Below are 144,179 nucleotides of genomic sequence, written 5' to 3' on the forward strand. Positions count from 1 at the left end.
ATTATTAACAGTAGAGTTAGTAGAAACACACAAATTTGAGTTTCGTTCAAATTTTACAGAAGTAAAGAAGTCGATCATTGTATACGACGCCGATGTACCACATAACATCCTGTTTATAAACTCGTACTGCCACCTGTTCCTTACCTATAGAACCTCGTACAACCCTCGTGAACGCAGTACATTGTACAAATAAAGAGGATTAATTAATTAATTAATGTACATTTGCAAAGTACACGCATTGTGGATACATGACAATGATAAATTGTTTAAGAAGTACAATCGTGTATGTATATATGTTGAATGATTACATGTAATTAGGTTTCCACGTAAGCATCTGTTGGGTTTTGTATGTGTCAATTAATAAAGCTGTATTAGATAGTCATAAACACAGTAATAGCATTAGTAATTTACTACTACAGTACTTATAACTAAATCATATGTATATCTAGAATAATAGAGATTTTATGTGTCTTTAAGAGACCCACGAGGCATCGTCGCTGTTTTTTTTTTTTTATATTGAAGGTTAGCAGATTCTGTAATAAATTACTACAGTACTTATAACTAAATCATATGCATGATATTATTCTAAATTTGTATGTATATATGCATTAGTAATCGCTATTGTATAGATATTATTTAATTTATTTGTATGTATATATGTATGTATATATATATGTGTGTATGTATATACTTACTAAGGAGCGGTTTGTGTATATATCATATTACGACATGTCCTTCACGGTACTTTCTGTCCGACTATGGAAATGCCACTTCCCTATGTACTGTATATATGTATGTATATATATGTGTGTATATATAGAGATTATTATGTGTATATTTAATTTAGCGATAAGGCCGCCCATTGAGGCTGTGTGGATTCTGTAATAAATTACTACAGAGATAACTAAATCATATGCATGTATTATTCTAAAATTTGTATGTATATATCAATTTCTATCCTGTGTGGGTACTTATAACTAAATCCTCAAGAGATACTCGAGGCGGTCATTTTTCTGGTGTATATAGGTTTTCTTTTCAAATCGTATTGATTGATAAAAATATATTTATGTATACGTTTATATTTTTTATCAATTACTATACAGTACTCGGTTACCTACTTTACCTGTGAAGAACTGGCCAGAAACTCAATTCTACGATACTATTTAAAGATCTGGATAATACTGAGTAGATATATCTATAATATATAAGCAGAGTGGAGATATTGTCCCAGCTTTGTTATCAATTTCCAGACCGTTGCGTGATATGTTTGAAAATAACTGGATTAGCTTATATTATTAACAAGACTATTGTCAACATATGTATATTTATATAACACTGTAGTCTAATTCAGACGTATTGTAACGATACCCGATGTGGACGGTCCTATATTATTGAAAAGTTTCTATTGCTAACTTTCGATTGCTATATATTCTATTAATATATATCTAATTATATATTATAATCCACTAAATAGTGAGTCGTTCATTATTTAGTGGATTTTTATTTTGTTTATTTCAGGATATAGCTTGGGCCCCTAGTCAGTTTTCACTGTTCGGCGACAAACCGCGGCCGCACTACCAAAATTCTATTCAATGCCTGATGATGCCTCGTTCAGAGGCGAAACACATGTCGCAATATAAGTGTAGACTCAATAATGGTCGGAGTAGACTACAATCCGAATCGAATATCTGAGATCTCACACATGCTAATTTTAGAGTATTTAAACAAAATAATATAAGTCCGTTTAATAAAGAAATGGACTTTCGCAAAATTACACTTAATTCGATTAAACATGTTGGAATTAAACAAAATAATATAAACTCATTAAGTAGTGAAATGGACTTCGGCAAAATTAAATCTAATTCGATTAAACATGTTCTAAGACTACGAGATCGGCTCTATCATACTTTAATTGCACTATCATGAGATATACCACATAAGTTAGATTGCACTGAGGTAGAATTTTTACAAAATTACCTGCCTACCTACCTCTGGAATTCCAGTGTTGACTTTTGCGATATAGTTGCCGAATTAAATAAAGCAATTAATTAATTTTTCGGGAGGATAAATAATACAAAATCGCCGAATTAAAAATAAATATATAAATCCACTAAATAATGAAATGGACGTCCCTAAAATAACACTTAATTAGATAAAATTTATAAATGTATCATTTATATAATATATAATGGTTTATACAAATATTGACATTAGTTTTAACCAGTACTAGGTGCCGTTAAAAATAAATATCTACAAATACGTTTAATAGACAATAACCGAAACTATTGACTTAATTTAATTTAGAATCACTTCCAAAATACAAGTTTAACTGAGTTTGGGGCTACTCATAAGAAAAATAAAATTCTATTATGGTAAATAAATGTAAATCTATGAGTAAGTACGTAAACTAATGTATGAGATATAATTTACAGTAATCCTGTAATCGTATACCTCATTAATATATACAGGTCTCTTGCCATCAAATATTTATATATATGTATCATAAAACAATTTCAAATATAATTCAAATAATATAAATATTGCACAATATATATCATAAACGCAAGGAGCAGGACATTGTCGTCTACATACGGATCAGGAGTATTCTGACATCGAGGGTAACGCAGTCGAAATCGAGTCACAATATGAGTTTGTGGCCTGGGCCCACCAACATACTGACCACCTTCTTGAAGGAAGACTAGTGACAGAGGCAATTTATATATATATTTTTTATATGTTTGTTACTGTATAAGCTTTGTAATACGGGCCTTGTAGCCTGAATTAAATCTAAATATATATAACTCAAAGGTGACTGACACAGTGATCTATCAACGCACAGCCCAAACCACTAAACGGATCGGGCTGAAATTTGGCATGTAAGTAGATGTTATGACGTAGGCATCCGCTATGAAAGGATTTTGATTAATTCTACCCCCAATGGGATAAAATAGGGGATGAAAATTTGTATGATTTTAAACCGATCGGGCTGAGAATTTGCATGCATAAAGCTACTATGATGTAGGCATCTCCTAAGAAAGAATTTTGATAAATTCCACCCTTAAGGGGATAAATTATGGCGAGCGCAGCCGCGGGCAAAAGATAGTAAATAAATAAACAGGTTTAAATACTGATGTACTTCATCACAATTTAAGCAACATGCCGTATGAACATGAAAATAACTTTGTTAGAGCATTATGATGCTATGAACTTAGAATTTCTTGTTTAAGCTTGTACAACATAAGTTCAGTTCAAGTCTAGACAGTTAATACTTCTTGAGCCAGCTTCGTAACTAGGTAAGGTAATGCAGCAGACTTAACGGAGCTGCCTCAAGTTTAACGTAGGTAACGTGAACAACGCAGCCTACTGGTGTTGTATTTAGGCCTGCAACTGAATTTGATCGTCACCAAAATTGGGTTGAAGTTTTAGTTACCTCAACTACGTTACATACAAGTTGTTCAAAGGATATAGTTATAGGCTACAAAGTTTTTTTTTATAAGTCCGATATAATAATAATAATAATAATATATATTTTTAAAGGAAGGAAGAACTTTAAAGAACTGGTATAGTCGCAAATTATTGTAATAACTTATGTCACATGTAAAAGAATAGTATTATAAAAAACAGATATTTTTTTCATACTGCTATGGTGGCAAATAAGCATAAGGCCCATCTGATGGTAAAAGGTTACCGTAGCCTATGGACGCCAGGAACACCAGGGGTATCACGTGCGCATTATAAATTATGTGTGTATTATATTAAACTAGTTACCCACCCTGGCTTCGATCAGGTGTATTATACATATAAACCTTCCTCTTCAATCACTCTATCTATAAAAAAAGCCGCTTCAAAATCCGTTGCGTAGTTTTAACGATATATAGAAAGCATATATAGGGACGGATAGACAGCGACAGCGACTTTGTTTTATACTATATAATTATAGTGCACAAACCACATATAAAACGCATCACCCATGCTAATAAATACAGTCTATATCCGAACTCTGGTGTATTTTTTTATACAAAGAATGTATAAAATAATGTGGGCCAACAAGTATAGGTATGGCCTATCTGATGGTAAATATATAATATAGGCGTTCATAGGCTACGGTAACCCGTAGCATATGAACGCCTGAGACATTAGGGGTGTTACGTTTGCATGTAATGAACATGTAATGATCATAGTGGTGTAAAAAATAGTTCGGAACAATTTTCATTTTCTTCACAAAAAACATTGACATAATGAACAGTGTAACAGAGCCTTTGGACATGTAAAATTTAAAAAACACATAATTTTTTACAAATTTGTGAAGAACTGGTTACTGTATTAGGTATCTGAAGAACCCGGGTGTCACGGGTCACTAGGTCCATGCAACTATATCTTACGATGCTGTCGTTCACGCATATGGTATCTGATAGTACGGTTATAGTAGCCTATAGTGTTGATGCCTTAAACACCAGAGGTGTGAAATAATAAATCTTGTGATGAATTTGGGAAAGCAAGGTTATTTTCCTATTATTTATTTTTTAAGGTTTAAGATTGTCCCTTAAATCTTTAATTTAAAATAATAAATCAATAACCCTGGACAATTGATACAGCGCCATGTAGTTCCACAATAAGCAGAGCTTATGTTAGAGGCACTAGATAACTGATATATATATTTGCATATTTTTTTAAACATATATAACATATATTGAAAATATTTACACTTATACAGACAATCATACTCTTGAATACAAATGTATGTACCGTGCGAATCGAACCCGCGACCATCGGAAATACTCAGTATGTTATACTACTATACCGTATAATGCTTTACAAAAAAAAATCTAAGTTATGTGTCAATTGTCTAGTACCTATAACACAAGCTCTGCTTAGCTTGGCACTGGATGGCGTTGTGTATTGTCCAGGGATATTATATTAGATAGATAGATAGATAATAATTTTTATTTGTATCTTAGTATACATATACATATGGGCTTAATTGTAATATCACAAAACAAGTATAACAATCCAGTACGGGTAAACCTACATGTGTGTGCTACAGTAATACAAAACTGGTACATAACTCAGTGTGGAGAATCACTCGTAGAAAAACACTGATTTTAATGTAGGACTTTTAGTTTTTATAAACAAAAATAAACTGAACGAAATAATGTGAAATAAATAATAGGAATTACAGTTAAAGTGCCAGAATTTTATACATTTATATATTATTATTATTATATTACAAATATAAGGTTGTCATTTTGAAATATAATTATCTGTCTTCTTCAAAAGACATCATACGTCCGCATTGTGGAAGATTTTAAGTGGTATTTGTAATTTGGGCTGGTATTTGTACATGACGTACAAGCGCCTATCAATTTGTTATAAGCTCAAAGATAATCCAATTCACTGAACATTGGTTACACATGCTTGTCAGTTACCTTTTGTTCCGTTGAAACGTAATCAATTATTAATAGGTAGCTATCAGTTCGAGACATACGTAGGGTTGCGGGTAGTAACTGAAGAGAGAAGGGCCCAGATGCGTGCCTTGGGGGAGGCCTAAGCCCAGCAGTGGACTGCAGTGGGCTGATGATGATGATGATCAGATTAAGTAAAATATCTTTATTTACGTAGATGTATACATCATAAGAGTCTTCTTATGATATGTCAAATCTACCGTCAGATCGGAATGCTTTCGAGATGAGAAGAACTGACAAGAAGCTCAGCTCATATTGTTTTCAAATATTGTTTACAATAGTACAGATTCATTTTTAAATTCAAAATTGGGAGATTCGAATAACTAGTAGCATATGCTATAGCAATTTTGTCAAAGGTAAATAGTCTAATTAGTGCTCATAACCCGATCAGACCCGCACCACAAGCAGCACCTGTTCACGAGTATGATGAATAAGCCATCATTGCACTCAACCATATTAGAGGGAACACATTGACTATCACTTTGAGACATATAATATCATACTACATGTTTTTTTAGAAAATAATAATGGTATCTGTAGCATTATGCTGAGCTGGCTGCCTTTTCACTTTTGCGGCACATAAAGTCACCTACATTTCTTTTAATAAATTGTTATTTTTCTGTATCTCATGTATGTTATGTGTCTGTAATTGTTGCCTGCTAACGGTTTACGCTGGCAGGGCACCAGTGGAGGATGATAAGATGAACATGAGGTTAGGTCAGTAGGCTCATTGTAACAAATTCAACAAGAATTTATCATGATGGTTTCCAGGGGGAATCGCGTGAGGGTCTACCTGACACGGTGTATTGATAGCAATGGGGTCAACAGCCCACATTATTAACAATCCCTTTTCACCCTCTACATAGTAGATTGTTTGTTACTTGAAGTAATGCAATCATTTACGAGTATTATCAAATGCAAACTGTCTTAGGATGCATCACAAATGGATTTTAAGGAGAAAATTGTATGTAACAATATATACTAATTAAATAAATAAAATTTCAAAATTATTAGCTTCCACTAGACTCATATGAAAATGTAGCTACTTATATAACTTTAATAATTAATCAAAAATTCTGTCTCTCTGTTTGTTCTTCCTAATCTCTGAAACGGCTGTACCGATTGTGATGGGACTTCCACTCCCAGATAGTTCATGTTATAAGGAGTAAACTATTTATACTTTAAAAATTATGTTTATTTCTAGAAGCCGCAGGTAACGGCTACTCTTATTAATATTATAAACGTGAAAGTTTGTGAGTATGGATGGCTGTTTATTACTTGCGCAAAACTACTGAACGGATTTTGGTGAAACTTTACAGTAATATACCTTATACATCAGAATGACATATAGGCTGTGACTGGAGCGGGAACACAACTACTGTTTTAATTAAAAATCAAATTAATAGTAAAAATGTGTATTACAGCGAACAATGAAAGTAACAAAAAGTAGTCAAAAGTGACATATAAAAAATAGATATCAAAAACATAAAGTTTATATAAAGAATGGTAGACAAGCTGCCAGCAACATAGGTTATAAATTTTACGCGGGTACAGCTAGTATTTAATATAATAAAAGAGATATATTTAATTTTCCATTTTTAAATCAGCGCTTGCATAAAAAATACATTAACACTAAATCACTTCTCTCCTTCTGTCAGTCACTATATATAAATTTCTAAACAAACACATATAACGATTCGGCTTCAACAACTCTCCATAGAGTATATCCACAGCTTAATTTCCGGGTGAACTGGCTTCGTTTGCATTCAATCGATTCCGCCAATTAACGAACGAAAAGTGTCCAACAGGCGTTACTAGATATATTAATATCTTGATTTAGTGGATTAAGTAGTTGTAACAAAATAATGTACATATTTCTTCAGTTATTTTTATTATTTACTAGCTACATATATTATAAATGTAAACCTTCCTCTTGAATCACTCTACCTATTAAAAAGAACCGCTTCAAAATCTGTGGCGTAGTTTTAAAGATTTAAGCACACATAGGGACGGACAGACATCGCCAGCGACTTTGTTTTATACTATGTAATAATTTAATAATAATTCTAGCAATAGAATTAAAAAAACAATGGAAAGCACACACCATCCACATAGTACCCATAGTTTTGTCATCCACAGGAGTTATACCAAAAAGTCTGAACAAACACCTAGACACGTTGCATATCCCCTCCTCTACAATAGACCTATTACAAAAAGCCGTCATACTAAACACATGCCGAATGGTCAGAAAATTTCTATCTTCATCACATAACTCATCCATGCTTGGCTAAGGCCCGCATGTTTGAATATATTACCCCCGTAAAAAGGGAGATATAATATATATATATATATATATATATGTAATAATAATAATAATCTCAGGACAATTCACACAGCGCCATCTAGACCCAAGTTAAGCTAACTAAAGCTTGTGTTATGGGTACTAGACAACTGATACAAATACATAGATATTTTTTTTTCGTAAATACATACATATTATACATAGAAAAGACCCAGACCGATACAAACAATCATACTCATCAATACAAATGTTTGTGCCGTGCGAGGAATCGAACCCGCGACCATCGGACGTAAAGCGGTGTGCTAGACCGCTAGACCAACGAGGCCGTCAAAATCAAATAATTTAATATAATTCAAACTTAGATATAGGTATCGTTGTAGGCCTCGGTGGTCTAGCAGTTTAGGACACCTCATTACTTCTTGTCGGGAGTTCGATTTCTCGCACAGTATATATATTTGTATTCATGAGTATGATTGTTTGTATTGCTCTGGGTGTTTTCACATCCACAAAAGTTTTGTATTTTACATTCAAATTGAATTCAAATTCAAAAATCATTTATCCATGTAGGACATTTTAGGCGCTTATGAACGTAAAATTTTTGATATTTTATAATTTTGCCCTACCGTCCTGTTCAGTATTGAGAAGAACTGACAAGAAACTCAATTGAATATTTTTTTTAAAGCCAGTTCATTTACAATGTATATTTATATAGGTGTCTATGTCTAACATTAAATGAAAATCCCGTGCATGAACAACTATTGCCATGCACGCTTGCTTCATTCAAGTAATTATATATATAGTAATATCTACTATTTATATCATTTATATTTCTTTAAGACTTTAAAACTTATAGTTTTTTATTTCCACCATGCAGCTTGCATCCGAGAGTTTGTCCTGATATGTTAGGTTCAAATATAACTAAGAAGACAAGTTAGAACTATGAACTATGAACATATAGATAGAGAAATATGAACATGTTAAGTATACTATTTGCCATGATAGGTTCAGTTGGCAATACCTTCACACTCCACAGGGAAACCAGTAGTACATCTTCACTAAAATAAACTTAGAAGTAATAATAGAAGAAAGAGAATTATATACCTATACATATACTTATTTATATGCACTGAAATTTAGAATAGAAACCCTTTGAACATGATAAAAATCATCTTTTATAACAGCGGCGTTTCTTTCCAAAAACCAATAGCATAATGTGAGGGTTAGGTACAAATTGAGCGTTGCGAGGACGTAAACGCTCCACACTCGTTAGGTTAAGTGAATTTCGATGTTGGTACCTTATGAGGACATATGCTACACATGGGTCGAGGTGCTTTTTATAAGACAATAGGGGTTTAAGGGTAGAAATATGGGGTGCGGTTTATGTAGCTTATAAAGATTTTACTTTAAAAATTTCTTTACTTATCTAATACTATAAGAAGGATCTTAGCGTATTACATCAATTTTGAAATATTTTTAAAATTACTAGCCGAGCTCGCGGTTTTATCCGTGTGAAATTTATAGCCTATCTGTTGTACGGATGTATAAACTATATTACTGTAAATTTTTATCAAAATCAGTTCAGTAGATTTTGCGTGAAAGAGTAACAAACATCCATCCATACTTTCCCGTTAATAATATTTTGTCATCGTTTAGTTAAAGTAATCTGGCAAATATTCGAACGAAAACAGTTATATTGTCCGGTTAATTTTTTACAATATTTATACAATTATGTTTAAACAAAACTGCTTTTACTTATTCAATGTACTTTTGATTTTTCAATGCTAGCTAAATTACTTATTATTCAGCCACGATGGTTCTCAAATTTAATTATATTAGGGATGACAAATAGTCCAAAATGAAGGGGTTAATTAAACCCATTCATAGGGTCTTAAATCTTTTTAGCTAACAATTTGAAAGTGTTAATTTAGTATACTGAGCTACTCTCACTATCCTTGCGTAAGGACTATTGTTCTATTATTGATTAAATAATTATATATTAAAAAAAAAACACACGTAAATATATTTTTGTATATATATATTACGTTTCTGTATTTATCTGATTTTTTTTTTAAATATTCTTTATTAAAATGCACCGCTTTATCTCTGATCAACGCGACGGTTGACTGGTAGAGAATGCCATTAGGCATTAAGTCCGTTATGTATATAATTTTGTGTGCAAAGAATAAATAAATAAATTAAATATTAATATTTTGTACATAAATAAAAATTAGTCGTATCCCGTTCCTAAACAAATATCTTTTTAAAGTCGATTGAAATAAAATAGAACGTATATGTTTCCGATAAAAGCACAAAGTTAATTATACTTCGACTTTGATAAGATAATTACATTGTAGGTATATACACAATTATTCCCACGCAAACATAAATTAGAAAATTTCAAACAAACAACAAATTCTCCTTAACTTTGATTTATTATTCAAATTCATTCAAATTATGTCACGTATATACTCGTTCACATACTGAGCCTCAAAGAGTTTGCAAGTAACTTGTAAATCACGAATTATGAAGTCGCCTATATAACGTTAAGACTTTTGATAAGTCTTTTAAAATTCGTTGTCATTTACATTGTACAGGTGTTACCATATTGCATAAGGGTTACATGGACGAATGGGTCATATATCATATGAATTACAGATTGTTGCTGGCAGTTTGTCCACCGTTCTTTTTATAAGTATTGTATTATTTTGATACCTCCTTTCTTATATCCCACTTTTGACTTTTTTGTAGTTAATTCCCAAGAGGGCCCTTGGCAATTCTGTAGTAACTACCAGTCTCTTATATTTATACAATTGTGATAATGTACAATGTATTATTATAGTTCACAATTGGCAGTTACTAAACTTCGTTCACAAATGACAAGTTTCTAAACTAGAAGTTCACCGCCTGTTGCAAAAGTGATTCTCCTATACTTAGTACACTCCAATTTTAGAGTTCTATGTCATTTTTTCTCTAATATATCTATATATATTAGAGAAAAAATTACTAGATACTATCAGACCCGGCCACGCGTTGCTGTGGCTAAGGTTGTTGAATAAAATAATATTGCGACAACTATAAATTGTCATGTAAGCTATCTTCTTTCAAGTTAGATCAAATTGCACACAGTTGTGTAAATCAAATTTGCAATCGGTTCAGTAGTTTAGGAGTCCAGCGAAGACAAACAACGGGACACGTAATTTTTATATATAAAGATCATCATGTAGACGCAAGAATGGTTACTTAATTAAGTTAAATAGTTACTTAATAGTTAGTTTTAAAATAAAATGTGAGTGTCTAATATTTATTTATAAAATGCTATAATATTATTATTTCTATTTCAATATAGTACCTTTAATTTCAAATTTTCTTCGTAAACTTCTATTGCGAGATATTTGCTTGTAATTTCCTGCCATTAATAAGTTAATATTATAGTTATAAATTCATTAATTGAAACGAGCTCAGATAATTTATTTATAGGCTAATATTCCTTCTCTAAAAATATATAAAAAAATCTAAAGCACAAATAGTTTATGATTTGTTAAGAAAAATAATACTTTTTAACTCGCTAGCAAATTTCCCAAGGCGAAATAGTAATATAAAGTGTCGAGAAAATGTTAGTGAGAACGCTTTGGAACCCGAGAATGTGTACATATAAACTGTGGATATATATGTTTATACTTAGCGCCACTTTCTATTAGAAAGGCAGTCAGTTTGTTTGTCGCATTCCTAAAAATAAATAATAAAAATATATCCCTGAAGAATTAACACAACGCCATCTAGTCCCATGGTAAAGAGAACTTTTGTGAGTCTAGTACTACAACTGATAAATACTTAGATATATACATAGAAAACACCAAGAATGATACAAACAATCATACAATACAAATGTTTGTGACGAGGAATATCAGTAGACCGACCACCGAGGCCGTCGAAAAATATAGTCCACGTAAAGGTTACTCTCAAATTTGTCACATAAATCAAAATAAGCAATTGGAAAAATTATTTCTTACATACTTGAATAATGCATGATAACATTGATAATACTATCCGAAGTCAAATCGAATTTCTTTGACCCGATACGTAGCAAAATCCAACTGGATATCCTCTTTCAATATTTAATTACGGCGCGTCCCAACACGGCAAAATAAATATGCTTGTCCCAAAATATACTCTATAGACCTTGATTTTGACGCAAGCTCTCATTGTGGGCAATAGCAAATACTACACAAACAGTTAAACTACTGACAATTTTGACGTAGTCACAAATTTAAATTGAACACCTATTAGTACAAAAAAAAAGAATTAAAAATAATTTATTTAACTTATAAGACAGACAGACTCTGGTTGTAAGTTAAGGGTAACTTACAACCAGAGTGACCGACGTAGCCCGAAGAATTGCGACGCTGAAGTGGCAGTGGGCAGGTCTCGTAGGACAAATGGCCGTTGGGGCAATAAAGTCCTCGACTGAGAGACGATCTGGTCAAGATCGCAGGAAGGCATTGGATGCGAGCAGCGCAGGACCGATCGTCGTGGAGATCTTTGGGGGATTGGACGTCTTCCGGGCTGTGATGATGATAATGATAAGACACATTACTGAAACTAACACGAAAATTAGATAGAAAATTATTTATTTAAATTTTAACTAAAACACTTTTGAATAGTCATAATTTTTTTTAGGCTACCGCACGTTGTAAGCTGTCTCATCCACGAATGAGCAAGGAATTTGTGTTTGTGTTGCTCTTTTAAATAATCGCTGTAATCTTACATTTAATATGTGTAGCAATTCATATAGAAACCGAATTCAATAAAAATTTGCATACAAACTATACAGTTGAATATTTTTTTAAGATGGCTTCGGTAGTCTATTTCTATTTAGCACTCCACTTTACTTCCGCGGATTCGATTCTTCGTTATATTTGTTACTAACTATCCGCCCCGGCTTCGCACGGATGGACATGTATTATATATATTAACCTTCCCCTTGAATCACTCTATCTATTAAAATTAACGGCTTCAAAATCCATTACGTAGTTTTAAAGATTTAAGCATACATAGGGACGGACAGACAGCGACAGCGACTTTGTTTTATACTATGTAATGATCTCCCATAACACAAGATCTGCTTAGCTCGGGAATAGATGGTGTTGTCTAAATTGTCCATAGATATTTTATTAAATATATTAATTATATTCATCTATGATTATAATTCTATTTGAAACAACAAAGATATTGCAATTAATCAAGTAATAACAAATATTAAGCTAACCATTTGATAAACTCTAATCAAATTTGAATTGCTGTTGAGTTAATTATAGTAAATTAAACATTATTAGGATGAAGTTCTATGTTTATACAGTCGGCTTACGGAGAACAGGTGTTGAAGTTCACTTTATATTTACTCAGACTTTTGATTAGTGGAGTCGCTTTGACCTTGTTGATGTACTATATACTCTAAAGCTAATAGACTTAGGAATTTAATTTGAACAGACTTAAATAGCTATATTGTGGAATGGTTTTAGTTGACTAGGTTTTCTCGAGAGAATTTACAGCATGGGGTTTTTAAAACCCTTAATCACCCTTATGGATTCAGGCGTCAAAAAATCTTTTAAACAAAAATAAGTGGCTTAGTGGATTAGACAACTTCCTGCATTTGTGGTAGATTAAAACAATAGGTGTTTAGGTAGTAAAACAATGGAAAAGAAAAATATATTACCCCCCCCCTCTCCAGACCCCAAATAAATGGGATACAGAAGAAGTAGATGATGATGATGTATAGTTAGTGGTAGTCACTTTCAGTGTTACCAGACTAGATTTTAGTTTAACAATATAAATAGTGTTTATTTTATTATTATTCTATTATCAAAAATAAGAATATCATTCATGTCGGTCTAATACAATATCTTATGATATGTCAAATCTACCGTCAGTTAGGATGCTTTCGAGCCAAGAAAAACTGACACAAAATTCAGCTTTTATCCTTTTCAAATGAGCTTGTACGTGTTTAAAAATATACAGATTATTGATGTTACATCGATGCTTAAGTTGCCTAATATGTATTTACCAAATTTTGATGGATATTCTCGTAACTACCGCGGCGTGCATGTTGTCTAACAAGGTTTTGAAAAATGGTTGCAGACAGAGATTCGGGGACCGCAGTAACTGTGATTTATATGTTTAGCTTCAAAGCCTCTATTTTTCAGTTTCTGTTACAGATATATACGTATATTACAATAGTGGGAACAGAGTAAATGTTATATACTGTTTTAAATTTATTTGTAGTTGACAGCCCCGATGGTCTAGTGGTTTAGCATACTGCTTTACTACACGTTGGTGGCGGGTTCGATTCCTTGAACAGTACAAACATTTGTATTCATGATTGTCTGTATCGGTCTGAGTTTGTGTGTGAATACAAATATTTGTACCATACGAGGAATCGAACCCGCGATCTTCATCATATATTATATATAGATATACAATACATGTACACCCGTGCGAAGCCGGTTCGGAAGCACTAGCTATAGTGACATTCTAAAATGTCTTTATTAATATTATTATCATCGTAGAACTAATAGGTGATACAACAGATACAAAATAACAATTTCAAACTTGTACAAGTAATACTGCAAAACATCGCAATATCTGTAGCAGCCGTGAAAAGAAAGAGTCATCTAGCGCGGACTGGAAATTGAAACTTGTGTTAAACGTCTATTTTTAAACATGGCGGCCGCTACACGGTTTTTATCTCAGCGGGCACCATTAATCAGGCTGTGCCGGGGCACCAACTTGTAGCAAATAAGAAAAGTTTCCTTTCACTTGAATTAAAATTACGCGCGGGGTGACTGTGTTGTTTTGCAACTTGGTATAACGTTATGCCCTCATTGAGTTATTCAGCTAATTATTAAATTGTTTTTTTTCTTACTAACATTATAAACGCGATGGTTTGTAAGTATGGATGGATGAGAGATATCAGAACTAGCTAACCCAATGAATATTAATATTTAATTGAATTAATATTTAAGTTGCTATTATGTTGTTGACAAACATTTACTGTAATGTTGCAATTATGTTATCCTACACAATTTGTATTGTTTTGGATGAATAAATAAATAAATGAAGTTCGTACCGCCTAACAGTTGAATATATCAGCAGGCCAGCTAGTAAGATAAAAAAGAAAAAGATAGTTAATAAGTCAACTATTATGTCAGAAAATAAAAATTGTAAAATATCTACAATTATTTCAATATTCAATAAAAAATCATAATGAAAATTACAATTTCACAATTGGCACTCAATTGTTTTGCCTCCCCGGAACCTCTGCACTAACAATTGAACTTTATGATATGGTATTAAAGTTCAAATTGACTTTTAAGTATTATTAGGAATCATTTGTATAGAAAAGTGATGTTTTTCAACTTTATCAGATTTTTTTATTTCTCTCCTTAAGAGGCGTCCTCACTTCAAGGAATATTCAATAAGTTAATTGCAAAATCGGTACAGCAGTTCTCGACATTTTCGCTTATTATACTAGCAGTGCTAATTCTGATGCATAAGTTATACTACTGTAAAGTTTCATCAAAATCCGTTCAGTGTATTTTTTGCGTGAAAGAGTACCAAACATCCATACTTACAAACTTTCGCGTTTAACATTATTTAGAACTAGTTGGTAACGCGACTTCGTCCGTGTGAAATTTAACTTTATTTCTCTAAAATAAAAGTAGCCTAAGTTACTCCTTATTACATCAGCTGCCTGCCAAAAAAGTCCCGTCAATATCGGTCCAGCCATTTCAGAGATTAGCCGGAACAAACAGACAGACAGACAAAAATTGTTAAAAATGTTATTTTGGTAGTAAAAATGTTTTTCGTAGTAAAAAATGGTTATGTCAGTATTACAAACAGACACTAATTTTATTTAAATGTATAGATATAGATAACATATTATATGTGGGTGAAACCGCCGCTAGCACAACTAGTAACAAATAACTATACAACACTTGTTAGTCAGTTCAAATAAACTATTCTATTCTATACACCGGATCGTATATGCATCGGGTAGGCTCGCATGTGATGCAAAATACATTTTTTCCCCGTTTCAGAGCGCTCAGCTTCCCGTTTCCGGGGATAATGTATGCGGAGTCTGTATTAAATTTGTAGTTCAGCCAAAAAAATTTAAGGGAGGAATATGATAAAAATATATATATGTATATATATAGAATTAAATTAACCTCAGGTTACTCTTGTAGCCAGGTTTAATTTTAAAATACAGTTATTTTGGGTACTATGAGATAAATCCGATTAAACTTTTGACGGCTTCGGTGGATTAGCAGTTTAACACCTCAGTTTCCTTCTAATGGTCTCGGGTTCAATTCCTCGGTGCAAATATTTCTATTTACGAGTATGATTTTTTGTATTACTCTGGGTGTTTTCTATGTATATTATGTGTGTATTTACAAACAAAATTAAATATTTATGCCAGTTGTGGAGTATCAATAACACATGCTCTGCTTAGCTTGGGACTGGATAGTGCTGTGATTGTCCAGGGATATTATTACATTTTATTCATAATTTAGGCGCCACACTATTGTTAGTGGAGCTCTTGTCATATTCCACGATCTTCCTTCATTCTCTTTAAACATTGAAATGACATGATGGCAAAAAATGCAACCGGATTCTCTAAAGTCGTAAAATTGTGAGTTATTGAGTATTAAACAGCCAAATTGCAATAGATCTTTAAAAATAGCGACCTGAGTTTGATTACTGCGCTGCTATGTCTTTCCTATTCTTCTGTATGGCATTGAAACGAGGACTCTTACAGAAACGATGTGTAGAGAATACAAACATTCTAAATGTGGGTTTACAGGAGAATGTTATAATATCGTGGAGGGACAGATTGCGAAACGAGACAGTTTTCCAAAGAGTAAAAAAGAACAGAAGTACTAAACACCATCAAACGCTGTAAACTGCTGTACCTGGATCACATAATGTGGAATGAAAAATACAGTCATTTGCATTTAATAATACAAGGAAAATCCAGGATTGCCAAAGACCATGTAGACGCCGTACTTCCTGGTTAAAGACCTTCAGACAGTGGTTTGGGTTGAGCACCAGGTCCCTTTTCAGGACCGACAGATAAAGTAAAGATCGTCATAATGATCGCTAACGTCCGATAGGAGATGGCACATAAAGAAGAAAGAGTAAATAACTTTACTTATAAAGTTATACTATTAGTCAAATTGTTACTCTACAACGTAGTAAGTTATGCACTCTACTTAACTATGTAATGCATACGATGCAGATTCTTTTCACTTAAGATGAATATGTTAGATTAATTCTATAGTGTAGTAACTTGAATTCTATTTGGTTAGTGATTTGCATAAACTTTCAAGTCACAAACTTGTAGCGATATATTAATTAACTCGTTTACCCGTAAAACTGCGTCTGTTTTATTACTTGACATTTATTTTTATATTTTGCCCAATATATATAATATATTTTTAAATTAGTTTCTTTAAAGTCCTTTCAGTAGTTTTTGTATGAAATAGTAACAGACAACCATCTATACAGCCATACACACAAACTATTGCGTTTATTATGATAAATATATCATATATATTACGTTTTTTTATATTATTTCAACATTACAATACAGTAGCAATCGACTCGTGTCGAATATGCTATGCACCGAAGAATACTGACCGAAATAAGAAATTACCTTCTTAAATATTATTAATAGATTTAGAAAGCATCTGTGTTAATTTCAGATTAGTTTCTTTTATTCGAATAGAACTGTGTGATCGTGTTTTCATAAATATAAATGTAGCATTATAATCGCCCTTTCTCTCTCTCGCTTTAATCTTTAAACTTGCATTCTCCGTCTCTGTTATTGCGGTGCAACGACCTGAAACGACGTGCTCGCATCCTTACATCTGCTGCAATAAGAACTTTTTGTATTTGCCGCCAAGTAAACTCTGATTTTTAGCGAGCAAGAGCGTCGTGGCCTATTAGTTTTCACTCCAGACTTAAACCACAGAGGTCGTCAGTTTGATACCAACCGATACTAAACATACTCTGTGTGTCTATTATATTTGCAACTGACTCTCTTCTGATGAAGATATTGAGAAGAAACCAAAATTAATACAAGTCGATCCCTGACATTTTGCATTCAAATATACTCAATGTTTGGGCTTTTTAGAAATTGTGTTCACAGCAATACCGACAGTTTTAGATGCATACTACCCTATCTGGGATTACAGTAAACATAAATATATTAATACTAGCTGTGCCCGCGATTTCACTCGCGTTAAATTTCAATAAAAAATATAGTCGATGTGTTATTCTGATACATAAGCAATGTTACTGTAGTTTCATAAAAATACGTTCAGTAATTTTGCGTGAAAGAGTTACGAACATTCATACTTACAATTGCGGGTTTATAATACTATTAACATTAAGATTATAATTTAAGTAAATTATTAGTGAAGCTCATAAATTTCTGGGAAGAGAAATACGAGCGGTAAAGGCGAGTGTAGACGTATATCGGCAAAGAGGCCCCTTCAACCTACACCTGAGTCACAAGTCCCGGGAACTGCTCAGAGGTTCCCTCTCTGCTACACGATGGACTCGGAACCCACACAGCTAATCCACGGAATGGTAAGAAGTTTGTCTCTTTCATGATTCTATATTCATAAATTTCAGTGTTGTAACACAAAACACATTTCAAATCAAACCGCTTGACGGCTGAAATATATGAGACTGAGTTTAGTACGAATTTCTATAAAGTCTTCCTTAATGAAATAGTAAATAGTTTTAAGATCATATAGAAAGTAAACTATCTTTCATGTCGAGGTTAAAATACTCATTTACTCACGTGTCAGGGATAGACGCACCTACTTGTTGTTGTATATATATATATACCTATATACCATAAAATTAATTGTACAATATACATACACGTTCCCTAATTAGCAGAACAATGGGGGATGTAATTTGTCAGTTTAAGCTGGCCCATAATGTACAAATACCGTGTAGTCAGAACAAAGGCCATGGCACGCTGTTAGTTCTTACACTTAAGGCCATAATTACATATCAAATATAATATTAAATATGCGATATTTATAGTATCATAAATCTTATTGTTGTTATATACTCCTGTTTAGCTTAAAAATTGCTTGACATTTTTCGAATGAGATGTCGTTTTTTGCGTAGAATATAACTATCTGCGTCTTAGATACCCATTCATTAAAAAATATTATTTAGTCAACGCCGTTACTCTTAGGTTGTGGAATTCACTTCCCGCTGTTTTCAATGCGATCAATCTCTTGCTAGCTTTAAAGTATTATAATCAGTAGTATAATCTCATTTCCTTTCCACTTTTCCTTTTCTCATAATCCCTTTCTTTCCTTCAAACTTTGCATGAATACGTGTATTATTTTGTTTATCTATGTCTATGTAGATAATTATGTATACATTTGTATGTATTATTCATATATTTGTTGTGTTGTTATGAGCACCACCTACTTTTTTCTCATATCTTTACCATGTACCTAAAGGTTGTCTGTTTATTAAACATTAAAACAAGGGAAGGTAGTCTAATAATTAAATACACTAATGTGTAGTATCAATTAAGTCTCTGCTCAGCACACGCCATAACTAGGTGGTTACGACGCTTGTATTATGGGGATAATATTCTGAACTTATATACATACATTATATATTTAAATACATATTTTAAAGAGTATCATATTCTAGTATTTTTCTACCGGGATAGCAAAACACTAGAACTTTATACTTGAACCGAAAGGTCGTGAATTCAAAACTAAGGGACACTAAAGAATCTTTGTAATCAATTTATATTTATAACCGACTCTTCTGACACTCTGGATGAGGCAGTACTCTCGCTCCAGTTTTTAGTAAATTATCAGGTAATTGACTGAAAACTGAAACAGGAAATTGATTGAAACTGAAATAGGAATGCCTCTTCCAAGTTGCGTTTAAGACGACATCTGAGAATATTAATTATTCATTTATTTACGTGCCCACTTTTTATGTCCGCAAATGTATTACCGTACGAGCAAATTGCTCCATTGCGTTCTTACCGACCGCACACAAAGCGTAGCCATACTGAGGCGCGAGAATATATATACAAATTGTAATTAAACCATTCACCCCCCACCAGGTGGTTTATATCCGGCCATAATTTACTGGAGGCAGGCAATCGGAAATTTATTTTGTTTGTTGGGGTAATGTTAAACTAGCGACTGGTCTGTTCTGTTGTGATGTAACAATAACATTAAGTGGGTTGGTTAAGTTAAGGTGTGTTCACATTGCATGTGCTATGCTAGTAGATCAATGATCAACCCAGTACACATTGTCTCACCTATTCCAGCCATCCTTGAAACCCAACTTTGGATTCAGACGTGCTTCCTCCTGGGTACACTTAGATTATGGGATGAACTACCTGCCAAGGTCTCTAGAGACTACATCATGCGGTTTTTAGGAAAGGTATATCAATATATACCCATGCATAAAAACAGCATTAAGTGGTAGTTTACCTTCAGATGGGCTGTATGCTTGTTTGCCATCATCCAAGATGCTTCACAGAAGTCTTGCTTTTTTAATAATTAAAATCAAAATATTGCTGTCTACCATATGTGTAAATGTAATATAACAACTAGCTTTTGCCCGCGGCTTCGCTCGCGTTAATTAGGGGTGGAATTTATCAAAATCCTTTCTTAGGGGATGCCTACGTCATAGTAGCTTCATCCATGCAAAGTCTCAGCCCGATCGGTTTAAAATTGACAAAGTTTCATACAAAGTTTCATCCCCTATTTTATCCCTTTGGGGGTAGAATTAATCAAAATCCTTTCTTAGCGGATGCCTACGTCATAACATCTACCTGCATGCCAAATTTCAGCCCGACCCGTCCAGTGGTTTGGGCTGTGCGTTGATAGATCACTATGTCAGTCACCTTTGAGTTATATATATTTAGATTCTAAATATATGAACATGTTGTAAATTAACTCTAAGTTTATATTGTCTTAATATGTGTAACAGAAGTAGAGGTACCGCAGGCGACTTTTTACAAAGTCTGCTCGAGTAAAAATACATACATCAATATGACATACATTTAATTAATTTATAATATAATTAGCTGTACCCATGTTTACACCCTCCTAAAATTTATACATAGCCTCTGTTATTCTGATATATAAGTTATTATATATCTAAAAAACACACAATTTCTACTGTATAATATCATCAAAATCGTTGCTCGCTATTGGCGTGAAAGTGTAACAAACATCCATCCATACTGACAACCTTTCGCGTTTATAATATTAGTAACAAATAACAAGATTCCATACATTTGATTATATACAATTAACAAACCAATCAATTAATAAATATACAACACTTCTCATTGTCTGAACAATCTGTGGCTTCTGCAAATAACAGGAACTTAGGGCAGTGAGAGTCTGATGCTATACATTCACCCCCTCGACGCTTGCACCTTGTAGTGGAGTTTGGAGCTGAAAAAAAATGTGTATTAGATAGATAGATAGATAAATCGTATATTCACCCATTACAGACACATCTTAATGTATATAACTCAAAGGTGACTGACATAGTGATCTATCAACGCACAGCCCAAACCACTGGACGTATCGGGCTGAAATTTTGTAGATGACATGCATGCATAGCAGGCAGGTAGATGTTATGACGTAGGCATCCGCTAAGAATCCTATGGGGATAAAATAAGGGATGATGCAGGATGTAAATGTATTAGTTTGAACCTATCAGTACCTAATGTTTTTGGTATATGTGTTTATTATATTATTTTTCTTTTGTTTGATTTTCTTGATCGCATTAACTTTTTTTTTTCGCTTAATGATTTGTATTGTATTTATTATTTCTATTTATATGTTATAATAATTTATATGCTGCTGTGAGCATCGTCATTGTTGTGTTGTGTTGTGATGTGTGATAGTAATAAATATTATTCTATTCTAATGGAACGAATAAATTAAGACGAACAAAATAATTTTTAGTTCTTTAGGCTACTTTTATTCTGGAAAAATAAAATATAATTCCACGCGGATGAAGTCGCGGGAACAGCTATTAGTGTCATAATTTGCTATAAATACTGTCTTAATAATGGAGTAAAAAGTGGGTTGTTGCTACTATCTTAAGAATGTTGATAGAGGGCGCCACTAAGTTATGCTGTGGAGATAGGAGCATATTTTCCAGACTATTTTTCTAGAATAAATATCTGTGTCTATGGCTAGTCTATGGCGCCCCATGTCATATTGGTGGTGGGGCAATAGCTACTACCGGAGAGAATACATTCGAGAGGACGCTTAGGTCTTGATAGTCGAGTAGTAAACAACTAAGTAGTACCATTTGGAGTTAATATAATAATAGCAGAAATGAATTACAGAAAATACATGAACAAATAAAAGAAATGGAGGTAGCGTTATGTGCCGCAAAGGTGAATAGGCAACCAGCTCAGCATAATGCTACAGATAAACAGAAACGGACGCATTTATTTATACTAGTAGTCGTCTAATAATCAAAATGCGACCTTAATTAATTTACAAACTTGAAAAAGTATTATCATTATGCACGCCTTCTCTAAATCTTATATATAAAATTCTCGTGTCACAGTTTTCGTTCCCATACTCCTCCGAAACGGCTTGACCGATTCTCATGAAATTTTGTGAGCGTATTGAGTAGGTCTGAGAATCGGCCAACATCTATTTTTCATCCCCCTAAATGTTAGGGTAGTCCAACCCTATTTTTTTTTTATTTTAAGACAAAACAACGTTTGCCGGGACAGCTAGTAAACTGTGTGTGTAATTTTATACTCCTATGTCGTCGCAATTTTCGTAATAAGGGGCACAAAAATTTTGCTTCATGTATATAGAATTACTGTTTATTGTATACAGACAAACACAGATTAATAAAAGTAAGTAGTTAAAGAGTTTTACAAAAGGCCGTTTTATCGCTATAAGCAATCTATTACAAGACGACTTAATAATAAAAAAAGTAGTAAGGTACATACAGAAAAGGCAGGGGATACACTATATTTGTTATATACTTATATTATAGACAAACATACACATACATAATAACCCTGGACAACTCACACAGCGCCATCTAGTCCTAAGCTAAGTAGAGCACTAACATAAATAATAATAAGATTTTTTTTAATACATACACACTAAGATAGAAAACATTAAGACCGATACAAACAATCATACTCATGAATACAAATGTTTGTATCATATGAGAAATCGATCCCGCGACCATCGGAAGTAAAGCGGTATGCAATGCAATAAATAAATTTACATACTTATTACTATTTTCAAGATAAAGTCAAATAACTACTCACATTTATAACAACACTCGACATCTTGCTTCTGCTGGATTGGACAAAGCCCGTTTAATTTTGATAATTTACCATCTGGACACTCCGATTTTAAGACGCACTCTCCGCCATATGCGAGGCATGGTAGCTCGTTATAGATGGCTTCTGGTGCTAAAATCATAAAAAAAATGTTTTAACAATAAGGCTGCCTTATTTGCATTTATATATTTATACACATGTATTAATAAATTCAAATTCAAATTTCAAATTCAAAATATATTTATTCATGTAGGTCTATTACAGACACTTATGATATGTCAAATCTACCGTCAGTTCGGAATGATTTCGAGATGAGAAGAACTGACAAGAAACTCAGCTCGTATTTTTTTTTAATGTTGTACATATTTCCAATAATACTATTTCATTTAAATTCAAATTTGGGAGAATAGAGTGACCACCAGCATATGCCATATAAAAAAATCAAAAAAATCAAAAAATCTAATCAGTGTTCGCAACCTGAACAGACCACCCGACAGCAGACAAGCAGCACCCGTTCACGAGTATGACGGATGAGCCAGCCATCATTGCACTCAACCATATTAGAGGGAGCACATCGACCCGGCCCACCACGCCGCCACAAGTTTGAACTTTATAGCGAGCATGACTGTTTCAAGTTACTCCACTACGTCATTTATATTATTTACAGCATAAACTGTTCCAATCACAGTTTTCACCCATTACAATATTTAATTTACATTATTTAAATTACAATATGTCATAAATAAATTTAGAATAAGTTTCTTTAGTGTTTATTACATTATCAATGTCAATGGGAAAGTTATATACCTCATAACAAAAGTTAAAATTGTAATTAAGTCCACGCATTGCAGTCATAAGTAGTCGTTTATTTTATAATACGCTTTAGCGCAAAGTGTATTTTTTACATGTATCTTAAATTTTCCTTCATTTAAATTCAAAATATTATCGGGCAATTTATTATAAAAACGTATACAATGTCCCATGAAAGATGTACTTACTTTTTTGAGACGAAAACTAGGCACATTTAAATATTTAAGTTTTACTTTTCTCTTTTCTGTATAATATAGATAAAAGTATATTCTATCTACATAACTATAGCTTATCACAAAGTCACTGTCGCTGTCGCTGTCTGCCTATGTATGTGCTTTAATCTTTAAAACTACGCAACAGATTTATAATCTGTTTTTTTTAATAGATAGAATGATTCAAGAGGAAGGTTTATATATATAATACATGTACAGGGCGAAGCCGATGCGAGTAGCTAGTAATGTATATTAAACACAAGTTAAAAATAACTATTGGTTAATATATTAAAGAATACAGTCTAGTTAATACGCTATACTCACTATTACTTAAACGTGATAGAGCATTAAGCAACCACTATGTGGCTATTACTTAAATGCAAGCGTTTAGAGAATTGTTGCACAATGCGAGTCGTCAAATAATGACTCAGTCGAGAGCATTAATTACCTAACTCTGGAGGAGTCTGCATTATATGTATATAACAAATTAGCTGACCCGGTTAACGTTGTTTTGCTACACTAAATAATAATAATAATAATAATCTCAGGACAATTCACACAGTGTCATCTAGACCCAAGTTGAGCTGGCTAAAGCTTGTGTTATGAGTACTAGATAAGTGATACATATACATAGATTTTTTTTATAAATACGTACATATTATACATAGAAAACACCCAGACCGATACAAACAATCATACTCATGAATACAAATGTTTATGCCGTGCGAGGAATCGAACCCGCGACCATCGGTCGTAAAGCGGTGTGCTTGACCGCTAGACCACCGAGGTCGTCTAATAATATCACTATTTAAAAATATGGATTGTTCTTAAAGGGATAGGATTATAGATTTATTACCGAATAAAAAAGTAATTTCACAATAAAAATATACGTCAAGTGTATTTATTATTATCGATTCTCAGACCTACCGAGTTTACATGTAAAATTTCATCAAACGGTAAAACAGTTTGGTTGATGTATAGAAACACTATTATAAATGTATAAATTAATGAATTTTAATAATATAAGTTTTTTACAAATAACACAGATTAACACATGGACTACTTTTCCGTACTACATCGCGGAATAAAAATAGCAATTGTTTAAAAAAGTATGAATATTTTTAAAGAAAACAATAGTACAAATAAACACTGGCCATCACAATTTCCAGAAAAAAAAAATAAACGAAAGATACATACAATTCTCGCTTCCAGCGCCGTCATCATTTCCAGCTACAGCACTGAATACGACCACCGAACAGAACAGTACCGACCACATTATTATTGTTTCTTTGTACTATTTTTAACTTTAAAAAGCTTCAAACATTTTTTAAATTTTAAAACACTGGCCATCACAATTTCCAAAAAAACAAAATTAATGAAGAGAAAAAAATGAAAGATATACCATTCTCGCTTCCAGCGCCGTCATCATTTCCAGCTACAGCAGTGAATACGACCACCGAACAGAACAGTACCGACCACATTATTATTGTTTCTTTGTACTATTTTTAACTTTAAAAAGATTCAAACTTTTTTTTAAATATTAAAACACTGGCCATCACAATTTCCAAAAAAACAAAATTAATGAAGAGAAAAAAAATAAAAGATATACCATTCTCGCTTCCAGCGCCGTCATCATTTCCAGCTACAGCAGTGAATACGACCACCGACCAGAACAGTGCCGACCACATTGTCAATGAATTCATCGCCTACCGTTACGGCAATGCAACACGCGAACGTAACACCGATGTTATAAAGAATCGCGTAAGTATGCAAATTAGGTTCTTTGTGTCGATAACCGCTAATTGACTGTCTTTATTCCTTATATGTGGCCGGTGATATTAATTTTATTATGTTTAAAAATAATGAGGCTTCATTTTGTTGACGTTGTACTTTTTGGTATATTATGCAATACGTGCGGTTCTGAATTGCAACAGACGGAGTTTTTTCCTGTATTGTGCAATGCAGTAAAGAAGGCCGGACCCACTTGTATATATATATATATATATATATATATATCACGTATATAAGACGTCCACTGCTGGACATAGGCCTCCCCCAAAGATCTTCACGATGATCGGTCCTGCGCTGCTCGCATCCAATGCCATCCAGCGATCTTGACCACATCGTCGGTCCACCTTGCTGGAGGCCTTCTCACGCTGCGTCTTAGGGTCCGTGATCGCCACTCGAGGACTTTACTGCCCCAACGGCCATCTGTCCTATAAGCTATGTCCCTGCCCATTGCCACTTCAGAGTCGCATGGTCGTATTCTGATGCATAAGCTATATTACTGTAGAGTTTTATCAAAATCCGTTAAGTAGTTTTTGCGTGAAAAAGTAACAAACATCCATGCTCACAAATTTTCGCGTATTATATATATATTGTGACTTAGTTGGTCATATGCTGTTGCACAGATGATATAAATAAAACAAGTATTGTATAATAGATTATGGCCAAGAAATGTACACCTTTTCAGATGATTTTATATATTACAATGGCATAAGAAGCAGACGGTCTTTAGTTAAGTGATAACTAACGCCTATATATGTATTTACATGAACAGCAAGCACTACATCACGTTATCATGTGTTTAAATATCTTCTGCCTAGTTACAAAACGCTCTAGTTCACACTGTCCGGTCCCAGAAATACACCCTCGTATGTAGATGTAGAAAGCACTTAATATGTTTTTTGTTTCCTGTCTCTATGTTCATATAACTACATGTCTGTGACTCCACTTCTTACAAAAATTATTACTATGAAATTATTCTAAAATAACTAATTAAACTGGTTGGTGGAAATTTTGTTATAAGGATAAGGATAGTTATTTTATTATATTATCTTCAAACAAGTTTTAGAATTACATAAAAATGAAAAAATAGATTTTCAGTAAAAAAAAAGGAATACCTATCTTTATCTCATTTATATGAACAATCCAAGATAGTATAAATATTCAAATTTCAAAATTCAAAAGTCATTTAGTCATGTAGGATATTTTAGCCGTTTATGAACGTCAAATTTTTACATTATTATTTTTTTCCCCTACTGTCCAGTTCTGTATATAGATTCAATTGAGAGGAACTGGCAAGAAACTCAATTGAATTACTTTTTTTTAAAGCCAGTTTACAATGTATAGTTGTTTATATAAGTGTCTATGTCTAACATTAAATGAAAATCCCGTACATGAACAACTATTTCGATGCACGCTCGTCAAGTAATCATTTAGTGAGTAATAGGCTTTGCTCAGTAAATATGATTTAATTTATTATTTACATTAAAATAAATGTAAAAGATATTGAAATTGTAATGAATTTTCAGAATAACGAATAAAATACCTTTAAATTTACTGTAATAATAGAGTAAGCCGAGTAGAGCGTACGAACGTAAATATTTACGGCAAAATTTCGTTTGTTAGTATTGCTGTCGCGTTTAGTTGAGAGGAGATAAGGTCTCTAAATAAAGATAGAATGAATACTGAAGAATAACTATATCGTAATTCTATTGCGTGGACGACTTCTCTTAAGTTGCCGAACCGCCATATCTATACACATATATACATATAAATAAAATTGGAGTGTCTGTTTGTAATATTCAAATAACTGTTTTTACTACATGCATATGAATATAAATACGGTACATGCACCAAAATAACATTATTTACAATTTTTGTCTGTCTGTCTATTTGTTGAGGTGGATAGACTGTGTGAAAGATGATATGGTAGGAAAGGAAGTAAATAACGCGATGACTGCGAACAGGGATGAATGAAAGAGAAAAACATATTACGCAGACCCCAAATAAATGGGATAAGGAAGAAGCAGATGATAATGATGATGATATCTATTTGTTAAGGCTAATCTCTGAAATGGCTGGACCGATTTTGACGGGACTTTTTTTGGCAGCTAGCTGATGTAATGAAAAGTAACTTAAGCTGCTTTTATTTTAGAAAAATAAAGTTAATTACCACGCGGACGAAGTCGCGGGAATAGCTAGTACCTAATAAAAGTCTCATCTCTATTTACCCTGTATCTAATTTACATATTTTACGAAAAAAACGCAACAAAATTCTATTCAAGGAAAAAATTATACCACTCACTAGGTCCAACAAGGTTTATTACTATGTAAACATACAAATTTTCATATAAAATTATGTATGTGTGTGTATGTCTAATAATGCGTGAAATATAAACAGTGACACTAAGTTCATAATTTAATTTTTAAATTTGATAAGTCTGATTGTCTATTATAACTATAATAACATTTTAATACTTGTATATCGTTTCTTCTTACATAAATTCACAAATATGTAAAGTTACAGATTTAGTTGACGATATTCGTTGGTGAAATTCTTTATATTTTCTTAATATGGCTTGGCTTGTTACATTGTGCATTCGCCAAAAATGTTTGAGAACATACCCCATATAAGTAATAAAAATAAAGTCTATTCAAAATTATTTAAATTTAAAATCGTCAACTGACTTTTACTGGCCCCAGTTAGCCTTACAGCTTCACCGAACGATACAGGGTGAGTGTAGATAATACTCAAACCACCGGAAGGACTTATAAAAACGGCCGAAGTCCAACTACTGCCTGGCGAAAAAAGTGCAGCAGTGTACTTTAGCAGGGAATTCGACTCTATGAATCACCCGATCGAACTATTCGGCCAAAACATCCCGTGGGTTTCGAAAACGAAATATCTCGGCGTCACCCTAGATAGGAAACTAACGTTTCGTCCTCACATCAAGCGTGTCCGCGACCGAGCCGCCTTTATACTAGGGCGGCTCTATCCTTTTATTAACAAGCACAGTAAAATGTCGCTTCGCAACAAGCTGACATTATACAAGGCTTGCATCCGTCCCATCATGACCTACGCTAGTCCCGTATTCGCCCACATACCCTACTGCTTAATCAACAGACTGCAGGTCATTCAGAATAGGTTTCTGCGTCGAGCCATCGGTGCGCCGTGGTTCGTTCGCAGCGTAGATCTCCACCGCGATCTTAATCTGCCCTCCATCCAGCAGTTTATGAAGGAAGCGTCTCGACGCTACTTCGACTCTGCCCAATCCCACCCCAATCCGCTTATAGTCAGTGCGGTCGACTACGCACCGAGAAGTAATATCCGACATACGCGACAACGTCGCCCGAGGCACGTTCTCATTGACCCCGACGACCCCATAACGGCAGGTAACCTCCCCACGGGCCCACCCGTTCCACCCCGACCACACTTTTACACACACACACGACACCGTCCTCGCCGGCGAAGACGACGACCTCAAACACACAATATCGCGCATTCAACCGGGCGCCTGCGCGCGCCCGGGCGCTCCACACCGGCGCCCCCCGGGCGCCCCTCCGATCGATCCCCCGTCCAATTCAAACGGGAATCGAAATTACGACGGCCTGAGCCGAGGTTCGAACCCCTAGTGGTGCCCTCAGACTAAAGTCGTATCCGTCGGGCAGGAGTTGGCCTTCAGCCGCTCCATAAGTCCTTCCGCGGGTTTGGAGTGCCATCTGCACTCGCCCCATAACGTCCGGTGAAGCTGTAAAGGCCAGCTACGGCCAACAGCATTAGAGTAGTCCGAAAAAAAAAACTACTGCCTGACTGATATGACTATAGTCTGAGGGCACCGCTAGTAAGAACCTCTACTCATGCTGTCGTAATTTCGTTCCCTTATTAAATTGGACGGGGAATAGGTCCAATTCAAACTGTCCTTATTAATTGACTATTATTATATTTAAACGATTCTCAGTTCAGTTTAATGTATTTTAGTATCTTATGTAATCACTTTCACATGTCTATATTATAGCAACAATTACTTAGGATTTTGGACAGAAAATAAATAAAAAATATTAAACAATTTCATAAATAACATTATTTTATTGTACATCATAACAATAAAATACTTTTACATTTCCATTTACTGTATTGAAAATGATTTCATATTTTAGCGTCAACTGTTAAAATTTCATTATTAACTTTTGAATGTTCCGTTTTATGCCACAAAACAGGATGTTGGAAACTGCCGGCGTTGGTACGGAACTACGAATATTTCAAAATTCGAAGACAATGACCTGCTAATTTATTCACGTTCCATTCAATTAAGTTTTATTTTAAATTGTAAAAAGGCCCCTAAAGGATATTACGCCGAAAGACTACAAAATCCTTCAGTTGCAAAGATGTTGCGTAAATACATATTATAATTTGTATTTTAGAATGAAATTTTACATGCCTCAAAGACTCTACATCACTTTATATTATGTATGTTTTTGTGCAGAAAAATTACATTACTTATAAGTTATTTATTATTGTTAAAGATGTTCCAAAAATAAACTACAAAATACTTATGAAATAATATTTTTAATTCACACAGCGCCATCTAGTACCAAGCTAAGGAGACTGTTATTGGTAATAGACAGCCGATAGAAATACAAAGATATATTTATTTACTAAATACATACATAATATACATAGAATAGATAAGATATCGAATCTGCGATCATCGGATATAAAGCTATATGCTAAATCGCCAGACCGCCAAGGCCGTCAGGCATCACCAATTGATATATATTTTAATTTTCTATGCTCCTGCATACTGTCACCTAAGTTCCCATTAAAAATGTTAGATTTTCTTGTTCAAATTAAAAAATAATTAATTTAAAAATGTTCTATTATTTGTAAAACATACAATAATAAGTACCAAATAATTGTTAGTATCCAGACCACGATCATTAGTAGCCGTTAATGTTACATTTGGCTACCGTTTAAATATAACACCAATGTTACCAAACTTAAGTTTCAATTTTCTTTACCTTAGTATTGCTATTCTTTAAACAATTAGGTCTCTATATAAATTAATACTAGTTTTTAGTCTGAATTTACTAGTTTGTATTTAAAATTAACTTTATATATCCAGTATTTGTAGGTAATTAGGAAAAGCTGTTTAACTATAAGATGAAATTAAAAGTTGGCATCCGGCTCGAAGGATCATTGGGATGGATCAATGTTTAAATATGCTCAAATGGGTTACATATTGTGAAGAATATTATTTTATGCAACTGGAATAACAATTATCCCGACGGACCACCAGATGGAAAGTAGTTTTTACCATCTATAGATATGTATAGCATCATAGACATCCTAATTTCCCATTCCTAATTATTTCGGAGTGAAGCCTTTATACCTTGTAATTTCTCTACCATATCAATAAGGAGCAGGACATTGTCTACTACGTAAGAGCTTAGAGTAACCTAACATTGAGGGTGACGCAGCTGGAGTCGACTCACAACACCAGTTTTAAGGCCAACATGCTGCGTACATTTATGAAAGAGAACTACTGGCAGAAGTAGATACTGTATCAGCGCTGCCATGCCAGATTGTCGTCGTCAGTGCCGTGACCACAGAGAAAATTTATATTTATTTATATTATTTCATATGCATGTTAGTTTATAAGGTATTTATAATTTGGGCCATTATTAGCCTGAAAAAAAGAAATATATCAAATCCTTTAAAATAGGAACACAGTTTACGAAACAACGTTTGCAGTCGACTTCAAAGTCTGATTCTGTTTGCTTCCACTTTTATTAGAGAGGAAGAGAGAAACATACATGTTATATTCATGATTTTTTTAAAGGAATGGCGCTTATGCCTGCCTTAACAAATTAAATGATTGAGGCACTACTAGTGGATGATAAGAGATCATGAGATCAGATCAGTAGGCTGTCGTGGTAAACTCACCAGGAGTTTATCACGTTGGTTTCAGGAGCAACCGTGTGAAGGTCAACTTGACATGGTACATTGCTAGCAATAGGATAATTAGACAACTTTCCCCTTTCTTCTTTTCTTAAAAATGAATTCTTCTTTATTTAAAATGTCATTATTTGCAAAACAATTAATATAAAATGCTATATATAAATATTGTCAGAGAACGCGTTTATTATTCAAATATTAGAACGAAAAAGGTATACAGGAAACTTTTTAAGCTCTCAAATATGTCTATATAAAGTACGAGTGTATATCTCGCAATTCTTTTACCAACTTCTTTACGCAGCAGCATTATAAAGATGATGTTAAATAATTCAGAAACGTTTATCCCTGTTTCTTTACAGAATTAAAGCGGGCCGGCCGTAAATAAAAATTTTAATTTCCGCACGTACGTCAGGGCGGTACATTTTTAACGTTATTTATATTTGGACGTGCTTGGATACATAATTTATAATTGTACGAGAAAAATTTTGAGTATATTGTCAATGTCTAATTTATCGAAAAAAAAAATTGCAATGAAATAATTGTATACAACTGTACTTTTAAGATACTTATATCAAAGAGACAAACTCCTTAATAATCTATGGATTCACACAGAAATGAAGCAGATTCAATGATCATATAGTGGCAGAGAGGGAAACTCTGAGCAGTTTCTGGGACGTGTGACCCGGGTGTAGGTTTAAGGGTTTAATTTTACAAGTATAATAATTCAATAAAATATAAATATTATACTTGTATATATAAAAATATTATACTTATATAAACCTTCAAATTACGTACAGTTTAGATAGATAATAATAATAATAATAATCTCAGGACAATTAACAGAGCGCCATCTAGACCCAAGTTAAGCTAGCTAAAGCTTGTTTTATAAATACTAGATAACTGATACATATACATAGATTTTTTTTTTTTGTAAATACATACATATTATACATAGAAAACAACCAGACCAATACAAACAGTCATACTGATGAATACAAATGTTTGTATCGTGCGAGGAAGCGAACCTGCGGCCATCGGTCGACCATCGGTCGCTAGAAAGGTCGTCATAGATAGATAGATAGATAAAAAGCATTATTTTCCAAATTTTACATATTATAATTCTACTATCCTGCAAAACTCCTGTCGGGGTTTGGTTCTCTCTTTTGTCTTGGTTATATATTTTTGTTTTGTACACATAACATGTATGTTTGTGTTTCAAGTACATAGTTCTCTCTTATCTACTTACATTCAAAGAGATAGATACATGATTACAATGATTGTTTTTTGTAATTGTTTGTATTGAATTATGAAAATATACTAATAAAATATATAAATACTTAATCTGTCATAAAAAAAAAAATATATATTTTATGTAAAATCAATAAAAAAAACATTACATACAGTATTCCGTTTTACAATATTTAAGTATTAAATACTATTATTATTATTTATTTATTTTTTCTCAGCTTTTGCTGGTTTTCTCCACACTTACGGGCCGAAACCAAGTAAGTGCAGAGTGTGTGTATGTGTGTGTGAGCGTGTATGTATGTGTAGTGTGTGTGTACTTACTGTATGCCTGGTGTTATATCCTTTTCATCGATTTCGAGAAATTTTAAAATTTTATTATTATTATTATTATTAATAAATATTGTGTTAGTAAAAACTTATAAAACTATGTTAGTGACTTATAACATACAGATACAGAGATATATTTAATTCATATATCTGTGTCCACGTCCAGAAGCACTGGGTTCACAACGCAACGATATCCAGTGCCTCTGGAGCTATCTGGATCTATTAAATAACGACGAGATTTTTATGTACATTAAGTGTCCAGGTTATATGTTTTTAATTTATATAATTTATACAATAGGATTTATATCTATTTTGGTTTCTAATATGTTGAGGCATTTTATTAAATATTTCAGGCAATTTTAATTGTAACATTCGATATCCATAATAATTATTTAGATGTGGGGTGGGGTTCGAATTTCCTTTGTACAGATTTCTAGTTTCTATACGATGGCTTGTTTGCGTCATATGGTGTTGTTTGCTGTGGTTTTTAGTAGAATAAGTATTTGTGTTTTTCTGATGCAGGTAGAATGTTAATTTTAAAGAATTATTTAAAATTTGTAAGATTCTACCTGCATCAGAACATAGCATAGTAACACTAAACTTAATTTTAAGTATAACTATCTAGTAGACTACTTTATTGTAAACTTGTAGTATAAATTCCGGTGTTTACAGTGTTAAAAAAATTTAAATTTCCAATTTTACCCCAATTGTTCGAATTGTTATTTTTTTCATTCAAAAAGAGCAACACACAAGTTTCTTGTTCGTTCTTCTTGTGGTGAATCTGCATTCCGAATGAGTGGTAGAATCAAAATATGACTATTCATAAGTGCTTGTAATGAGTTTATTTGAATAAAGATTATTTCTATTTCTATTTCTATTTCATAATTTTATTTTCATACGTTATCATTTATTTGTCTATTAGAAACTATATAATATACAAAATTTGAATAATATTGTGACAACAAAGATGGATGACTCCAATACATTATTTTGGCGGTCTCGTTGGTTCGTTCACACCACCTTACTCCCAATAGTCGCGGGTTCGATTTCTCACACAGTATAAACATTCGTATTCGTATGATTGTTTTTCTCGGTTTTGGTATATTCTATGTATAATGTATATATATGTATTTAAAAAAATGTACTTAACTCAAACTCAACTCTTAGCCCAGATAGAGTATTTAGAAGCGAGACAGCTGTTATGAACGTGATAAAAGTAAATTACTGTTAGGTGTTTTACGTATCAGTTATGTTACATACAAAATAAGCAATTATTCAGACATTCGTATTGTTTATTTACTAGTTACCTAGACAACAATGAATAGCCTATAACCATCTTCCCCACTTAGCCTAGATGTTGTATGCAGGGTGCCGACAGCAATTGGTCCAGGTGACGATACCAAATGTAACCGTTGTCCATCTTAATTTTGTAGTGTAGACGCCCTAATCTCGCTAACAGTCTGCCGAATTCCCATTTTCGCCCAAGGTCTGTATCACTCCTGGCTTGTATGCGGTCACCAGCTGCAAATTCTCGGCCAGGATTGATCTCTACATTAGTAGTAATCGCCGTATTATGACGAGGTTGTCATGTCATGACACGTAATTGGGTTCTGATGTCTCTTCCAAACATAAGGTGGTAAGGTGTTTGTTATATACAAAATCAGCAATTATTCAGACATTCGTATTGTTTATTTACTAGTTACCTAGACAACAATGAATAGCCTATAACAAGTTACTTTTCATTTTGGTGTGGAAAGAAAGAAAGAAAGAAAGAAAGAAAGAAAGAAAGAAAGAAAGAAAGAAAGAAAGAAAGAAAGAAAGAAAGAAAGAAAGAAAGAAAGAAAGACAGAAAGAAAGAAAGAAAGAAAGAAAGAAAGAAAGAAAGAAAAAGAAAGAAAGAAAGAAAAATATTTGAATTGAAATGATTATTTATTATTTATTTACTATCGAATTAGAAACAGAAATAACTTTCATTTAAATAAACTTACTATAAGCACATTTGAATAGTCATCAATAAGTTATGTTTGTTATCAAAGTTTTCCGTCATCAGAAAGTACATTAAATTGATACAAATTTCTATATCTTATTCTATGAGGTCTTATGATTTATTCCAATAGTATTATATTACGATATAAGTGTGATGGTTACAACACCCCAGGCGGGTTTCGGACGGGACTTTTTTTGGCAGGTAGCTGATGTAATAAGGAGCTTGGGCTACTTTTATTTTAGAAAAATAAAGTTAGGATCCACACCGTTGAAGTCGCGGCTATAGCTAGTCGTTCATAAAAAATCTATATTTAGAACATGGAATATAACTAGTGTAAGACTCAGTCATATTCTAGATTTACGGATAGTGTTTCCACACAAACAATATATGCGCCTATAACCCGCATCTCCCATAAAGGGCGAGATAAACCCAACCCTTCTCTACGGTTGCGTCTAATTTAGTGAAAAGATAACGATCAAATCTTTCTTGGTATAATGTACAAGCGGAAGCTAGACTTTTTTAATTATTTCTTTACTAGCTTCAGCCGCAACTTCGTCCGCGTGGAATTTAACTTAATTTTTCTAAAATAAAAGTAGCCTAAGTTACTCCTTATTGTGTTAGGTACCTGCCAATAAAAGTTTCGTCAAAATCGATCTAGCCATTTCAGAGATTAGCCGGAACAAACAGACAGACAGACAAAAATTGTAAAAAATGTTATTTTGGTGTATGTAGAGAAATTGAACCTGCGACCGTCGGAAGTAAAGCGATATGATGTTTTTTTTGTGTATTTCACCTATAGTTAAATTTGCGAGAGAGGTAAATATCCAGTAAGTGACATAGATGCACTATATTATTCTCTGAGCATACTCAAGGGGCAGTCCCGCGGGATTAAGTAGATTTTTTTTTTGTATAAATTGCGATTTTCTGTAACTGGGACCACACCAGCACGATTCAGTGGAGAGTCAGAGAAGCAGTTAAACCACATCGCGGGCACTGCGTAATTGCCGCTCTCAGAGCAAAGATAGCGGGAAAAAATGCCGCAAATCTTTACCTAACGTAAATACAATCTGCGTTTGTATGTAATCTATTTTATTCGTGTCATTTGTTTTTTATGTAATTGGAATGGTAAATAGGCTAAACGTCCAATTAATGGTAAATGATGATGTCCCTACTGGTTTTCTTACATATATGAACTGTATCCAGAAAGTTTTTTTTTTTTTATTGCGTATTAGGGCTACTGTCAGGTGCATGGACCTGTAGCACTGCGATCTACATTGCTCTATTGTGCTCGCCCTTTTTCATAGTTCACTACCTAGACTCGCCAGGGATAATAATTGAAGGATATCCTTAAGAGCGATGGTGTTTATCTCCTCAGGAAAGAGTGTAAACTCTCCAAAGGAGATATTACGTTTATGCATGAGTGGGCTACAACCACATAGGCTGTGTAGGGGCGTTTTCTCTTCAGTTTGGCAAAATCTGCAGATTTTTTGTCGTGCATAGACCTAAGTTTGCCATATGTTTGTTCAATTTGCAGTGTCCTGTAAAAGTATTTATATATATATATATTATTGGGTTGTTTGGGCTATTGTCAGATGCATGGACCTGTAGCACTGCGACCTACATAGATCTAATGCTCACCCTTTTCAAACTTAGCTTACCTACCCCATATGGGATTACAGTGGAAATGTAAATTATCAATATTACATCCAAATAATCACTATTCTCTCGTAGAGTAGCACTGAGTCTTGATATTGGATACTCCTAGAATCTTGACAGACGCAGATATCAATAATTGTGAGCATGCAACTGTCTGGTAATTCGAATCCTTTGCTACATTAAGCAATTCCACTTCACAATAGATTTCAGTTACTGTTATACGTAATGGAATTAGGGACTTGCAAATACATATTATACTATTAATATCTTTATTACTTAATGGTAAAGTAACTTTAATTACTTTGTTTAATTCCGCTCCATAGAAAATGACCTAAATCCGTTAAGTAATGAAATTAATTTCCCCAAAATTCAATACTACGAAGTATTTTTTTTTATGGATGATAATGGAATAATACACACGCCTGTGCTAACGGTTTATGCTGGTTTATGCGGTACTAGTGAAGGGTAATATGAGTATGAAGTCAGGTCAGATCTACCTTAGTAAATGGATATTTACCACGTTGGTTTCCAGGAAGAAACGGTCCCCCTTTTCTTCCCCCCCGAAGAAACGGGGGGAGGTCAACCTGACCAACTACTAAGTAATTCTAATAATTCCCTTCCCCCAATAACATTTTATTGAATGAAGTCAAAGAGGTCTCATTTAATAACATATTCTTTTAAATAATATTATCCAGATATATATCTCGTTTATTTAATATGAACAATATATATTTAGTCTAATTATTATCCCAAAAATAGTCTTGCAATTGGTCAAATAGGGAATAAAAATTTGAATAAACATTGGACAAGTTCGCGATTCACAGATAGTGTACAATAAAAATGGAATTTCAGTTACCACCATCATTATCAGCCCACTGTAGTCCACTGCTGGACAGGCCTCTCCCAAAGCACGCCACGGGGCACGATCTTCAGCTCTTTTCCAGCTATTTTCCGCAACTCTACTCAACGTATGTCGTCGTTCCACCTAGCTGCGGGGCGTCCTACACTACATTTGCCAATTCGCGGACTCCAGTCTAGAACACGTCTACTCCAGCGAGCATCGGTTCTGTGACAGATATGACCAGCAAATACGAAGAGCTATATCAGTGACCTTAGTTCTCTGGCGAATTACTTCGTTTCGGATTTGATCCCTCAGAGAAACTCCAAGCATAGCTCTTTCCATAGCTCGTTGAGTGACTATGAAATTTCTATAACATTATTCATTGTCCAAACTATAATACAAAGTGTGGAATACGTGACAAGGTGCTTATTGGTGGCATTACCGTGCCCAGTGGCGAAGGAAAGGGCTCAGGGTTGACCTTTACGGTTTGATTTAAGTGTTTACTACATGTTTTACAACCTTATTACATAGCTCGCAAGGACCTTTAAGTATTTCTATGATATAAATTCATTTGGAATCATAAAAAAGGTTCAATTATTAACAAATATCATAAAGTAATGTAACCGTTACTTTATTATGGAATTCTGGTACCTATGGTTCGGCTTCATTATGTAATGTTATAAGTAAGATGTTACGTAAGTAATGACGATGGAAGGTAATATGAAGTGATTGACGGCTGTAGTGGTCTAGCAGTCCAGCACACCACCTAATTCTGTTGGTCGCCGGTTCCCGTATGGTGCAAATATTTGTATTAATGATATTTTCTATGTACGATGATATTATGTTTTTACAAAAAAATACATACAATTTTTTTTTTATAACACAGGGGACAAACGAGCATGCGGCTCACCTGATGGTAAGTGATTACCGCCGCCCATGAGCACCCGCAACACAGGGGAATTGCAAGTACGTTGTCGGCCTTTCAAAAAGGAATAAGCTCTTTTCTTGAAGGTTTCAATATCGGTTCGGAAATACCATTGCTGGAAGGTGATTCCACAATGTGGTTGTGCGAGGCAAAAAGTTTCTAGAAAACTGTACTGTGGAAGACCGCCATTCATCCAGATGATCAGGATGGTATTTCAGTTTCTGGCGGGTGGTACGGTGGTGAAAGCAGCAGCTGGTATTAATCCGAAAAATTCCTCAGAACACTCCCCGTGATAATGTTGTATAATGTATAATAATAGTAATTAGGAGAATAAAAACGAAAAAAAAATAATAATCGTCTAGTACCCAAGTTACTTAATTTATATACATAATATACATAGAAGCCCGATACAAAAATTATACTCGTGAATACAAATGTTTGAATTGAACTTGAGACTATCGGAAGTAAGAAAGAACAGTAAGCTAAATCGCTAGAGCACCGAGGCCGTCGGCCGTTTACGTATAAACATATCTTGATGGCTTTTTCGCTACCTCACGGAATAGTTTGTTACCTTGCAATTTATATTCCCATCACCGGAGAGTCAGTCAGAAATATAAACTAAACTAAATTTAAGGTTACAAAAGAACTAGGTCGTATCAGTGACCTTCTCGAATACAGAAACGTACAAAGGCCACAGTCCACACAATTTATCAAGAAAAAAAATAACAAGGCATAGCGGACTGTTTAGGGCATGGATGAAAGAGCAAATGGGACGAAGATATAAATCATAGTCGAGAAAGATATGTGCTAACGGTGAATTTTTCGGGACAAATACTTATTTATGTGACCGCCGTAGGCAACACAATGTTTTCACATGAGTTGCTTATTTTTCATAAAGGTATTTGATATTTTTATACGAGCTAAGATATAATGATGTTTATTTGTAATGATGAAATATTAGCATGTGCTTCTTATATAATAATGTATATGTTCCATTAAACTTCAAATTACTTGGATACAGATAATTTTTTTAGAATTTCTTGTGTACTTAGTTTAGTAACTCCAATGAAGACACCATTTCATTGCTCTCTGTTGCTATGAGACAATGGGCTTGTATATTCATCACCCTTACATATATGTCTAATTTCATTATAGTATCTCAATATTGATCAGATTCTGACTCTAATCTGTAACTGTAACTGCATGTGCCTTGATTTTTTTTTTTAATAGTATATTATTTTGGGGAAATAACTGAAAATTGTATAAAGTATTTTTAATATAATCATGTATATTAACTATAGTTAAATTATATAAACGAATATATTCAGTCGTGCGACACAAAACTTTGCGAGTAAAAGTATTAGCTGTTCTAACATGTTCATGTTACAACAAAACTCGTAGTGACACAATAAAAGTCAACTTAATTAAAAAATTATGTCATTGATAATCGGTTAAGATGTATCTGAGATTAGCATGTATCGATCAGAGACAATCTAATAAAATTCTATAATGTATATTTTAAAACAATTTTGTATATTAACAATAGTTAAATTATGTAAACATAAAATAGAATATATTTAGACGTGCGACACGACACTCTACTATTACTAGTAAAAATATCAGCTGTTCTAACATGTTCATGTTACAACAAAACTCGTAGAAAACCCGTAGTGACACAAAAAAAGTTAACTTAATTTAAAAATTATGTCATTGATATTCGGTTTAAACGTTTCTGAGATTAGCGTATATAGATATACAGACAATCTGATAAAATTCTATAAAATATTTTTAACACAACGATGTATATTAATAATAATTAAATTATATAAACGTCTAATGGAATATACTCAGACGTGCGACACAAAATTCTACTAGTAAAAGTATCAGCTGTTCTAACATGTTTACATATATTACAACAAAACTCGTTGAAAACCCGTTAATGATACAATAAGACTTAACTTAATTCGAAAGTTGTGTGATTGACAATCTGTTAAGACATTTCTGATAAAGATAAAGTAACTATATCTATATACTGACAATCTAATAAAATTCTATAAAATATATTTTAATACAATGTTGTATATTAACAATAGTTAAATTATATAAACGTAAAATATAATATATTCAGACGTGCGACATGAAACTCTACTACTAGTAAAATTATCAGCTGTTCTAACATGTTTATCTTACAACAAAACTCATACAAAACCCGTAACGGTACAATAAAAGTTAACTTAATTTAAAAATTATGTCATTGCTATTCCGTTAAGATTTTTCTGATGTTAGCATGTATAGATACAGACAATCTAACAAAATTCTAGTAAGTATTTTAATACAATTGTGTATATTAACAATAGTTCAATTCTTATGCATAAACGTTTAATGGAATATATTCAGACGTGTGACACAAAATTCTACTAGTAAAAGTATCAGCTGTTCTAACATGTTTATGTCACAACAAAACTCGTAGAAAACCCGTAGTGGCACAATAAAACTCAACTTAATTTATTCTGGCAAGACGCCTATTCACAAATTAGTGCCACAGTTCGTAACTCCCGAATTCGCATTCAATTAAGTTGCAAACATTAACTTGATGTTTGGATGCAAAGAACTTACAAGAAATAGATGCTTCATGTTAAATAATTAGAGTTGAGAAAAGTTTTTCTTAAGTAATTGCTAATTAAACTTGGATTTCTGTTGGAATTTCGTGATGTGAAATATAAATTGTGTATTAATTAGAATATGTTGAATTCATTCAAACTTGTATCAAACAACAAACCTATTATTACTTATTTACGTCCAATTGTATATATATATATAGAATTATCGTAATAAATTTCTTTTATATTACGACGTCGGTAAGTATACGGCCCATCTGATGGTAAATGGTTACCATAGCCTATAGATGCCTGAAACCAGGAATACGAAGTGCGCGCTGCCGACCCTCAATAAACCTTATTATACACTTCCTAAAAGACTCCATGCTGTAGTCTCTCGATAAAACCTCATGCTGTTCATTCCACAATCTAAATGTATGAGGGATGAAGCGCCTCTACAACTGAAGGATATTTATATATATATTTATTAATTAATATATATATTTGTATATAATTACATTCCTATACTCTTCTATGAATTACGTCATAAGATTTATTTTCAATTTAAAAACAAAGTAAATGATTTCAATAGCCTACAATACGCCCCCTTTCTATAACTTCGAATGCCTACGTCATAGTAGGTATATGCATGCAAAGTCTCAGCCCGATCGGTTTAAAATTGAGAAAGTTTCATACAAACTTTCATCCCCTATTATATCGCCTTGGAGGTAGAATTAATCAAAATCCTTACTTAGCGGATGCCTACGTCATAACATCTACCTGCATGCCAAATTTCAGCCCGAGCTGTCCAGTGGTTTGGGCTGTGCGTTGATAGATCACTATGTCAGTAACCTTTGAGTTATATATATTTATTATATATATTACACATCAGTTCTTAAATACTATGTTTGGTGCTACGATCTAATAAAAAAGATTTTCCATGACATTGTAATGAACATGAGATAATTCACATGGTACTATTTAGATCTAAATTAAGCAGATCTTGATAGTACAAGCTCTTTACATTGCTGAAATATTTAAATACATTTTTTAACTACATATATACTGAAAATATCTAAATCATCATCATCATCATCGCAGCCCGAAAGACGTCCACTGCTGGACATAGGCCTCCCCCAAAGATCTCCATAACGATCGGTCCTGTGCTGCTCGCATCCAATGCCTTCTAATCCAATATCTAAATGAATACAAACAAATATATTGGTGAATATAAATGTTTAAATCGCTCCAGAAAACGAACCCAATAATCAGAAGTCGGATTACTAAACCGTTAATCCACCAAGGGCGAAATAAATGGCGAAAGCATTATATTAAACAAGAGTTGTTACTCTTTGATATTTATATAGAAATATATAAGCAAGTAAATACAGCGATTGTCGTAAAAATAATCCCGTCACTTCGCCCCATTCCCAATGTCCCATTACTTCTACTTAGCTACTAAATAAAATAAATATAGATTACGCGAAACGCGTCCCTATAACCGGGGGGTGATTTTTTTATATTTTCCTTCGCCTTTTCTCTTTTCTTAGCAAATGTATCAATTCATGTGCTAAGCCGAAAGGTGTTTAAGTGTTATTTGTAACTCCGGAAAATAGTTGAAAGATTTTATATACTTAAGAAATATGCATTTAATCTTTTCTAACTAAACAAATAAACACTAACCAGAACTACTGTAAAGTCATCTGGGTGGATGCCTGAGCCTGATTAAGCCGTGTTTAGGTTGTATAATACAGATTAGGCAATGAAATTACAGGTTATGCTATCGGTCACTCTTTTATCTCTAATTTTGATTTTAAAAGTGACTCTTTTTTTTTTTTTGTAAATATGTATAAGCACAAAAGGGGCAAGTGAACTAGAGACTCGCCTCTTATGTTTGTGTATGTGTAGATTATGTATTGTCTTGTTCACATAAATATTTAATAACATAATATAATTCAATTTAATATTTTTATGCAATCAAATTTGACAGTCTGTATTGACTTATATTTTGGGAATAAATAGGACATGTAAATTTAAATTTGGAAATTTTAATGAAATTATTGTATTATATGTAGGTACTATTTATAATGACTGCAATGTATTAATATTTTTAAACAATATCCTTAATGACAAAAATATTCTTTTCATTATATTATATTTATTCTTCCATACAGCAACAGTAACTAAGATGCGGAAGTCGCCATATAAGGGACCGCAATATAGCTTACTTCCACGCATCAATTTACCATTGTAACGGGTTTTAAATATTAGTAGTAGTTAATTCGTGGTATAAAAAGTTAGTTAATTATAGTTCTATTATCACTTAGCGCCTTAACATTCAAATATGATATATATAACTCTATATATACTAGTATATTTAAACTACTAGTCAACTTTGGGCAATATCCCTAAATTTAATGAGTAGGTATATATGACAGATAAATAGCACATTTTGTTTATTGTATGTCAGAAATGACTAATGTGTTGAACTAATATACATATGTTAATTGTGTTAAACCGTCACTGTAAAACGACACTTAAACAATAAATTTCATTTCATTTCATTTCACATTTGAAGAGAATAAGTGTTGAGTGTCTTCATAACTCCAATGCTATAGCTAGTTTTGATATATCATAAGAATTTGTAATAGACATACATAAATAGAGATATTTTTAATTGATTGATTTGATTTGTTCAGATGCTCGATAGTCTGTGATGAGAAATAATAAAACAAAGTGTATGTAATCATAACGTTGTACGACAATATTTTACAGCTCAAAAAACTGTCTGGAATGATTCTACCAATTACGTTCCATGTTCAAAACTTGTGACTTCATTATTCAAAAATGTGTAATTTCAGATGTTGTGTTTCAGAAACTGAAGCTGACCATCTGAAGTGTTAATCTGATTGAAATGCCGAGATCGATCAACCCGATGACTGGTCATATAATGTAGCTGAGTCAGTAATATTAATGGGTTATTGATATGTGATTATTACCAATGTATCATCGGATAACAATTTATATGATTTGCAGGAAAACATCATATAATGACTGTGTAAATGTTAGTTTTAGATTAGATATATATACCGAAGTAAACTCTGCGCAAGGTTAAAATCAAAATATCTTTATTCATGCAGGTCTATTACTGTTAGACCCACAATGAGACTCACTGGCAGTTTTTATATTAATTTATTCATATTTAAAATATGAGAATTCTTCTTATTTAATTGTTTTATTATTACTTCTGTCACTGCGCTCTACTGTAATAAACGTCTCTACAAGCATCTCTATTATTTTCATTCAATTTTATTATAGACTCTTTTGGTATGTTAAATCTATCGATAGTTCGGAGTGCTTTCGAGCTAAGAAGAACTGGCAAGAATTTCGACCCTAATTATTTTAAAATAAGGTTGTACGTGATTATAAAAATACATATAATAAAGAAAATAGAACGACCACCAGCAGTCTAGTAATTTTAGGCATTGGCCCGATCTGTATTCTACAACCTAAACACAATTTACATATCAATTAGGACGGAATTAGTGACCACCAGTATAATTATGCTATTGTTTTTGTAAAAACGTCTGCGTATCTCAGGTATTGTCTATTTCAGCCGCGAAGCAGCTTGTTTTGTAAGGTGTGTTTCGGTTGAAGGTTGAGACATAGCAGTAACACTACTGGATAAGAGGTATGATATCTTAGTCTTCTGTAACGTATTAGTAATGGACGTTCGTTACATGATAATATATCCTTTAGAAAGTATACACACAAAACTGAGAAAATAAAAACCATCAGGTTATGCCAATGCGTAACTGGTTTTATTATGCATTGACGCCTCTCCCGGCTAATTCACTAACCAGCGGTATCTTAGCTTTTGCCGTACATATATTAAATGTTTGTAAGAAAAGCGACTGAATTCCTTAACTTCCTGTAACCATGTGGGTCCACAGAAGAACATGTGTATTGCTGTTGGTAAGTCATTCATTTTATACCAGCCAGTTTCTATATTAAAATATGGTCCATCGAAGAAACGTATACCGTAGCATCGCTCCTAAGAATATCCTTTAACTCTTGTTTTTTATGTATATATATGCAATTGTATGTGAACTAGTGAACTTGGTACGGCAGGGCTATGGTATTACTATCTTCACTGGACTACATCTTATTATACGAGCTGGTTGGTCAAAAATTAATAAATTACCCCGACCGATTCTGTCACTTTTACTGTAAACATAAATAAATGTGTAAGCGTGTAAAGAAAGTTATGATATTTAGGTCAATGAATTAGCCGGGAGGGGAGTCAATGCATAATGATAAAATCATAGACTAACATAGTCAGAACTAGATACATAGATAAGAATTTTTATTCGTACTTTAATATACACATATATACACTTATTTACAATCGGACTCAATTAGAATTTACATAATATACATGTAATATTACAAAGCAAATTGTTTTCCCAACTTACTTCATACTAGTTAAGCGTGAAACCTCACTGAAATTTTCATATGAAATTCACTACGGCATTCCTGTTTCGTTCCTATTTCAGGTGCTACGTTGTGTGCAAGAAACAATGAACGATACAAATTTTGAACATTCACGTGAGTTGTTGCTTGGTGAATTATGTTTTGGTTCCGTACAACTGATATTGTAATGTAATGTAATATAAATTGGATCTATTTTCCGTAATCAGCCTCTCATGGTATCTTCACTGGCTTCACGGAGCGACCTCACCGTTCCGAGGATTTTTTCGTTGTGTGGCCACTGCTACGCACTCCAGGATTACGTGCCCGAGACGAGAATCATAAACTAAATACAGTTTTTGTTATATGTACAAGACAGCTGATAAGAAAGAAAGAAATTATATGGAAATTCTTACATTTTATTTGTAAGTACATACATAACATATAGAGGACACACCCATATCGATACTAGCAATAATAACCTTGAAGACTATTTAAATGTTTGTAATTTTTTATTTAACAGATAATTAGAGACTACGTTTATTTTAACTATAATAATACTATTCGGCATAACTGTCCTTTGCAGCTTCACTGGACGAAAGTAAAAGGCACTCCAAACCTGCGGAAGGACTTAAAGATAATACCTGCCTGATGGATACGATTTCAGCATGGATAGGTGTTCGAACCGCTGCGCCATCGTAATTTTGACCCCCGTTTGAACGGGACAGGGTATCGCAAAATCGGTCTATATACAGTGGGTTGCCAAATTAATAGGGACAGTCACGAAATATTCGTATTTTATAAAACATTGGTCTATAATTAATTAAAAACGTCACTTTAGACTATAATTATATTTAATATATCTTATAATGAATTTAGACTATAATAATTTAATATTTGAACAACTAGAAAATATAAACAAGTATAATAAAAATTATGATGAGAAATTATTAGTATTTTGTCACATTTCCTTTTGCTTCTATTAGTGCTTGAATCCGCCTCGGCATACTTTCAATACACTGTTTAGCACTTTATTTTATTTTGGGATTGTGAAATCATACATTTATTAATTTTTCAATTAGTTTTACTTTGGTAATTATGATTTCCTTAGCAATTTCCCACAAGTTTCCTATGGGATTCATATCAGGAGAATTGCCAGGCCAAGGTAAAACTGGAATGTTGTGGTCTTCCAAAAATTTATATATAGAAATAATAATCAGAATGGTAAAAACTATAAATAAAATAAAAAGTAATAGTAATATTTTCTAAGTGCTGCCTTTTTAGTATAAAGCATTTTCTGTCACAAAATTTCCACTCAAATGCACGCCTTGGGTGTTTCGTGCAAACGAATTTGTGTGCAGCGATGTACAGTTGCATAAACTTGAATAAATAAACCGAATTCTGCTCGTATCTTGCCGAACTAATATCTCTGTTGTGCAAACTCAGCGCGCCGAAATTACTGGAATTGCGCCTAGAGCAATACTTTTGCACGGAAGTGTACGGAGGCCCGGCGAGCGGGAATAGCTTCGTGGTATTTGCTTTGCATTTTTAAGGTTCGTACCTTACCTTGTACTTTGTATTATCAATATAAACGGTAAGCGCAGTTCGTACTGTGCTAGGCAAGAAGAAATCATGTACTTTGTATTATCAATATTAAGCGCATCGTTGTGCTAGGCAATAAGAAAATGTACTTTGTATTATCAATATAAACGGTAAGCGCAGTTCGTACTGTGCTAGGCAAGAAGAAATCATGTACTTTGTATTATCAATATAAACGGTAAGCGCAGTTCGTACTGTGCTAGGCAATAAGAAATCATGTACTTTGTATTATCAATATAAACGGTAAGCGCAGTTCGTACTGTGCTAGGCAAGAAGAAATCATGTACTTTGTATTATCAATATAAACGGTAAGCGCAGTTCGTACTGTGCTAGGCAAGAAGAAATCATGTACTTTGTATGCTATCATGTACTTTGTATTATAATAAACGGTAAGCGCAGTTCGTACTGTGCTAAATCATGTACTTTGTATTATCAATATAAACGGTAAACGCAGTTCGTACTGTGCTAGGCAAGAAGAAATCATGTACTTTGTATTATCAATATAAACGATAAGCGCAGTTCGTACTGTGCTAGGCAAGAAGAAATCATGTACTTTGTATTATCAATATAAACGATAAGCGCAGTTCGTACTGTGCTAGGCAAGAAGAAATCATGTACTTTGTATTATCAATATAAACGGTAAGCGCAGTTCGTACTGTGCTAGGCAAGAAGAAATCATGTACTTTGTATTATCAATATAAACGGTATTATCAATATAAACGGTAAACGCAGTTCGTACTGTGCTAGGCAAGAAGAAATCATGTACTTTGTATTATCAATATAAACGGTAAACGCAGTTCGTACTGTGCTAGGCAAGAAGAAATCATGTACTTTGTATTATCAATATACGGTAAGCGCATAAGAGGAAATCATGATATAAACGGTTTGACTGTGCCTCATGTACTTTGTATTATCAATAATGATAACGCATGAGTGTGTATTAAGGGTGTCATTTGTTTTACAGGATAAGGATGATATTTTTAAATATCGCTAGAAATATCATACTTCTCCATCTGCGTAATTTTCGTACAAAAAGTGTACAAGTTAAGTTCTTCACGTATTAATATAATGATACTACTCTACTCTACTCTACTACTATATAACTCGAAATAATGATACTACACAACTCGAAGTTTCAATGTAGTAAATATTTAATAAGAAACTAATGAAATCCACCTATCTAAATATATATAACTCAAAGGTAACTGACATAGTGATCTATCAACGCACAGCCCAAACCACTGGACGGATCGGGCTGAAATTTGCCATGCAGGTAGATGTTATGACTTAGGCATCCGCTAAGAAAGGATTTTGATTAATTCTACCCTCAAGAGGATAAAATAGGGGATGAAAGTTTATATGAAACTTCGTCAATTTCGACTTTGATTGCATAAAGTTACTATGACGTAGCCATCCCCTAAGAAAGGATTTTGATAAATTCCACCCCTAAAGGGATAAATTAACGCGAGCGAAGCCGCAAGCAAAAGCTAGTTAAGTATAAGTATGGTAACACTCCATTAGGGTCATTCATATGCGTAACATTTGCGATATCATAAAGTGAATTTATATCTTAAAACCGTTTCTCCATTAAAAAGTTCCCCATTAATTATAGAACTATGTTTAGGCTTTTATCTGGCTTCAAGAAGTTTAATTAAGATTCTGCGGGTAAAAGTAACTTTTAAGATAAGGCTTGACAGGTGACTGACTTTTTATATGTTACAATTACAACTCTACTTCACGAATGTTATACCAAATTGATAAATCAATGATATTAACTTCAACGGTTTAATGAATATGTGACATACCTACATTTTGTTGAGAATAATTTAATCTATTGTATGCTTATTGGAAAAAAATGTTAGGACACTAGATCCGGCAAGATTAATTTATGAAAATTATTATTATAGGAAAAATAGAAGGAAAGAGGGAGAAGATCAAGGCACAGCTACATGAAGCAAATTGAAGACATAATTGGAGTCGTGTCATATCAACATTTAAGAGTATGAAGAAAGATCGTCGAAAGTGGCACCGACAAGAGAGTGGCTCATAAATTATGAATTAATGAATGAATAGTGATTTATCTCAGATGAAAGTTATTGCCACATTCCGACACTGGATAGTTAGAAATAATAAAGATAAGACATTTTTTTTTCTGCATAACGGTGTACTATGTGATGAGGTGTCGCTATTTATGGTAACTTGTTTCCGGTAATGTCTTGATAGTGAGTGAAATATTTGTTAAGTGTCCAATTATTCGGTTCATTTAATTTGTTACACTTAACGTGGAGTAGTTAGTGTAACAACAAATTAGGAAGGTGTTAAATATGAATATGTATCATTACATAGTATAAAATAAAGTCGCTGTCGCTGTCTGTCCGTCCCTATATATGATTAAATATTTAAAACTACGCAACAGATTTAGGATTTTTTAATAGATAGAGTGATTCAAGAGGAATTTTTATATGTAAATTACATATAAGTAACAAATTTGGTTATAAAGGCAGAAGATCCAAAGGAGAAAAGATGATATGATAAGAAAGGGAGTAAATAACGAGATGACGAGGATATATGGAAGAGAAAAACATATTACGCCTACCCCAAATTAATGGGATAAGGAAGACTCTGATGTTGATGACTTAACGGGGAGTCGTAACGCGTACTGGTTTTATACCGAAATTCAATCTAAGTTATATCGAGACGTTAACAAATGAAAGGGTGCCGAGTGTCGACAAAAATATTGTAAGTACATTTAGGCACAGGTGACTGAAATAGAAGAAACTAACATATGTAGTCGACTCTACCTTGTCATAATACAGAATTTATACTAATATTCTATATAATTATTGCATTACATTCAAGCTGCTGACTAAAATAGCTGCTGAATCTCAACATCGCGTATTTTAGTTTCTGATGCGTAAGAAAGAAAGTAAACCATCCTGATCAGCTGGGTGAATGGCGATTTTCCATCATACATTATTCCAGAATTTTTTTGCCACACACAACCATATTGTGGAATTAGCTTTCAGCAATGATATTTCCGAACCGATACGATATTGAAACCTTCAAGAAAAGAGCTTATTCCTTTTTAAAAGGCCGCCAGCGCATTTTCAATTCCCCTGATGTTGCGGGTGCTCATGGGCCGCGGTAATCACTTACCATCAGGTGCGCCGCTAACTCGTTTGTCCATGTTACAAATTAAATCTCAAAAATCAAACCTTGAGTGAACTAAACTTGATACGTGCGTATGTAGATTCTTTGTACCCATAAATAGGGATGAACGAACTACAGAAAGTAATAGTAGCTAACATAAACAGCATGCAGACATATTTTCATTACTTTTATAGTGTTTGCAGTAGAATATATTATAATAATAACGAAATGCGAGTGTTACAATTGCCTCGTAAAAGTGCACTTTTATAACTTTGCATGAAGGGAATCTTATAACACGAGAGTGAGTAATTTTATTAACCTACTTATATTGGTCGGGTAACGTCTTGTTATATACCTCTTTATTTAATCAGAATATAAAACTATGTAGGTATTACTGTACATGTTAATAACATATCTAAAGTAATTTTATTTCACATTGTTGTGAGTTTATGACATTGCCGACGGCCTCGGTGGTCTAGCGGTTTAGCAGACCGCTTTACTAACGATCGCCGGTTCCAATCCTCGTGCGCTTTTCATTTTAATTTCAGGATTATGATTGTTTATATCGGTCTGGACGTTTTCTATATAGGTATATACCTACTTGCAATTTAGTGAAAAGCTTTTAATTTGAAATTAATTTTGACATTTTAATTTTATTAATTACTCGCTGTGCCTGCAATTTATAGCCAATATGTACAATACACAAACAATTACAATACAATAAAGCCATATATTATGTACAAGCTACATTACTGTAAAGTTTCATCAGAATTCGTTCAGTAGTTTTTACGTGAAGATGGTAATCTTCATACATATATTTATGCATACATATACATAGATATACCACAACAAAAATCGATGTGTTCTCGAAATTTATTAAATTGAATAAAATCGCCATAGTAAATTAGATAGAGGGCGGAAACATCCCTCGTTTGGCATCCATTGTTTGTTGTATTGTACGGTATTGTCATTGTTGCCTGCGTTTTTCGTCTCTGTTGTTACACGACACATTTGTTGTATATTACATTACAGAATATTACACTTTTGTCGAGATAACGATTTGAATTAGCAACAATTGTGAGGGCTGGATGTAATCACGAGGATCTTGATATGAACAAATGAATGGAAAACTTTTATTGTTCCTCACAGATAGAAAATAACAATTACATAAATTAATACGTATACCAAATAAGATATTCTGTAATGTATATACATGGGTTAGGATTCACATCAATATTGTAGAAAAAATCCGATATTTTAAAAATATTAAAAGAAGGTTGTTTGTGTTAAATATTAAGTATTAAATGTAAAGATTATTACAAATATTGTAAATAGCGCCATCTAGTAATTATAGACAGAACTATTTGTTGTAAGATAACAGTTACCCCCGCTTCTCTGCATACTACACTGACTTCGGTTTAGAAATACGGAGGTCGGTAGTTCAATAATTCTCTTTCGTTGAATAAACTACGGCATTCAGTCGATGATCACAGAACGTGCCGGTTATGTTTCGGATACTACAGTGAATTGTATTAGAGACTGGTTTATTCTGGACTTGGTTGGACCTGGTCTAGCTACAAGTAGTGAAGGTGAGTGTTAATGCATTCTAAAAGGGCCTTTTAAACCTACACCCGTGTCACAAGTCACGGGTGCTACTTGAGGTTTCTCTTCCGGTATCCGGCTTCAAAGCCTAAATCGTCATCATAATTAATAGTTCTTACAATATATAAATATATTATTACTATCTCGGTTTAAACAGTTGAAAACACTTCCTTACTTGCCTGCAGTCACGTGTTTGTTTCTCCCGAGAGAAGGTTCTAATAAGTCTGTATGCTAAAAAACTGTGCTAAAAATATTAAAATATACTTTTTTAAAATTGGAATATAAATCATGGTTTACCTAATAAGCTTTTTTCGAATTATTCTAATGCTGTTTGACGCAGCTGATCTTTACAGCTTCATCGAATGATAGAGGCCGAGCGCTGGTGAGTGAGTGAGTGGACGCGGTAGGACTTATAGAGCGGCTGAAGGCTAAATCCCGCCTAACGGACACGTAAGGGCACCGGTAAAGGTTCGAACCTCGGCTCGGGCAGTCATAATTTTGATACCTGTTAGAATTGGACGGGGCGTTGATCGGAGGGGTAACCGGGGAGGCTGGGAAAATGTATCTCCATACTTCTTTTCACTGCATCAGAGTTTGGCACATTACTTTACTTTTGATGGTCGCGGGTTCTATTCCTTGCAGATGCCATCATTTATATGACTACGATTGTTTGTATTGGTCTGAATTTTTTTTCATTCGAATTTGACGGCGATCGATCGAAGAGCAATGTATTACCGATTATATATAGTGTACAGTATCTAAATCAATTCATGTGGATAAAATCTTATGTTACAACTAGTATAATAATGAATAAGATATCAAATTCTGAATTGTACGGAGCGAACAACAATCACTCAATCAATATAGAATATATTTTTATAGCTTTTTGCCTAACTAAATAGCACGAAATGGGCTTATTGAGGTGAAAATGTACGAGGGTTGAGGAATGAAATGCTATTATGTGGTTCGTTCCGGTTCTTACATGTACCAATTTTATCCATTACCGTATAACTCGGTTTTGTAAAAATAGGTTGCGGCTTTTATACTTGTGTATATTGACGACCTCAGTGGTCTAGCGCTTTAGCACACCGCTTTACATCCGATGGTCGCGGGTTCGATTCCTCGCACGGTAAAAACATTTGTATTCGTGAGTATGATTGTTTGTATCTTATATCTGTATATGCATTATATTAAAAATAAATCTATATTTGTTGTCTAGTACTCATAACACAATCTCTGTTTAGCTGAGACTTAATGGCGCTGAGTGAATTATTCTTAGATTTAAATAGAGGTCGTAAAATAAATAACATGTGTTTCTATCTACTGCAATTACGCGTACCAATATCTAATTGCCGTATTATTTTTATTCTTTACATAAATATTATATATCTCTCTATGATGGGGTGATAAATTTGTCTTTGCGACTGAAAATCACCAAAGTTAACTATAAGAGAAATGACGTTCATGAAGATTTTTTAAACGAAAGACAAAAATTCCGGACAATTCTACGTGTGTTTAGTAGCGTTCCAACTTTTTGGAGAAGTAAATAAATAAAATAACAATAATAAACTCTTTCTAAAAAGGCTGAAATCTGATAAAAACACCAAATATTTCATTGCAAATGCACACATAATATACATAGAAAACACATAGACCAATACAAACAACAATACTCACGAATACAAACGTTTGTGCCAATAATCGGAAATAGAAATTATCGTAGGTGTATAAAGCGTCACAGACAAATAGACTGCGCTGACGTACGGTATCGTGTAATAAATGTGCTTTATTGAAGAACATCGAGGGCCTCAGTCAGATCGTCATTTGGCGGTGATGAAGCGAGCTCGTTAATAAAGTAACGCTTTCGGTCCCCCGCGACGATAAACTGTATCAGATGTTTTACTACTGTTTCTCGATCGACACACGGACGTGACAAACTCGTGACGAACACGATTTTATAAGAGGACTTGGACGGACAAAGTTAAATAACATAATGGCAGACGATGTTTTATGGGTGATTGTTGTGAAACCTCTTTAGTTTTTTTATATTTAAAAAGTAATGTATTATAGTATTATAAAATTTTGATAGTTCGTTCCTTAGATTATTGTAAAAAGTGACAATATTTTTTTCTTTCTGAATTTACTAAAATATTTTATTTCTTTATATAATAGAATATATATAATTAGTAGATCGATTAGAAAGTGTCATTCATCTATAGATCCACTCATCCTATGTACCTGCTGTCTCGGAACCTATTATATCTTTATACACAAGATCATTGATTTATCCAATCCATCACAGGTGATAATGGAATAATTAGACAAAATTGTAATCGTGCCGTACCAGCAATTAAAGAGCATGATGGAAGATCGTAGCAAGTGGCAAGAGCTCCACTGATAAGAGCGTAACCCTCAAATTATGAATAAACAGAATATACACCCTCATGGTGCTAACGATTTACTGTAGAGGATGATAAAATAAACCTGTAATCAGGTCTGGTTGCACATCTTGGATAATAACAATTTACTACGATGGCTTACCAGGAAATTCCCCCTGGAATGTACATTAGTAGCAATGGAGTTATTTGTCCACATTACTAACAATCCTCTCTCTACTAATGGCAAACGTTGACAATATATGTATATATATATGTACCAGCTTTTGCACGCGGCTTCGCTCGCGTTAATTTATCCCTTTAGGGGTGGAATTTATCAAAATCCTTTCTTAGGGGATGCCTACGTCATAGTAGCTTTATGTATGCAAAGTCTCAGCCCGACCGGTTTAAAATTGACAAAGTTTCATACAAACTTTCATCCCCTATTTTATACCCTTGGGGGTAGAATTAATCAAAATCCTTTCTTAACGGATGCCTACGTCATAACATCTACCTGCTTGCCAAATTTCAGCTCGATCCGTCCAGTAGTTTGGACTGTGCGTTGATAGATCACTATGTCGGTCACCTTTGAGTTATATTAGATTAACATCACCAGGACATAACATTATTATGTACGTCCGAGGTGTCACTCATAATTTGCCATTCAATGATAATTTAGATGTCACGTCTCTTATCCTGTAATTTCACAGTCTCTCTGACTAACTGAAATTACCCTTCACTTGAACTACATCTTATAAAGTTAACTGATTAGCATCTGAAATAGATATATATGAAAGATAAATTAACCAATTAGTAGGTATAATTACATATGTATAATCCTGTTCCTCTGAGACTATAAGATGTTTTTATCAAAATAAATGCAAGATATATAATTTCCTAGCAACTGCTCGAAGTTTCCCTCTCTGCCACACGATAGACCCGGCACCAGCACAGAAAATTCATGAAATGTTAAGAAATTAGTTTTTCTTTCGGTTAGTTAGTTTAGTCACTGCTAAAAGAAACAATATTTATTTCAACATATAGTAGTGGTTTTTCTGAATCAGCTCATATGGATTGAGTTAATATTTTATGTGGTATGTGAATGGAGGATTTTGTGGGTGTCTTGAGGGTATTTTACCGAAGGCTATATTGCTAGATATAGACATATAATACTTATTGCGTAATCCATTGTCATTAAGGTAAGATAAAGGTCTAGTTTAGGTGTAGTGGATGTTTGGAACTCCAACAAAATAATGGTATAAAACCTTTTCAGTATTTTATTTTATATTTTCAAATAGAGAATTCTAGGCATACTCGATGATCGGTTTTTGTTTTATTGTTTTGTTTTTCTTTATTATTTTACACATGGAATTGTATTCGAATTAATATTATCTGTTATTGTGTTTAAATTTTAAATTACCGTTACGTCGCGTGGATTCTAGTTCGATTTTTAAATAAAAATTATTTAAAAATCGAACTAAAATTAACTTATTAGGTATTAAACCTTTTTACTATTTTACTTTATAATTTTCAATTAAAGAGTTCTGAGCATTCTCGTCGATTGGCTTTTATTTTATTGTATTCTTATTCTTTATTACTTTATACCACAAATTAAAATTATCTAATAAAATATAATGACATTATAAGTTGTATGTATAAGTTATTTTTTTCTCATTCTTCCAATATGATATATATATGTATGTATATATGTAGGTTTATATATTTATCCCTAATGTAAGTATGTATATCTAGTAGTATAATAAATAGTGTCTTATGTGTGCCACCTACCCTATTCTATGTACATAAGTCCTCTCTTCTAGGTTGTCAGTAAGAGATTGCTTTTAGCGATAAGACCGCCTTTTGTTATTATTTTACTATTTACTGTATTTTCTTATTATTTTTCGTGTACACAATAAAGAGTTTTATTATTATTATTATTATTATAGAATGTGTCGCATTTCGCATGAATTCTAGTTCGATTTTTAAATAATAATTATTTATTATATATTAACTTTTCAAATAGAGAATTCTGTTGCTGAGAGTCTGAATTCTGTTGAATGCTTTTGTTTTATTGTTTCGTGTTCATTATTTTAAATCAATAACTGCATTTTACTTAATAATAAATATAATTACAAATTATTTCATTAGTGTTTTAATTGTTTTATCGATCAAACCTAGGGAACTCGTTGAGGTATAAACTGATGGTAGTAATTATATATTGCTTTTATAGATGACATGTATTGTAGATAACATCTCTGGCGACTGCAAGTTCTATAGTGAGTATAGCAGACAGTTGTTAATCAACTTAAAAGAAGTACTCAATTAGATCGTATTTTTTATGGTTTTTCAGTACCTCATGGTTATTGCGATGAAGGATCTAAATATTATTTAAATCGCCATTGACTTTTACCTTCCGTATTCAGGTTATTATATATATTTGTACACATAGAGCACCATGACCTTGTAGTTCGTTTTCACGACTTAGCTCCAAATATCTTGTATTCGAATCAGACTGACTGATTCAGAGGATTGTAACACCAGTAAGAAGCCAAAAATAATCTGCTAGACAGAATCACAACGGTACTCTCGCTAGTAGCTGGGTTACGTGAGATTCTAATCTACTATGAAATATTAATTGTTGGCCATCTGAGATAAGTGTTTTAAAGGTATATGTATATGTATACATTGACTGTTTATTACGACCTGTCAGCCATTTTAATTAATGTAACCAGAAATGCGATTGGTAGAGCCGAAATGGATTTATTTGCATTTGACAGGACGTAATTGGGGCGTTGATAAATATTTATGTGATGACAGATTTGAAACATAACTTCGCGCGTCATACTCGTGGACAAATAGACCCGATGGAGAATTTGAGTACACTGTACTCAACTGTACTCATATTTATCGTATATCATGACTGACTATCAATGCACAGATTAACTATCAAGTATAGAAATGAGTAATATCATTCATTTAATTAAACGACTTCGGTAGTCTAGCGGTTTAGCACACCGCTTTATTTCCGATGGTCGCGGGTTCGGTTTCTCGCACGGTGGAAAGATTTGTTTTTATGAGTATGATTGTTTGTATTGGTCTGGGTATTTTCTGTGTATATTATGTATGTATTTACAAAAAAATATATAAGTATTTATTTAATATTTTTAATATTTACTAATATTTTTTATTTATTTCTCCTCACAAACATTGTACACATTGGGAACAGATACATTTAGTATTTTAGATAATACATTGCATAGATTTATCATTTATGTAAGTTGTCTAGTACCCATGACATAAGCTCTGCTTACCTTGGGACTAGATGGCGCCGAGTTAATTGTCCAGGGTTATTTATTTATGTAATATAGCTTCATATTGCAATTTGTTTTTCGTTGTATCTTAGAATGAAAGAAAATTTATTCATTTTGCGTATATAGTCTATAAATTAAGAATCTAATATATACATTAGATATACAGATACAAAAAATTTCATAAATAGATGTTTGCATCATGCAAGGAAACGAACCTGTGACCATAGGAAGCTCCGAACCACCGAGACATATCAGCAACGATACCGATATAGATAAATTTGAACATAACTTTATCTATTACAATTCCGAAGTGTTTATTTATTTTTCATAAAAAAAAAACTATAGTGCATATATATTTGCTTATTACAAAATGAAGTAAACAAAATTTAATTAAAATACAAGTGCAAATTCATAACGTATTTGCAGTTATTAAAGCAACGCATATATTTGAAATTCGAAAGCTATCAGTTGAAATATATATTGCTAATTACACCGACAACCAAACGGTATATTCGCATCCAAATAAACTGTATGTAGGTCGATTACAGCTTTAGAATATAATAAAAATAATAGGTTAATAAAAGCGGCCCCTATATTTAGCATTGGAATTAATAGATTTGGATCCGCAATCGCCGAGTTAACGATGTGATAAAATAGAAATTTCGTTCGTCAACTCGTAAAAGACTCGTGGAATTATTTGAATTTTAAACTTTATACGATTGTCGACTTTAATTTGTAGTAAAGTTGAATTGAAAATAATTTAATAACCGTATGGATGGACTGTTGAGGAATTCAATTATCGAATGCATCGCACGGAATTCGATTTTTGAATAATTTTTCGCGTTTAAACAATAATTGACGACCTTGGTGGTCTAGCGGTCCAGCACACCGCTTTCCGTCCGATGGTCGCGGGTTCGATTCCTCGCACGGCACAAACATTTGTAGTCATGAGTATGATTGTTTGTATCGGTCTGGGTATTTTCTATGTATAATATGTATGTATTTACGAAAAAAAAAAATTATCTATGTATTTGTATCAGTTGTCTAGGACCCATAACACAAGCTTTAGCTAGCATAACTTGGGTCTAGATGGCGCTGTGTGAATTGTCCTGAGATTATTATTATTATTATTACGTTTGCGTAATGTTTTTTTATCGATTTAATGTACTTTTATATAGTCATAGTCATTTATTCATAAACAATAATACAATTGTGTTTGAATATAAGTGCAATTCATAAAAATTATTGATCGAAACTATTTTTTTTTTGAGTGACTGTAATATTAATTTATTTTTGAATAGTGAAAAACTTCTAATAACCTTTAAATCTACAGGCAAATTATTATATGCTGTAAATGTATTTGAATAATATACCTTTTTGTTTATTGTTAAAATCTATGGTCAAATTCAAAATAGATTAATATTGTTTATCTTTATTATTATTTGTATGTTCTTATTCTTTCTTTATTGTAGTCTTAGTGAATGTTGAATTAATTATCTTCGAATTTAGACCAGTACCCCCTAGCAAATTTGATGATATTTTCATATCAGACAACCTTTTGAAATATGCAGACAAAAATTCACCGAAATCGGTCCAACACATTAACATAGGAGGAAACTGTCACATAATTCCTCCTAGGTTAGGATATAAGATTAAGAATTTAAAGAGAATTTATATACATATATAATTTAAAAAGTAGTGTTGTTTGTCATGCAGACGAAGTCACGGTTTGAATATAGTTACTTAGTAATAACTTGGAGAGTGTAGAGACGATCCTTTGTGACTAGCGCTTACTTAGCCAGCTCTATATTATAGACTATGTTAGGAGGACGTCCGGACCTGTCCCTCGTGGAGGAAGTGCTTCTACAAGATGATTTATATATCCAAAAGGTCACAACGTTATAAATGTAACAAACAGAACTGAAAGGATGTAAGAAAAACATGTATATTATGAAATTGAAATTTATTAGTATTAATTAAAATTCATGGTCGAAACTAAAAGTTACTTCTAAAAAACTCCTAATATATATAGTAAAAAAAACTTCTTGAAGAATGAAATATGGCAATGTGATAAGCGGAACCAGCGCCTACATACACGAACACCACTATGGATATCACGTTATCACGTGTCTAACTCTATCACTATGACACCCGTGATATAAACTACAAATCTATAGGAGCGCGAATTGTTCGTCCGCGAATATATATATTATAGAAAATGTATTTTGTTATGTTCGTTCATAGTGGTGTTCATAGTGAAGAAGACACGTGATAACGTGATGGCAATCGTGTATCTAAGCGGAACCAACGCCTACGTGATATGAACTACAAATCTATAGGAGTGCGAACACCACAAAATAAATTATGTTTACATGTATATCAGTGGTGTTCGTTATCACGTGATAACGTGAACTCATATCACTATGACATACACGAACGCCACTATGACACCCGTGATATGAACTACAAATCTATAGGAGCGCGAATTGTTCGTCCGCGAACTACATTCCTAATCCAAAATAAATTATAGAAGTTCACATGTATTTTGTTATGTTCGTTCATAGTGGTGTTCATAGTGATAGAGAGACGTGATAATATATTTAGTGGCGTTCGTGTATCTAAGCACGAACGCCACTATGACACCCGTGATATGAACTACAAATCTATAGGAGTGCGAATTGTTCGTCCGCGAACTACATTCCTAATCCAAAATAAATTATAGAAGTTTACATGTATTTTGTTATGTTCGTTCATAGTGGTGTTCATAGTGATAGAGTTAGACACGTGATAACGTGATGTCCATAGTGGCGTTCGTGTATCTAAGCTACATACACGAACGCCACTATGACACCCGTGATATGAACTACAAATCTATAGGAGCGCGAATTGTTCGTCCGCGAACTACATTCCTAATCCAAAATAAATTATAGAAGTTCACATGGATTTTGTTATGTTCGAAATTTGAAATTACTTTTATTCTTTATTCATATAAAAATCGGCATTAACTGTCGTAGAAGCGCGAACTTGTTCGTTCGCGAACTATATACACGTAATCTATACATATAAATAAAATTGGAGTGTCTGTTTGTAATATTTAAATAACCGTTTTTTACTGCGTGCATATGAATATAAATAAGGAACATACTCCAAAAACCCACTTTTCAAAAATATGTCTGTCTGTCTGTCGTTCTGTTTGTTCCGGCTAATCTCTGAAACGGCTGAACCGATTTTAACGGGACTTTTTTTGGCAGGTAGCTGATGTAATAAGCAGTAACTTAGGCTACTTTTATTTTAGAAAATAAAGTTAAATTCCACGCGGACGAAGTCGCGGGTACAGCTAGTCAATAATAAAATAAGGAAGTTCACATATATTATATTGTGTAACGTTCGAAATTTGAAATTATTTTTTTCTTTCTCTGTATGAAAATCAGAATTTACGGCCTATAGAAGCGCCAACTTGTTAGTCTGCGAACTATGTACATAATCGAACATAAAATATGAAATTTTATATTTTATTTCGTCTCGTTCTAAATTTGAAATTGCTCTCTTTCTTTCTCCGTCCAAAAATCTGCATTTACTGTCCACAGGAGCGCGAATTTGTTAGTTCGCGAACTATGTACATAAGCTCTCATAAGATTTTTTTTTAAATTATGAAATGTTACATTTTATTTCGACTCGATCAAAATTTAAAATTACTTTCTCCGTACAAATATCAGCATTTACTGTCTATACACGAGCGCGAACTTAATCTATTTATTCTAATCATCATAATTAATCTATTTATATAGAAATTCACATGTATTTTGTTTCGTTCGAAACTTGAATTACTTTTTTTCTTTCTCTGTACGAAAACCAGCATCGGGAGTGGAATATCTGCTTGTGTTGTACATTACATCTAGCTTGTACGCTTTGGATTCCGCTTGGCTGATCATATACCGACTTAGGAGCTTGCAGGCTTCTGATCCCACGTACTGTAAACATAATCCTTAGTAATATTATAAATGTTAAAGTAACTGTCAATCTATCTGTCCGTCTCGCTTTTACGCCAAAAGTACTGAATTGATTTACATGAAATTTGACTTTCTGAAAGGGGTTAAAAGAAGAGATGAAAGATTATATGGAAGTATCGCCAATTTGAAAGCTAGAAGCTCAAAACTACAATACATACTTAAAACTACAACTTGGTTACATTATTGAATATTTTTTTCTGGAAAGATGGATGTTTGTTACTCTTTCACACAAAAACTACTGAACAGATTGTAATGAAACTTTACAGTAATACAGATTATATACCAGAATAACATAAGCTATAAATTTATGTGAATATAATCGCATGCACATCTAGTAAAATAAATAAAGATAGAATAATAATTACCTCTCTAGAATCATATTGCTTTCTCCATTGCCTTATTGTGAAGTCTCTGGGCCCAAAACTTGACTTTGGGCGAAATATTGACGAGCCATCCTAAGATAAATTAAACGAAGTTTATATAATACACGTTTATATTTATATAAATTTATTATTTTTGAAGAATATGTACTCGTTATTACTACAAACTAGCTGTGCTCTAGTTTCACACGCCTATGTTTTATTCTAATATATAATCTATAATTTATACATCAGAAGAATAATTTTTGTGACAGTCTTGTCTAGCGGCTTAGAACACCGCTTTACTTCCGACGGTCGCAAGTTCAATTCCTCGCACGACGCAAACATTTGTATTCATGAGTATGATTGTTTGTATCAGTCTGGATGTTTTCTATATACATTATGTATGTATTTACAAAAAAATATTTATATATAAGTATTTATATCAGTTGTCTAGTACTCATAACACAAGCTCTGCTTATCATGGGACTTGATAACGCAGTGTTAATTATTCAGAGTTATTTAATTATTAAATTATCATTATTATACTTACATTTACACCGATATAAAATTTTACAATTGCATATATAATTCCCAAAAATATAGGCACTAAGATAATTAAAAATGACCATTTCAATTCTGGGTGCAGTTTGAAATATCTAGTTTGATTTAAAACTTGTAATAAAGCGTCCATTAGTGTGTAAATTTTTATCTAAAAATGAAGAAATAAATCTGAATAACACATTCGATATTAAGAATATCCTAATAGAACAATGCTATTAAATAAAAATAATATATGCATCATGACTAGGGCCCTCACTGATCACCGCAATTTAAATAAACACATAGTACACACACTAGGCCTGTGCTCAACAAAAACATGCAGGTAACGGAATGGCAAATACGCTATTATTTTTTCAATTCAATTCAAATTCAATTCAAAATATCTTTATTCATGTAGGTCTATTACAGACTCTTATGATATGTCAAATCTACCGTCAGTTCGGAATGATATCGAGATGAGAAGAACTGACAAGAAACTCAGCTCGTATTTTTTTCAAATAATAGTGGAACATGTTTATGATAAATACAGTTATTAAAATTCAAATTTGGGAGAATAGAGTGACCACCAGCATATGCTATCGCAAAGAACAAAATATTTAATCAGTGTTCACAACCTGAACAGACCAGTCCCCACAAGCAGCACCTGTTCACGAGTATGACGTATGAGCCAGCCATCATTGTACTCAACCATATTCGACCCGGCCCACCACGCCGCCACAAGTTTGAACTTTATAGCGAGCATGACTGTTTCAGGTTACTCCACTACGTCAATCATATTATTTACAGCATAGGCCAGTTTTCACCCATTACAATATTAAATTTACATTATTTAATTTACAATATGTCATTACAAAATTTATAATAAGTTTCTTTAATGTTATTACATTATCCATGTCAATGGGAAAAATTATATGCCTCACAACAAAAGTTCATTCAAACAAATGAAATTTCTTAATTAAAAGTAGTCTGAGTACTAGGGTAGCCTTAGTGTTGCGAGTGAAAGTCCTATCAAAATCGTTCCAGCCCTTTGAAAGTTTAGCAAGTACAGACAGACATACAAAATTTTTTAAAATTATTTTTTTATGTAAATACCATATTACATTTATGAATCTGAATTTCGTGAAGTCTGGTAATTCTTCAATGTTATTGATTTGTATAGACCAGTGATTCCCAAAGTGGTCTATATCGACCCCCAGGGGTCTATGACGAACTGCAAGGGGGCAACTGTGACACAGCGGTTATCTTGTTGTTTTTACTTTATGTTTTTAACACTAAACTTTACTACGGTTAGAAATTTACAAAAAATCAATACCAGATAAGAATGGGCGGTCTACCCAAAACCAACCACGACATAAAAAAGTTTGGGAACCTCTGGTATGGACATTTAAATATATATTTGCTTAATTAATAGTCTTGTACTTACAGTATAAAATATGGGTACGAATCTTAAATTCAAAATTCTTAGTTTATTCGGAGCAACACCATGATGGAAGGTAATGTCGTCGAGTAATCGTCCCAAAGGGTAAAGTATATATATACCAATAACTTCGGCCAGTGAGGTTATACTTTTGCTATATATATGAACCATCATACGATTCTGACAAATAATTAAATTATTAATATTCCACAATAATCACAATTATTTTTATTTATATCATAAAATAAACTATAAAAATTGCTGCTTATAATATAATAAAATTAAGTGGTATTAATCTAGACTAAACGGTCTGCAAATCAGAGGCAATGAGTCTAGAGGGTGGACTCCCTCTGAGTTACAACTCAGAATAGCGAGAGCAGAATAGCAGCACAATGCTGTAATAGCATTGTGCTGCTATTCTGCTAAAGACTTTATCAGTAAATTATTATATTAAAAATACAACGCCAACGACAGCATTTGAGGTCAAAACTGTCCTACACTGACAAGCTGTTAAATTAAAAGTAAAAAAAATAACAATAAATGCTCATTATGCTCGTGATACTCATGCGTTACCATACCGGAGGATCAAAATGTTATATCTCTTATGTTACGTAATTTCACTGTCCAATGGCAACCTTTAATAGAAACAGCTTACAATGCAAGCTGCTCATTGGTGAGAAGCAGCTTGTAAACACATTGTAAACACATTGGTGACTGAAGAACCGACACAGACGAGTTTTTACGCTATGAGATACGCTATGAGAGATATATACTGCAGGACATGAAGATACTTTAGTAGCATTTATATATACTAGTGCTCCCCAGTGGTCGACTTCGACCACAATTATTTTAACACTAGCTTTGCCCGCGGCTTCGCTCGCGTTAATTTATCCCCTTAGGGATGGAATTTATCAATATCTTCTCTTAGAGGATGCCTACATCATAGTAGCTTATTTTATTTTTGTAAGAATATTGTCAAGGCTGTACTAAATATTAGTTCAATAAACATTATTATTACATTATAATTATTATTTATGCATGCAAAGTCGCAGCCCGATCGGTTTAAAATTGACAAAGTTTCATACAAACTTTTATCGCCTATTTTATCCCCTTTTGGGTAGAATTTATCAAAATTCTTTCTTAGCGGATGCATACGTCATAACATCTACCTGCATGCCAAATTTCAGCCCGATCTGTCTAGTGGTTTGTGCTGTACGTTGTTATATCACTATGTCAGTCACCTTTGAGTTATATATATTTAGATTGCGACCATAGACAAATAATATTACATACAAAAAATATTAATCTATTCTAAATTTGACCAAAGACTTTAACACTTGGTAAAGTTGATTTGTATGTTGCTTTTTTCTCTGGATCAAACTACTTGCATAAAATTTGTTTTTTTTAATTTTTATTATGGTAGAAAATATTAATTTGTTTCAAATAATGAAATGGAGTATTGGGTATACATATAAATACAATTAGAGTATCTGTTTGTAATATTTTTTACTGCATGATAAACTATAATATATGCGCATGTGTGTCAAATACATGGTAGTGATTTTTTTTTTATTAATTTAATGTCTTTTTTATGCATAATCTTTATATATATAAAAATGAATTGCTGTTCGTTAGTATCGCTAAAACTAGAGAACGCCTGAACCGATTTGGCTAATTTTAGTCTTGAAATATACATGGAAGTCCAGGGAAGATTTAAACGTTGATAAAATATGAAGAAAATGCATGTAAAATAGCAAAAATAACAATGTATTTTCCCATACAAACTGCTGATACCAGTCAAACAGGGTACGTTCAGAAATTTATTGCGTAACTAAACTTCAGAAAACCTTTGACATACTTATATTTGAGGCAGAACGATGTTCGTGTAGTCAGCTAGTTTTATTTGAATATTATTCTGCACTCCTTATCTATATATGGTATAGGTGTGCGAAATTTCATACCCATCCGCCCGCGCATTTTCGTAAAAAGGGGTACAACATTGCTTCACGTATTAATACTAATAATATATAGATTACTAGCTACTCGCCCCGGCTTCGCACGGGTATACATGTATTATATACATAAACCTTCCTCTTGAATCACTCTATTTAAAAAAACCGCTTCAAAATCCGTTGCGTAGTTAAAGATTTAAGCATATATAAGGACGGACAGACAGCGACAGCGACTTTGTTTTGTAAACGTGCGAAATTCATACCCATCCGTCCGCGCATTTGTCATAAAAAGGGATGCAAAATTTTTGTTTCACGTATTTAATATATAAATTATACTTACTTCAAAATTAGATAAATGATAAATAATTAAACCAGCCAAGATCAAGACACAGGTAATGGGTATTCTTTTGATCTTCGGCCACTCGCATACGATCGCTTCTATTAAACACTGGTATGTGATTATCTGTAATGTTTTGACGACCTCAGTAGTCTAGATGGCGGGTTCGATTCCTCGCACGGTACAAACATTCATAAGTATAATTGTTTGTATGAATGTGAATGTTTTCTATGTATATTGTGTATGTTTTTACAAAAAATGTGTACATACAATACATTATACTACTACACAACTGATACAAATATATGTATTTGTATCTAGACCCATAACTCAAGCTCTAGCTAGCTTAGCTGGGTGCTGTATGAATCTGGGTGTCCTATGATACGATATATTGTATGTTGGGCAGTAAATAATTATTTTAAAATATAAAATTTTTTATAAAAAAAAAATAAATTTTTTTTTTATAATTTTTTTTTTTTCATACAGTACACAGCTAAGCAAGCTAGAGCTTGAGTTATAGGTATTATATTATTGTACCGCTAATAATCTTTCTCTGCACCACTCATGGTTGCCTGGTAGATAACGTCACAAAGTGTTAAGGCAGCCATATGAACACATTACTTTCATGCATTAAAGTTATATAAATAAAAAAAAAATTAATTGAAAACTTCATACTAACAATAACGAAAGTCTCCACTAAGAAGTTGAGAAGAAAAAATATATTGGTATAAATGTCACCGAGGTAAAAACTGGAGAAGTAAATTGGCCAGAAATAGAAAAATGAATGTTGATCTGAAAGGAAAATAAGTGCGTTTAATACTTTGAGTTAGTTGTTTTTTTGTTTGTACTTATACAGTAGTATACTAGAGTATATTTACTGCAACATATAATTCAACTTGGGAAAGTTGATTTGTATGTTACTTTTTTCTCTGGATCAAACTACTTGCATAAAATTTGTTTTCTTTTTATTTTTATTATGGTAGAAAATATGAAGATGTTTCAAAAATGGAATTTTGGTTCTAGAAAAAAGATTTGCTAAATGTATTGGGTGAGTACCTAATGGGTGGATTACATTTAAAAATAAAATAATCTATACATATAAATAAAATTGGAGTGTCCGTTTGTAATATTGAAATAAACGTTTTTTACTACATGCATATGAATATAAATATGATACATACACCAAAATAATATTTTTTTAAATTTTTATCTGTCTGTCTGTCTGTTTGTTCCGGCTATTCTTTGAAAGGGCTGGATCGATTTTGACGAGACTTTTATTGGCAGGTAGCTGATGTAATAAGGAGTAACTTAGGCTAGTTTTACTTTAGAAAAAAATCTTTTATTTTAGAAAAATAAAGTTAAATTTCACACGGACGAAGTCGCGGGTACAGCTAGCATTAAATAAATTCATTTTCTAACATAGCTATTCTCATTAATTTTTGAACGCGCCCACAAACAGATAATATATATTTAAATTATAATCTATGGGTTATTTTCATGTATAAGTCATAATACTTTACTATATATATACATTACTTTTCTTTGCTATGAAACTTTAACTTCATCAAAATACGTTCAATAGTTTTTGCGCAAAAGAGTAACAAACATCCATCCATTAACTCACAAACATTCGCATTTATTATACATATATATATATATATATATATTACTATCTGTCCCGGCTAACGTTGTTTTGCCTTAAAATAAAAAAAAATTAGGGGGATGCAAAATAGATGATGGCCTATTCTCAGACCTACTCAATACGCTCACAAAATTTCATGAGAATCGGAACGAAAACTGTGACACGAGAATTTTATATATAAGATTAGTAATATTAAAAAACTACTATATATTAATACACTCTTTACTACTTACTAAAATCCGTTAAATAAATAGGTGCTTTCGCCAATGATTCACAGTACTTCTTTACTCTATACGAGAGTAGGCCTCTAAATATGAAATATATTGCATTTGATGCTAAAATCATTGAACTGTCCCGACTTGGTTGGATCTGAAACATATAGCATAAATTAATATAGCCACGGCTACCTTTTACCATTGCAGTACTCGCTATCGACATCCCCATGCGCTGGAACCTAAGTGATCTCAGACGAAGAAACTCGGAGAAAAACTGCCTTCGCGTACACTTAGATTGTTAATGAACTACCTGCCGAGGATTTCTCGCGAGACTACAGCATGGGGTTTTTCAAGAAGGGTATATTAATGATTATTAAGGGTCGGTTGACACCCCTGGTGTTTTAGGCGTCCATAGACTACTGTAATCTGTTACCATCAGATGGGCCGTATACTCTGTTTGCTAGCGTCCAAGGCTAGCAAACAGAGTATACGGCCATAGGATAAGGCTTTTACCATATGATAAAGCTATGGTAACCTGTTACCATTGGACGATCCGTATGTTGTGTTTACCACAGTAGTAGTATAAAAAAATATATGGAAAATACCAGTTGATGTATATTTTTAATTGACTTCATAAAATATGTTTTGTTTGCGAAAATTAACTCTAAAAATTGTAATTCTAACGAAAGAGGCAAAAAAGCCTGAAATAATTAAATATTATTATTATAGATCACTTTATATGTCCTAGTAGTTTTTTTTCTATTAATTGTAATAATTGTAATTTGATGTTTAAAAGTTATTTTAAAAAAAATTGTTATGGGAAACAATCTTCTGGACTACCAGATAGAAATATCATTTCTAATTAATATTAGATGACACTCCAATCGTATATATCTACGAATTACCCATATTGATTTTCAAGAACATATAGCTGACCCAGAACGTACATTACCTTAATATTCTATTAACAAAATCAATAATACTATTACTAAATCACTCTTCCTCTGCTTATTTATTTACCTCTCCATCACTCCTAGCTGTCAATATATGGACTACTGGAGGTGTAGTCATGGATTCTGCTAGCATATCTACGTCAGCTTTCTAAAACAAATCAATAAAAATAATTGATAATTAAAATAAATTATTAAATAATAATTATATCTTACTCTGATGACGTAATATAAATAAAAAAAAATACAATCAATAATATATGTTAATTAGAGATCACTATAAGGACTGGTCCCTACTAGTCTTTATGGCAGGGATCAGTAAGATAGGGACCAGTAGAGGATTGTATTAATATTTTTTCTCTACCATCCCTATCATAGGGAAAAAGTATTGTATACAAAAAACTTGACATTCATATCTTCTACATAAATAAATCATTTGTGATTCGATTTGACTGATAGTCATTGACTGACATCATAGCCTAGTGTTGACTGATCGTCTTAAGTGATCGCTGTCACTTTATGATGATCAGTCAACACTAGGCTTCCAAGCGATATCCGAACTCTACTCAATGCCTAATGATGACTCGTTCAAAGGTAAAACACGCGTCGAAATATGATCATATAACGTCGAAATATGGTCGGAATTTGATCACTGGTACAGCAAGTTGTGATGCTTCTTGTAGAGGTGGTCAGGTTTCCACATTAATATGTGGTATTACAAATCAATCAAGTAAGGAAATGGACTCCCCCAAAATAACATCTAATTGTAAAAAATATATAAAAAGTTTTTTTAGTATCAAGTATCAACCCAATTTGAACTCACTCAGAATGAAAATTAAATCGGGTTAACAAATCTAGTGATTTGTTAACCCGATTTAACTACCACTAATATAATAGAGGAACGAAAAGGAAATATAATGAAGGAAATACCCATAATTTATTGGTCAGCTCATCAACAGGACTAGTAACTTCTATATGTTTATCCAAATGTTCCATGAAGTACGTTAGCACTAGATGCACAAAAACTGATACATACATAATATTCAGTGCTAATTGTACCCTGTTCAAATGCTAAAACAAAAACTGTTATTAATATTATTGCAATCATAAACGAGTTAAATGCAATCTTATAGAAAACTTCTAAAAAGGATAAAGTCTATATCTTAATCACACAATAATACGTGAATATGTTTGTCAATTATGTGTGTTATAAAGAATATTTGTGTTTACGTTACTAAACTAATATTATGAAGTGATAAGATTTCCGAATTTGAAGTGAGGTGTTGATGTAATCTCAAGTCCCTACTAATCGTCCAATTTAGAAAAATATTTTTCTATTGGGTAGCTCATTTATCAAGGAAGGCTATAGACTACATAAAATTACGCTTCGATAAATAAAAGCGGAATTGTCATGGAAAATATTCATAAAACAGTGTTAAAGAGATAAAGATAAGTCAGTTAGAATATTATAAATCCAAATGTATTTATTTATTTGCACCTTTTCAAGATATAACATCGGAAGACGAGAAGATCTATTATATAACAAGAATGGATATGGAACTCATGACTTATCTTTTGTCACAAAAAATAAGCGAAGTTGCAAGTTACAACTAGTATGTGACAATGAAACTTACCACCCAAACGTACTTCTTGAATAAGGCCTTGTAATGTAAGGCTACCAAGAGCCACATGAATATAAAATAAAAATTTATATAAGAGTAATTCCAACCATCTACAAATGTTATACGTCTCCTGAAACAAAATTTGATAATAATTTGTTAACAATAAAATATTATAATAACATCATCTCAGAACATGTCACATAGCGTCATTTAGACAACTATTATAAATAAATAGATACATTTTTAAATACATACATATTGTACATAGTACCTCCAGTACACCCTGTATACACACACACCAGTACACCCAGACCGATACAAACAATCATACTCATGAATAGAAATGTTATGTTTGTACTATGGTTCATTTTTTGTACCCTGCGAAAAATCGAATCCGCAACTATCGGAACCATCGTATGCTTTACCGCTAGACTACCGAGACTGTCAATAATCTACTACTTTCTAAAAAAAAGTATCTACTCATACCTGCAAAAAGAAGTTATCAATTCTAAGTATGGCACCTAACTGTACTATTTTAATGTAGATATATGAAATGCATTACAAAATCCAAGAGGATCTAGGTATAAATGTTTCATCGTCTAGACCAGATATATTCCTATATTTAAAAAAAACTAACCGTGAAATACTAGTAGAGCTCACTGTATCTTGGAAAACAAATATATCAAAAGATCATGCAATAAAAAGAAATCAATATTACGAACTAATGAACGAATTTCTGTAAAATGGATATGTGTTTAATTTATATGCGGTAGAAGATGTAACAAGAGGTGTACTAGCGAAATACTTTCTCTTCTAAATCTTCTTAAAGATCTTGGCCTTGATCTTGGTTGTATACTAGAAAGTGTGTCTAAAGCAGTACTAGCAGGATCCTACTAGATTAAGAAGGGCAAAGAGATCAAGCGTGAAGAGGAGATGGTGAGTGTTGAAGTACGTCGGCAAAGTGGCCCCTTAAAACTACACCCCAGTCACAAGTGGGAAACTTCTAGAAGTTTCCCTCTCTACCACACGATGGACCCGACACCCGCACGGTAAATTCATCCATGGAATGTTAGGAAGTTCATCTCTATACTTACTTAAAATATTCAATAGGTGCGAGTTGAAAATATTCTGTATCAGCTGTGACATAGAATATAGAATAGAATACAGATGTGCCGTTTACAAATTTCTTGGAGAATTCTTCCAATTCGTAACAGTTTACGGAAATGTTAAGACTTTCGATATAATTAGATTTAACATCACATCTGTAAGAACATAGTATATATATTAATATAAATATAACAGTGAAAAAAAAATTGTTAGTAACGCAGAAAAATAACCCCATTGCAATATACATTATCAGGTTGTCCACGCGGTTCCTCAAAAACCTGATGAGTGATAAACTCCTGGTGAATTTTCCTGATAGAATTTTCCTATTGTTATGGATACTAGACAACTGGTACACAGATCCATAGAAATCATCCAGACCGAAATTAAGGCTGTGTGCCTCCTAGACTACCGAGGCCTTCAAATACAAATATATATTTACCTGTTCCATGGATTTTTGAAAAATATCCCACATATAGCATAGTCTAATAAGAATATCGCGTTGTCAACATAGCAAAATATTTCCAAAATCGCAGCTATAATGTAAGCAATATTTAGACCTGAAATATTATCAAAATCATTTATTGAAATAGAACCTTACTACCTCTTATGCACGTCATATTTTTACTCACTAACTCTACCGGCCAACTACTTCAGTTGAGTTATTATTAATACTATTATATATAATGATATTCGTATCAATGACTGCAGAATTCGAATGAAATAAGAAAATAAAATGGATTGTTTTATTACATCGTTTCATCATTGCGTTACAAAAATATATGTAAAAGTAACGTAAAATATAAAAATAATGTATTGAGCCTATTATTAAAAATGAAAGTATATTTAATTATATTTATTATAAATAATTACCACAGCATATAGGCACCATTTTAGGCAAAAAGAAATGTTCTTCTTCAGCATAGGAAGCTAGGAAAATGTATACGTATGTATGTGGAACACTCTTGAAAAACAAGTTGAATATGTAATACCATAAAAATCTGTAAAACAATATGAATTTTTAAACATTAACTATAATTATTATCCAGGGAAATTCACACAGCTCCAACTAGTCCAGTTTCAAGTTAAACAGATCTTTGGGTACTAAATAACTCACAGAATTAGTTACATTTTTTTTTATAAATATATACAGTACATACTTAGATAACACACATACAAGTACAAACAATCATAGTCATGAATACAATTGTTTGTCCATGGAAGTAATTGAACCTGCTACCATCAGAAGTAAAGAGGTGTTCTTAACAACTAGGCCACTTAGATCGTCAATAACAAACAAGTATTTAGTAAAAGACAGTGCGCTTTTAGAGTTTCCTCCTACACTTATGTAATGAACTGCCTGCCTAGGTATTCTCCAGATACTACAGCATCGGGATTTTTAAGAAATGAAGAATGTACCCAACCTTAAGGTTTCTTAAAGGTCAGCTGGGTGATACACCTGCTATTTTGTTCTAAGTGTGTATGTATGTATGTATATATGTATATGAGTGTGTGTCAAAGGTGTATATGTAATAATGGTTGACAATAAATGTTTTTCTTTCTTTCTTTCTTATTTTAGCGGTCCTAGGATACTAGTTACTGTTTACCATTAGATGGTCTGTAAACTTGATTGTCGTGGCAAATATAGTAAGAACATTACATTTACTCCCGTAATTCGTAGGAATGAAGATAATATTTTAAGGAAGGTGTCACATATGAATGTGGATGATTATAATGGCAAAGGAAAGCTGAAAAAGAGATGGATGGAATATGTGAAAGATGATATGATATAAAAGGGAGTAAACAACGAGATGACTGCGAACAGGTATGAATGGAAGAGAAAAACATACACCGACCCCAAATAAATGAGATAAGGAAGAAGCAGATGATGGTCTTGTAAGCTTAATAGCCATTACAATTACTTAAAAATGGAAGTGGCGCCGGTGTCGGAAAGATTGAAGAGTAATCATCTATCATGGTGTGGGCATATAATGCGTAGGAATGAAGATAATATTATAAGGAAGGTGTTACGTATGAATGTGGGCGGTTATAAGGGCAGAGGAAGGCCGAAGAAGAGATGGGTGGATTGTGTGAAAGATGATATGATAAGAAAGATTACTCTCTCTCTAATATACGAGATGACTGCAAACAGATATGAATGGAAGAGAAAAATATATTACGTCGACCACAAATAAATGGGATAAGGAAGAAGCAGATGATGATCTGTAAGCTTCATTACCATCACAATTATATAACGAACATATAAATATATACATATTTAATCTATCTGTATATATACCTGTTGAACTGTACATGTTGCATGCATATGATCTGTGTTTTGGAAGGAGAAGTCGCGTGACATCGGTAGTAGGCCAGCCTTTGCGATTGAGTCGCTGGTATAGTTGGACGCTCTGATTGAATTTTTTTCTGAAATATATAAATATATATTCGGTTATAAATTTAGTTTTATAGTAAACTAGCTACCCACCCCGGCTTTGCACGGGTGTACATGTATTATAATCCTCTTGAATCACTCTATTTATTAAAATAAAACCGCTGCGTAGTTTTAAAGATTTAAGCATACATAGGGACGGACAGACAGCGACAGTGATTTTGTTATATACTATGTAATGATGATAGTTGTCACCCGATGGTTTTATTCAATTATAAATAATTTAATAAACAGTTAGACTATAGACGAATATATTAATCTATTCTCAATTTGACCATAGACTTTAACAATATACAAAAGAGTATATATGCGTGTATGTATCATAGTACGTTAAAAAATCTATGTTTAGAAAACAAAAACTTATTTTTATTTGTTGCGCTGAGTTGTAGATGGTTACTTTTTTTATATAAAACGAAATGAAATATAATTTATTGACCCAAGAAAGGTTACAGTAGTTACAATTGATTTTAAAATAAAATTTATATAAAACTATACAAAGCAGTAAAGAGGGTTAAACTGACCTCCTATGTAAGTGTCTCAATAACCTGTGATTAGGAGTATCTGGAGCTGTTCCTTTAGTAAACATACAATATATAATCATATATTAAAATAATAACTACAAAAGATTTGGTGAGCACTCAATTAGGTACTTACAATTAAACTTTTTTATATATATTAATACTGAGATTTTGTCCTATCATTTTATACGACAATATAAGAAAAACAATTGAAAGATTATTATTGTATGAAACAATAATGTTAAATTATAATATATTTGAATTGTTGAAAAGGAAAACGGACATCAAAGGAGCAGGAAAATATTATGCCGTGTTATATATTTCATAAAAAGTGTCATTTGACGCGTATTCAGCGCCAATTTGACTGACGATGGTCTGTGTGGGTGTACAATAGAAAGTATATACGTATTTTTAGGGTTTCGACCCACAAGTGCTATGGTAAAAGGTACACCTACTTTTTACCATCGCACCGCTCGCCATCGACAGGAAATTCATCCCCACACGCTAGAACCTAAGTGGTCCCGGACAATGCGGTTTTAGAGGAGGTTCCTCCCGAGTACACTTAATTGTGGAATGAACTACCAGCCGAAGTTTACTCATGATACTACAGCACGGGGTTTTTCAATAATATACCATATATTAATATTTATTAAACCATCAGATGATTGATGATTGATGATTGACAATTCATTTTATGGTAATTGCGTAAGATTCTATAATAAACTGCCAGAATCTATGCTAAATCTGACAGAGAGGCAATTCAAACTTTATATTAAACAAATGTTATGTAAAAAAGCCTATTATAGGATAGATGAATTTATAGATGTTAGCAATATATAGCAAGTATAAGTTTATTTGCGGACAACATTATAATTTATTTTTCATACTGCTTTCTTGATATATGATAGCGTAGCGGCTTTTGTATTGATTGCCGCATGCATCCTCATGTAAAGTGCGAATACTGTAACTACCATATAGTAATTTTTGTAGCTGTGACGTGGTCGAGTGGAATGAGTAGTCATGCTCACTAAAATGTCCAGACATGTGGCGGCGTGGTGGGGCGGGTCATTGCTCCATAAAATATGGTCGAGCGCAGTGATGGCTGGCTCATCCGTCATACTCGTGAACGAGTGCTGCTTATAGGGACTGGTCTGCTCTTATCACTACGACTGATTTAATCTTATTGTGTTTTTATATTTGAGCCTAAATAAATTAGTGCTGGTTGGTAGTTTGTATTCACACGTTTCGACTTGTAAAATGTGAACTTACAAGGATTGTTTAAAAGAGCAACACACAAGTTTCTTGCTTATTCTTCTTGTGATGAGACAGCTTTCCGAATAAGCGGTAGATTTAAAAAAATGTTGACTATTCAAAAGTGCTTAAATTAAGTTTATTTGAATAAATGATTTTCTATTCTATTCTATTCTATTCTGATGAGATGAACTGTATGCTTGTTTGCCACAAATGTAGTATAAAAAATATTGACCTAATATATATATATATATATGGTACTTTGACACTGTAAAGTATATTAGCCTTTAAAACTGCAAAGAGTGAAAGAGGGGCTTAATAGAATTGGAAAGTCGTTTCTAAATTCATTCATTGAAAAAAAAAACAATGAGAGAAATTCTCAAAGCGCTGCAGTCCACTACTTTCCTCACATATATCCGCTTTCTCTTTTATAATATTAGTAAACAACGTTTCCTTTAAGATATTGCTTTCAGCAATAAGGCCTTATTGTAATTATCCATGTGTTATTTACTATAAACTTTTTTTTTGTTTACTGTATATGACAAATAAAGTATGTTATATCTATCTAAATATAATTGTATAACGTCCTTGTAAGATACTGACCGAATTACGCTACAATTTATGGTTACGTTGCATCCATTCTAAGAACCCTTTCAGATAACGTTAGCAATTAAGGAAACCATTGTAATAACTGATAAGAATTACAAATTCAGACACGACTCTAATTAAAGTGTACTCTGTTTATATGTTTGTTACCATTTCATTATCAAGAAGTTGTAATTAAGTTCAAAAAGATTATTCCTTACTCGTTGTGAACATAATTTTCACCAGCCATAATGGTCTAGTACACTGCCTTACTTCCTATAATCTCCGGTTCGATTCCTCGCAAGGTACAAGTATTTGTATTCATGAGTATGATTGTTTGTATTGGTCAGGGTGTGTTCTATGTATTTACAAAAAAAATATATTATGTATTTATATCAGTTGTCTAGTACCCATAACACAAAATAAGAAAAAGAAAAAAGAGGCGCTGTGTAAATAATTTGTATTGGTCTGGGTGTTTTATATGTATATTGTTATGTATGTATTCCCAAAAAAAAACTATTTTGTTTATATAAGTTGTCTAGTACCCAGATCAAAAAGTCAGCTTAGCTTGTGACTAGATGGCGCTGTGTGAATTATCTGGAGATATTACTATATTGATAGGGTTCAGTCGGACGAGTGTTGCATTGATTGGCGCATTTGATTGGTATGCCTAGCCCTCTTTGGAAATCTGCCAATCGAATGGTAATCGCATAAGACTATCGTCCGACTGAACCAAATATACCAAGAGAATTTGTGATCGCAACAAAGAGACGTTTATTTATTTAATTCGATCTACTTTATGGCATATAGAATTGAATAGGATAGAAATACAGGCTCATTTCAAGAAGAATGAGAAAGAAACTTGTGTTGTTTTTTAAATAAATGTTATTCTAAGTAAATAATAATAATAATCTTAGGAGAATTCACACAGCGCCATCTAGACCCAAGTTAAGCTAGCTAAAGCTTGTGTTATGCGTACTAGATAACTGATACATATACAATACATAGATATTTTTTTTTGTAAATACATACATATTATACATAGAAAACACCCAGACCGATACAAACAATCATACTCATGAATACAAATGTTTGTGCCGCACGAGGAATCGAACCCGCGACCATCGGATGTAAAGCGGTATGCTAGACCGCTAGACCAACGAGGTCGTCTAGCGGTCGTGTAAATACACTAACAAGGACAATCTGTGTGGTCTACGAGTTTGGCACACCACTTTACTATCATGGGTTTGAATCCTCGTAAGATGTTAACATTGTATTAATTTTTTTATTCGAACTATAAGAGATTAGTTCGAAAAATAATATTGAATAAAATAAGTAAAGTCGCAGTTTATCGGACGATATCATTCCGAAGACGCGGAAGTACTTATAGAGCGGCTGAAGGCCAACTCCCATCTGACGGATACGACTTTAGTCTGAGGGCACTGCTAGGGGTTCGAACCTCGGTTCAGGCCGTCGTATTTTCGATCCCCGTTTGAATTGGACCGGGAATCAACCGAAGAGGGTATTTTGTTGTTCAAGAGTATGATTGTTTCTATTGGTCTCAATGTTTTCTACGCATTATGTTTTACAAAAACATTAAAAAAAGTATCTGAGTACTTTTATTAGCTAAAAGTACAAATCAGTTAGAAATGTAAGTTATCATTAAAGTTATTTTGTGTTAGGCAGATTTGAATTCACGATATTTTGATTATATATTATATTAATATACTTTTGTCGACCTCGGTCTAGCGGTCTAGCACACCGCTTTACGACCGATGGTCGCGAGTTCGATTCCTCGCACAGCACAAACAATTTTTTCTATGTATAATATGTATGTATTTACAAAAAAAAATATCTATGTATATGTATCAGTTGTCTAGTACCCATAACACAAGCTTTAGCTAGCTTAACTTGGGTCTAGATGGCGCTGTGTGAATTATCCTGAGATTATTATTATTATTATACTGGACCACTAAAGTTACGACACTCTTACCAGTTTATTATTGGTAAAATAAATAAAATACCGATATGGCAAAAAATAAATTAAATAACCTTCTGTATTAATTGGAGATTATTCTTTTGTGTTTGTAGGCACATTGTGGAGCCTTCTGTCTCGAAAGAGAGCGCACTCGTAACGCCCATCTGCCATTGTGAAGTGACTAGTATCCTCTCGTTTTCATTATATCCCAAGCTTTCATCCATCTTTAACAAATATTATAAAAATCATCTAAATTGTGTTAAATCGTATACAGAATAGTGACGTTTAGAAGATGACGCTGTTAGTGGATTTTTTTTTTATTTATTACGACTTTGGCTATTGATCCATCTGCCTAATAGTTTAAATGAGTAAGAAAATTAATTAACAGATGATGCTGTAACAAAAACTTTGTAATAATAATATAAAGTCGTATCCTATCGTAGTCCTATCCTTATGTACACCTGTTTATTCACTCGATCCGCCGTCTTACTTTTCGATACACGGGTTCGATTCCGCCCACGGTACAAACCATTTGTATTCATGAGTCTGATTGTTTCTGGGGGTCTGGGTGTGTTCTATGTATATTATGTATTTATAAAGAAAATAAGTAATTACAGTATAAAATAGAATAGAATAGAAAATAATTTATTCAAATAAACTTAATTTAAGCACTTTTGAATAATCAACAATTTTTTTTATATATCTACCCCTTATTCGGAAAGCTGTCTCATCACAAGAAGAATAAGCAAGAAACTTATGTATTGCTCTTTTAAACAATCCTTGTAAGTTCACATTTTATAATTCGAAACGTGTGAATACAAACTACCAACCAACACTAATTTATTTATGGTCAAATATAAAAACACAAAAAGATTAAATCAGTCGTAGTAATAAGAGCAGACCAGACCCTACAAGCAGCACTCGTTCACGAGTATGACGGATGAGCCATCACTGCACTCGACCATATTTTAGGGAGCCCAATGCCCTGGCCCACCACGCCGCCACATGTCTGGACATTTTATTTGACTATTCATTCCACTCGACCTCGTTATAGCTACTTAAATTTATTATATGGTAGTTACAGTATTCGCACTTTACATAAGGATGCATGCGGCAATCAATACAAAAGCCGCTACGCTATCATATATCAATTAATCAGTATGAAAAAGAAATTATAACGTCGTCCGCAAAAAAACTTATTCTTGCTAGATATTGCTATCATCTATAAATTCATCTATCCTATAATAGGCTTTTTATATAACATTTGTTTAATATAAATTTTGAATTGCGTCTCTGTCAGATTATGTTAGATTCTGGCAAATTATTATACATTATCTAGTACCCATAATACAAGCTCAGCTTAGCTTAGGACTAAGTAAGTAAGCCTTGAGTGGATTGTCCAGGTTACTTATTGTTATTTATTTAAATCGTTTGTATAATAATAATAAATATATATTACTGTATTATTCCTAATAATAATAATAATAATCTCATGACAATTCACACAGCGCCATCTAGACCCAAGTTAAGCTAGCTAAAGCTTGTGTTATGGGTACTAGATAACTGATACAAATACATAGATAATTTCTTTTTCGTAAATACATACATAATATACATAGAAAACACCCAGACTGATACAAACAATCATACTCATGAATACAAAGGTTTATGCCGTGCGAGGAATCGAACCCGCGACCATTGGACGAAAAGCGGTGTGCTACACCGCTAGACCACCGAGGTCGTCTAATATCTATATATATATATCGTTTAACATCGAAATATAGCTTGTAATTTAAGCTGCTTTGCAGAAATAGATCAGATCTATCTTAAAGAATCTATTGAAATAAATTCAGAGGATATTACAAGAAACGAATTTCCAATTCAGCATATATATATGTAACTTATCTCTGCAGTATTATGGAGACGTTAATAAAATTGAACGACTAGACATATATCAGTATAGTGCCATGTCAGCACAGTCGTCTAAAATGAAACCGACCGCTTACAGTCTCATGTCTTTGTTCTATCATATTGATTTATTGTAAGTACGCAATTTGTAATAAATTGCATTTATTACCATGACCATTATATAGTACTGTTAATATATAGCCACGGTGGTCTAGTAGTTTAGTCCGCCTTACTTCCGATTGGTCGTGTGTTCGATTCTTTATAACATTTGTATTCATAAGTACGATTGTATCTGGTTTTTTGTTTTCTATAATGTATTAATTACAAAAGAAATATATGTCGGTTGTTTAGTACCCATAACAGAAGATCTACTTAACTTAGGACTAGATGGCACTATGAGAACTCTTCAAGGTTATTCATTTATTTATTAAATCTTTAATTCACTAATATATTAGGTTGTTCGGAAAGTAATTTCGTTTCTTCCTGGCTGAGGATTTAATTGTATTTTTTGCACCCAGTTCACACTTAAGCCGTATAATTTTTATATGCTTTGAGAGCTCATATAGCAATGCTTGTGTGTGAAAATTTCCAATTAATTCTACGCAGTAATTTTTGGTTGGTGCCCTTATAAATATGGAGAGGAATAAGCAGCATTTTCGACATATTTTACTGTTTTACTACAGAAAGGCAAAAATGCTGTTCAAGCCCGAAAGAAATTGACCGATGTGTGTGGAGAAGGTGTGTTAACAGTACACCAGCGCCAGAACTGGTTCGCTAAATTTCGATCCGGCAATTTTGATGTCGAAGATGCACCACCCTCGGGAAGGGCGGTTGAAGCTGATAAAGGCACTGGTTGATGCGAACCGGCTAATAACTCAACACGTGAGATCGAATTGCAGTTAAATTTATCAAATTTAACAAATTGTGACCATTGACACAGGTGGACCGACGATCTGGTCAAGATATGGATAGCAGCGCAGGACCGATCGTCGTGGAGATCTTTGGGGAGGCCTATGTCCAGCAGTGGACGTCTTCCGGGCTGCGATGATGATGATGATGATATGACAGGTCTGGGATGAATCACATAAATATGAATATAAATATGGTACATACACCAAAATAACATTTTTTACCATTTTTGTCTGTCTGTCTGTTTGTTCCGGCTAATCTCTGAAATGGCTGGACTGATTTTGACGGGACTTTCATTGTTAGGTAGCTGATGTAATAAGGAGTAACTTAGACTACTTTTATTTTAGAAAAAATCTTTTATTTCAGACAAATAAAATATAATTCACATGGACGAAGTTGTAGGTACAGATAGTGGAAAAACAAAATAGAGACTGTATATTTTGAAAAGAAAATAATAAATGGAAAAGGAAGGAGAAATATGATTTCCACCTGGAAGAATGTCTTCCACACTCCGAACACCCCAAAATAAGCAATGTAACACCAAACATACTCACCTTTGCTCAGGAACATCCCGATGTGTAGTACTGTTTAGTGACCACGTACTCTAAGAGTGTATATTTTCATAAAAATTATATTGTAACATTCAATAATTTTCTTGTTTTATACAGTTAAAAATACGGAGCGTCCTTTATATTCCAGTTCTTATTTTTTGTATTTTTTCTATATTCAAAATTTACATGGGCACATATATTTATTTATGGCCAATATCACACAAAATTAAAAAAAAATATTTTTGAACAACGTAAATTTTGATTCAGCATATATATATGTAACTTTAATTTTGATATTTGGCAGTTTGTAATCACGCAAATTCTTAAAAAAAATATATCTGAACTCTATTTATTTAAAAAAGTAACAGGCAAGCTTCTTGCTCATTCTTCTTGTCATGAGTCTGAGTTCCAAATGAGTAGTAGAAATAATACAAATATGATTAACAGAAGATTTCAAAGGTTATTCATTTATTTATTAAATCTTTAATTTTTAGGTTGTTTAAGTTTTTTCCTAACTTAGGATTTAATTTATTTGTATAATTTTTAATCATAAGATTATTTATATTATATTAAAGAACTATTATATAAAATTGCCTTCCATATATAAACTGAAGATGTAATTTATATCGAATTTCCTTATTCTAATCACGGAGTTGCAACGTCGGTTTATTTACTCGTAACGGCCCATAAAATACAGGAATACTGAATGCATCCAAGCAACACTGATTCACTGCATACACAAGGCCTGAATGTAAACAGATTTGCATTAAGCTTCCATACATTTCTGTACTAGAGTAATGCCTCTTTACACTCAGAACACTAAAATATGCAGCACCTCAATTGAACTATGCATATATTTCGAAATCGTGAGTATTATCGAAATTACATTAACTTTATTTTCTTTTACATATATTATATAATTCTGGCTGCATGGCCCATATTATAAATACCTTGTTGCATACCCGATAGAGTGCATACATAAAAACATAACCTTGATCAGTTAACAGTTAAATTATTTTCAACTGTTCTTATTTTCAATTGTTTTTTTTTTTGATACACAACTATATATATTGTTATACCACCCACAAAAAAAACGTACCCACACAGTTAGCAATAAAGATATATTCTATTCTATTCTATTATAGACTAACATACATAAAAACATAATAACAGCACAAATTAAATATCGACCGAGAATCGATTGATTGTTTTTTTTGTTGTAAAATTTACTTTTATTAGGTAAAATACTTTATAAGCTTTCAGATAAGATATTTTGTTTATGATACTTTATCATAAAAAAGTTGAGTCTCTATCTTTTTGTATCATATTGTAACCCGCGGCTTCGCCCGCGTTATTTCAATAAAAATATAGCCTATGTGTTATTCTGATGGATAAGCTATATAACTGTAAAGTTTCACAAAAATCCGTTAAGTAATTTTTGCGTGAAAGAGTAACAAACATCCAACAACTCACAGACTTTCGCATTTATAATATTATTAGGATCTAGACGACTGAGATTTGATTGATTTTTTTTTATTAAAATGAATTTCTTGCTCGTTCTTTTTATCGTGGAGTGGTAGATAAAAAACAAATTGTTATGACTATTTTTTAAATTAAGTTTATTTGAATAAATGATTTTCTCTCTCTGTTCATATTCTAAGAATTTAACAAACAATGAAATATCGACCGAGTTTCGATCGATTGTTTTTTTGTTATAAAATTTATTTTATTAGGACAAACACTTTATAAGCTTCTTGATAAGATATTTTGTTTATGATACATTTATTTCGAAAAGTTGAATCTCTATCAGTTTTTTTGTATCATATTGATGTCTGCTGATTCAGATCCGCGTTATTTCAATAAAAATATTCTATGTGTTATATATGGATAATCTATATAACTGTAAATTTCAAAAAATTTTAAGTAGTTTTTTTTTATACTAATAATTATGACAAACATAACAACTCACAGACTTTCGCATTTATAATATTATTAGGATCTAGACGACTGAGATTTGATTGATTTTTTTTTATTAAAATGAAGTTTTATCGTGGAAGATTATACCACTGTTGTTTTTAATACTTTATTGTAAAAGAGTGGAAAGTCTATCTCTCTGTATCATATTGTAGAATTTAACAAACAAGCAATATTCGCCACGTTTTAACTGAATTTCCCGTGTATTTGTACCTTACTTGTATTTTTAAATCTCCTGACAAACACTGAGCTCTCTTCCTTAGACGTTGATTGAGTCGGCACATTTATTTCGAACCTGGGCCACATTATATCCAGTTTATTACTTACTCCCAAATTTGAATTTAAATGATCGTATTATTGTAAATATGATAAACATTAAAAAAAATTTAAGATATTCTAGTTCTTTATATAAATAATCTTAGATTTGACAATTTCTGTAATAGACCTACATTTTAAGAGATATTTTTTATACTAATAATAATAATAATAACTGTAAATAATTAACACAGTGTTATCCAGTGCCAAGGTAAGCAGAACTTATGTTGAAAACATACGTCCCAAATAACTAATACAAATACTTAAATTATTTGTAGGTACATACATAATATGCATGGAGAGGATAAGAGGATTACTAGTAATGTAGACTAATTAACTTATCGCTAGCAAAATGGAAAATGGAGGTCAACCCAGAACGGTTTCTGGGTTGACCTCCACGCAGTTTCCCTTGGAAACCATCCTGATATATTGTTAGTGAATTCGACATGCCTGTAAAAATCTATTCAAAACGATCCTATATACCTAAATCAATACTATCCCTATAGGTATACATAATATATACATACATTTATGACAGGTCTATCTATCTAAATATATATAACTCAAAGATAACTGACATAGTGAAGTATCAACGCACAGCCTAAACCACTGGACGGATCGGGCTAAAATTTGGCATACAGGTAGATGTTATGACTTTATGATGGGTAAAAGACCTCGAAGCCGAAGTCCCACTCGATGGTCAGACCAGGTATCCCGTCAGCTAAACATTACTGTCAGCGTCGCACTACACTAGGCGTCTGAGCGCAACCGATGGCGACAGCTGGTCGACAAGATACTGTAGAGTCGCGATCCTCAGCAGTGTGGGAACGATTAAGAAGAAGAAGAAAGATGTTATGACGTAGTCAACCGCTAAAAAAGGATTTTGATTAATTCTACACCCAAGGGGATAAAATAGGGGATGAAAGTTTATATGAAACTTCGTCAATTTTAAACCGATCGGGCTGAGACTTTATTTGCATAATGCTACTATGACGTAGCCATCCCCTAAGAAAGGATTTTAATAAATTCCATCCCTAAAGGGATAAATTAACGCGAGCGAAGCCGCGAGCAAAAGCTAGTATATAATAATTTTCGGTGTATCCAATATTGCAAGTCAACCAAAAAGCATTATCTATTCACACTAACGAAGCGAATCAGTTTTTTTGCAAAGTTCTATTCATATCTATAATAGTTTTAGAAACGATTGAAGTGGGCTTACAATTTGTTGGTGGGTTGAAGTTCCGAGCGATCGTGACCTTAGTTTAATGATACCCTTATACGACACTTAAATCGATCTAAACTTAGATTAAACAGTCTTGAGAATTAGTTTAGTTAATTCTTAAGATATATATGCATGAATAAATATTATGATTATTAATTAATATTATATTTCTCAACAATTTTAATTTCAATTGCATGTTAGCAGTAAGTTGCGTTAAATTATATTGCAAAATTGTAAGCTATCCAAAAACATAGAGTGCAAATATATATATATATATATATGCATGAATAAATACTATTCTTAATTATTATTATTATATTAATTATTATTAATTACTATTATTATCAACTATAATTATATTTCTCCACAATTTTAATTTCAAATGCATCTTAGCAGCAAGATGCGTTAAATTATATACTGTCCAAAAATATAGGGTGCAAATAATTTAGGAATTAATATGTATGTTTTTTATAAATTCAAAATCAGTCTTCCCAGCTTCAGCTGGTTTGTCGTCTTGCGCCATATGCCGTTACTATTATTATTGTACACTGTTTGTAGACCGATATCGCTACAAATAATGATAGTATCAAGACTCATAAGGCTACACATATTAAAGTCTTTTAACACTTAGAAGAAAAACAACATTTACAAACGACCCGCGAACTCGACAGCAATTTAGTTTATGTCGCTCAGAACCCAATAAACAATACAAGTGTCTGTTTTATCGTATTTTTTTTATGTAATCAAAATGAATAAAGGCTTGGGAAATCGTTGGAAAAACGTTAAATTGAATTTACCTCAGAATGACATTAAAAACGATGTACAAAACGAGAAAACGGCTAATATTAATAAGATTATACATATCGCCAAAGACAAAGGTATGTCTGCATTTTGTAAATTTCTTTAGTTCTTTTCATTTTATATTAAATATAGAGGAATATTGTAAATTCTGTATTATATGTAATTTTCTTTTTCATAATTTGTATATTATTTATATATCTTTAAGTTTTCTAGTAATATATGTTAATTTACATATATTCTGCTATCATATTTATATAATTCAGTGCTAGTTGGTAGTTTGTATTCACATATTTCTACTTAGATATGTAAAGTTATAAATAAATTATTTAAAAGAGCAATACGCAAAAATTCTTGCTAGTGCTTCTTTTGATAAGACAGCTTTCCGAATGAGTGGTAGATTAAAAAAATAATTATGACTATTCAAAAGTGCGTAAATACAAGTTTATTTGAATAAGGAATTTTCTATTCTATTCTATCAAGTTACATAATTAATGAAATACTTTCGACATACAATCGAAAAGAAGTTTCAGAGTAGGAGCTAGAAATAATGAGTTTATTTGAATAAAGAATTTCCTCTTGTATTCTATTAAATGACATAATTCATAGAATACTGTTGATATAGATTTGAAAACAAGTTTCAGAGTAGAAGATATGATTTTATTTGAATAAAGCATTTTCTATCCTATTCTATCATATTACATAATTCATTCAATACTTTCGACATACAATTGAAAAGAAGTCTCAGAGTTGGAGGTAGGCAATATGAGTTTATTTGAATAAAGAATTTTCTATTCTATTCTATCAAATGACATAAATAATGGAATACTGTCGATATAGAATCGAAAAAAAGTTTCAGAGTAGGAGTTAGAAATAATGAGTTTATTTGAACAAAGAATTTTCTATTCTATTAAATGACATAATTAATTTCATACTTTCGACATATAATCGAAATTAATTTGTAGAGCAGGAGGTCGAAAATATGAGTTCATTTGAGTGAAGACTTTTCTATTCTATTCTATTTTATCAAATTACATAATTAATGTTGCAATACTTTCGACATACAATCGAAAACAATTTTCAAAGTAGGAGCTAGATTAGTAGCCTTATCAACTGAATCTGCTTTGAACTTTACACACACTTCACGAGGATCCAACCATTGCATATAAAGTTATATATCGTGTAATCAAATCTTGGCCCTGCTGGAGTCCTATCCTTGAAAATTCACATTCGTCAGTTAATCGTTAACGTGTTAACATTCGTGATCTTTGTTTCTGTATATTCATGGCTAATTCTAATGCCAGTAAAGAAAGTGAGATGGGTTGTTTCATAACTGAATTAGTCGATGGTAAGATTATCCTTTCATCTAGTTCTTTCTTACTGTGTGTATATATTTTGGAAGGTTTTGGGCTATTGTTAGGTGTTAAGACATAGGTCCTACATACATCTATCGAGCCCGCCATTTTTTTTAAAGTTACCTTGGCCCGTCAGAGACAGGATTTGAAAGATATTCTTAGGAGCGATGGTTTTTATCTCCTCAGAGATTAGTGTATACTTTCCAAAGGAGATATCCCAGTCATGCATGCGAAATCGCTTTCGCATGAGTGGGCTACAACCACATAGGATGTGTAGTGGCGTTTTCTCTTCTGCGTGGCTCTGTATATATCTGTTCTTATTTTATAACTAGTTGTGTTCCACGATTATGTCAACACAAAATTTCACACCAATTCCACATCCTTCCAGATTCTTTTTATTAAATAAAAGACAGCCTACAGTCGTTGTAATAGAATCTATTTTCATTCAAATTCAAAATTCAAAGTTCAGTTGTGGAAAGGTAACAAGTGTACTAAGCGTTTATAATATCAGTATGGACGTATAGATAAAATTATTCTTTTCTATACATTAATCTTTTATCTATTATAGATCTATAAATGTTTGCTATTCTAATATGTCTCTTATATAATGTAATTACATATTAATATAATTTTTATTGAATATTATTGTATAATATTTATGATTTTATGCTTATGATTTTTTAATTGACTGAGAACTGGAATTTCAGTTGGATGTTGATATTTTAATTTATCTTAAACAATTTTATTTTAATTTTTGTTTTTGCATTAGATTTATTATTATTAATATATTATTATATTATTTTCATTGAACGCAAATATATATTATATAAAATACCTACGAAATATAATATTAAAAAAGATAAACAAAACAAGAGCGCTGCATTTTCATAATAAAAAAAAATAAAATTTTCCAACGATTTCCGAAAAGTGTTTATTCCTTTTTTTTATTTGAATGTTATTAATTTGATTGTAATCTATAATAATTACTCGACTGCGGCTCTCTTGTTTTCATATTTCTATGTTTATTTTATTTCTATTAGTATATTAACTACTGAATAAGTTGCTTTTAATGTTAACATAATGAAATACATATATGTTGACAAGTAGAGCCGCAGGAAATATTAACTCAATGTATGAATAATATTAACATTATTAAGAATATCTATACATTGTATTATATACGAGTTTAAGAAATTATATTTAACTACTTTAGGAGCTTAATAAGTATATAATAATAATAATAATAATAGGATAATAAAAATAAAGATGAAATAGGTGAAAAGGATATAATACCAGTCATACAATAAGTACACATACACACGCGCACACTCATTGTTTGTATATACAAGGGACAAGGGAGATATATAATATATATATATAAATAGATGGACATAATACCAGCAGGGAGAAGGGAAACACACACTCACTCATGCATACACACACATACTGCACTTACTTGGTTTCGGCCTATAAGTGTGGTAAAAACTAGAAAGGAGAAAATGCGACAATAGTAATAATAATATTATACGCTAAAAAGAGTAAAAAAACAGAAAATATTGTTAAAGGGACAGTAACAATAATAATAATAATAATTATCTTTATTTACTGCTCACAAGGAACATTACAATATGAAAAAAATATATATTTGAACTTACAAATCATTCCTTGTGAGAGTCTGGAGTCTGAACAAAGTCGAAACCTGTACTACAGATCTCCAGGCTCTCTTTGAGGACTTACTGTGCTATGTAATAAGTTATAATTAGTACTAAATATTAATAATTCGTTATAATAATAATATTGTTATATTTGCGTGCCCTAGCATATTGTTCTAAATTTAACAATGATCATTTTTACTTTTAAAAATTATATATTGCAATAAATATTGAGTGTTGAGTATTAAGGGTGAGATTAGGTGATTGAGTATTAAGTGTGGGTTGACGTCTTAATCCTAGTTAGTAACCCATGATTGCTACCATAGATACCTCACTAACTTATGTAGTGCTAGTGTATATATGTATACACAAATCTAAAAAATTTAAGATAAACTTTCCTTCTCTCGAAATTATATTTCGCATATATAAGACTTCTGAACTGATTAGCAGATCTATCAACGTAAAGTACTGATTTCTTTATATATTTGTAATGTTTTTATGGGTTCACTTAAAATGGCATAAACATCTCTAAGAAAATTTAAACCGGGAAAACAAATCAGTATATATATAATATAGATATAGATATAGTATAGATATTAGACAAATTAATGCGCAGAGGGATAAATATGCTAAGGTTTCTTATATATAACAAAGATTTTGAGCAGTAAAAGAAATTACACACTATGTACAAAATTTCATCGAGTTTAATTAGTTATTGTAGATTTCCATCTCCATACAAAACGTAAGCCTTCATGCTTATAGTCTACGATTGCTTACTACTACTTTCAGAGAGATGTTGATAACTCAGCATTTACATAAAAAAATCCTTAGAAACATCTGATTGATTAAACAATCTTATTCTTGTTCTGGTAACATTATTAGCTAGCTGACTCGCGCGACTTCGTCTGCACACACTTAGTAGACAATTATCATTATATTTCGCACAATTTACATAATTACTTTTTACATTATAATGTTATTCTCATGTATGTATAAGCTTCATTATTGTAATCAGTTCAGTAGTTTTTGCGTGAAAGAGTAACAAACATACATCTATCCATACATACTCACAAAAATTTTGCATTTATAATATTAGTAAAACGGTAAGATTCAACAAATAAAACGATTCCATTCATTTGATTATGTACAATTAACAAAGCATTCAATTAATAAATATACAATAATCTCTAAAGTAATGTACTCCAATGGACTAATAGAATCCAATACTCAAATATTGTGTGAAAATGTTTTAAATTATTCGAGCGTAATAAAATATATTTCAGCGAAATTGAAATTCCTCAAAAAATTTACAAAGCACTCATCAACATGAATACCTAAAAATATGCTTTCAAGATTCGTTCATTCGTGTAATGTGAATTTTTATTAGCATAAAATTCAACGGCACAATGTGTTACGTTCGAAATTATGCCCAACGGACAATATTAACACCTGCAAAAATTATTCTCGACTGTAATGTAATTCTTTTTATAAAATAATAAATAATTTATTAAGTTATTACTGAATAAACTTTTATTTATTATTTTATTTATTTATTCAATGTCGTGTATTTTTCACTTGTTATAATTCAGTGCCTTTTAATCGGTAGACAGAACGACTTTTCATTACTTAATATTATTTTGTTTTCTTCCGAGTGACACTATAAATATTCAGTGCGAAAAAAGTAACCACTGCTTCTAGAAGCGTTATGACCTTCTCTATTGATGGTCAAATACCGAATTCATTCAGTCTACACGAATATTGCGATACGTGTTTCGCCTGAACGAGGCATCATCAGGCAATGAATAGAGTTTGGATATAGTTTGGAAGGCTGTTCTGAAACTGACCAAACGCCGGACAGTTAATACTAGCAAAATGACACCTAATTCGTATAAACTATATCTACAATAGCTAACTTAATCACCGACATAGTCCTTACTGTAACTTGTTATAGCTATTATTTTATTTAGGCTGTACTGGCTACTATAAAAAAATAAGATATTTTTTACTATACTTATATAAGTATACAAATCTAATCTACGCCCAATGTTGGAAGTGGTATAATCTATAGAAGTAGATAAAACTAGAATCTCGGCTCTAACACTTTTCAAATAAAATTATACTTAATTGATATTATACTTAAAGTTCTGTTCCATTTGAGTTTCTAACCAGTTTTCAATTGAAATAGCTGGTTAAACTGAACGGTAAGGATGGAGAAAAAAATATGACATACATAAGTCTCCGAAAGGTATTATGTGAATAAATGATTCCGACTTTTGACTTAATAATTTTGTATTTAGGATATCGTGTATCAGCATATTTTGACATTTGTGTGACCAAAAAAAATTTTTCATGTCAACCATTCTCTGACTAATCAGCCCATAAAAACACCATCACTAGTATGACGGATGAGTCAGCCGTCATTTACGTATTATTCTTAGAGAGAGCATAATTATATTGGTCTAAATGTTCTGTAATGTATACTATTTGTAATTAAATATATATGTATGTAAGATGCATATCAAAAATCGTATCTATCTGTCTATCATATATTTACTCAATAATAGTAGTTATCATCGTGAGTGATCCGATTTTTATTCATCTTTTTGTGGAAATAAATAAAAGACTATGACGAATGTGGACCCGTTAGTAAAATACTTAGTGTACAATAAAACGCCAAAATGTCAAAACACAATGGACTACGACGCAATAAAATCAGAGAAGAAGGAACAGAAGCAAGTAGGAGCCAAAGTTGAGAAGAGAATTCTTCTGCTATCGCCGGAGATGATTAGAAAAAATGAAGGTAAGTAGAGTTTGAGAAGAAACACTTCCTCGACATTTCCTTAACATCACAACCTCTTTTTTTGAGATTTTTTTTAGTAATTGACTAAATTGCCAATAATGTACTACAACAGGTCGATTGCCACGTTGTTTACAAACCATCGTGGTTAATTTTTATTATTAACTGGGTCTTTGATGGCAAATAAAGGATTACCTCTGTCAACGTTACTTCGCAGCTCGTAGTCAACTCATGACCTCGGCTAGTGCAACCTAATCGAAACTTCGAGAGAGGAAATATTTTTATATACCATAAAATTTGCGTTAAAACCTGGTTAATAATATAAATAATGTATATTAAATAAGAAACTTTAAAATTCGTGATTAATTTCTGATGAATTTGCCAACTGATCCTATGCACATCCTATTATAGAGTATACCTTTCACAGATGCACTGCGAGCATATACTGTTAGCAGCATTATATTAAAACACTATTTTAGTCAACAATCAGTTTATTTTTGAGTTGTTTTTCGATTGGATAGTGAGAAGTGAATTGCAGGCTTATTCCTCAATATCGTGTACTGAAGTACCAAGAAGACATCATCATCATCTTCATCATCATCATCATCATCATTTGTTCTGTCATCGTATTAGTTGCTTGGAATGGTGACGTATAAGAAGTAACAGGGTCATAAGATATGATGTCCAAGGTACTGTTTTTTTTTATATAGACAAAGGTTCTTCAATTCTTCTCCATCAAATGTATCGAAAGCTTATTCCAGTTACATAAAAAAGTTATATTAAAAAAATATATCATCTATCAACGCTGATATATATTACAGCCAATTCTCAATGTAATTGGCGTAACAATAACCTTGCTGAATAGGGTATCACAAAATATAATTTCAAATCAAACATATTTCGGAATGCTATTAATCAACATGTTTTGTTCAGCATGAAAGGCTGTTTTAATGATACTTCCGCGTGTATGGAAGGTCTCACACGTGATGACCTTCTATACACCATTAGCTTAGTAGAAATAACAAAATATTTGTGTATAGATACATATAATAGCCTATATGTAATGGTATTATTCGTTTGTGTGCGCGTTATGGGTGAAATGCAAATTTTGCTTAGTGTTTTTATAAATTATAGCAGTGACAGAAATTTATAAAACAAATGTATAAAGAGAATAGTAATATTTTGAATACATAATATACAAAACTGCCAGTGATTCTAATTGTAGGTCTAACATTTGATTAAAGGAGACCTTTGCTTGGAAGACAAGAAAGAAATGTTGGATGTAATTTAAACCTACAAAAATTGGTTAAGCCTGAATAAATTCATCATCATCTGCTTCTTCCTTATCTCATTTATTTGTGGTCGTCGTAATATGTTTTTCGCTTCTATTCATCCCTGTTCGCAGTTATCCCGTTATTTACTCTCTTTCTTACCATATCATCTTTCACACAGTCCATCCATCTCTTTTTCGGCCTTCGTCTGCCCTTATAACTATCCATATTCATATGTAACACCTTCCTTAAAATATTATCCTCATTCCTACGTATTACATGTCCATACCATGATTGACGATTACTCTTCAACCTCTCCGACACCGGCGCCACTTTCATACTTCCTCTAATGTATTCATTCTTTATCTTATCCATTCTTGTCATACCTTACATAAAAGTATAGCCGTGATAATAATAATAATAATAATAAATAGTATGGAGGATCTATTTAGAACACGTATAATAAAGACTGATTCAGAATATACCACATTTTGTAATTGCATAACAACCTTTAAATGTTTGCAAATAATGCAGAAAGTGTTTATATGGATCAAGATAGCTTATGCAGTTCCTGCTTATCTTGCAGTTTACTTTGATGAATGCATATCATTGCATACTGCTGCTAAAATCGCTGTGTGTAGTCAGATAAATAGATTAGTTTAATCGTTTAAAATTATGTAATTTATTCCAGAATTTGAACTGTAGTAAATTTCACTTACAATTTCTCAGAGATCAAGAGATTGAGTTTCAAGTATAAAATGTTGGAAATTACTGTAGTTATAATATATAAAAAATAGATTTTCTGTGTGTGTGTGTGTGTATTTTTTTTTTATTAGGAAACATAAACATAATTTAGAATTAATCGTGTGCATGTGTAGACATGTGTTGAAATAGATGCGTGGGGTAACCAGTAATACAGAGTAAGGTATACAAGGAAGTTTGCAAGTTGCACCAGTTATAGACAAGTTGCGAGGTAACAGATTGACTTGGTATGGGCATGTTATGCGGAGGAGTCCATGTCTTAAACAAAGTCCATAATTTTGACGTAAATGGAAATAAAGAAGAGAGGACAACCAAATAAAAATGGATGGATTGTGTGAAAGATATGTATAAAAGGAAAGTAAACGCAGATATGACGACTGATAGAGATCAGTGGAAGAAGACAACACACTGCGCCGACCCCAAATAATGGGTTAAGGCAATGATGAAATATAAATAGAATCAAAATAAAACTATTTATATCTCTCTTACTTGGCCCTCCAATAAGTACCTACGTTATTTCTTTTGATATAAAAATGTATATTGTTTTAATTAATAGTATATTTCAATTAACAACACTGACACTACAAAACTTATCCAAAGCCGTAAAACGTATTAAAGATTAAAAAAGAATTAAGGGGGTCTTCCTATGTGACGGCCTGTTTTTTAGGGATATTTTAGGATTTTTTTTCTACGACCAGTAAATATTTAGAGCTTCAAGTTTTTTATCATTTATTAACACATATTTGGACAGTATAAATATAAAATTTCAGCTAAAAATATTCAGTCAAACTAGAGTTTGACCTATAATCAAATGAATATAAAAAAAATTGGATTTTTGATAGACATTTGAAATAAAAGTTGCAAATTAGGCGTTTTTTTTTTTTTGTTTTTTGCTATAAAAAAATCGAAGTTTTGAAAATTTTCGATTGATAATAGTTCATTCCATGCGTTTACATATATTGAGTGTGCCCTGTAAATTTCAAGTAATTCGGTCCAGCCGTTTCTGAGATACAATGCAGGAAAGTTTGAAAAACACAGTTTTGAGAAAAACGCGTTTAAAGTTTCAAGTCCGTTAAAAACTATTAAAATATCAACTTACTCTCAATCGGCGATGCCTGGTCCATAGAGTATTCCTTCCTCTTCCTCGTGAAACTCTTTTAAAGCAGATTGTTCAGCTCTTGAGTCAATCCTGGCTTGTTTAACGACATCACTTACGCGCCGCTCAGAGCGTAACATTCGCTTTTCATCCCGTTTCTCAACATACGCTTGGGCTTCACGACCAACAGGGCATCCCATAATCGACATAACTTTTAAAATACCTTGAAAACCTTCATTAAAGATAATAACTGCTAAGTAGCTAGCAATTTCAACAACTTTGGGACCAGAATGAAGATGTTTAGGAGCGAAAGTCCAAATCAAAGAATTCAAAGATTCGTTATTGTTTTGTGTCTCTGCTCCTAAACAACGAATTAATAATTCGTCTTTCGATAAATCTTCGAAAACCGGTTTGATAGCTTCTTGGACTTGCGGAATTAGAGGTGGTTTATCGTGATGAAATTGGTCCAGTTCATTATTAGCTTCAGCCTTACGCCATTTACACCAACTGTTTCTTTTTTTACTACGACCAGGATGAACATTTCCACTCGTACTTCCTTTCCGTCCACTCATTATGAAAAAAAATAATTTGTAGCTGTTGCTCTCTTCGAAGTTCAACCAAGACTAAAATAACTTCGGTAAAATATTATAACAATAGAAATTTCTGTTTAAGTCTGTAGAAACGTGTCTAAACTTGTATAAACAAATATATTAATAAAAGGGAGGCCAGGTATAAAGCCGACGGTACACAATAGGCCCGGTCTCTAACTGCCAACTCACCGCTCCGAACCGCTCTTTCTTTTACCTGCTGTATCTTTAAAACGACTTCGAATTTTCTAAAATCGCTTTACTACCGTATTCTAGACATGTTAAGGGAGCAATTTATGAAAAAAAAAAAAATCGATTTTTTCAACCCATCACATAGGAAGACCCCCTTAACACCAATGCTTTAAATATCGAACATATTGGAATGTACAACACTGCAAACAAAATGGAATAAAGTAAGCGATTCGAAAATATATGGCATCTAACGGTTATATCAAACGGAACGCGACGCCATTTTGAAATATGGCCGCCGCGTATTATAGCAAGTATCCACGAACATTTACACGTATCGATTCTAAAAATAAAAGATTAATTTCCTATAAGGTCACAGGTAGCATGTTTAATCTGACACGATAGCGGCAACTAGAAACTGAATTGCATGAGCTTTATAGCTTTAAGGAAGTGAATACCATACCTAGTTTAAATTACTTTATGCATGTACTACTTATGCCTGCGAATCTGTTTGAATACACAGGTGAAATAGGGATATATGTTCTTCTCTTACTTAGTGCTAAGACAAGAATAATTCTTATTTTCGGAAAACTTAACTTAAGTTTTTTATTTGTAGTTTCGAATTGTATAATGTGAACTTACAAGGATTGTTTAAAAGAGCAACACACAAGTTTCTTGCTAGTCCTTCTTGTGATGAGAAAGCTTTCCGAATGAGCGGTAGATTAAAAGAAAAACATTGTTATGACTATTCAATTGCTTAGATTATGTTTATTTGAATAAACGATTTTCTATTCTATTCTATTTTAAGTAGTTTGTCTATGACCCACTAAGCTATGCCTGTATCATAATTAGAGTTTGTGAGTATGGATTGACGTTTGTCACTCTTTCACGCAAAAACTACTAAACAGATTTTGATGAAACTTTACAGTAATATAGTGTATACATCAGAATAATATATAGGCTATAAATTTCATGCAGGTGAAACTGCAGGACCAGCTAATATAGCGTTGTCTATTGCCAAGAGAAGATGTTCAGAAGCGGTATTTTTTTTTTACAAACCCGACTGTCTCATATGATGACGTAGTTACGTACATCATCATATGAGACAGTCGAATTTGATGGTGGTGTCCCCATGTGCCTGTTTTCCATTCCTATAACTCAAAAAAAAATTGAAAAGTACCGTGTTTTTATTTCGTTTTCTTTTTTACGTTTGAATTTTTCTTATATTTTAATAACAATATATTTTAAACCTCTTTGGAAAGCCGTCTTTGGAATTTTTAATCACATAAAATAACTTTTATATTATTATTTTCGATAATTATTTCTAAGTATTTTTATATGTAATTTAGCTGTGTTTTGTATGAGACTAGATGGCGCTGTGTGAGTTCAGTTCAGTTACTACTTACTTTAATAGATGATAATAGAGTGGTAGCACTCGTCTTCGGTAATCGTATACCACACACCAGTGGAGGATGACAAGATGAAAATGAGGTCACATCAGTTCACCTATTGTGAAAATCACTTAATTTCGAGGGGGAATCGCGTGGAGGTTGACTTAATATGGTACAGTTCTAGCAATAGGGTCGTAGTCTTACTAACAATCTCCTTCCCTCGTCAAGTTATAAATATTATATAAAATCTTCAAATGTAGCGTTCACTGAACTATTATAATACATAAAGCTCCCATACTCAACACCAAAAAAGGCGAAATGCATTTCAGCCACCTAAAGCGAACGTGGATATATTCAGGATGTACTAAGAATCGTGTAGATGTGCCAATATTATCTTTTATTATATTTATGTCATTTTTATTTGATCGCCTCGGTGGACATTGAAATGTTCGCGGGTTCTATTTTAGTAATAATCCAATTAACCAATGGTTGCCAAGAGATCGAAATTCGACCATAATTAATTTAACATTCAGTAAGACTATAGATAATTGTATTAAAGGCAAACAATATTCATCTATTATCAATTTAATCATATTAACAATAAACAAAATAATATAAATGCATATGTATATGAACACATTTTTTATTGATTAAATATATTTTTTATGCATAATTTAAAAAAAATATATTAGCAGTAAATATATAAACTATAGTTTATACAGAGAAAGAGTTTAGGCTGCTGAAATTTCGCACACTTATAGTGTACGAAATTTCCTACTCCTGCGTTACCACTATTTGTTCATTAATATATAGAATACTAATTTCATTTATAAGTAGAATATTCAACATACATTTTAATTATTCAGTCTCTATAACATAAGCTTTGGTTAGCTTGTTACTAGATGGCACTGTGTAAATTGTCCTGAGATATTATTATTATTAGAGCAGACATCTAATTTTCCACACTAATAATCGCCATTTGATATATTTAATCCCTAATATATCCTAGGGTAGGTTGTTATTAATGTGGAATAATAACCCTATTACTAGAAATGTACCATATCAGTTTGACCTCCACGCGGTTCCCCCTAGAAATCATCGTGGTAAATTGTCATTTGCCAAAATGGGCTAACTGACCAGATTTCAAGCTCGTTTTATCATCCTCCACTGGAGGCAGCTTGCGCAAAACCGTTGCGCGCAGGTGGATGCATTATTGTCATCAAAAAAAAAATATGCCCTGTCTATGAATTTATACATCATTATTATCCATGTTGCATATTCACATAAAACTAAAGGGTTAGCACACGCTTGGTAACGTCTACACCTACAATGCACAAGCATTTTGTAACAACCACCTATGTGGAATTGACGTGCATTATTAGCACCCCAACCATCGGTACCAGTTAAAATCCTACACCGAAGCAATAAGACATATTTTCGCTTGTGCAGTGTTCATAAAATCTTGTGGTAAAGTTGATTACGGTCTTTGATGGACGTCTGTTTGATATTCGATTTACCGGAATCAGATTGCCTGTCATTTCTATTTGATGTCATTTTCCCAGTAAACTTGATGCCGCATAATTTATTTTATAGGCCATTTTCAATTTGAATTTCGAACGAGTAATTTATTTTAATTTAATTTTATTCGTAACCGCGTACTGTTTTACCGCCTTTTTTAAAATATTTTGAATTTAGAAGGCAATTTGATTTGAAATTATGAAAATGATACGGGTTATTAAAGATGCCAATACACATAATGAAGGTAAGCCATTTTTATTATTTTTTCCATTTAATACATGAATCAGTAGTATATTATTTATTTTTACTCATAAGTAAATAAATCTCGCTGCATTATTGGTGTGATATGAGCAAACGTTTCTCACTGATGTGTATTTCTAAAATAAATCTCTTTTATTAATGAATTATGTAATTTTTAGTTTGCGTAAACAAAAAAGTTCTTATTCGATTAAAAAAAATATATAGAAATACATTAAAAATGGTTTAGGGAGTATAGATATTAATTTATCTTCTGCACACAGTAATTGAAAGGCTTTTGATTTCTATAATATAATAGGTCATCTTTTCATATTCGAGTTGAGATCGCACATATTTCTGAAATATGTAACTGGCCGCTAATAAAACGAAAATGATTTTAAAAAAAAGAATAAATAAAATATACGCTGTTTTATTATTATTTTTAAAATATAATAAGAATAGACATTTTGTTCTCCGCTTCATTACATAGTATAAAACAAAGTCGCTGTCGTTGTCTGTTAGTTAAATCTTTAAAACTAAACAACGGATATTGAAGCGGTTTTTTTAACAGATAGAGTGATTCAAGAGGAAGGTTTATATGTGGTTTATATGTATAATACGTGTACACTCGTACGAAGCCAGTGTGGGTAGCTAGTTCATAAATAAAATAATGATTTGTATCTGCATGCGTTATAGAACAGTTCTGGAAATTTCTTCAAGACAGAGATGCCGTCTGCGTTTACTGTTATACAAAATATTTCCCGAGTGGCGTGTGTTATATTCCGCAATATATCCGTTCTCCCGCCATCCAGACGTTTTCTTCCTAGACCCGGTCTAAGAAATTTAGTCTTTTTTTCTAACATGTAATAATAATAATAAATCTATTTATTTTATTCAATTACACAATTGTATGTGATTGTTGTCGGATGTGTTATGATGTATTTAGCGATGTTTTCCAGTTTGTACCCACGTGAGTGAACCTACCTGAAGCAAGATTGTATTTAATCGAATTAAATGTTATTTTGCAGAAGTCCATTTCATTACTTAATAGATTTATATTATTTTGTGTAATTCCGCTACTATAAGCTCATAAATACTCTAATGGTGATCAAAGTCCGAACAGTCAACACCAGGCTTCAAGCTATAACCGAATTCTATTTCTCTATTTTCGATGCCTGATGATGCCTCGTTCAAAGGCGAAACACGTGTCACAGTCGGAATTCCCCCCCCCCCCCCTCCGATAGATCCCCCGTCCAATTCAAACGGGGATCGAAATTACGACGGCCTGAGGCGAGGTTCGAACCCCTAGTGATGCCCTCAGACTAAAGTCGTATCCGTCAGGCAGGAGTTGACTTTCAGCCGCTCCATAAGTCCTTCCGCGGGTTTGGAGTGCCATCTGCACTCGTCCCCTAACGTCCGGTGAAGCTGTAAAGGCCAGCTGCGGCCAACACCATTAGAGTAGTCCCAAAAAAAAAAGAGATCGGAATTCGATCACCATTACAGAAGATCGTAACGGTAGTCAAGTTTCCGCACTCAAAATTGTTAATCTCACACATGCTAATTATAGCGGAATTAAACAAAATAAACAAATCCACTAAATATTAAAGTAGGATTATTTAAGATAAACGTTTATAAAAAAGCAATAAAAATAAGAAAACAAGAAATTAATTACCACGTTTCCATCTTAGAATTAAAGATGTAATTTGTTTATTTCTAATTATCATATTAATTAGTCTTTGACTTCGTTCTGTTACGTGGTACCTAATAGAATAATACTGCGTTAATAAATGAGAATTGAATGCAGTATAGAATAGGTACATAAGATAACCTATCATCATCATCATCATCATCATCGCCACCCGGAAGACGTCCACTGCTGGACATTTGTCTCTCCAAAAGATCTCCACGACGATCGGTCCCGCGCTTTTCGCATCCAATACCTTCCAGCGATCATGACCAGATCGTCGGTCCACCTTGCTGGAGGCCTTCCCACGCTGCGTCTTCCGGTCCGTGGTCGCCACTCGAGGACTTTACTGCCCCAACGGCCATCTGATAGATATAGATCACCTATACCTTTTTTAAACTTCAAAAAGCAAATATAAACTACTGTGGTTGGTAACTAAATATAGTCATAATATAGTCATGTAGTATTTTTTATATATTTTTTTTATTAATCATTCGAGGCTAAAATTAGAAAAGATCGTAACGGTAGTCAAGGTTCTAATCTCGGTTCTCTCTCGGAACTAAACAAAATAATACAAATTCATTAAGTAGTAAAGTAGGTGTATTTAAGATAAATGTTTATAAAAAAGCAATAAAAATAAGAAAACAAGAAATTAATTACCACGTTTCCATCTTAGAATTAAAGATGTAATTTGTTTATTTCTAATTATCATATTAATTAGTCTATGACTTTGTTCTGTCACGTGGTACCTAATAGAATAATACTGCGTTTTATAATTATTCAGCCGACATGAAAAATGGAGAAGGTACGAATTGAAATCGTAATTTATTTATTTACTAGCTGTTCACGCGACTTCGTCCGCGTGGAATTTTACTCTATTTTTCTGAAATAAAAGTAGCCCAAGTTACTCCTTATTACATCAACTACCTGACAAAAAATGTAATATGGGCAATAACTAAGGCTACTTTCATTTTTGAAACTTTATTTCGTGGAATAAAAAAATGGTAAATTCCAGGACCGATTTTGATGGAACTTTCAGTCATAGATAGCTAATGCAATATAAGGAATAACTTAGGCTACTTTTATTTTTGAGACTTTTTACTTCAATGAAATAAATGTTAAATTGCACGCAGCTGAAGTATAGATGGAAAGAAATAGAAATGGACATTTACATTTATTCAAAAGTGCTTACATTAAATTGATTCGAATATAGGAATTCTATTCTATACATTTCATATACATATATTATATATATATGTTATTAAAGCGCAGAGTAGGTAGATACATATGCCGCGCTGTAAATACTGCTAGGGATAGGGAAGTACCAGGTTTACCAATTACTCTATTTTCTAAAAAAAATTAAATAGCAGCCCTATTTAACTTTTTTTGACTATTTTATTTTTTATTTTGACTATATATACCTATGTATACATTTCAATTCCAAGTCAATTCGTGCGATATCATTAGTGTAAAAGAAAATCTAGCATATTCAATTGAATACGATACGATCGTGCAGCACGAATGCAATTCCAATCATTGCAACTGTCAACATTTCACACTTAGCCTCAGCTATAGTGAGAAGCCTCACCTGTTCCCCATTCGTTGCACTTACCCCAGTTGTTTGTCTTTATATCTGAACGACTCCACCGTCTCGTCCATTTGTACCACTTTTATTTATTGCACGAATTACAGAACAAGAAATAATTACCGTTTCATTATTTAATTTATAATTTAATAATTATTTATTGTAATCTTTTGTTTTGTTACATATTTAAGTTGTGCATAACAGTGTAAATACATTTAAAGATATATGTATAATTGTGCCACCTGAACTAGTATTATACTGTATCTCAGGTGTCAGATGATATTGCACAAATTACAGACCAAAAAACCATATCATTACCGTTTCATTATTTAATTTACAACCTTATATATATTTTAATAAAATTTATATTTCAATTATTAAATATAATATATTATTTTCAAATAAAGAATTACAGATAAATGGAATTACATATTGTGTTTATTTCATTTGTAATTCCATTTGACTTTCTTTATTTAAAAATCGGAAATAATATTTTTGTTCTTAATTTTTTTATTGTGATACTTCACACATTTAAATTTCATCTTTATTTTCAGACACAATAAAAGTGTATTTCATATGTTTGCAATAATTTATTTGTGTAATTTACTATTTAAAAAAGTTGTACAATCGTGAAAATGTCAAGAAAAAGTGTTCTCGGTACTTCGCAAGAAGAATTTTACGGTTTGATGTTTTATTTATTTATATATTTTTATTGAACAGTAGTAAACATATTCTACTTTATGTGATGATTCGTTGATGAGTATTTCTTTCAAAATATTACTAATTTTTATTTAAAATATATACAGTTTATGTAATTAAAACAGACTTCATAAGTAAATTTCTGCCTATATATGCTTAAACTAAAATGTAATAAACTCCTTTCTTTGTAGTAATTCGTTAACATTTTTAATTGTAAATTTTTTTACGGTATGAAACTAATCATCGTTTATCTTCATTATAATTACATAATATAAAATAAAGTCGCCGTCGCTGTCTGTCCGTCGCTATGTATGCTTAAATCTTTATAACTGCGCAACAGATTTTGAAGCGTTTTTTTAAATAGATAGAGTGATTCTAGAGGAAGGTTATATATATAATACATGTACACCCGGGCGAAGCCGGGGCGAGTAGCTTGTTAACTATATGAACAATTTCTTTGATTATATTTAATCTTGATTGATTCGCGTGGTCACTTATGCTTATGAAATTCATCATCATTTATATTTGACAATATTAAACTTTTTTGATTATATTTAATCTTGATTAAATCGCCTGGTCAGGTAGCAGTTAATATGAACAGAATTGCGATACACAAATTTTATTCAGTACCAAAATATCAAAGTAAAATATGAAGATACACTTCTTACATACACCAGTGGAGTGCCATTGAAAGCAAATTGGTGTCTATTGTGGCCCCAACAATGGATTTAGCTGAAAACGACAGGCTTTAGAGCTTTGCATACATGCAGCGAGGGTTTGTTAGCGCAGAATGAGGGATGTTGAGACGTTTGTTGGAATCCCTTATAGATTTAGGACGGTCTAACGTTATATTGCGAATGATTGCCCTTGGAACCATCACTATATATCTATCATCTATTTATATGTAACTAATAATTGATTACCTCTATGGTGTAGTGGTTTAGGAAATTTTAATTCCGATGGTCGAAGGTTCGATTCCTTGCACGATACAAATATTTGTATTTATTAATATGATTGTTTGAATTGGTCTGTCTGTTTATAAGTTATGTACCCGTTTACAAAAAAAATGTATTTAGGTATATCTATCAATAGTGTAGTAGTCACAACACAAGCTCTATTTTGCTATAGTGACCAAATACTATGTTAATTGTCCATGGTTATTATTGTATTATAATTATACTAGTGGTCGCTTAATGGTCAAAATTCGACCACAATTAATTTAAATTATATTAATAATTATAATTACAGTTATATATAACACTAGCTGTACTCGCGATTTCGTCCGCGTGGAGTTTAACTTTATTTTTCTAAAATAAAAGTAGCCTAAGTTACTCCTTATTACATCAGCTACCTGCCAAAAACGTTCCATCAAAATAGGTCCAGCTATTTTAGAGATTAGCCGGAAAAAACAGACAGACAGACAAAAATTCTAAAAAATGTTATTTTGGTGTATGTACCGTACTTATATTCATATGCATGTACTAAAAATGGTTATTTAAATACTACAAACAGACACTCCAATTTTATTTATTTATATGTATAGATTGTTAAGGTTCTATTTTTAAAGACTTGCTTCATATATATTACTTTGACAACAGCTCGAAAACAAACTTCGAATCTCTGATTTGCTGTTTGAACTATGTACAGGTGTTTTTTTTAATCGAGTATTTTTTTAGTCTATACAAATATACAATATAACAAATATTTAATAATAATAATCTCAGGACAATTCACACAGCGCCATCTAGACCCAAGTTTAGCTAGCTAAAGCTCGTGTTATGCTCACTAGATAACTGATACAAATACATATACATAGATATATATTTTTTTCGTAATTACATACATATTTTACATAGAAAACACTCAGACCGGTACAAACAATCATACTCATGAATACAAATGTTTGTACCGTACAAGGAATCGAACCCACAACCATTGGGTAGTAAAGCGATATGCTATACCACTAGACCACCGACTCCGTCTTTTCCCTCTTATAATGTTAGTATAGATATTAAATCAATTGACTGTTATCTATACATATAAATAAAATTGGAGTGTCTGTTTGTAATATTGAAATAACCGTTTTTTACTAAATACGATACATACACCAAAATATTTTTTTTTATATTTTTTGTCTGTCTGTCTGTTTGTTCCGGCTAATCTCTGAAATGACTGGACCGATTTTGACGGGACTTTTATTGGCAGGTAGCTGATGTAATAAGGAATAACTTAGACTACTTTTATTTTAGAAAAATTCTTTTATATTAAAAAAATAAAGCTAAATTCCACACGGACGAAGTTGCGAGCACAGCTACCAAATAAAAGCAGTTACAAGTAGACCTTGCTGTTATGTAGTTACAAGCATTACGTCTTTGTGGTCAACGACTGACATTTTGCTTGTATATGGTATACATATGTATATTTAACATGCCTGGGGCGATTTTACTGCCGTCTACATTTGGTTATTTATCAATTTCCTTTACCAAACAGTTAGTCAGAAATCATTCTCGAAGTACTTTGATGTCGACCAAATTCGAAATCACGATCTTTGGAGTTTAATCGACGAGTAGATAACAAACTACACTATCCAGACTTACTAAATATAAACCATATTATTTTATAATAAATTGTTCAAGCCATTAGGAAACTTCAATTGCATTAAAAACTACTCGAGAGATGTATATAAAATTTTAGGTGTACTATACACGTGTGAAGCACCACTTTTTAAATAAAAAATGTATCTTCGTAATCAGTTGACACAAAAAAAAACAAATCACATATATATAAACAATGATAATTGAGGAATTATCCCTTTTTGAAGACTTTGATAAACAAATGATGGGATTAAGAATTAGAACTTACAACTGCCTTGAAAGAAGAAAAGATAGAAGTTATAGTAATAATATTAAGTATAATTGTTTCAGAAAGAGTACTGTACGCCAGGAGTAAGCTGCTGGTTGGTGCTAAACCAGCTGTGGTAGGTGGTAAAGCAATAACAGAAGAGGAAGCCACCGTGAGTGTAGACTAGACTAACTTAATAATAATCCTGAACAATTCACATATATCATCATCATCATCATCATCTCAACCTGGAAGACGTCCACTGCTGGACAAAGGCCTCCCCTAAAGATCTCCTCAAAAGCTCCAAGAAAGCGCTTCTCGCATCTATCGCCTTCCAGCGATCTTGATTCGATCTTCGGTCAACCTTGTTGGAGGCCTTCCCACGCTGCGCCTTCCAGTCCGTGGTCACCACTCGAGGACTTTCACATATATAGATAGATAGATAGATATAAACTAATCAGAACTTGTATTACGGATACTAGAGAACGAACAGAAATACTTTTTTATATATAAATACACATTACAGAACACCCAGGTAACAAAATTAAATACTATATATGTATTTTTTTTGTCTAAATGTGCACAACACTTGCAAGTATTCGTGTTCTTCAGTGTAATTGTTTGTCAATACAAAGTATAGTATTTAATTTTGTTGCTAAACATTGAAACTGATAAAAAGTAATATAAACAATAGCTCCCAACAACGGTTCGTGCCTAGTCGATACATTTATCTATATAAATAAATAAAATTAATTTGTCTGTTTGCAATTTCAAATTAATAGATTATAAATACATCAATTATTCATTAACAAAAAATCTGTTTATTTGTTCTTTCCAATCTCTGAAACAGCTGGACCGATTATGACTGAATTTAGTCAGAGTTAGCTAATATTAAAAAGAGTAATTTAGGCTATTTTAATTATAGAAATTTTATTCATTTTATTACAAAAATAGGGTTTATTTCCATGCGAACGAAGTCGCGGCTAACAGCATGTTTATAAATTGTATGTATATTTATATAGGTGTCTATGTGTAACATTAAATGAAAATCAAGTGCATGAACAACTATTGCCATGCACGCTCGTCATTCAAGTAATCGTTTAGTGAGTAATAGGCTTTGCTCAGTAAATATGATTTAACAGATATTTTGAATTTATTTAAGGGTAATTCCAGTATATCCTTTGGTAGTTTATTGTAAATTTTTATACCTATTCCCATAAAAAATCTATTGACCTTTTCTAAACAATACTTGGGACAGCAAGATTGTCTTTAAATCTAGTATTAATAATATGAATATTGCTGTTTTTGAAATAATATAAATACATAACATAAGAAAATATATTACTTTAATTCTAAACTGAAGTAGCTGACCCAACTGTACGGCAGAAAAAGTGATAAGAAAATAATACATAGGCGGCATATAAATAATAATTCTATATTAAATTTGAATTTATTTTCTCCCTAGGAACTTCGAGTTGTAACCTTCGGTTCAGCGTCATGTCCACCTCGAGGGGAGTGGGTTCGGACCCCGCTGATTATGAGACCCCCGGACCAAACGCTCGGGTATGGACTATCGGCACCACGGAATGCCGCTAGATCTCTATTGTCCGGACTCCAAGCTCATATCATTAAGTGGTTGCTGTTCGATTCCCGGCCACAGACAAAGGATAATAAGTCTGCTTTGCCTCCCGACACGTAAGTATATTATAAATTATACATATATTATATTATTTACATTACAAAAAAAAAATACTTTTTTTAATTTAATAGTAAATCTAATAGATATGTAAAATTCACGTGTCACAGGTTCCGTGTTTATACTCCCCCGAAACGGCTTGACTGATTTTGATGAAATTTTATATGTATATTCAGTAGGTCTGAGAATAGGTTTCTAACATTTTTTTTAAGTGTTAAAAGTTAAAAAGTCTTACTGCTTGGCCCTCACCATATTTCACAATATTAAGGATTTAATTAATTAATATTTAAGCAATTCATGCTTAAAAGATTTATTTTTCTCTTATATGAAAAAAAAAACTATTTACTGAATACCAATCATAACTCTATAGTTCTCACGTGTTTTGGCATAAATCTGTACCACAGTATCGGCCAATACTTTATTTGATATATACCAGTTTATCCACGTTTTATGGTGTTTTGCTTGTGACTAAAACACTAGTTTGATTCTAATAAAAACGGCTATAAAAAAAGAAATATTTTGAGCCGTTATTATAATAGAATAGATTTCTAATATAGATAATATTATTTGTAAACAACATTTATAGTTTGTACAATAAGTTGCAAAATATATTATTTACTTAGTGGAACATAAAATGCGGATGCTAAAATAATATATGTCAATGTCAAATACATATAAGTCTTTAGTTAAACGATCGCAGAGAGTAGAGATTATTGTTAAAGAATCTGTATAATATGTATCGTAAATATTTTTTAAATTATGAATATGCATGTTCACAAAATTTATATAGAACTTAGACAAGGTAGGTATGGCTCTTTTACAAATTGAAACCTGAAATGAAACGCTTTATGGTCTAATTTTGAATATCAGGAGTACAGTACAGAGTAGAGATTACAATTAAAGAATCTGTATAATATGTATCGTAAATATTTTTTAAATTATGAATATGTATGTTCACAAAATTTATATAGAACTTAGATAAGGTAGGTATGGCTCTTACAAATTGAAACCTAAAACGTAACCTCATATGGTCTAATTTTGAACAAAGAGCGAACAGCTAATAGTAAAAGATCACTTGGATTTAAATATGGAACACACGAAATTTTCAATTCAGCTAATAACATTATTATTTTTTTAAATTAATAAAAAAAGAAACTCATTCAAAGATTTCCAAACATTCTCGAATTCCAAACAGCTATAAAGTGCCGATAATAATTTCTAACCTGTCCAGTGCCAGTATTAAATCTGCACTATGCACCGTTTCAACAATATTTTACATAAAATGGATCATTTCAAGTGGTTGGTGCTTATTTAAGTTATTGTACTAACCCATAATTTATAGTGGCTGTAAGAATATTTCCGAGTTTTATACGTCGTGATGTATATTCGTATTTATTTACATAATTAAATTATATAAACGTATGTTAGCACGATTTCTATGTTGATTGTCGCATGCCTCTTACTTGTTACACTGTAATTATTTATATAAAAAAAAAACATCTATAAAAAAGAGCAACACACAAGTTTCTTGCTCATTCTTCTTGTGATGAATCTGCATTCCGAATGAGTGGTAGAATCAAAATATGACTATTCAAAAGTGCTTGTAATGAGTTTATTTGAATAAAGATTATTTCTATTTCTATTTCTATTTCAATGAAGTATTCTGAAGCATTGGTATATAAGTAGTAGAAAACTCGTAATATTCGTTGTGACCTACTGGACTTGAATATAGCTTCAGTATACGACTTGTAATTGACACTAAAGTCTTTTTTAATATATTTATAAAATATATAATCTTCATTCATAGTTTGAGAGCCGTGCTCTTGTCGGTGGAGATCTTGCCATTTTCCATGATTTTCATAATATTCAGTTATTTGATTTATACGACATGACTCCAAATTTTTCCCCGTTTTACTTTCTTACTTTTTCTTCTATTTTTCCGTACCGTTCGTCTTATCAAGTGCTCCAATATTTTTCCTCACCTATTTTCAATGATGTTTATAATAAATATTTTTCCTTTCTTCTTTAACTTCTTTCTTCTCCACCTTCTTCACTTCTCTTCACTTCATATCATTCAGTCTTCACTATATTTCAAAAGCTTCCTGTTTGTCCCTTGCCTTTTGAGTCAGAGTCTACGTTTCACAAGCTACAAATCTTCTATATTATACATATAATTCTCATATTTCTTTGCAGCTATCTACGACCTTCCGAAGAACGCCAAGAGGAAGCGCTATGGCGTGCCTGTAGCGAGGTCATATGGCGCTGCGCAGGTGGCTTCAATATCCAATCTGGAATTGAACCCAAAGCTATTGTAGGCTTACCAAGTGATAACAATTATGTACAGCATAGCTCGCATTATTATCAAGATGGTATCACTGAGAAGGTATTGTAGAGTTTTTACATAATATTAAAAATTTATTATATTTGTATTGTTTCTAGTTATCAAATCAGTGTTTGCAGGAAGAAAAATGTTCGAAAATTACAGAAAAAGTACAAAACTCTTAATATTAAAAATATTGTCTTCTTATTGATATTCCAGGTTTGGCCCCATTGTTTTTTTAGTATAGCCATGAGAAGCCGAAGCAACAACAGTTATTTGTTAATAATACCCATCTATTACAAATATTACTATAAAGTTTATACTCAGATGTGTGTATTATTACAGCTACGAATAATTCTGTTTCAAGCTGCACTTGTTCGATTTCAAGAAATTAGAGGATCTTCAGATTTTTATAAAGCGCTACCTATATTTGGTGAGTAACATTAATGAAGATTCGGATTCTGGGACTTATTAAAAAAAAATTCAATGATATACACAATGTCATATAGCCAAAACTTACCAATTTGTTATAAATGTTGATTTTACCCAGACTAAAAAGTTGTCTGCATGGGTACCACAGTTTCACCTACTTTAGCCGCCAAGTAACTTGCTTTCTAAGCTATTTCGGTTCCAGGATGCTGATTTTATAGAAATTACAGAATAAGGGCCATAAGTGGTATCGCGGCTGGTCACGTAGTAAGTGTAGTGCTGTTCATCTATATAGACCGCAATGACCACTTACTATCAGGCAGGCTATCAACCTGTTTTACAATCCAATTACATAAAAAATTGTTTAAAAAGAATTTCTTTACAGTATATTTATTATCTATTTAATTATAGAAGCAATAAGCAAGTTATACTTTAAATTTAATGGTATATTTAGATTAGAAAATAGAAAAATTTAATATCTGAACTACTATTAATAGAGTTTCTGAACACGATAGATATATCTATATCTATCATGTTAACATTATGTGATAATGATGTACTAGCAAAAAAAAAATTTCCAAGTATATCACATAATGCTTCGCTTATTTATATGTATAGTAAGCGGATCATAATGTGATGTATACGAATATTATGGGTGTTCCAGGAGTACTATGTTACCTCTTTTTGCTATATTTATCAAATGTTCATGTAAAAATCGAATACACCCAGCAAAATGCATGTCAACAATGTGAAACTTCGACAGTTGACAATGGTTCTGACTACCCAACTGATATTATAGTTATGAAGGTTTATATATTATTTTATGTACAGTTTCAAACTGAAGATGGCTCTGGCGCGTTGCTTTTGTTGTATGCTGTTGTACTGTCAAGAGGGTGTGAGAAGTAAGTTATTGGCTCTTTAACTACCATAAATAACCTTTTATCACCTTTTACTATCGCAACGCTCGCGCTCTACAGGGAATCCAGCATGTGGGGCTGGAACCTAAAAAATAAACATGCTCTTTACTTCTAAACAAATGTATAATAGGATCGCAATTACCACAAATATGTCACAAATATGTACACACGTAATAGCTATGTAATTTTTTTTTATTCGAACTATTCTAAAGCTGTTTGCTACAGCTGACCTTTACAGCTTCAATGGACGATAGGAGACGAGTGCAAATGGCACTTCAAACCCGCGGAAGTACTTATGGAGCGGCTAAAGGCCAACTCCTGCCTGAGGGATAGGACTTTAGTCTGAAGGTATCGCAGGGTTTTCAAACCTCGGCTAAAGCCGTCGTAACTTCGATCTCAGTTTGAATTGCAAGCGAGATCGATGAGAGGGGCTGGCGATGTAATTAATAAACTGCTTATACGTAACTCAAAAACGAAAATATACCATGTTGTAACTGAACAACGCTCTCTAGTGATAAAAATAAAACATAGAATTTATAAAAGATAGGTAGATAAATCTATTATTTACGTCAAGGTTAAAAAAACATATAAAGGAAGAGAGAACGTATAAAAGAAGGTTGAATTTTATACGTATATTATTTGAATAACCGAACAAAATAATTACGGTATTTCACGTCTGACATATTTATTAATTTACAAGTATTAGTTTTGCTAAAACAAATATTTACTCATTTGTCTGAGCAGACTCCTAATGAATTATTCTATGAGCTATAAATATGTTTGTATGAAACAAAACAGCCCCTGGACTATTAAGTGTTCAAATAAATGTTACTATATATTTTAGTGTTACCATTTATTTATTTATTGAGCCCTTAGGCATGCACGCTCCACTAAAACTAAAAATTTGAAACGTTTGTCTCATTCACTACTAAACAGTTCAATGGGTCGTAATATAGATAAATTTATCATGAGGAGCGATACAGCCAATCTTTTGTATGGCGATATCAGTTGTACTGTTCATGTATATAGACAATTACCACTTACAAATGACAACGCCCTCGCTGGTCTAGCGGTTTAGCTCACCACCTTATTTCTGATGGGCAACATGAGTATGATAATTTATATTAGCCTGGGTATTTTCTATATATAGTGTAGCATATGTGAGAAAGAGAAAGATGCATAGTGTTGTCTCTGGTGTACACTGCTGGCGTCATGTAGCCATTAACTTGTTAACGCCGAAAACAGTGGTATTTGTCTATGAGCCGTTAATTAGAAAGACAAACAGTACATATATTTTGTCTGTATTTACAAAGAAATAAACTTAATATATTAAAGTTTTTCTATCATTTGTTCAGTACATAAAATAAACTATGCTTATCTTGAGACTATATATGGTACGGAGTAAAGTGTTAAAGTTCAAAAAAAAAAGTTAACCACTACAACTTATTCTTTTTATATATAAAATAATTAAATTCCGTATCTGGCTTTATATTTCAACCTTTACAGTATCAAAAAAGATCTTGACGGGAAGCTACCGTATCTAGTATCAGCACACGTGGAAGGTTCATTGAACATCGTGACACTGCTTCTAACAGGACGAGCTACTCCGTACCTTCACAATGGAGTACTATACGTTGGAGATGAGGATCATTATGTAAGCGTTAAATCTGAAATATACTGACCACTATTTTACAAAGAAAGACTGTAAAAGGTCTGCATGGGTACCTCAGTCTCCCTATTTCAGTCGCAAAGCAGGTTGTTTTGTAAGGTATGTTTCAGTTGTAGGGTGCAGATTAGACAGTGAAATTACAGGGTAAGAAGCCTGACATCTTAGTTCTCAGGAAATGTAAGAGTAGTGTCAAGGGTGTCATATGTGATGTTCATGTATATTATATGTAGCTTTATACAGCTTGCTTATCTATTCATCTTTGTGGTACATAAAGTCCTCAATTTATTTTAATGGTTTTTTCCTTACGTCGTGTACGTGTGTTTAAAATTGGTTAATAAAGAATTTATCTATCTACCTAGTAATCTATCAATCAATCTATCTATCTATCTATAGAAATAGTTAGATTGATAGATATATTATCTATGTATTTATACAGATAAAAAGTGAAATATAATTTTGTTCAGGCGCTGCCACAATTCGGTATTCTATCCCGCAGTCCGGTCGGTTTATTGGTGTGGTATGGAGGCGATGATAACGCGAAGGACAATATCAACAGACAGTACCCTGGGTCTAGGTTGAAGACACCTGCAATGCCAATATGGGTATGTTAATTAGATTTTTTCATAGAATATCGTTGTAGAGTATTTATATGGACGGCTTTGGTGTTCTAGGGGATTAGCACACTTTATCCCCTAGGATTAGCACACTTTCCTTCCGATGGTCGCGAGTTCAATTCCTCGCACAGTTCAAACTTTTGTATTCGAATATGATTGTTTGTATTGGTCTGGGTGTTCAAAAAAATTGTTATATGTATTTACAAAAAAATATTGGTAAGTCGGAGGACTTTGTGTGTATTAGCGGTTTATCATACTTTGCTTCCAAGGGTCGCGCGTTTGGTTCCTCGCTCTCTGCAAACATTTACATACAAGAGTATGATTGTTTATATTGGTCTGTATGTTTTCTATATATTTTATGTAAAATTACAAAAAGCAATCTAAATATTTATTTCAATAGTCTAGAACTCATATTAAGCGTGCGATAGGATTGACCGTTCTTATGATGAATTCCGAATGATCAATAGGATAAAAAAAATATGTCTATTCAAAATTTGTATTTCTATTATCATTAAATTAATTTCCAGGTGACCAGTTGTTCAGGACATTATGGCGTACTGTTCAATACTAATCGCGAGTTGCTGAGGAATTACCACGCTGAACGGAGGTATATGTTTTTATTTTATTTTCAGTCTTGTTGTTATTGTAACAAGACTCAGAAAATATTAAACATTTTTTTGGTATTTTTTGATTATGTACATAAGTATCGTACACACTTTCATTCAGTGAAAATCTAGTAAATTAAATGACAATTATGACACATATGACATTACTTGAATGAGTAGCGTGCATGGCAATAGTTATTCATGCATTATACATTGTAAACTGGCTTTAAAAAAAAAAGTAATTCAATAAGTTTCTTGCTAGTTCTTCTCAATTGGATCTATATATCGAACTGGACGGTAGGGAAAAAAATATAATGTAAAAACTTGACGTTCATAAGCGGCTAAAATGTCCTACATGAATAAATGATTTTTGTATTTGAATTTGACACTTCAATTTTATTTATTTCTATACATTACTAGCTGTCCCGGCAAACGTTGTTTTGCCTTAAAATAAAAAAATAAATTTAGGGGAATGAAAAATAGATGTTGGCCGATTCTCAGACCTACTCAATACGCTCACAAAATTTCATGAGAATCGGTCAAGCCGTTTCGGAGGAGTATAGAAACAAAAACTGTGACACGAGAATTTTATATATAAGATTATTCGTAAGCTCGATCTATACCACTCGTTACTTAAGGGTCGACAACGCGGACATGACACCCCTGGTGTTTCAGGCGACCATGCTACAACTACTATTATTAGCATAACTGTTTACCATTAGTTGAACCATATGCTTGTTGGGTACCATCATCATAAAGAAAAAGTCAAGAGTTACCTTTACCACGAAGTCGAAAACTGACAATGCTCCTGACTTCCCCATCTAACATAACAGTCTTGCTAGTGGGTTATAATTTTTTTTACAGATTTGACATCCATTATTACACATGCGGTGGATGTCACGTGCTTCTAAACGTTGATACACGTGCTCATGATGACTCGTCGAGCGTATTGAGGAATGATGATATAAGTGCTACACCACTTGAGAAACTTATACATACTAAGTAAGTGATTTGTCTATTTGTATTCATGATTTTTTTCGAAGTATTCTAATATTGTTGGCAGCATCTGACCTTTGCAGCTAACGATAGGGTTACGAGTACGGTTGGCACTCCAAACCTCCTCCAAACTCCTGCTTGACGGATACGACTTTAGTGCGCACCTCTAAGGGTTCGAACCTCGACTCAGGATATCGTAATTTGAATCCCCGTTTGATTAGTAAGGGCGATCAATCGATCGGGATCGTATAAATGAGTATAATGAGCAATACAATTATTTTGTCGAATTAGGTAGTTTTCCCAAAGTTCATTTCATGTTATAATATTAAATTATATACATAGTATCATATTTGACTTTGTAAGAGGCATTTAACAGAACTCTGATATAGCTTAGAAACTACAGTTGTCAGTTCGACCGCCAACCTGCACCAAACTCGTATCGCAATGTTGGTATCGATTTCCGGTCCCCTCCGATCGATCTCCCATCCAATTTAAACGGGGATCGAAATGGCCTGAGTCAAAGTTCAAACCCCTAGCGGCGCCCTCAGACTAAAGTCATATCCGTCAGGCGGGAGTTGGCCTTAAGTCGCTCCATAAGTCCTTCCACGGGTTTGAAGTGCTATCTACACACACCCCGTATCATCCGGTGAAGCTGTAAAGGCCAGCTGCGGTGAACAGTATTAGAGGTGTTCGAAAAGAAAAAGATTACATCAGTTAGCCCATTGTGGAGAATTCATGAAGAAATGACAACGATGGAGCCACAAATCTTCGAAATCACCTATTGTTTATCATCTGAAAACAAGTTCGACATTATATACATATTATATCGCACGCTTATTATAATACTGGCTTAAATAAAAAATTACAAATGTTGGAAAGTCCACTTTGTAACTGCGATATTAAAGTCTAATTTCAAAAATTTCAAATTACTGAATTACCCCAGTATTGTAATAGATATACGATATAATCTGTGGTAACAAAACTCATTCGATATTAAATCCTGTCCCCCATAACAGGAACTATAATTGACTTATAAAGTTTTAAGCAGGAAATCGCAGCTTGTCGAGTTCTTAATATTATTTTTGCAGATGGCAAGATGCGAAAATCACTTGGACGGGGAATGCTCCATATGTCGGAGAACCGGCGAAGTAAAATATTATCATATTTTGATTAGATCCCGCCTTATCTGCGCTATGTCTGTATTTGTTGGCAATTATGTTGTAAGGATATTACGTTGTTTGTTTTATATTAGAGGTTATTTGGATATTTTTACTAGCTGACCCGGCACACGTTGTTTTGTCATATAAATTAAATTCGCTATTAAAAAATTGGGGTTGGTGATAGAAGAGTGGAAATCTAGGGTTGTAAGTATTTTTAAATGCCTCATTATAAAAAAAATTGATGAAAAAATTAAAAAAAAAATTTTTGGTGTAAGCCACCCTTAACACTTAGGGGTATAAAAATTATTCATCAAAATCGGTCACGCCGTTTTGGAGGAGCATAAACACGAAACCTGTGACATGAGAATTTTATATATTAGATTTACTAGTGATCGTCTAGTGGTCGGAATGTGACATAATTAATTTAAATTAGAAGTTTGAACATTATAAAGGTTCTATTGTCAAAAAGAAGAAGAACAAATTTAAAAGAATTAAAATAAAACTAAGCACAAAAGCCGGTATTATCGCTAATGCAAACTCTTCCAGACAATACTTTGGTATGAGATAATAAAAAAAAAAAAAATTGACGACGCATGAGAAGAAGTAACTTGTTCACGGTTATCTCATTTAATATATATTGTTCTTTATCAAAAGTTATTTCGACGGCCTCTTTGATCTAGCGGTTAAGCACGGCGCTTTACTTCCGATGGTCGCAAGTTCGATTCCACTTATGGTATTTGTATTCATGAGTATGATTGTTTGTAGGGGTCTGTTTTCTCTATGTACATTATGAATACATATACAAATAAATATATCTATGTACTTATATCAGTTGTCCGTTTTCTGTCAGTTGTCCCTTACCCATAACACAAGCTCTACTTAGCTTGGGATTAGATGGAGCTGTGTGAATTATCCTGAGATATTACTATTATCGTATTTAAATGTTAGGTTCTAATACTTAAAACTTTGATGTTTAATACAAATCTTATTAATTTTACAAACGCCAAAGTTTGCGAGTATGGATGGATGTTAGTTAGTCTTTCACGCAAAAACTACTGAATGGATTTTGATGAAACTTTACAGTAATATAGCTTACACATCAGAATAACATGTAGGCCATAAATTTCATGCGAGTGAAACCACGAATAAATCTAGTTATTTATATTGCTAACCGAGTCTTATCACGAATAATTTTACGACTCGGTAGGTGGTCAGTACCTCGCGTCGTCCATGGCTAGTGAAACCGAGTTGAAACATCTTGAGAAGTAAACATCATTATTTGCCATAAATTATTCGTGTTAACACCCAGTTAATAATTATACATAATTATAAATATTTGTATGAATTTTTTTTTTTTTTATTCTTTATTGCACTATAAAGAGTGTACAAGAGGCGAGCTTAATGCCATATGGCATTCTCTACCAGCTAACCTTTGGGTAGAACTAGAAAGCGTTGTAGGGCAGTAATGGCAAAAATTTGTGATATTAATACTGTACTAAATAATTAGGCAAACAAAATCTATGTACATATATAATTTATGTTATATAAATATGATATATACTTTAAACATACACATATATATATATATATTGAAATATATAAATTATACAGAATAAATACATAAATACGCTAAATATAGTTGAAAGTACCTACTTAACTCAACGCCAAACAGTTAAAGCTCATTTTGACGACTCAACAGGTAATTAAATAGTTTCGTTTTAAAAATGGTCTGTTAAATGAATTTGTTACCGAGGTAAACTTAATATAGTATCATCTATGTGGGAACCTCAATCTCACATAATTCAGTCGCTCAGCAGCTTGCTTTGTAAGCTATTTCGGTGGAAAGGTAAGATATGGGACTGAAATTACAGGGTTGCCAATTCTCTGAAATAGCAATGAATGAGAGAACTATAGCGAACTATATAATAACTAACTAACGAAACTATATATAAATGACTATATTGAAAAGAATTTATACTGATTTTGAGATCACATTATATCACTGGACAAGTCACACAACGCCATCTAGTACTCAAACTAAGCAGAGCCTGTGTTATGGGTACTAGACAACTGATATATATACTAAAAATTTATGTTCACTTGTCTTACCAAATTTATTAGTTACCTATTAGATATAAATTAATGTAGCAAATAGAAAACGTTGCCCATTTTCATATAAATATAAAACTGTCTTAAATATAAAATTGCTGTTTTTATCATAAGAACTATTTTAGAAACGTGCATTAAGTATATGTATATCTTCATAGTTATATATATTTATAAATATGTTTATGTTCATTATAATAAATTATAATTTATTATATATTATGATAAAGTGCGCCACCAGCCTTTCATATCTTTTCTTATTTTTACTTTCTCTACACAATGGTTATCTGGAAGATATTGCTTAGATATAAGATCGCCTTTTGTTTTAGTTTATGTAAATTTATTATATTAATTACTAAGCTACTATTAATTACTAAGTGACACGTATTATACATATAAACCTTCCTCTTGAATCACCCTATCTATTAAAAAAACCGCTTCAAAATCCGTTGCGTAGTTATAAAGATTTAAACATACATAGGGACGGACAGACAGCGACAGCGACTTTGTTTTATAGTAGGTAATGATTTTCTTTATCTAGTGTAGTAAGGAATATATTTAAATAAATATTTTATTCATTTGATAAAATGTTACTTATCACTGTAATATTAGATATGTTTAGAGGAGATTATAGTTTTAATAAAGAAGGGGGTATATATTGACATGCATGTATCTTTAAATAATTTTCTCTTAAAAATAAGCAGAATATGATGTATTTTGTATACGTATAATTAGTTATTGTTTGTAGCAATAAATGTTGTTGTGATAACTATTCAATATTAGATGCTGTGTTAGAAATTGCGTAATAAATATATTTAATCAAATTATGTTGTATTATTAACACTATTATTCTTATTATAAGTGTGTTCCTAATATTATCTTCATCATCATCATCATCTCAGCCCGGAAGACGTCCACTGCTGGACATAGGCCTCCCCTAAAGATCTCCACGACGATCGGTCCTGCGCTGTTCGCCAACGCCTTCCAGCGATCTTGACCAGATTGTCGGTCCACTTTGCTGCATCTTCCGGTCCGAGGTCGCCACTCAAGAACTTTACTGCCCCAACGGCCATCTGTCCTACGAGTTATATGCCCTGCTCATTGCCACTTCAGTTTTGCAATTCTTCTTATCTTATCTGTGCTAAAAAGAAACATTTATCATCATCATCATCTTCCGATGGTCACGGTTCGATTCCTCACATGGTACAAACTAAAATGAGTAGATTGTCTATGGATATTTGTATTTTCTATGTATATTATGTATGTATTTACACAATATATATATAAATATATATCAGTTGTCTAGTACCTCAAGGTCTGCTTAGCTTATAGGAGTTGATGGCGCTATGTGAAATTATGGTATTATATTATACTAGCTGATCCGCACAACTTCATCTCGCCGAAACATAATGTCAAGTAAGTGTGGTACTTACTTGACATTATGTTTCGCCCAATTTACATTATTTATTTTTAAATTATAACCTAAGTGTTATTCTTAATTATAGGCAATATTACTGTAAAGTTTCATTAAAATCCGTTCAGTAGTTTTCGCGTGAAAGAGTAACAAACGTCCATCCGTACTCACAAACTTTCGCAATTATAATATTAGTATGATTATATTAAATACAATAAAAAAAACTTCATTTCAGCAAATGTGCTTAACAAAAAAGAGTAATCACAATCGTTCGATTCCACATGTAGCCCGCTACAATAGCTGAGTTGCGTAGATTACGCAAAAAATCCACCAGCTAAGGTGGCGGAGGGTTGCGTTTGACACGAGTATGACAAATTACGTTCATTGATAGATTTGTCAGGGCAGCCATCTATCACTGTAACGATCCAAGATTCTTATCTCGCATTAAATCTAAATTGATCCGGAAACGTTTTATCGAATATAGATTAGGTTTGGATAATGCATTGTCTTATTCCCCACCATAAAATTTTATTGCTTTAAACATTCTCATCTGATACTTCGAACTATTCTAATTGCTAAGAACTTTATGTATTACTAGCTTTTGCCCGCGGCTTCGCTCGCATTAATTTATCCCATTAGGGGTTGGATTTATCAAAATCCTATCTTAGGGGATGCCTACGTCATAGTAGATTTATGCATACAAAGTCTCAGCCCGATCGGTTTAAAATTGACAAAGTTACATACAAACTTTCATCCCCTATTTATCCCCTTGGGGGTAGAATTAATCAAAATGCTCTCTTAGCGGATGCCTACGTCATAACATCTACCTGCATGCCAAATTTCAGCCCGATCCGTCCAATGGTTTGGGCTGTGCGTTGATAGATCACTATGTCAGTCAGTCACCTTTGAGTTATATGTATTTACATATATAGAAAATATTATATTTAAAAATATATACGTTCCTTGTGATCATTGAACATTACAAAATAAAATACTGTAAATTTAGATTTCCACATGAATAGAATAAAATAAGTTACTTTACCTATTTTATTGATGCCCTATCTTGGAACAATACAATTATAATTCATTATATATATTTAGGTTTCCTGTACTGCCTAATACTAATGCTGTTGACCCCAACTGGCCTGTACAACTTCACGAAGTTCCACAAGTACAAATAGCACAGACTCGCGGAAGGACTTATGGAGCGGCTGAAGGCCAACTCCTGGCTGACAGATACGACTTTAGTAGACTGAAGGCACCACTAGTGGTCTGAATCTCGGATCAGGCCATTGTAATTTTATTCCCCGTTTGAATTGGACAAGAAATCTCAGTACTAAGGTATTATGACTCCAAACTCCATAATTTCACTGTCGTACTTCGTCCTTTAAAGCGGACCATAGACTGCAAAACAAGACATAAGCAGAATTAGGTAATACCACAGATAATATACTATTATATAGTAATACTGAGGACTTTGAACAAAGTCTGACTCTGGTTTATAAATAGGTTATTTAAACGGAAGATGATGGTAAGTGGTAATTTTAATTTAAGATGATTTTAGACATTTCAATCTCAGAGTTGAGTAGCATCCACAGTTAGTTGTTTTATTCAGTCTATGGTTAAGTCTAGTACGACTCCTAAATATTATGTATAATGGATAAATAAATAAGTAAATAATCTCAAAAGCGACATCTACTTTCAATCTAAGTAGAACTTAAACTATGGAGACTAGACATACTTAAGTACTATTTGTAAATGCCTACAAATTTACTTAATCCATTAATTCCAATAGCGTATATGCTGTAATTTATATAATAGTATCACCACATAATCTTATTAATATAAATACTAGATTTTAAGAGAAACTGCTGTCCCCATCGTTTAGAAAAAGTTAATAGGTCACTAATACACAGCACCATATAAATCACAGTATATCATAGTCATACAAGAGAAACATAAAAGGTATAAGCCTACAAAAGAAAGGAAGTAATCTCTCCTTTCCTATTGAAAGTACAGTATAGAGTAGGGGATGTTACCGTCGTTGCCAATAAATCACAACTCTAAACCGATGCCGTTCACGAAATTTGTCCATAATACCGGCCTAACTATCCCTAATTGCTCGGACAGTTTAGACCGTTTTAATAAAATAAATGGAAATGCTTTAGAAGCGTAGCAAGGAAAATTAAATTTATTTCAATTCAGTTAAAATACTCAATCAATGCAATTCCCTCAGTTGGAAATGAATGGAGACGCAGTGTCAAAATCTTGCTTTCGGAGTTGCCAGATGTTCATATATTTCACCACAATATTAATAAGTTTATTGAGTGTTGTTTGTTGTTTTTATGTAATTACGTTGTTCGTTATGTTACATTATTAGCTCATTACATGCTTTGGATTATCTGTAAGTGTGGTGAGCACCTTATCTTAAATAAAAAACATAATAATTCAATTAATTTTAAAATAATTCTGTAATTGGAATTAGATGAAATATAATAACTTGTACCTTTCTTTCATCGCTGATAGACTTAGCAAAGTAATAGAAATAGAATAAATTGAAATAAACTTAAAATAAGGACGTTGATTAGTCATAATATTTTTTACTGCTTTTTGAGAAAACAGATTCATCACAAGAAGAACGAACAAGAAACTGCGTGCTGCTCTAGTACAAGTAGAATTAAATGCATTTCCCGAAATTAACATGTAATTGAATAATAATATATATAAATATACATATATAAAATTGGACTGTCTGTTTGTAATATTGAAATAACCGATTTTTGCTAGATGCATATGAATATAACACCAAAATAACATTTTTTACAATTTTTGTCTGTTAGTTCCAGTTAATCTTTGAAATGGTTGGACCATTTTTGACGGGACTTTTTTTGGCAGGTAGCTGATGTAATAAGGAGTAACTTAGGCTACTTCAATTTTAGAAAAATTAAGTTAAAATACACGCGGACGAAGTCGCGAGTACAGCTAATTATACATATATTTAAATATTTTTATTTGATGTTTAGCACTAACATCTAGTTTGTGACTAGATGGCGCTGTGAATTGTCCTCAATTAATAGTATTATTCTGATTCTCTTTATTCTTCCTACTTTTTGACTATTTAATAATCATTACATCCTTGTTTTAACCCTCTCCGACAAGATCGACACTAAAATTTTATTCGTAAACTTATAACAATTTATGCCTAGGTTCGCGTATTGGGAGCAAACGATAATTATTTGGGGTTAGTTTTATGGTTATAATGCTGTAAACAATAAAATCAAATGGTCAATAAAGTTGTTGTAATGATCCAAAAGTTTAAATTTATAATACATATATTGAAGTACTGATCATTATATTAATATGTGAGCAGAAATTTTGTACATTAACTTTTTTACGAAAATTGCGAAAATTAAAAAATTATAGACAAGAAGCGCACATTGCTAATATATTTTAAAATAATACATAAAAAACATCAATGTAATAAAAAATATATTACTTCATTAGATTTAATGTATGTAATGTTACATTATATGGCCTGTGTGGGACTGTGTATAGGACGCTGGGGTCGGTCAATGATGGTGGCAATTAAAGGCGCAATATGTAATGTAAATAGTATATCATAAAAATATATGTCGTAACAAACTATATGAAAGCAAGAGCAATAGAAGGAGTAACAAAACCATAGCAACCGATATAAAATATAAATATTTAAAAGTAAGGAATAGTCGTACCAGCCAGCGGCCCGATTGAAAGACATGATCCTGTACATGGCCAATAGATTTATTTAAAGGGTTTTAGCAACAAGGTGTTTTAGAACTATAGCACTGAGACCTGCAGATATCTGTACTCGCTATGATTTTAGTTCGGGGATAAGAATTGAAATGTATCCATAGCTTTGAATATTCCAATCGGACTATAATGTTCCAGTCTGAATTAGTAGTTTCTGATATTAATGTGAAAAAGATCGACTGTATGGGTGTCTAAATGAAGAAAACACTTATAATATGAAAATAAAATATATACAGCTGCGAATTATCGAAGAGACAATATAGTATAATTGCCTTCAATCAAATACAAAACTCTTCAACTTTATAATTTCAATATATATCAGGTTAATTACATACAGAACCCATAGAGTAGAGTAAGTATAAGCTTCTGGGATAAATCGGGGCGGGTCACTAGTTATAAATTACATAAATTGCCTCAATGTAAAGAAAACCTTGTCGCAAAAACCTTGTTAAACTCTCAGCAGGGTTGTCTACCATGCGAGTATCCTCATACAGGTACAAAACTTATTACCTTCTGTACGAGAAGATTTTCATCTTCGTACAAGATTGTACGAGTTTTTACCTACAGATATTAATCTAAAAATTATTTTTTTAACTTTATTCAATAAGCCTAAAAATTTTTAATGTGGCAACCCTGGCTTTATATATACCCAAGCGAAATGGTAAAAGCTAGAGGGTTGAAACTTTCAGCATACATTAATCACACAACTGCTCAGTACGTACAGTAACATAAGCGTTCGTACCATAAGAAGGTTATTACACTGTCATATTGTTTAATATAGTACACCTACAGTCTTAATAATAATAATAATAATAATAAATTTTATTAAGCCACAATCATGTACAGGTATAAGTTCATTTTTTTATAAACAATATGTTGTGATTGTATGAGCCTGGGAACTGAACTAGGCACGAGGCCTGTATCTCAGTAGACCAGTACTCACCCCTCGGTTGTGCGGTTCTACTTAGATTTACACAGTAAGATTATGGCAATATATGCTAGAAGTACAAAATTGTTTTGCTGGTCAGTTGGTAAAAAGATTAGGTCGTTGATATGTACCCTAGATCTTTATATATATATATATATATATATATATATATATAGAGGGCAAATGATGTTGCATCTTATCCGATGGTAAGTGATAAAAATCAGTTCATACTTTTGGGGGACACGAAGTCACAAACATGCGAATAGTTATATAGATATGCAGATATAGATAGACATGTTAAAATAACATCCCGCTTTTTCGTCGGAGTTAATAAAAATGTCGTTTAACATTCTATTATGGAGTAAATATATAGTCATAAATAGACTTGATAAATATTGCTTTTCTCTTCGGGGTTAATAAAATTGTTATTAAAAGATTCCATTTCATAGCAAATAAGCTGTGGCTACGATTTCGTAAGTGAAAAATTTATAGCCTATGTGTTGTTCTGATGTATTGTAAAGTTTCATTCAAATCCATTCAGTAGTTATTGTGTGTATGAGTAACATACATCCATCCATACATCCACACACACAAACTCAAACTATCTTCATTACAGACACTTATGGCAAGTCTAATTATAAATTTTAATTAATTTACGGTATATATATGTGATAGTGTAATGATTACACTATTACTTAGTGGATATCTTAACGTAATAGCTAATACAAATCTTGAGTCCAATCTTACATGATAAAAATAATAAACAAAATTTAAATTGTTGTAGGTCATTCATTCTTCATGATACATCATGTTATTCTGATATACAATTCTATTCTGTTCTGTTCTATTCTATACCATTCTGGTTATTTCTAATATCTAATACAATAATCTTATTCGGATTTTTGTTCCTGTTTCTCGTAAAACTACTGAACAGATTGCGATGAAACTTTACAGTAATATAGCTCATACATCAGAATAACACATAGGCTATAATGTAATAAATATAATGATAAATGCCATGTAAGTGTGATGCAGACGAAGTTGCGCGCGTCAACCAGTTAGTAATAAACATAATATGATAAAACTTCATTGGTAGGAAAACTTTATTAGCATGAATATAGTGAATTCACATAAAACAAGGAACAAAATGTTTCAACAGGACATATCACTAAGGCTAACTCACCGCTGGAACAATTATTTGACCGCAGTGAATTTTCCTGTCCTATTGTGCTTCATGGAAATCGTATATCTGAGGAACAATAGTAGCAAATAGTCGGTGTCATGGCACCGTTTCGTGTAAATCATTTTCGTGGTAGAACAGGGGATACCGAATAGATAATGTCCTTATAAGTCATAATTGTTCTGTGGATCTAATTTGATACAGTACACGGAATAAATTAGTAAATTATTTCTTTTTTTCAAGTGGCTCCACTGAAAATCAGCGCTGTAGTGACACGCTGCGGCACCAGCTGAGTGGAAGCCTTTTCAGCATAGACGATTATTAGTTTTTAAGTTTTCTTTTTTACTCTGTACTCTTTTTTATGCTGAATAAATGATTTATTATTATTATGTTATTATAAATTTAGAGAAAGTTATATACTGTTTTAAGTTTGACGCAGTCATTATTTATAAGTATAATTAGTCAAACACTTGATCTTACTTACGATTTATTTTTGTTGAGTTCCCTGTGAACTCAACAAAAATAAAACGGTAAGATCCCGTGATTTACTAATTATACTTTAGACAAAGTTATTTGTGATTGCTTGTGTCATTTTATTTTCTAGTTATGATAACAAGATACGGGCATTTACGGGTACAATATTTTATCCACAATTAGAATACTACGATATTCTAACTGTACACAAGATAATGCATTTAAGTGTATAGAATAAAATATTATTTATTTATTCTTTCAAAAACAACAAAACAAATATATAAAACAGTAATTAAATCAAAATATGTGCATCTTTTCCGCTTTTTCTTGTATATTAATCCAATTGACACGTACGTAAGTTATGTAATGGTAGTAAAATTCAAAGTAACTGTTATTAGAATTTGGTTTTGCGAATTTACAGGTCATAAGATCGATATGTCCATTACTATTTAGATTCGGCGTAATATTATATTATATTTTTCTTTAATTACGGGACCTTACCACGTTTTATTTTTATTGAGTTTCCGATATTTCGGTAGTGTTTCAACCGCCATGATCACTAAACTTAAGAGCAGCGGGTAGATGGTAAATAAATCTTTTATGGGCAGACATATTCGTCTACCTTCACACGTCTTCGTTTGTTGCTACTATTGGAACTCGCTCTTGATATTGGGAAACTATACTCACAGTATCTTCACGTCTTAATACTGCCGAAATATCGACTGTTCAATAAAAATAAAACGTGATAAGATCCCGAGATTTACTAATTATACTTATAAATAATGACAGCGTCAAATTTAAAACAGTATATATATATATTTTTTTAATTCATATCTGATCGTAGCGATCTAGTTATTTACTCCCATTCTTACAATATCATATTTTATACAGTCTATCCATCTCTTGTTAGACCTTATAACTTCCTCTGTCAGTATAACCATCCACATTCATATATAAACTACTGGCCGTAGGGAGTGGCGTGCCGGCGCTACTGTGGCAGATTGCAATACTGTTCTCACTGTTTAATTCTGTAAAAACGTGTATTTATGTGTATAGATAGATAGATAAAATTTTTATTCACGTTTAAGGCATACACACACACAAAACACTGTATAATAAAAACAAAAATAAAAATAGATATACAATTACATTAGCCAAGTTAAACAAAATACAATACATAACCAATATACAGATAAATTAAAATGCAATACAGTTAACAACAAAAAAAAAACGGTGTGAATAACGTAGTGTGTATGTATAGATGTATATAGGTAGGTAAGTATTAAGAAAACTGAACGATATCTTGCCAACAAACTGTTCTGCAGTTTGGCGAGTCAATGTGTCAAAATAAATGTACTTATATTTTTATTAAATAAATTAAAAAAAATAGTGAGTGTGGTGACCACAAAGACATCATCTGCTTCTTTCTTATTCTATTTATTTGGGGACGGCGTAACTTGATTTTCTCTTTCATTCATCCCTGTTCGCAGTCATCTCGTTATTTCCATCCTTTTTCATCATCTTTCACACAGTCCATCCATCTCTTTTTCGGCCTTCCTCGTTGCTTATAACCATCCATATTCATATGTAACACCACCACCACGAAGACAATATTATCTTATATATAAAATTCTCGTGTCACAGTTTTTGTTCCCATACTCCTCCGAAACTGCTTGACCGATTCTCATGAATTTTTGTGAGCGTATTGAGTAGGTCTGAGAATCGGCCAATATCTATTTTTCATCCCCCTAAATGTTAGGAGTAGTCCACTCCTATTTTTTTTTTAATATAAGTTAAAACAACGTTTGCCATGACAGCTAGTTATTATATAAATCTGTTAGCCCCTAAGGTATATATAACATGGCATAATATTTTTATATAAATAATTAAGTTACCTAAAAATAAAAAAAAACACTCGATTTAGAAGTTACATTAGAATAGCCTATTACATAATTTATGTGTAAAGGTTACCCACATGTTTTAAAAGTAAAACAATAACGGGTTTGAATTAAAACATTTAGGAGCGAAATAAAACAAAATTTGAGAGGCGAATGGTGGCAACAGATGGGACGCATCCGCCTATGGACTCGTTGAATAAAGATTTATTTATACGGAGATCTGTGTGTGCTGGCAATATTTTATGTTCATCCTTAGTACCTACTTCGATGAAAAAATGCGTACGAATTTTTAAAATGGCAACGCTAATATGGAAAATGTGAGCACGGTCGGTCACTTATAAAAAATAAACACAGCAGAATCCGCCGTCTATGTACCTATGTTATCCTTATATTTGATTTCGTTTCTAAAATCTACTCTAATCCATATAACATAAGTACTATATGAATAAGTGTTTATAATTACCGATGAATAAAGAAATAATTAGATTTCTTCGAATTCTTTCTGAATGAAAAGAAAGATGATGAAAAGTAAGATAATAGAGAAGAATATAAAAGGACATTTTTGCACTTATCTTTGCATAATTTATGGTTGATTGGTAGAAAATGCCATTAGGTGTTAAGTCCGCCATATGTACTTTTTACTTATGTATGACGTGCATTAAAGTTATTTAAATAAAATAAATAAATAAGAATGAAATCAGGTGTGAAATTAATCATGACTATTTTGAAATAAGAATGTGTAGAAATCCAATTAAATGAAACTCTCATACCCAGTCTGGAACATAAATATTGTGTGATATATGACAGTACAGTTATATTGTATTATGGTCACAATCTAGAATATTTATTTATTTACTTAAAATTATTTGCTCACCACACTTACAGTTAATCCAAAATGTGTAGTGAGCTAATACATAGTAACAAATAACGTAAGTACATAAATAACAATAAACAGTACTCAATAAACTTATTAATACTATCTTGCAATCCCCTCCGATCGATTCCCCGTTCAATTCAAACGGGGATCGAAATTACGACGGCCTGAGCCGAGGTTCGAACCCCTAGTGGTGCCCTCAGACTAAAGTCGTATTCGTCAGGCATGAGTTGGCCTTCAGCCGCTCCATAAGTCCTTCTTTGGTTTGGAGTGCTATCTGCACTCGCCCCCTAACGTCCCGTGAAGCTGTAAAGGCCAGCTGCGGCCAACAGCATTAGAGTAGTCCGAAAAAAAAAACTATCTTGCAGAATATCACCCTCTGGCTGACCCGAAACAAACCATTGAGTAGCAAGATGTCTTGATATCTAGAAGCAATTTAGGCAGTGCATGTGCGAGCAGGGGGTGCCGATAGTAAAAATGTATATGTAAATTGGACTCTATTCTTCGCATTTAGCCTTGCATATGGGCCGTTGTGCGTGTAATTCAAATTCAAATTCAAAATATCTTTATTCATGTATCTATATGTATATCTATTACAGACTCTTATGATATGTCAAATCTACCGTCAGTTCGGAATGATTTCGAGATGAGAAGAACTAACAAAACTCAGCTCGTATTATTTTCAAATAAATGTTGTACATGTTTACAAGAATACAGTCATTAAAATTCAAATTTGGGAGAATAGAGTAGACCACTAGCATATGCTATTGCAAAAAACAAAAATCTAATCAGTGTTCGCAACCTGAAGAGACCAGTCCCCCCAAGCAGCACAAGTAGAGCTGAGACTACTAAAGTAGTCAAACTCCTCGCAAAAGCGCAGAAGCCTCTTGGTATCTTCACAGGCTTCACGGAGCGAACTCACTATTGCAAAGTTTTGAATTCGTTGTGTCCACTGCTACGCATTCCAGGATTACGTGAGCGGCCGCTTCTTCGGCTTCAAAGCAGTCAGGACAAAGGGGACTGTCTGTAGTACTTACTATGTACAAGTGTTTGTTTAGTGGATAGTGGCTCGTTATTGTTCAGTCACTGGTACCTCTGTGGGGTATATATGGAACAAGGGCTCAATTTTGTCAAATTGTTTATTCTTTCATTCGGCAACAAATAATAGTGCACCACAGATTGCACTTCCGTCTTTCCTCCAAAGTGTTCTTGTCTACCATACCGGACAGTATTCTGCCACTGAGTGTATTTTTATTTTTAACTAGCTGTACCCGCGACTTCTCTCTCTGAAATAAAATATTTTTCTAAAATAAAACTCCTAATTACATCAGCTACCTGCCAAAAAAAGTCCCGTCAAAATCGGTCTAGCCATTTCAGAAATTAGCCGTAACAAACAGACAGACAGACAAAAATAGTAAAAAAAAATATTTTGATGTATGTACCATATGCATGTAGTAAAAAACGGTTATTTGAATATTACAAAAAGACACTCCAATTTTATTTATATTTATAGATTATATATAACACATTAATTTTTAGAGTTCCACTCGACTAGGAGTTATAGAGACAAAGTAGTCGTCAACACACTTTCCATTTCGTTGCGTCTATTCAAAATTCTTGTCGGTTTTCATAAATTGGCCTTGCTACCGGTGCGTTGCAAAAAAGACTATAGAACAAATCAGCCTGTGTCAAAACGTTGTATCTGACATTTACTTTGTTATGACAGATTGTCATTTCATGTATGATATTGTCCACTCATCACGCAAGGAGTGCCTTCTTGCTTATTAGTAGCAAGTGGTATTAAGTTCTCTATATATATACTAGTTCACTAAGCAAACGTTAAAGTTAAAAACAACTTATATATATAAATTAATGTACTAATATCGCTATTAAAAATACGGGTTGATGGTTTAAAATTTAAGGTGGTATGTACTTTAATCCTAGTCATAAATAAATTAAAAAAAACTCTAATATTAAAAAAATAAGGGGTGGACTACACTTAGGGGTATGAGAAATAGCTACGTTTTTCAAAACTACTGAATATACACACAGAATTTAATAAAAAGCGATCATGCTGTTTCGGTCGAGTTTTGTCACAAACACTGACTGAAGAATTTTATATATTAGAAGATAATATGGCCATTAAACTAGTTACTAGTCAAAATGTAGGAATGAGTCGTACTAAATATCTTACAGATCAAGAAGTGTAACTTTCTTCCACTTATTTTAAGGTTTTACGATTAATTAATGTAATATACAGGGTTATACCGATAGCTACTCGATGAATTGTCGATTGAATTCTGGAAGCGGTAGCCATTGCGGCATCGTAATTTTTTATTGGCTATCCCTCGGGTGCATTTACCTCTAAAACTGCCACGTACGTTGCCAAAAATAGCCGCATCTATTTTATAGGACGATAAAACACAAAAAAATATTTGCTGCATTTCCCCCTGTGGGTAAGTAAATTAACGGTTGGAATATTTTTGACCTTCTATGAAGTATAATAGTAAATAGTTTTTTTAGGTAATAATAGGTTAGGTAATAGTTTTTTTAAGGGATGATAATGGAATAGTTTTCTCGCCTGCACTAACGCTAGCGGGGCACAAGTGTATGATGATAAGATGAGTATGAGATCAGGTCAGTGAGCCAATCGAGCCCAGTGATGGCTGGCTCATCCGTCATACTCGTGAACTCGTGCTGCTTGTAGGGACTGGTCTGCTCTTATCAGTACGACTGATTTAATCTTATTGTGTTTTTATATTTGCGCCTAAATTAATTAGTGCGGGTTGGTAGTTTGTATTCACACGTTTCGACTTGTAAAATGTAAACTTACAAGTATTGTTTAAAAGAGCAACACACAAGTTTCTTGCTTATTCTTCTTGTGATGAGACAGCTTTCCGAATAAGCGGTAGATTTAAAAAAATGTTGACTATTCAAAAGTGCTTAAATTAAGTTTATTTGAATAAATGATTTTCTATTCTATTCTATTCTATCGCAAATTTGCCAGAAATTTAACATGATGGTTTCCATGGAAAACTGCGCACCATGGAGGTCAACCTGACATGGTACATTGTTAGCAATGGTGTTAGTAACTCCACATAACTTATAATATACTTACGAATTTTATACCCGATAAGATATTAGAGGGGTTATCATAAGATAAATAAACTGGTGTCTAAAAAAGAAATTCAGTTGAGCTACTCGTCAGTTCCTCTCAGTTGAATCTGTATACTGAACTGGACGGTAGAGAAAATGTATTAATTACAAGACTCATAAGCAGCTAAAATATAAAATATCTGAATAAATTATTTTCGAATTTGATTTGAATTTTAATCATCAAGAATTGTGTGTATGTAAGATGTTTGTTACGTTCACGCAAAAACTACTGAACGTATTTTATGAAACTTTACAGTAATATAGCTTATACATCAGAATAACATATATAACTATAAATTTCACGCGGATCAAACTGCGGGCACAGCTAGTATTAAATAATGTTTATAAAGACACCATATCTAATTGTAAATAAGTGTGGTAACAAATGTCTCTTGAGGGAGTCCTCACAAAAATTCCAGCATAGTAGCAATAAGTATAATGTTTATAAAATCACAATTTCTCATCCTACAGGTGTTGTACTAGTTATAACCGTATCAGATATGCTATTTCATTTGTTACAACTGAAAAATGTTGCTTAGTATTAGTCTCTTGAGAGAAGTCATCATAAAAATGCTAGGTTGCAATAAGTCAAACGTTTATCTCAGTTCGTACAAGGTAACAAACCTACAGCATCAATTACAAATGTCTGACAGTAAATCGCGAGGGCCGCGAACAAGGTTTTGTATTCCAACTTTGGCAATTACGTTAGTCAGGATTAAAGTTAAGGCGGGAACTTTCAAAACGGGACGGATGGTTACCGTCGCTGCAACATACCGTCGCTGCGGTGGTCGAGCATAGAATTTTTTTATATACTTTGTAAAAAGTCATCTGCGTGCCTCAGTCTCGACTATTTCAGCCGCCAAGCAGCCTGTTTTCTAAGTTGTTTCCAGCTGAAAAGGTTGTTACCTGAACTGACGGTAAGAAGGTGCGTTTTATAGAAATGATGCGTCAGTCTCGGTGATCTAGCGGTTTAGCACATTGCCTTATTTCTGATTGTCGTGGGTTCCTCGCATGATACAATCAGTTGTATTCATGAGTATGATTGCTTGTATCGGTTTGGGTGCTTTTTTATTATATAAAAATAATTTATTTTATTTTCAGGCATTTTGAGCATTTTGTTCACATTGTAGTTTTCATAGAGTTAATGTTACTAACATGAAAATGGGCAAAATACACAAAAATAAAATAAATTATTATTATATAACAATAAAAGCACCCAGTATAATCACAAAATATACACAAAAATGAAAATTAAGTTAAATTAAAATTAAAATAAAAATCATAACAAAAATAAAAATTACAATTTTTATTACCTGGAGTATATGCAGACCAAAGGGGCTTGCCTCGAGGCCCCTAGAATACGAATATTTATCCGATTTCGAAGATTCAGTCAGAAATTAAATTCACACCGAAAATATTTTTTTGTCCGTCAGATTTGAACTTACGACCTCTTCGATGTTAGTCGGAGCTGTAAACCACTAGACTACGAGGGTCTCGAAGTCAAAAAATATTTGCCAATCGACACGTACGTATGTGAGACGGTGCTTAGCCACAGACTTTACAATGACACTTTACGGGCTTTTAAATGCAACTTTTGTTTGTGATCGGACAATTTATGCATGTTTTTGTTGCTGAAACGAACTCCCAAGAATTTTTGCTCCCATCGCCCGTTTGGAAACTTTGTTATTGCTGTTTTATGTTATTGTATACACTGATGAAACCGCTTTTACGTTATAATCTATACATCTAAATAAAATTGGAGTGTCTGTTTGTAATATTGAAACAACTGTTTTTTAATACATGCATATGAATATAAATACGGTCCGTGGACCATAAAACCACTTTTTAAAATTTTTGTCTGTCTGTCGGTCTGTTTGTTCCGGCAAATCTCTGAAATGGCTGGACCGATTTTAACGGGACTTTTTTTGGCAGGTAGCTGATGTAATAAGGAGTAACTTAGGCTACTTTTATTTTAGAAAAATAAAACTAAATTCCACGCGGACGAAGTCGCGGGAACAAATAGTCGTAAATAAAATACGAGATGTGTGAAGTGATCTAAAGAAATTTCAGTAGAAATTAAAAGAAGATATTTTTTTATCTTGTACTTCTACAGAGTGGGTCGAAATACAGTTTAAACAAAAACAATTATTTCAATGTTAAGTAGAAAAAGGCATCTTAGGTGAAGATCGGTAACAGACCAACATTGTCATTCCCTGTGTGTTAGCCGAAACCGTTAGTAATTGGCAAGGAATGTATGAATTAGTATTGATTATTAACACAATATTATAAATAAACTGGCTACTCGCCCGGCTTCGCACGGGTGTAAATGTATTATATATATGTATATATATAAACCTTCCTCTAGAATTCCTTTCTATGTATTAAAAAAAACGCCTCAAAATCCGTTACATAGTTTTAATGATTTAAGCATACATACATACAGCGACTGCGACTTTGTTTTATACTATGTAATGATAAATATATTTATACAGAAAACTAACACGGTGATTTCAGGACTGTTCTTAAGAACTGTGTTTGTGAAGCTGTAATAGTACCTTGTGCTTTTATATGACGTCCTTGATGTTGTAGTGGTTTTTCCAAACCACTTCAATTTTGATGGTCGCGGGTTCGATTCCTCTCACGGTACAGACTTTTGTATTCAGGAGTATAATTGTTTGTATTATTCTGGGTGTTCTTTGTATATTATGTATGTATTTATTTATTCTTCTATTAGTCTAGTATCCACAACACACGCTTTGCTTCGCTTCGGATTAGATGGCGCTGAGTAAAATGCCTTGGGCTATTATCATTACATAGTATAAAATTATGTCACTTTCGCTGTCTGTTCCCTTAGATCTTTTAAACTACGTAACGGAATTTTAATGTAGTTTTTAGCACTAGATAAAGTTTTCTAAGAGGAAGGTTTATATGTATAATACATGTACATCTGTATGAAGCAGGAGCGGGTAGCCAGTTATAATATAAATAAAAAATCACATATTAATCAAAAGGAAACTTGAGAATATATAAGAAAATTATATTAAAATACTCATAAAGATAAAAGTATTACGAGAATATCATTAATTAACGTTAATTGGACCTTTTTATATACTAATTGATCTTACTTTAGAGTGCTGTATTAATACTTGGCCGTGAAAGTGTCTTAAGATTTAATTACTGATTTTTCCTCACTCACATTCAGGGATAATACAGTTATTTTTAGATTTAATTATTCGATGATCATAATCGAGGTCTGCTACAGATAATAATGATAATCTCAGGACAATTCACACAGCGCCATCTAGTCCTAAGTTAAGCTGGTTAAAGCTTGTGTTTTGGGTACTAAATAACTTTACTTAAGTAGATAAATTTACAACATTAATTTAATGTTAAGTTATCTCCCACTTTCACTGGACTATATATTGTTGACTTGTATCTGTATGTATGCATAAATTTTATATATATAATATTACGTATTACAATATATTATTCGACAGCCTCGGTGGTCTAGCGGTTTAACACACCGCCTTACTTCCGATGGTCGCGGGTTCGATTGCTCGCACAGAAATTGTTTTTTTCATTGACTGTCTATTAATTGACATAAATAAACCAATGTCCCGTTTATACTCAAAGAATAAATGGTCGCGTTAGGCATGACTGAAAATTATTGATTTAAGCTGTAGTCTTTATTACATTTCAAAGGGATAGTACTAAAAGGGCTTGCATTGAATTATATATTGAGATTGAAGTCTAGAGTAGATATACAGTTTCGTCATCATTTTTATTATTCTAGCGGTTAGCACACCGCCTTACTTCCAATGGTCGCGGGTTCGATTCCAGTATGGTGCAAACATTTGTATTTATGAGTACGTTTGTTTGTAAGGAGACCCCCGGCTCATCCAGAAGAACATCCGACGATCCGTCTATACGTAAGTAGTGCTTGGTTTTTCTATAAAGACTGACGAGTGTAATCGTCTTATGTAAGCTGGATCTACGAGTAACAATTTGTCATCAGTTCTACCGAATTTATACTAATACTGATAGCGTTAATATATATTTTCATTTTTAAGTTAATTTATTTTTATTTTATTTATTTATTCAATTCGGGATACTAATGGCCCATAGAATAAATACCTTACAGACTAACATACGCATGAATGATATTAAAATTAATAGAAAAAATAAATATAAATTGTCTGTGTGGTCACGGCACTGATGACGGAAATCTACCACGATAGCATCGATACACCACACCCTTCGGCCAGTAGTCCTCCTTCATGAAGGTGGGCAGTATGTCGGTGGGAATTCGGACCACAAACACCTTGAAACTCGTTATCACCAGATTCCAGCTGCATCACCCTCATTGTCAAGTTAATTTTGGTCCGTATGTAGTTCAAAGTCGACAGTGTCCTGCTCCTTAGTGGCGTAGTGTAGGCGGGGCAGGGACATTGCCGTGGTGTAGCAGACTTAACAGGAGTTTGGTCCAGTGAGTGCAGTGACAAAGTGGTTCTGGTTGGTCCTCTTTATGTGCCTCTTCTTCTACATATTATGATGAATCCATTATCGCCACGATCATCGTTGTTAGCACACGTAGAAGCAATGTTAATATTCGTGGCTGCCTCTCACTTCCCACTATTATAGTTGGTATTAGGTATTAAGTATTAGTTAAATAACAAAATATTTTATCAATATGGGTTTATCTGATTATGACAATTATACCTACATAAATTAAACAAGATTTATCATAAAACATTGAGGTTTCCTCCTGGGACTGACCCACCGCAGTCAAAGGGAAGCTTTACCTTATATTGCAGATGTGGATTGAATCACAAGCGGCAGCGTATAAAAATCTGCGAAACTTATAAATGGTAAATTGTATTTCCATTAAATAGATATATATTATTGATAGAAAAATTCATTTAATTAGTATTTTGACGATTAAAAGTTTAAGACGATATATTTTTATGTCTTCTTGGAACAATACTACCTGGACAATTCACACAATGCCTTTGGGACTAAAAAGGCAAGCAAAGCATATGCATATGTTATAGATATTAAATATTGTAATAGATATATTATATATTAATGTTAATCGATACAAATACTTAGATATATATTTTTTTAAATACATACACAATATACATAGAAAACACCCACACCGATACAAATAAACAAGTTCATTAATACAAATGTTTGTACCATCCGAGGAATCGAACCCGCGGTAATCGAAAGTAAAATGGTGTGCTAAATCGCTTGACCACCGAGGCCGTTATTCTTGCAATAATCATCGCCATATTTCAAATAATTTATACAAAACCTTCATAAATCATATACCTAAACCTTTTTAAGGAATCACTCTATTGATCGATGAAAAACCACATGAAAACACTTGCAGTACTTGTTGAGATTATTGCGAATATACACACTGACAGACAGTTTCATAATATCTTGTTAAACTTATGTCATATAGAAATGTGGTCGTAGAGTTCCGGTAGTTTCGACTTGGGATCTCTAAAACTATTTCAACGCACTAGTAACAGAGGTTGTTCGCCTTCAATACTGCTATAGGTAGACTTTCGTAATATTGTATTTAACGACCTCGGTAGTCTATCAGTTTAGTACCTCGTCTTATTCCCAATGGTCCCGGAGTATTTTGTATTCACGATCAAACTCGCACAGTACAAACATTTGTATTCATGAGTATGATTGTTTGTATCGGTCTGGATATTTTCTATATGTATTATGTGTATATTTGCAAAAAAAATATATGTATGTAAGTAAAACATTTCTATCCGTTGTCTAGTACACATAACACAAGCTCTACGTAGATTGAGACAGGTGGCGCTGTGTGAATTATTCGTTGTATAATCGTTCAAAATCATAGACTTCTAAAATTCTATATTTAAAAAGTAAAATCAAGAAATCTAGCCAATTCTTCTTTATGAATACATACTGAGTGTAACAGAAGAACAGAAAATGAATGGAATCGAATGAAATGATTATGAATGAAATGGAATTAAAAATTGAGACACAGAAGATTTTTCTATCTGACTTGTTTCATATCAATGCATTCAGGTAATGCTTAATTTATTTATTGTATATTATATTTTAAGAAACAATCTGAATTAGAATATATTTCAAAACATTTATACCTTTTTATAGCGTTTGTAACTTGAACCATACCAACAAAACATTATCTATATATACTATCTGTAATATTACCATGTTCTGTAGGGAAATGTTCATAATTGAGTTTAATGTCGGCGTTTTGCTTCCAGATACAACGGTTTTTGTTAGGCTTATGTTGAAGTAAATATACTACGATTGTATATTTTCATTATCTAACATTGTGACACTTAAGTACTCAAGAGCGGGGATTAGTATTAGGACTGATAGCCCCATTTTACCCACATACCATATCGAATTGACCCTGGAAACTATCATGACTGGTGACGTGGTCGTCTGCTGTGATGACCACTCTAGACTGACTGATCTGATCTGTCTTTATGCTCATTCTGTCGTCCTCCACTGGTGCCCCAGCATATACCACGCAGGTGGAGCATCATTCAGCAGCTCTTAATTCTTATAACGGTAAACAGTATGGAGGTCATTCATTAAGTAAGTGAGTTTAAAAAAATACTGGATAGATTATTGTAATAGGTTGAAATCCTACAATCCTGGTGTATGTATCGTATATTCCTTTCTGCTGCTGCCAGGAGAAGTGGATTATTTGTAATGTGGACTAATAACCTCTATGCTTTCATTGTACCAAGTAAGGTTGACCTTCGAGTGGCTCTCCTTAATACCAATAAGAAAAAATTCTGGTGAATTTTATCACGATATAATTTCATGCTCATACCATTAGTGCAGGTAGGTGTACTATTCCATTATCAACTATAAAAACACATTTGGCACCTGTTTCGAATAATATTCGAGTGCATCAATGAAAATAGAATATACTGATGATTGTGAGTGATTACTGAATTTGGTATTAATTCACAATTACTAAATATTATAAAGCGGAAATGTGCCATCTAGTGAAAAATTCCAGAACAATTTAGCAAGTGAACAGGATTTCAAAATCTGAGAGAGTCGACAGAAAATACCGTGCCTTTAAGTGTACAGTTAATGCCTACAGAACTTCAATAGATGGCGCTATACGTATTTCTGTTAAATAAACTGAAAGATCTGAAAATTTCAGTGGAATAATTTGGTGCCGCAACAACATAGATCATGTTTATGATTTTATTTTGTTTCTTGGTTTGGTCTTCATGTTAATTTACGAGGTATTATAAATACGCGTCAGTGTATAATATACTAACAAATATTAAATTCAAATTATGTCTACTCCAAATCACATCAATATTATAAATACTACTATTATTTCAGCATTCACCTGGTGTCATTCAGATCATATATTTTAATGAAAAATATATTTAAGTATATAATGTCGTATAATTTTTATAATTATTAACTATTTTCTATGACATTTTCTTCTATTTTCAAAAACATACGTAAAACACAGACAATGTGCAAACACAGTCGAAATATTTCTTTGGCATGAACATATACTTATAACATATTCTAAAAAAACTCTATACATACATAATACAATATATAATAAGTAACCTAACCATAACATATATACAAAATAATAATATATTCGTATGTTGTATCCCATTCGCTACACAAAATCTCTACTATATCGGGCTCACACATGTTCTCGATAAAAAAATACAGACAATTTGCTGTAAAAAGGATCGCTGTGCATATATAATCTGCATCAGGATGTTTACCATTCTAATTATTTAAAAACAATGTGGTACAGGCGATTTGCATTTACAGTTGAAAAGACTAAGGTTTATTTTTATGTTTTTCTATGTCATACTGGCATGCCACTGCACACAGTTTGCGAAACGGTTGCACTGAAACTATTGTTTAATTAAAAGTAGCAACATCGACAATCGATAGACTATGTTTGGAATGTTCTATTCACTCATAAATACTCGAAGTTCCATTACATAGTTGATTGAACGTTTTATTAGTTGCGTTGTTGTCAAAGTTGTAATAACACTGGGCTGTATAACTTGGTTGTTAGGGTTACTTATTCTAGTAAATAATTGTTCAGGGCTCGCTTAAAATTCAAATTCAATTAATTCGCTTACGAATCTGTACAAAGAAGACATAAAAAATAGAGAGTGGACTGTAGAAAAATATATTTTAGAAAAGACTTAGAAAAGACTATTTTAGAAAAAATCTTTTATTTCAGACAAATAAAATTAAATTTCACACAGACGAAGTCGTAGGTACAGGTAGTGGAAAAATAAAATAAAGAGTGGACTGTATATTTTGAAAAGAAAATAATAAATGGAAAAGGAGAAATATGATTTCCACCTGGAAAAACGTCTTCCACACTCCGAACACCCCAAAGTAATCAATGTAACACCAAACTTACTCACCTTTGCCGATGTCCCGATGATGTAGTACAGTTTAGTGGCCACGCACTCTAGAGTGTATATTATAATAAAAACAAGTATATTATATTAATTATACCAATAATTTTCTTTTTTTTTAAATAGTTAAAATACTGAACGTCCTTTCTCTTCCAGTTCCTATTTTCAATTATTTTTTTCTTCTAAATTCAAAATTTAAGTGGCCACATGTTTTTATTGATGGCCATTATTATCAAGCGCCCTTTGCTGAAGTAAGTAAGCTAGTAATACAACCTGCTTAGACTAAGAAAGTTCGGAATACGGAACAGATTTAGATAGTGGACAAAAGAGCAATAACGAAATCAAAATTGGAGATCTCGTTACTGTAAAGGAAGAAAATTACCCGGGAACTGGTCCCTTGCCAGAATCGTTGATGTACATCCGGGAGACGACAGTTTCATTCGTGGTGTAAGTTTCAAATGTAGAAATACTGTAATTAAGTGTCCACTAGGCAGAATTTGTCACCTTCTTAGATTATGATAAATCTTTCGTTCATAAAATATTTATTATAATTACGATTTGTACATTTGCTTCAGGGTGGACAGTTATTGGAAGAGCAGCACGTTGTTGCCACTATGTACACATGTATTTTTTATAGCGTAGGCAACCAAGCTTAAATGGTAAGTGATTACCGCTGACCATGAGTATCCGCAATACCAGGGGAATTGCAAGTGCATTTCTATCTTTTAAGAAGGAATAACTTTTATTGAAGGTTTCAGTATCGTATCAGTTCGAAAGTACATTTGCTGGAAGGATTCCACAATGTTGTTGTGCGTGGTAAAAAGTTTCTAGAAAAACGCACGGTGGAGGGCCGCCATTAGTTCAGATAATCAGAAGGGTATTTTAGATATGGCATGTAAATCCTTACTAATAGTATAAATGCGAAAGTAAATCTGTCTATTTGAAAGGGGTGATGAAAGGTTGTATGGAAGCATCTTCATTTTAATAGCTAGAAGCCTGAAACTTTTTTAGACTGTTGACTAAATGTAAATAAATATGACATTGTTTTTGTACATTTGCATAATATTTACCCTTAAGGATGTGAAATAAAACATGGGATGAAATGGAAATTCCTCATTTTTCGCCTATTTGACGTAAACGAAGTCGCAGGCACAGCTAGTCATAAATATACGTGTGGCGAATTTACTATAACCGTGCGTCACCACCGTTGCCTAGTTATGATGGAACAAGAATTATAACAAGCCTGTCATTCGAGACCGAATCCTCTTGAAAATATACTTCTTATGTACATTTATGTACCCGGAAGACATCCACTGCTGGACATAGGCCTCCCCCAAAGATCACCACGACGATCGGTCCTGTGCTGCTCGCATCCAATGCCTTCCAGCGATCTTGACCAGATCGTCGGTGCACCTTGCTGGAGGCCTTCCCACGCTTCGTCTTCCGGTCCGTGGTCGCCACTCGAGAACTTTGCCCCAACATCTGTCCTACGAGCTATGTGCCCTGCCCATTACCACTTCAGAGTCGCAATTCTTCGGGCTATGTCGATCACCCTGCTTCTTCTGCGGATCTCCTCTTTTCTGATTCTATCACTTAGAGTAACTCCAAGCATAGCCCTCTCCGTTGCCCTCTGAGTGACTCTGAGCTAACAAGCTCAGTTATGTTCATGAACACATGAGGCCCATAGAGTTAGCGACCACGTCATTGTGCCGTAAGTCATCACTGGCAACACACATTGGTCGTAAACCTTCGTCTTGAGACACTGCGGAAATTTGGAGGAAAAGATGTATCGGAGCTTCCCGAAGGCTGCCCATCCGAGTTGGATAAAGATCGACGATTGACCTCTTTCTCGAAATTGGACCAAAATTTGTAAATACTTCCACAATATTAATATGTTTGATTGCTCTCATCTTTTCACCTCCCTCGTCCCTGCCCCTACAAAGAACACTCAATATAGGCCCCATCATAGTCATATACATAACGTTAACAACCAACATCTATTGTAAAGATAATCAAATTTTGTCTCTACAATGTCAGTAACATCGGATAGGTGTAGCGTAAAATTTAAAAGAGAAAACTTAAAAAAAAGTTCAATTTCCATGCACCGCCATGAAAGGAAACTCATTGTTGGTTTACGGAAGTCGGCCCTTTTGTCCTCACTTTGTTTATGTTTACGTATTTTCACTGTTCTTTTTACACTGCAAATCGAGTTAGTGAGTACAAACTCATATATTTCTACAAAAAAAAAACGCTATTATGGTTTCATTTAATTTTTTTTGTACACTCTTAAAATAGATTGTTGTTTCTTTAAAAACGTACAGGAATGAATACATTTTTCTGTACATTATGAGGAAATTCTGGATAATTTATTCTGAGTAAATACATATACGTAGCTTAGAAGATGTAGAGAGGATACAGGAGTATGCGTAAATCTTTAAAACTACGCAACGGATTTTGAAGCGCTTTTTTTAATGGATAGAGTGATTCAAGAGGAAGGTTTATATGTATAATACATGTACACCCGTGCGAAGCCAGTTCGAGTAGCTAGTTGTAAATAAATCAGATTTGTTATTTTTTTATTTACTTACACGCTAATGAGGAGGCTTTTCGTGTGAAATATATATATATATATATATATATATATATATATATATATTTAAATATAACACTATTTATAGTCATATTATAGTAACTATTATATTATTCTTTTATTTATTATCATTGACATAAAATAGAGATCGTCTTGATCTCTATTTTTAGCCCTACAGGCCTAGCTGTTTAGCTGACCAAATTGCTATGTTTGAGGTAGTCGCTGGTTCGATTCTCACACGATAAAAACACTCGTATTCATGAGTATGATTATTTGTATTGTTCTGGTTCAGTTTTTAATACATATAGAAATGTATAATTGAACATTGTACTATTAAGTCATTAATAGCTATAATAATAGTGAAACGGAGGTATCTGATACACCTGATGAGAGAGAAGTAACGAGGGTTTTATGAGGAAAAATAAGGATATAAAAGAAAATGCCACTAATACGATAGCGATATATAATAGAATGTTACAAAAAGAATATGTCAAAAAAATATGATTATAATATTAAAAATAATATAAAAACCCATAAAGAAGTGTGACTGGAGTGGGAACACAACAGCTATTTATTCAAATCAGAATAGTAGTGGTAAA

The 144,179-nt window shown here is 32.6% G+C and overlaps 3 protein-coding genes across 3 annotated transcripts; 1 reads left to right on the forward strand and 2 right to left on the reverse strand.

Moving 5' to 3' along the window:
- Positions 1–20,922: 20,922 nt before the first annotated feature.
- LOC131844579 (U-scoloptoxin(19)-Sm1a-like) lies at positions 20,923–25,667 on the reverse strand. The gene is made up of 3 exons (XM_059193493.1): positions 25,589–25,667; positions 23,150–23,296; positions 20,923–21,287 (listed from the first exon to the last, which is right to left on the reverse strand). The coding sequence occupies exons 1-3, from the start codon at positions 25,665–25,667 to the stop codon at positions 21,151–21,153; spliced, it is 363 nt and encodes a 120-aa protein (XP_059049476.1). The 3' UTR covers positions 20,923–21,150.
- Positions 25,668–61,406: 35,739 nt separating this feature from the next.
- LOC131844580 (uncharacterized) lies at positions 61,407–79,195 on the reverse strand. The gene is made up of 13 exons (XM_059193494.1): positions 79,046–79,195; positions 74,487–74,614; positions 73,061–73,188; positions 72,630–72,747; positions 72,178–72,345; positions 71,096–71,213; positions 70,392–70,532; positions 69,532–69,612; positions 68,592–68,665; positions 64,372–64,513; positions 62,938–63,096; positions 62,391–62,480; positions 61,407–61,986 (listed from the first exon to the last, which is right to left on the reverse strand). The coding sequence occupies exons 1-13, from the start codon at positions 79,193–79,195 to the stop codon at positions 61,840–61,842; spliced, it is 1,644 nt and encodes a 547-aa protein (XP_059049477.1). The 3' UTR covers positions 61,407–61,839.
- Positions 79,196–103,407: 24,212 nt separating this feature from the next.
- On the forward strand, positions 103,408–116,734 carry LOC131844521 (inactive ubiquitin carboxyl-terminal hydrolase MINDY-4B). The gene is made up of 11 exons (XM_059193433.1): positions 103,408–103,453; positions 106,396–106,484; positions 107,778–108,007; positions 110,202–110,391; positions 110,696–110,761; positions 111,589–111,659; positions 113,181–113,328; positions 113,808–113,945; positions 114,485–114,564; positions 115,427–115,564; positions 116,647–116,734. Exons 1-11 carry the CDS (start codon positions 103,408–103,410, stop codon positions 116,708–116,710), a joined length of 1,260 nt encoding a protein of 419 aa, XP_059049416.1. The 3' UTR covers positions 116,711–116,734.
- The last annotated feature ends 27,445 nt before the right edge of the window (positions 116,735–144,179 follow it).

The sequence above is a fragment of the Achroia grisella genome, unplaced genomic scaffold, assembly GCF_030625045.1.
Source record: "Achroia grisella isolate CSIRO2021 unplaced genomic scaffold, CSIRO_AGI_Agris_v1 utg402, whole genome shotgun sequence".
In the NCBI taxonomy this organism is placed as follows: Eukaryota; Metazoa; Arthropoda; class Insecta; order Lepidoptera; family Pyralidae; genus Achroia; species Achroia grisella.

What these genes read in the sequence shown, in the direction of transcription:
- LOC131844521 (XM_059193433.1), top strand. Translation starts at nt 103,408, where the DNA reads ATGTCAAGAAAAAGTGTTCTCGGTACTTCGCAAGAAGAATTTTACG. An exon ending in AAGATGGTATCACTGAGAAG is followed by an intron (nt 110,392 to 110,695) that starts GTATTGTAGAGT and finishes TTCTGTTTCAAG; the next exon opens with CTGCACTTGTTCGATTTCAA. An exon ending in AATTACCACGCTGAACGGAG is followed by an intron (nt 114,565 to 115,426) that starts GTATATGTTTTT and finishes TTTTTTTTACAG; the next exon opens with ATTTGACATCCATTATTACA.
- LOC131844579 (XM_059193493.1), bottom strand. Translation starts at nt 25,667, where the DNA reads ATGTGGTCGGTACTGTTCTGTTCGGTGGTCGTATTCACTGCTGTAGCT. An exon ending in CGGCGCTGGAAGCGAGAATG is followed by an intron (nt 23,297 to 25,588) that starts GTATATCTTTCA and finishes TTATGATTTTAG; the next exon opens with CACCAGAAGCCATCTATAAC. An exon ending in TGTCGAGTGTTGTTATAAAT is followed by an intron (nt 21,288 to 23,149) that starts GTGAGTAGTTAT and finishes ATTTTTTTTCAG; the next exon opens with CTCCAAACTCCACTACAAGG.
- LOC131844580 (XM_059193494.1), bottom strand. Translation starts at nt 79,195, where the DNA reads ATGGATGAAAGCTTGGGATATAATGAAAACGAGAGGATACTAGTCACT. An exon ending in AATGGTGCCTATATGCTGTG is followed by an intron (nt 72,748 to 73,060) that starts GTAATTATTTAT and finishes ATAATATTTCAG; the next exon opens with GTCTAAATATTGCTTACATT. An exon ending in TCAAGAAGTACGTTTGGGTG is followed by an intron (nt 70,533 to 71,095) that starts GTAAGTTTCATT and finishes TTTTTGTTTTAG; the next exon opens with CATTTGAACAGGGTACAATT.